Source organism: Rhinoderma darwinii, chromosome 11, assembly GCF_050947455.1.
Source record: "Rhinoderma darwinii isolate aRhiDar2 chromosome 11, aRhiDar2.hap1, whole genome shotgun sequence".
In the NCBI taxonomy this organism is placed as follows: Eukaryota; Metazoa; Chordata; class Amphibia; order Anura; family Rhinodermatidae; genus Rhinoderma; species Rhinoderma darwinii.
The window spans coordinates 96,293,838-96,438,016 of record NC_134697.1 but is presented as its reverse complement, the minus strand read 5'-3'; the positions used below and the strand labels follow the sequence as shown (position 1 = coordinate 96,438,016).

The 144,179-nt window shown below is 44.4% G+C and overlaps 5 protein-coding genes across 11 annotated transcripts; 3 read left to right on the top strand and 2 right to left on the bottom strand.

Annotated features, from left to right (window-relative positions):
- Positions 1-6,454: 6,454 nt before the first annotated feature.
- Positions 6,455-12,093, top strand: LOC142663448 (uncharacterized). 2 transcript variants are annotated; one of them, XM_075842108.1, is made up of 5 exons: positions 6,455-6,603; positions 8,404-8,464; positions 8,553-8,592; positions 8,674-8,714; positions 9,085-12,093. In XM_075842108.1, the coding sequence occupies exons 2-5, from the start codon at positions 8,434-8,436 to the stop codon at positions 9,999-10,001; spliced, it is 1,029 nt and encodes a 342-aa protein (XP_075698223.1). In that variant the 5' UTR covers positions 6,455-6,603; positions 8,404-8,433; the 3' UTR covers positions 10,002-12,093. The 2 variants fall into 2 exon arrangements, with proteins under 2 accessions (XP_075698223.1, XP_075698224.1); XM_075842109.1 differs by lacking the exon at positions 6,455-6,603 and adding an exon at positions 6,633-6,721 and having other exon boundaries at positions 8,400-8,464.
- A 27,159-nt stretch (positions 12,094-39,252) lies between these two features.
- Positions 39,253-81,883, top strand: LOC142663086 (uncharacterized). Its single transcript, XM_075841388.1, has 5 exons — positions 39,253-39,390; positions 64,632-64,872; positions 72,672-74,804; positions 77,970-78,041; positions 78,083-81,883. The coding sequence occupies exons 3-5, from the start codon at positions 72,783-72,785 to the stop codon at positions 80,066-80,068; spliced, it is 4,080 nt and encodes a 1,359-aa protein (XP_075697503.1). The 5' UTR covers positions 39,253-39,390; positions 64,632-64,872; positions 72,672-72,782; the 3' UTR covers positions 80,069-81,883.
- Positions 81,884-89,610: 7,727 nt separating this feature from the next.
- LOC142663438 (uncharacterized) lies at positions 89,611-95,199 on the bottom strand. 2 transcript variants are annotated; one of them, XM_075842087.1, is made up of 4 exons: positions 95,041-95,199; positions 92,037-92,300; positions 91,729-91,957; positions 89,611-90,759 (listed from the first exon to the last, which is right to left on the bottom strand). In XM_075842087.1, the coding sequence occupies exons 2-4, from the start codon at positions 92,178-92,180 to the stop codon at positions 89,702-89,704; spliced, it is 1,431 nt and encodes a 476-aa protein (XP_075698202.1). In that variant the 5' UTR covers positions 92,181-92,300; positions 95,041-95,199; the 3' UTR covers positions 89,611-89,701. The 2 variants fall into 2 exon arrangements, with proteins under 2 accessions (XP_075698202.1, XP_075698204.1); XM_075842089.1 differs by having other exon boundaries at positions 92,037-92,206.
- Positions 95,200-95,313: 114 nt separating this feature from the next.
- On the top strand, positions 95,314-142,873 carry LOC142663404 (uncharacterized). 4 transcript variants are annotated; one of them, XM_075842018.1, is made up of 4 exons: positions 135,930-136,017; positions 139,641-139,791; positions 139,877-139,942; positions 140,112-142,873. In XM_075842018.1, exons 3-4 carry the CDS (start codon positions 139,912-139,914, stop codon positions 142,343-142,345), a joined length of 2,265 nt encoding a protein of 754 aa, XP_075698133.1. In that variant the 5' UTR covers positions 135,930-136,017; positions 139,641-139,791; positions 139,877-139,911; the 3' UTR covers positions 142,346-142,873. The 4 variants fall into 4 exon arrangements, with proteins under 4 accessions (XP_075698130.1, XP_075698132.1, XP_075698131.1 ...); XM_075842015.1 differs by lacking the exons at positions 139,641-139,791; positions 139,877-139,942 and adding an exon at positions 95,314-95,390 and having other exon boundaries at positions 135,788-136,017; XM_075842017.1 differs by lacking the exons at positions 139,641-139,791; positions 139,877-139,942 and adding an exon at positions 95,325-95,390 and having other exon boundaries at positions 135,793-136,017.
- Positions 123,740-135,899, bottom strand: LOC142663441 (gastrula zinc finger protein XlCGF48.2-like). Of its 2 annotated transcripts, none has more exons than XM_075842094.1 (5): positions 135,766-135,899; positions 132,071-132,200; positions 129,783-129,965; positions 129,562-129,688; positions 123,740-125,663 (listed from the first exon to the last, which is right to left on the bottom strand). In XM_075842094.1, the coding sequence occupies exons 2-5, from the start codon at positions 132,140-132,142 to the stop codon at positions 124,657-124,659; spliced, it is 1,389 nt and encodes a 462-aa protein (XP_075698209.1). In that variant the 5' UTR covers positions 132,143-132,200; positions 135,766-135,899; the 3' UTR covers positions 123,740-124,656. The 2 variants fall into 2 exon arrangements, with proteins under 2 accessions (XP_075698209.1, XP_075698210.1); XM_075842095.1 differs by lacking the exon at positions 135,766-135,899 and adding an exon at positions 132,451-132,516.
- Positions 142,874-144,179: the final 1,306 nt, after the last annotated feature.

The window sequence follows — 144,179 nt, the reverse complement described above, 5'->3', positions numbered from 1 at the left end:
ATAATGCCGGTAAAATGAGGGAACAGGGAAATAATGCCGGTCATATGAAGGAACAGGGACATAATGCCTGTAATATGACGGAACAGGGACATAATGCCGGTAATATGAAGGAATAGGGATATAATGCCGGTAAGATGAGGGAGCAGGGACATAATGCCTGTAATATGAAGGAACAGGGACATAATGCCTGTAATATGAAGGAACAGGGACATAATGGCGGTAATATGAAGGAACAGGGAAATAATGCCGGTCATATGAAGGAACAGGGACGTAATGCCGATAATATGAAGGAACAGGGACATAATGCCGGTAATATGAAGGAACAGGGAAATAATGCCGGTAATATGAAGAAACAGGGACGTAATGCCGATAATATGAAGGAACAGGGACATAATGCCGGTAATATGAAGGAACAGGGAAATAATGCCGGTAAAATGAGGGAACAGGGAAATAATGCCGGTAATATGAAGGAACAGGGACATAATGCCGGTAATATGAAGGAATAGGGACATAATGCCGGTAAGATGAGGGAGCAGGGACATAATGCCTGTAATATGAAGGAACAGGGACATAATGCCTGTAATATGAAGGAACAGGGACATAATGGCGGTAATATGAAGGAACAGGGAAATAATGCCGGTCATATGAAGGAACAGGGACGTAATGCCGATAATATGAAGGAACAGGGACATAATGCCGGTAATATGAAGGAACAGGGAAATAATGCCGGTAAAATGAGGGAACAGGGAAATAATGCCGGTAATATGAAGGAACAGGGACATAATGCCGGTAATATGAAGGAATAGGGACATAATGCCGGTAAGATGAGGGAGCAGGGACATAATGCCTGTAATATGAAGGAACAGGGACATAATGCCTGTAATATGAAGGAACAGGGACATAATGCCTGTAATATGAAGGAACAGGGACATAATGCCGGTAATATGAAGGAACAGGGACATAATGCCGGTAATATGAAGGAACAGGGACATAATGCCTGTAATATGAAGGAACAGGGACATAATGGTGGTAAGATGAGGGAACAGGGACATATTACCGGCATTATGTCCCTGTTCCTTCCTACATAGGACATAATGCCTGTAATATGAGGGAACAAGGAAGACCTCTGGGGAAGACCCTGACAAGTCAGGGATTTCCACAGAGTCCCGGAGCAGAGTCTATACTAGCGCTCTGCCCGGGACTCCGCTCTGGGGAAGACCCTGACAACACTGTCCATATATGGGCAGCGTTGTCAGGGAATTCCACCGAGTCCCGGAGCAGAGCCTGTATTAGCGGCGCTGTGTCCCGCGGGCCGAGTGCTTGAGACCCCTGCTCTAGTTCTAGTCTATTCCGGCTCATTGTAGTAAAAGAGGAGCATTCTGGTGTCTTGTCTGTGCTCCACATGTATTCAAATTACCCAGCAGACTATGGTGTCTTGTCTGCTCCTTTCGTAATAGAATGACCAGGCACAGTCTCTGGTGTCTTTCCTGTGCTGGGTTCTTGTAATACAGGTGGAGCAGATTCTAGCGTACTGTATGTGCTAGGACTTGGGTACTTGTAATACAGGTGGAGCAGATTCTAGCGTACTGTATGTGCTGGGACTTGGTATCTTGTAATACAGGTGGAGCAGATTCTAGCGTACTGTATGTGCTAGGACTTGGGTACTTGTAATACAGGTGGAGCAGATTCTAGCGTACTGTATGTGCTGGGACTTGGTTTCTTGTAATACAGGTGGAGCAGATTCTAACGTACTGTATGTGCTGGGACTTGGTTTCTTGTAATACAGGTGGAGCAGATTCTAGCGTACTGTATGTGCTGGGACTTGGTTTCTTGTAATACAGGTGGAGCAGATTCTAGCGTACTGTATGTGCTGGGACTTGGGTTCTTGTAATACAGGTGGAGCAGATTCTAGCGTACTGTATGTGCTGGGACTTGGTTTCTTGTAATACAGGTGGAGCAGATTCTAGCGTACTGTATGTGCTGGGACTTGGTTTCTTGTAATACAGGTGGAGCAGATTCTAGCGTACTGTATGTGCTGGGACTTGGGTTATTGTAATACAGGTGGAGCAGATTCTAGCGTACTGTATGTGCTGGGACTTGGTTTCTTGTAATACAGGTGGAGCAGATTCTAGCGTACTGTATGTGCTGGGACTTGGTTTCTTGTAATACAGGTGGAGCAGATTCTAGCGTACAGTATGTGCTGGGACTTGGTTTCCTGTAATGCAGGTGGAGCAGATTCTAGCGTACTGTATGTGCTGGGACTTGGTTTCTTGTAATACAGGTGGAGCAGATTCTAGCGTACTGTATGTGCTGGGACTTGGGTTCCTGTAATACAGGTGGAGCAGATTCTAGCGTACTGTATGAGCTGGGACTTGGGTTCTTGTAATACAGGTGGAGCAGATTCTAGCGTACTGTATGTGCTGGGACTTGGTTTCTTGTAATACAGGTGGAGCAGATTCTAGCGTACTGTATGTGCTGGGACTTGGTTTCTTGTAATACAGGTGGAGCAGATTCTAGCGTACTGTATGTGCTGGGACTTGGTTTCTTGTAATACAGGTGGAGCAGATTCTAGCGTACTGTATGTGCTGGGACTTGGATTCTTGTAATACAGGTGGAGCAGATTCTAGCGTACTGTATGTGCTGGGACTTGGTTTCTTGTAATACAGGTGGAGCAGATTCTAGCGTACTGTATGTGCTGGGACTTGGGTTCTTGTAATACAGGTGGAGCAGATTCTAGCGTACTGTATGTGCTGGGACTTGGGTTCCTGTAATACAGGTGGAGCAGATTCTAGCGTACTGTATGTGGTGGGACTTGGGTTCTTGTAATACAGGTGGAGCAGATTCTAGTGTACTGTATGTACTGGGACTTGGTTTCTTGTAATACAGGTGGAGCAGATTCTAGCGTACTGTATGAGCTGGGACTTGGGTTCTTGTAACACAGGTGGAGCAGATTCTAGCGTACTGTATGTGCTGGGACTTGGTTTCTTGTAATACAGGTGGAGCAGATTCTAGCGTACTGTATGTGCTGGGACTTGGTTTCTTGTAATACAGGTGGAGCAGATTCTAGCGTACTGTATGTGCTGGGACTTGGTTTCTTGTAATACAGGTGGAGCAGATTCTAGCGTACTGTATGTGCTGGGACTTGGGTTCTTGTAATACAGGTGGAGCAGATTCTAGCGTACTGTATGTGCTGGGACTTGGTTTCTTGTAATGCAGGTGGAGCAGATTCTAGCGTACTGTATGTGCTGGGGACTTGGGTTCTTGTAATACAGGTGGAGCAGATTCTAGCGTACTGTATGTGCTGGGACTTGGTTTCTTGTAATACAGGTGGAGCAGATTCTAGCGTACTGTATGTGCTGGGACTTGGGTTCTTGTAATACAGGTGGAGCAGATTCTAGCGTACTGTATGAGCTGGGACTTGGGTTCTTGTAATACAGGTGGAGCAGATTCTAGCGTACTGTATGTACTGGGACTTGGTTTCTTGTAATACAGGTGGAGCAGATTCTAGCGTACTGTATGTGCTGGGACTTGGGTTATTGTAATACAGGTGGAGCAGATTCTAGCGTACTGTATGTGCTGGGACTTGGTTTCTTGTAATACAGGTGGAGCAGATTCTAGCGTACTGTATGTACTGGGACTTGGTTTCTTGTAATACAGGTGGAGCAGATTCTAGCGTACTGTATGAGCTGGGACTTGGGTTCTTGTAATACAGGTGGAGCAGATTCTAACGTACTGTATGTGCTGGGACTTGGGTTCTTGTAATACAGGTGGAGCAGATTCTAGAGTACTGTATGTGCTGGGACTTGGTTTCTTGTAATACAGGTGGAGCAGATTCTAGCGTACTGTATGTGCTGGGACTTGGTTTCTTGTAATACAGGTGGAGCAGATTCTAGCGTACTGTATGTGCTGGGACTTGGTTTCTTGTAATGCAGGTGGAGCAGATTCTAGCGTACTGTATGTACTGGGACTTGGGTTCTTGTAATACAGGTGGAGCAGATTCTAGCGTACTGTATGTGCTGGGACTTGGGTTCTTGTAATACAGGTGGAGCAGATTCTAGCGTACTGTATGTGCTGGGACTTGGTTTCTTGTAATACAGGTGGAGCAGATTCTAGCGTACTGTATGTGCTGGGACTTGGGTTCTTGTAATACAGGTGGAGCAGATTCTAGCGTACTGTATGTGCTGGGACTTGGGTTCTTGTAATACAGGTGGAGCAGATTCTAGCGTACTGTATGTGCTGGGACTTGGTTTCTTATAATACAGGTGGAGCAGATTCTAGCGTACTGTATGTGCTGGGACTTGGGTTCTTGTAATACAGGTGGAGCAGATTCTAGCGTACTGTATGTGCTGGGACTTGGGTTCTTGTAATACAGGTGGAGCAGTTTCTAGCGTACTGTATGTGCTGGGACTTGGTTTCTTGTAATACAGGTGGAGCAGATTCTAGCGTACTGTATGAGCTGGGACTTGGGTTCTTCTAATGCAGGTGGAGCAGATTCTAGCGTACTGTATGTGCTGGGACTTGGTTTCTTGTAATACAGGTGGAGCCGATTCTAGCGTACTGTATGAGCTGGGACTTGGGTTCTTGTAATGCAGGTGGAGCAGATTCTAGCGTACTGTATGTGCTGGGACTTGGGTTCTTGTAATACAGGTGGAGCAGATTCTAGCGTACTGTATGTGCTGGGACTTGGGTTCTTGTAATACAGGTGGAGCAGATTCTAGCGTACTGTATGTGCTGGGACTTGGTTTCTTGTAACACAGGTGGAGCGTACTCTAATGTCTTGTCTGTTACAGTACACTACAATCTGTTCCATCTGTATTACATCAATACGTATGTGCTGGGTTTTATGAATACAGGTGAAGTAGACTCTGGTGTCTATTCTGTGCGGGGTTATTGTATTACAGGTGAAGTAGACTATAGTTGCTTGTCTGTTCCGGGTTATTGTAATACAGGTGGAGCAGACTATGGGCGGGTTCACACATAGCGGAATTTCACTTAAATTCCGCTGCGGACACTCCGCAGCGTTAATCCGCAGCGGAGCCGTTTCTCCATTGACTTTCACTTTAATTTAGCAGTGTTCGTTTACACGATGCGTACAATTCCGCTGCGGAGCATAGGCTGCGGAGCGGAATTTGGTGTCCGCAGCATGCTCTGTCTGTTGCGGAGCAGTGGCGGACTGGTTGCGGACTCATGGCGGAATTTCTCCATTGACTTCAATGGAGAGTCAAAATTCCGCAATGAAGTCCGCAGATCTTATGTGTGCTGCGGAGCGTATTGTTTTTACTACCATGACATTTCTTCATTCTGGCTGGACCTATGTATTTCTAGGTCTACAGCCAGACTGAGGAAGTCAATGGGGCTCCCGTAATGACGGGAGCGTTGCTAGGAGACGTCTGTAAATAGTCACTGTCCAGGGTGCTGAAAGAGTTACGCGATCGGCAGTAACTGTTTCTGCACCCGGGACAGTGACTACCGATCTCAATATACATGTATCTGTAAAAAAATATATAAGTTCATACTTACCGAGAACTCCCTGCGTCTGTCTACAGTCCGGCCTCCCAGGATGACGTTTCAGTGTAAGTGACGGCTGCAGCCAATCACAGGCCAAGCACAGGCTGCAGCGGTCACATGGACTGGAGCGTCATCCAGGGAGGTCGGGCCGGATGCCGAAAGAGGGACGCGTCACCAAGACAACGGGCGGTAAGTATGAATTTCTTTGACTTTCACTAGGGAAAGTGCTGTCCCTTCTCTCTATCCTGCACTGAATAGGGAGAAGAGAAGCACTTTTCCTGCAGTCCGCAGCGGCCAGTCCGCATCAATTTTCTGCACATTTTGTGCAGATCCGCTGCAGAATCTGCAACGCAGATTCTGTGCGGCATTGATGCGGACAGTTGCGGAGGAATTCCGCCATGTGTGGTCATGCCCTATAGGTTCTTGTCTGTGCCGGTTTATTGTAGTACAGGTGGAGCAGACTATAGCTTCTTGTCTGTGCCGGGTTATTGTAATACAGGTGGAGCGACGGTCAAGAGACAGGGACAGCCGAGTGCAGAGAGACGGTCAGGAGACAGGGACAGCCGAGTGCAGAGAGACGGTCAGGAGACAGGGACAGCCGAGTGCAGAGAGACGGTCAGGAGACAGGGACAGCCGAGTGCAGAGAGACGGTCAGGAGACAGGGACAGCCGAGTGCATAGAGACAGTCAGGAGACAGGGACAGCCGAGTATAGAGAGACAGTCAGGAGACAGGGACAGCCGAATGCAGAGAGACGGTCAGGAGACAGGGACAGCCGAGTGCAGAGAGACGGTCAGGAGACAGGGACAGCCGAGTGCAGAGAGACGGTCAGGAGACAGGGACAGCCGAGTGCAGAGAGACGGTCAGGAGCCAGGGACAGCCGAGTATAGGGAGACGGTCAGGAATCAGGGACATGCGGTGAGTCGGGAATCTTTATCTCCATCCTCCGGGGAAGGAGTTTTCATGGAAACAGCACCGGTGATTAACTTGGAACGCACAGACCGGAAGTAAGGGGAAGACCGGAAGTGGCTGCGCTGTACCGGAAGTTGTAGCTCCGGAGTCTCAGACAGGAGTGTGAGGTGCGCGCTGCTAGGTAGGTGCCTGATATCACGTCAGGCTATAATGATATAACATCGCCATGCTGGACTGTACGGAGGAGGGAGCCGCAACCAGTCATCTTCTGCGGGGGAGGCTGCCGTGACTAACACTAAGAAGGTGTCCTAATGACTGGCTGACAGGCAGAGAGTAGGGGTCTAAGTGACTGACAGGTACAGAGTAGGGGTCTCGGTGATTGACAGGCAGAGAGTAGGGGGTCTCGGTGACAGGCAGAGAGTAGGGGTCTAAGTGACTGACAGGTACAGAGTAGGGGTCTCAGTGACTGACAGGTAGAGAGTCGGGGTCTCGGTGACTGACAGGCAGAGAGTAGGGGTCTCGGTGATTGACAGGCAGAGAGTAGGGGTCTCGGTGATTGACAGGCAGAGAGTAGGGGGTCTCGGTGACAGGCAGAGAGTAGGGGTCTCGGTGACTGACCGGTAGAGAGTAGGGGTCTCGGTGACTGACCGGTAGAGAGTAGGGGTCTCGGTGACTGACAGGTAGAGAGTAGGGGTCTCGGTGACTGACAGGTAGAGAGTAGGGGTCTCGGTGACTGACGGGCAGAGAGTAGGGGTCTGGATGACTGACGGGCAGAGAGTAGGGGGTCTGGGTGACTGGCGGGCAGAGAGTAGGGGGTCTGGGTGACTGACGGGCAGAGAGTAGGGGTCTGGGTGACTGACGGGCAGAGAGTAGTGGTCTCGGTGACTGACCGGTAGAGAGTAGTGGTCTCGGTGACTGGCGGGCAGAGAGTAGGGGTCTCGGTGACTGACAGGCAGAGAGTAGGGGGTCTGGGTGACTGACAGGCAGAGAGTAGTGGTCTCGGTGACTGACGGGCAGAGAGTAGGGGTCTCGGTGACTGACGGGCAGAAAGTAGGGGTCTCGGTGACTGACGGGCAGAGAGTAGTGGTCTCGGTGACTGACGGGCAGAGAGTAGTGGTCTCTGTGACTGACGGGCAGAGAGTAGTGGTCTCGGTGACTGACGGGCAGAGAGTAGGGGTCTCGGTGACTGACGGGTAGAGAGTAGTGGCCTCGGTGACTGACGGGCAGAGAGTAGGGTCTGGGTGACTGACGGGCAGAGAGTAGGGGTCTGGGTGACTGACGGGCAGAAAGTAGTGGTCTCGGTGACTGACGGGCAGAGAGTAGGGGTCTTGGTGACTGACGGGTAGAGAGTAGTGGTCTGGGTGACTGACGGGCAGAGAGTAGTGGTCTCGGTGACTGGCGGGCAGAGAGTAGTGGTCTCGGTGACTGACCGGTAGAGAGTAGTGGTCTCGGTGACTGGCGGGCAGAGAGTAGGGGTCTCGGTGACTGACAGGCAGAGAGTAGGGGGTCTGGGTGACTGACGGGCAGAGAGTAGTGGTCTCGGTGACTGACGGGCAGAGAGTAGGGGTCTCGGTGACTGACGGGCAGAAAGTAGGGGTCTCGGTGACTGACGGGTAGAGAGTAGTGGCCTCGGTGACTGACGGGCAGAGAGTAGGGGGTCTGGGTGACTGACGGGCAGAGAGTAGGGGGTCTGGGTGACTGACGGGCAGAAAGTAGTGGTCTCGGTGACTGGCGGGCAGAGAGTAGGGGTCTGGGTGACTGACGGGTAGAGAGTAGTGGTCTGGGTGACTGACGGGCAGAGAGTAGTGGTCTCGGTGATGACGGGCAGAGAGTAGTGGTCTCGGTGACTGACTGGCAGAGAGTAGGGGTCTCGGTGACTGACGGGCAGAGAGTAGTGGTCTCGGTGACTGACCGGTAGGCTGGGGTTAGCTAATGGTCACGTTTCTTAAACATTGAGGATATCATTTTCCATCTCTTGAAGGTAGAAGACGGAGTGGGCGCTGTGCACACAGATTATGGAGACCCCCCAGCCCCCCCACTCACCGGGTATGATCACCTATCCTCACCGTATTATTTACACCTCCTGCCATGATGACTTCTATTTATTAACTCTGTGTCTATTATTTACCTGTAGACTCCGTCATGAGGGGGGAAGGTCTGGAGCTGGAGGGCAGGTAATGTCAGAAGGGCAGTCCTGGTGCCGTCAGCGGTGACGTCATTGTATCGCTCACTCATGTCTCTCTTTGTCTTGGCAGGCAGGAGTCGGGCACAAGTCAGGACCACCGACCAGCATTAGGTGAGACATTGTTGGGGTATCTCACACGATCATCGATTCCATATGTTCATAGCAGCCTAACCCTCCTTCCATATTGATCTCAGGCCACGATGCCCTGTAGGACTGGAATCATCTTACCAAGAAAGGTCCTCTTAGGACGAAGCCTCATCAAGAATGGTCCACATAGTTCTATTAAGGACAAGCCATGTAGGGTGTAACTTTTTGATGTATAATCCATCAGATGTAGTCAAGATAGGCCCGTTTCCAGAAATGGTCCACGTAGGACGTGTATTAATGGTCTATATGGGGTGTAACTGTAGGATGTATTATCTCAAACACTAGCGTAGACCAGGCTGAGACCCCGTGAATTTAATTTTTTTTGTCTCCCCAGGCTTCTCGACTCAAGTCAAAGTAGAAGCAGTCCCGTGTGGTGAAGGAAATCCGGTGGATAATGGCGCGTCCACGGTCAACCACATAAGGGAGGAGCCAGGCTTATCGGAAGATGGAAATCTTGCAGTCAGTTCCGGTTACGCAGAGACTTGCCACGGTGGGATCCCGAATACCCCAAACGAAGAAGGAACCTTCCTAATCCCAAGACCTCCGAGAGAACACCTCCAGATGCAGTATTCCTCGATGGCGAGGGCGGCCAAGAGCAGCGGGTCTACTCTAGAACATACCAGACACCTCTTAGGCTCCAGAAGCAGATGGTTGGGAGAGGCCAACACCGATATCGCATCTACATCTGTCCCGAGCCCCACGTACTGTTCCAAGTGCACAAAAATGTTCGCAACCTTGGAAGCGTACGGCCGCCATGAGCCAATGCACTCGTTAAACATCAAACGGTTTCCCTGCACCGAATGTGGCAAGTATTACCGGCAGAGCACTGCTCTGGTTATACACCGGCGGACACACACCGGGGAGAAGCCATACTGCTGCAGCGAGTGCGGGCGACGGTTTAACGCCAGGTCGAGCCTGGTCACTCATGGGAAGATACACTCGGGAAAAAAGCTCTATTCCTGCTCAGAGTGCGGGAGAGGTTTCGACAAAACTGACGACCTCTTCAACCACCAGCTGACGCACTACCGGGAACGGAAATACACCTGCAGTGACTGTGGCAAGGGCTTCAAAGTGGAGTCAGAGCTCGTAGCCCATCGGAAAATTCATCCGGTGGAAGAACTGTTTCTTTGTTCCGTTTGCGGTAAAGACTTTACCCAATACTCGAAGCTTCTACGGCACCAGAAAACTCACCCGAATCCACCGCCCGTCTTTATCACCAGTGAGAGAATGTTAAAGGACCAGGACGCCTAATATTCATCTTGGCTTATATAGATGGAGGCACCTCCGTACATTCATAGAACTGGACAGGCCGATGTTCCCTCGGAATTAGAGAGGACGAGCGGTCAAATAGCTGATGACGCCGACGCCATATTGACAATGGCACCTTACCCATCACCTCCACCAGCGGTTCACCTAAGCTGGCAACCGCAACCACCAGAAAAAAATCCCAGATATTTGGCCTCGGAAGTTACAGTTCTGCTTCTGATGGAGCGTGCGCACAGTCGCGACCTCCGAATTAAAAATTTGAGATGGTTGTGATTTGGGAAATCAGCTTTTTTTTTTTTTTGTTTTTTTTTGCCATGTCCACTATATTTAGGATTTATTTGCACGTTACGGTCCCAAATTATTGTGCCATTTGGCTTTTTGGAGCGATCAAAGTATGCGGTGATTGTCAGGCCGCTGTACACACCGGTCAGTCATGAGAGCGGCGAGGGAGCGCTCCGCTCACGAGTACAGCAGACGGAGTCCCCTGTTTTGTCCTATATACAGCAAGCTGCGATGCTCTGCGTGTTCGGACTACGGATGCATTGAAGTTTCGATACTCTGCATCCCCAAACGGTTCGATACCGTTGTTTCATGTATTTCGATACTAGGTTGCGCGGCTCAGTATAGCAACACATGAATGTATGAGAGCGTGGCTGCGGCTGTGTAATACAGTCATTGCCCCGCTCCTGACATGTGCGCGCCGTCAGGGTGATGTGATGTGGCCGGCGCTGCACTAATGAGCGGCGGCACTGGAGACAGAACATGGCGGGCGCACTACAAAACACCCCCATGTTCTGTCCTCCGTGCCTGAACCGCCGCATCTCCTCATGCTGACCGCGCGCGCACTTCCTGTCAGGAGCGGGGCAATGACTATTACACAGCCGCAGCCCCGCTCTATAACGGCGGAGATGAAAGAAACCTCTCATCTTCGCCGCTATTCCCGTGAATGTTGTGATCACAGCGGACTGCAGCATTCAGGAGAAAATTAGAAGGGGGGATGCCCCTGGATTAACCCCATCATGTACCTCACACATTAACCCATTATGACTGAGACACATGACGGGGTTAATTACTATTAATGTGAGGTACGTGGAGGTTAAATTCATCATCACGCCTCATCAGAAAACGGAAGAACTTTTTTTTTTTATTACTGTTGGCAAAGTATCTTATTGGTATCGAAATCGCAATATACACGAAGTATCGGTATCCAAGTCCAAATTCCGGTATGGTGACGTCCCTAGTTCTGACCTCTGCCTATCACAGCCTGCAGTAACTTTTGGTAGTTCTTCTGTGGGATCGGACTAGATGGGCTCGCCTCCCCTCCCCCGCATATCAAGGAGCCTCAGGGCAGCCACGTCCCTGTCGCCAGTTTACTGCTTGTCCAGTTTTGGACCACATAACGGGAACCCTCCCCTAGATCTGCCGTTCAGATCTGCTCTGACCCGCTCATTACCATTTGTCCCTGATCAAAGTCGCCGCGGCCTGGGTGGCTGTCAGTTTCCGCACTATGATGTACATTTTTGCCTTGATCTTGTGGGTACTGCCAGTGTGATCAAGGGCAAAGAGCGGAGCTCCTGCCACAACTGCCGGGATCGGAGAAAATTTGGATCCCTGAAGTTAGGCATGATCGCCGCACTGTACGAGATCGTCGGTCCCTGCATCACCATGGAGACCACTAAGGTCAGCGAGGAACGGTAAAAAAGAGAAAAACAACCAATCGTGGGCTTTATTGCTCCCCAAAAATGAAACGCTGGAGTAAACTTACCCTGAGACGGTAAAAACAGAAAGTACAACGTGTCCCGCCACAAACAAGGCACTGATGCAAATATGTAGACGGTCTGAACAAAAATGGCACTTAAAGGGTTAACGCACACTAGGCTGATCCGTTACCGCGTGAGCGCCTGCTGTTCCCGTGTCTTTCACGTCAAGACCATAGTTTTTAAAACGCCTTTCTGAGGTCGAATTTACAAAATTGTTACATTTATTACGAGAATTTTATTTTGTTTCGTTTCATGTGTTTAACTGTACAAAAAAAAAGCTCAAATCGAATAAAATAATGGCGTGTTTAGGTTTTCAAGTCATTGCTTTATGTGAAGTGGATCGGAAACATTTATTGAGCTGTTATAACCGGTGATATCCCCCCCCCCCCCTTACTGGTGACATCACACCTGAGGGACCGGAAACAGCGATCAGCAGCTAAAGGGGCATCACGGACCCGTGTGCGGTGAGGGATTTGCGCATCAATTCCTTAGCGAGTGTGTGAAAAACACAGATGTGGCCTCCGTCACAGGCGTCCGCTTACCGTATACATCATGGGCGTAGACAGTAAACCGCATTATAGCCTTTAGGTGACGGATACGTTAAACTGATACCTAACAGTGGCCTCCGTCACTGTGGACTGGACGCGTCATGAACACTCAAGACCCCGGATTGTCACGTATCCTCCTAACGTAGATCATCAAAGTCTATGGTGACGATGCCGATATTACGTCGATCCGTCACAGCCCATGTTTAACATATACGTTGAACTTTTCCACGCAATAAACGTGATGTGCAGGATCCTAATGTACACAGTGGTGTCACAGCACAGGAATAATGCACACAGTGCTGTCACAGCACAGGAATAATGCACACAGTGGTGTCACAGCACAGGAATAATGCTCACAGTGGTGTCACAGCACAGGAATAATGCACACAGTGCTGTCACAGCACAGGAATAATGCACACAGTGGTGTCACAGCACAGGAATAATGCTCACAGTGGTGTCACAGCACAGGAATAATGCTCACAGTGGTGTCACAGCACAGGAATAATGCACACAGTGGTGTCACAGCACAGGAATAATGCACACAGTGCTGTCACAGCACAGGAATAATGCACACAGTGCTGTCACAGCACAGGAATAATGCACACAGTGGTGTCACAGCACAGGAATAATGCACACAGTGCTGTCACAGCACAGGAATAATGCACACAGTGGTGTCACAGCACAGGAATAATGCACACAGTGGTGTCACAGCACAGGAATAATGCACACAGTGGTGTCACAGCACAGGAATAATGCACAGTGGTGTCACAGCACAGGAATAATGCACACAGTGATGTCACAGCACAGGAATAATGCACACAGTGGTGTCACAGCACAGGAATAATGCTCACAGTGGTGTCACAGCACAGGAATAATGCACACAGTGGTGTCACAGCACAGGAATAATGCACACAGTGGTGTCACAGCACAGGAATCATGCACAGTGGTGTCACAGCACAGGAGTAATGCGCACAGTGATGTCACAGCACAGGAATAATGCTCACAGTGGTGTCACAGCACAGGAATAATGCACACAGTGATGTCACAGCACAGGAATAATGCACACAGTGATGTCACAGCACAGGAATAATGCTCACAGTGGTGTCACAGCACAGGAATAATGCACACAGTGATGTCACAGCACAGGAATAATGCTCACAGTGGTGTCACAGCACAGGAATAATGCACACAGTGTTGTCACAGCACAGGAATAATGCACACAGTGGTGTCACAGCACAGGAATAATGCACACAGTGGTGTCACAGCACAGGAATAATGCACACAGTGGTGTCACAGCACAGGAATAATGCACACAGTGGTGTCACAGCACAGGAATAATGCACACAGTGGTGTCACAGCACAGGAATAATGCACACAGTGCTGTCACAGCACAGGAATAATGCACACAGTGGTGTCACAGCACAGGAATAATGCACACAGTGGTGTCACAGCACAGGAATAATGCACACAGTGGTGTCACAGCACAGGAATAATGCACAGTGGTGTCACAGCACAGGAATAATGCACACAGTGATGTCACAGCACAGGAATAATGCACACAGTGGTGTCACAGCACAGGAATAATGCTCACAGTGGTGTCACAGCACAGGAATAATGCACACAGTGGTGTCACAGCACAGGAATAATGCACACAGTGCTGTCACAGCACAGGAATAATGCACAGTGGTGTCACAGCACAGGAGTAATGCGCACAGTGATGTCACAGCACAGGAATAATGCTCACAGTGGTGTCACAGCACAGGAATAATGCACACAGTGATGTCACAGCACAGGAATAATGCACACAGTGATGTCACAGCACAGGAATAATGCTCACAGTGGTGTCACAGCACAGGAATAATGCACACAGTGATGTCACAGCACAGGAATAATGCTCACAGTGGTGTCACAGCACAGGAATAATGCACACAGTGTTGTCACAGCACAGGAATAATGCACACAGTGGTGTCACAGCACAGGAATAATGCACAGTGGTGTCACAGCACAGGAGTAATGCACACAGTGATGTCACAGCACAGGAAAAATGCTCACAGTGGTGTCACAGCACAGGAATAATGCACACAGTGATGTCACAGGAATAATGCTCACAGTGGTGTCACAGCACAGGAATAATGCACACAGTGTTGTCACAGCACAGGAATAATGCACACAGTGGTGTCACAGCACAGGAATAATGCACAGTGGTGTCACAGCACAGGAGTAATGCACTGTAATGGCAGGAAGGAGGTGAAGGGAAAGTGAGCCCTAATCTACCCACTGCCCTGTCCCTGCCTACTTGCTACGACCCGCCCTAGGCGACGAGGTACAACTGGGCGGCGGTCCCTACGCTGTCTAAGTGCACAGGAAAACAAACAGGGAACATGCAAGGGAAGGGGCAGTAGCCACGGAACGCCACGAGGAAACGGAGCGGCGAACGGACAGTCAGGACCAGGACGAAGTGAGTACACCCAAGCGGGCAAGGAGACAGAAGCAAGCCAGGGGCAAAGCAAAGCAGGTCAAGCAGAACTGCAGCAAGGCAGAAGCACGGCAGAAGCAGGCTGGAGCAAGCAGCAGTGGGGCCAGGAATCCAAAAGAATTACAAGCACTGAGGGAGAGAACAGGGCAGGTAATAAAGGACAGGGGGCGGAGCTAACTCCGACAGACCAGGCCGCGATAGGCTCTCCCACTCCTGAGCCTGCCACCCTGGTTGGTGGGAGATGGTGTCAGTCGAACAGGTCTGGCCTCAGGTGTGGATTGATTAATCCCAGGAGTATACCTAAATGAAGTACCTGGCAGATCCCTAACAGTACTCCCCCTTTTATGAGGGGCCACCGGACCCTTACTAAGGGGACCCGGTTTAGTGGGGAAGAGAAGGTGGAACCTCCTGATCAATACCCCAGCGTGAACATCACGGGCAGGTACCCAAGTCCTCTCCTCCGGCCCGTATCCTCTCCAATGGACCAGGTACTGGAGGGAGCCCTGGACCATCCTACTGTCCATAATCTTGGCCACCTCGAATTCCACCCCCTCAGGGGTGAGAACGGGAACAGGAGGTATCCTCGAGGGGGACCAGGACGGGGAGCAGCGTTTAAGGAGGGAGGCATGGAAGACGTCATGTATGCGAAATGATGGGGGGAGCTCCAGACGGAAGGATACAGGGTTGAGGACTTCAATGATCTTATAAGGTCCAATAAATCGGGGAGCAAACTTCATGGACGGGACCTTAAGGCGCAAGTTCCTGGACGACAACCAGACCAAATCCCCGACGACAAACCGGGGGTTAGCAGAACGTCTACTATCCGCCTGAATCTTTTGTGCGCACTGGGACGCCACTAGGTTCTTCTGAACCTGGGCCCAGACAGTGCACAGTTCCCGATGAACATCCTCTACCTCAGGATTATTGGAACAACCAGGGGAGACGGAGGAGAATCTTGGGTTAAACCCGAAATTACAGAAAAACGGGGAGACCCCTGACGAGTTACTGACCCGGTTATTCAAGGAAAATTCAGCAAGGGGAAGGAATGAGACCCAATCGAATTGACAGTCAGAGATGAAACACCTTAAATATTGTTCCAGGGATTGATTAGTCCTTTCCGTTTGGCCATTAGTTTCGGGATGGAAGGCGGAGGAGAAGGACAGATCAATCTCCAACTTTTTACAAAAAGCTCTCCAAAATAAGGAAACAAATTGTACCCCTCTGTCAGAAACGATATTGACTGGGGCCCCATGGAGACGCAGGATGTGTTTCACAAACAAAGAAGCTAACGTCTTGGCGTTAGGTAGCTTCTTAAGGGGCACAAAGTGGCACATCTTGCTGAAGCGGTCGACTACCACCCACACCACCGACTTGCCCTGAGATGGAGGCAAATCGGTGATAAAATCCATGGAGATATGGGTCCAAGGTCTCTGGGGAATGGGCAAGGAACGTAGTAGGCCCGCAGGTCGGGACCTAGGGGTTTTGGACCTAGCGCAAACCTCACAAGCGGCGACGTAAGCCCTAACGTCTTTAGGCAACCCAGGCCACCAATAGTTTCTGGTAATGAGGTGTTTGGTGCCCAAGATGCCAGGATGACCAGATAGAGCGGAGTCATGGTTTTCCCTGAGTACCCTCAGCCGGTATTGCAGGGGAACAAACAGTTTGTCCCCAGGGACGTTCCCGGGAGCTGCACCCTGATCAGCCGCGATATCAGAAGCTAAATCAGAATCCGTGGCAGAGACGATTATACCAGGGGGTAAAATACAAGCAGGATCCTTCTCAGAAGGAGGATTGGCCATGAAACTACGTGACAGAGCGTCAGCCTTAATATTCTTGGACCCAGCCCTATAGGTAACCAAGAAATTAAATCTGGTAAAGAATAGTGCCCACCGAGCTTGTCTAGGATTAACATAAAGCCATGACAAAGGTTAAAACTGGAACAGGGAATGAGTCACTCAATAAAAAGACATCAGCAACAATCATGCACTAGATGTAGATGTGACATGAATCTATACAAGCTTATTTATATGTTGATACAGCAAGGGAGAACAGTGTACGTGCCTATGCGGACCTGAGGCTAATGAGGCCTAATGAATGATGGTAAGAAAAAGGTCAACACGGAATAAGATGCATGTATGTAATGCCTGGATTGCCTCTGTGAAGTATATATATGGCAATAATTATGTGCAGATACCTGATTGTAGTGATTATCTGTATATGTATGATAGTCAAATATACGCCAAAGTGTATATTACAGGATCAGTGCTACAGGTAACATACAACAATGTGCATGGACGCACAGAAAGGTACCAGGCCAATACCAGGCAAAAAAGTCAGTGAAAGCTGTATAGCATACCAGTGGACATGATGAGGATGTCTGGACCCGACGCGCGTTTCGGCAACTGCCTTCGTCCGGGGTTAGGGTCAAGCTACTAAAAACTACCTATATATGGAGCATAGTTCAGGTGTTTATAATGTAGGAAGAGGAGGAGGCAGAATCAAATGACGAAAAACGGCGTCTGGTGCGGGGTACCAAGATGGCGCTGCCCCACTTCCGGTCCGCGTCATCAGAGAGGATGTGGGGCAGCGCGGACTAACCACGCCCCCCACATATCCTACTCTGAATCTAGACAGCGGTCTGAAGAGGCCAGGGCCACTCCCCCCTCGGACATAGACATCTGATCAGGATGTCATGAACACCAGCGCGCGATCCATCAGCGATGTGTGCCAGAAGGAAACAGGAAAAAGAAGAACTTACAATACAAATGGTTTGCAGGGTGTTGTGTATAGTTGGAAATAAAGAATAACATAAAACGGCTACCTATGGTGTGAATTCTGTGATGTGTGACATGGAGAAGGAGGGGGGGGGGGAGAGGGGAAGGGGGGAGGAAGGAGGATTGGTAGTGATGTGAAACAATGAATAAATACACCACTGGCAATAGTGAGATGAATGTGAGTGTAGATTGTTGAAAATGAAAATTAGTGAATGTGAAGGATGATGAATTAGAGTGTTCATAAAGTCGTGAATTGGATGACAGATGTGAAATGTGATGCTGGTGAGTTGTGCTGGGAATGTGATCAAACATAGAAAAAGCAAAAAAATCCGGTTGAATGTGTGTGTAAAAGTACAAGTGTAATGGACACCCAATTATATTATAAAAATCAATACTGAATAACACCTGAAAGCTAAGTCTAGAAGGACCATAATATTGAAGCCGCATGTATTAGTACAAAAATACACTGCACACCAATGTCCATACATACAGTAAGCAATATATACATCACTTTAAGTTCTCTATATTTGTAAGAACTGAACATATATAATTGTGTCTAATAAATGCTACTGGTGGCACTAAATAAAATAGTACGGAACACATACACAAAAACATAATATAACAAAATACAGGAATAAAATGTTGGAAATGAATCGTACAAAATAGAGGATCAAAATGATCCATACAGGATAAGAATAAATAGTAAATAAGAAATATGTGATACAAATAATACCATATCTATATAATGACCAATACAGAAGATATATATAGGACGCAGTATAGTGTATCTTGTTTCCTCCTAGAAGTAGCGAAGAATGGACCGCAAGACACCTCCTCAGATGAACTCAATGAAAGAATGTCTTAATTCTGTATATCAGGAAAACACAACAAAAGAGGGTAGTTAGTTTTTAAAAAAATGACAACAGGGATGAGGAAAAGATAAAAGCCAAGACCCACAAGGAGTCAATGGTTACAAAAACGAAACAAAGCTCAAAGATTCGTTTAATCCATATGGAGACATTGTCCCAAGGGTCCAGATCCAACGAGACTCACATTGTGCGAGTTTTTGTTTAGTGGCCCCGCCTCTCATACTGCATATAATATGATCAATCCCTCTCACCTTCAGCTTAGAGGGATCGCATGCATGGTGTGTTCTAAAATGTCGGGCCACAGGTTTCAACATCTCCAAAATTTCTGCCCCTGCTGCTCGCTTTATATCGGCCATATGTTCACGTACCCGCACCTTCAGCTCTCTGGAAGTAAGACCAATGTAAATCTTCGGGCACGGACATACAGCATAATATATAACGGCTTTGGTAGTACATGTGATGGAATGAGTGATATTAAAGGTTTTACTGCCAGATGCATCGGTGAAAGTAGTGACATCTTCTACATTAGGGCACGCTACGCATCTTCCGCAAGGCTTACATCCCCATCTTGGACCCTTGGTCCCGAATGGATATTTAGTTTTTATTGGATCATAGAAACTTCTTACAAGATGATCTTTTAGATTTTTAGATCGTCTTGCAGTCACGGAGGGATATTTTGTGATGAATCTGTTTAGGGAGGGATCGGTCAGGAGAATCGGCCAGTATCTTTTAAGGATTTCCTTCATTTGAGGCCAACGAGAATGGTATCCTGTAATAAACCTGACCTGGTTCTGTTTCTCTGCCTTCTTTTTAGGAAAAAGCAGATCATCCCTAGGGGTCCCTTTTGCCCTACGATAGGCTTTTTTGATTGATCTAGCACTGTATCCTCTCTCTAGGAAACGACGTTTCAAATCTGCTGCCTGTTTCTCAAATAACGAGTCAGAGGAACATATCCTCTTAATCCGTAAAAATTGTCCAATGGGGACCGCTGCAATGGTCTGTGGGGGATGAGATGAGGAAGAATGGAGCAGTGCATTCACAGAGGTTTCCTTGCGGAATACGTCACTATGTATGAAGCCCTTCTCATCAGTAAAAATCTTGACATCCAAAAAATCCACACAACTAGGATGTGCTTTATGGGTGAATTTGAGGTTTATATCATTCATGTTGAGCCCAACCATGAAGGAATCCAAGTCTGCATGTGTGCCCTTCCAGATGACCAGAATGTCATCAATGTAGCGGGCCCAAAAGAGGACCCGCGCCATTGATTCCTCCCGGTCATCTGAGAATAGAGTCCTCTCCCACAGCCCCAGGAAAAGATTAGCGTAAGATGGTGCACACGCTGCCCCCATGGCTGTTCCCTGGAGCTGTAGGTAGAAGTGATCATTGAACACAAAGAAATTGTGTGTTAGAATGTGTTCAAGCATCTGTGCAATAAATGCACATAGTGATTTGTCAAGTTCTGATATTGACAAAAAGTACTGGACTGCTCTCAGACCATCTTCATGCTTAATGCATGTATAAAGAGACTCTACATCGATGGTGACTAGAAGCATGTCACCATCAATACTGATACCGCTGATCTTCTGCAAAAGATCAGCAGTATCACGAATATACGATGGTAAATTGACCACCAGATTTTTTAAATGGTGGTCAATAAATCTGCATATCCCTTCAGTGAGACTACCCCTGCCTGAGATGATAGGTCTCCCTGGTGGAATCCTATCATTTTTATGGATCTTAGGCAGCAGATAAAGGGTGGGAACTGTGGGTTCATCAATTGAAAGTGCCAAGTTGAGTTCTTTGGAGATGACATTATCTTCCACTGCCTGGAGAAGTTTGATCTGCAACTCCCGTTTGAAGGCCGATAGAGGGTTGAAGGTCAGCCTCTTGTAGCAATGTTTGTCTCTCAGCTGTCTATTTGCCTCCGCCTCATACATGACACATGGCCACACTACCACATTACCCCCTTTATCTGCTGCCTTGAATACCACATCTTTGATTTTTTTCAATTGTTTTAAGCTGTTTCTCTCTAGCAAAGTTAGATTATCACATTTAATGTATCTAGGGATGTTATGAAATTCTTGAGTTACTGATTTAATGAAAAGGTCCACCGCGGGGCATAGACTAAGGGCAGGGAAGTTTTTTGATTTAATCCTAATGCATGCAGGAATATTACCTGCAGTTTCATCCATGTTATGTTCTCCCAGCAAATCTTCAAGCGCCTTAAGTGCCTGCTGTTCCTCAGATGTAGGGAACAGATCCCTATCCACTGGTTTGTTAAACCATTTGTTGAAAATGAGTGAGCGGCCAAAGACGTGTAAATCTTTTACTGCAGAAAACATATCAAAAGCAGCACTGGGTGAAAAAGTCAGGCCCTTGGCTATCAATTCCAAATCAATTTTAGAAAATACATGTGATGACAAATTAATTACCTTTAGTTGACTACTCGGTTCGCGTACATCTGGTCGTTTTTTATTAGCTGCTTGTTTTTGTGCCAGTTTTCTTTTAGGCCGAGTGTTGAAGGTAGATCTATAGGGCATGGTATCAGTTTCACTCTGAGACGAAATGGAGGAGATGGAAGGGGTGCGGTTGAGACCACCTGGGGCCTGGTTTCTTCTTTTTTTGGATGTCAAGATTTTTACTGATGAGAAGGGCTTCATACATAGTGACGTATTCCGCAAGGAAACCTCTGTGAATGCACTGCTCCATTCTTCCTCATCTCATCCCCCACAGACCATTGCAGCGGTCCCCATTGGACAATTTTTACGGATTAAGAGGATATGTTCCTCTGACTCGTTATTTGAGAAACAGGCAGCAGATTTGAAACGTCGTTTCCTAGAGAGAGGATACAGTGCTAGATCAATCAAAAAAGCCTATCGTAGGGCAAAAGGGACCCCTAGGGATGATCTGCTTTTTCCTAAAAAGAAGGCAGAGAAACAGAACCAGGTCAGGTTTATTACAGGATACCATTCTCGTTGGCCTCAAATGAAGGAAATCCTTAAAAGATACTGGCCGATTCTCCTGACCGATCCCTCCCTAAACAGATTCATCACAAAATATCCCTCCGTGACTGCAAGACGATCTAAAAATCTAAAAGATCATCTTGTAAGAAGTTTCTATGATCCAATAAAAACTAAATATCCATTCGGGACCAAGGGTCCAAGATGGGGATGTAAGCCTTGCGGAAGATGCGTAGCGTGCCCTAATGTAGAAGATGTCACTACTTTCACCGATGCATCTGGCAGTAAAACCTTTAATATCACTCATTCCATCACATGTACTACCAAAGCCGTTATATATTATGCTGTATGTCCGTGCCCGAAGATTTACATTGGTCTTACTTCCAGAGAGCTGAAGGTGCGGGTACGTGAACATATGGCCGATATAAAGCGAGCAGCAGGGGCAGAAATTTTGGAGATGTTGAAACCTGTGGCCCGACATTTTAGAACACACCATGCATGCGATCCCTCTAAGCTGAAGGTGAGAGGGATTGATCATATTATATGCAGTATGAGAGGCGGGGCCACTAAACAAAAACTCGCACAATGTGAGTCTCGTTGGATCTGGACCCTTGGGACAATGTCTCCATATGGATTAAACGAATCTTTGAGCTTTGTTTCGTTTTTGTAACCATTGACTCCTTGTGGGTCTTGGCTTTTATCTTTTCCTCATCCCTGTTGTCATTTTTTTAAAAACTAACTACCCTCTTTTGTTGTGTTTTCCTGATATACAGAATTAAGACATTCTTTCATTGAGTTCATCTGAGGAGGTGTCTTGCGGTCCATTCTTCGCTACTTCTAGGAGGAAACAAGATACACTATACTGCGTCCTATATATATCTTCTGTATTGGTCATTATATAGATATGGTATTATTTGTATCACATATTTCTTATTTACTATTTATTCTTATCCTGTATGGATCATTTTGATCCTCTATTTTGTACGATTCATTTCCAACATTTTATTCCTGTATTTTGTTATATTATGTTTTTGTGTATGTGTTCCGTACTATTTTATTTAGTGCCACCAGTAGCATTTATTAGACACAATTATATATGTTCAGTTCTTACAAATATAGAGAACTTAAAGTGATGTATATATTGCTTACTGTATGTATGGACATTGGTGTGCAGTGTATTTTTGTACTAATACATGCGGCTTCAATATTATGGTCCTTCTAGACTTAGCTTTCAGGTGTTATTCAGTATTGATTTTTATAATATAATTGGGTGTCCATTACACTTGTACTTTTACACACACATTCAACCGGATTTTTTTGCTTTTTCTATGTTTGATCACATTCCCAGCACAACTCACCAGCATCACATTTCACATCTGTCATCCAATTCACGACTTTATGAACACTCTAATTCATCATCCTTCACATTCACTAATTTTCATTTTCAACAATCTACACTCACATTCATCTCACTATTGCCAGTGGTGTATTTATTCATTGTTTCACATCACTACCAATCCTCCTTCCTCCCCCCTTCCCCTCTCCCCCCCCCCCTCCTTCTCCATGTCACACATCACAGAATTCACACCATAGGTAGCCGTTTTATGTTATTCTTTATTTCCAACTATACACAACACCCTGCAAACCATTTGTATTGTAAGTTCTTCTTTTTCCTGTTTCCTTCTGGCACACATCGCTGATGGATCGCGCGCTGGTGTTCATGACATCCTGATCAGATGTCTATGTCCGAGGGGGGAGTGGCCCTGGCCTCTTCAGACCGCTGTCTAGATTCAGAGTAGGATATGTGGGGGGCGTGGTTAGTCCGCGCTGCCCCACATCCTCTCTGATGACGCGGACCGGAAGTGGGGCAGCGCCATCTTGGTACCCCGCACCAGACGCCGTTTTTCGTCATTTGATTCTGCCTCCTCCTCTTCCTACATTATAAACACCTGAACTATGCTCCATATATAGGTAGTTTTTAGTAGCTTGACCCTAACCCCGGACGAAGGCAGTTGCCGAAACGCGCGTCGGGTCCAGACATCCTCATCATGTCCACTGGTATGCTATACAGCTTTCACTGACTTTTTTGCCTGGTATTGGCCTGGTACCTTTCTGTGCGTCCATGCACATTGTTGTATGTTACCTGTAGCACTGATCCTGTAATATACACTTTGGCGTATATTTGACTATCATACATATACAGATAATCACTACAATCAGGTATCTGCACATAATTATTGCCATATATATACTTCACAGAGGCAATCCAGGCATTACATACATGCATCTTATTCCGTGTTGACCTTTTTCTTACCATCATTCATTAGGCCTCATTAGCCTCAGGTCCGCATAGGCACGTACACTGTTCTCCCTTGCTGTATCAACATATAAATAAGCTTGTATAGATTCATGTCACATCTACATCTAGTGCATGATTGTTGCTGATGTCTTTTTATTGAGTGACTCATTCCCTGTTCCAGTTTTAACCTTTGTCATGGCTTTATGTTAATAAAATTTTGTATTTTTTGCTAAATCTGTTGTGCTTTAGTCGATCATTTTTCTTTGTTGGTTTCATCCATTGTTGATCGATGCACCAAGGTCATCTTGGTCATTATCTGGGACGCAAACATAGTAGATTTCATATTGTTCAGCAACGTTGCTTTATATTGAACATTACTCTGTGTCTGTGCCCCCTTCTTTCGGTGGTATTGTATTTGTATATGTCTAGGATTAAGCCTCCGGGCCGATTCTAGGAAAACCAGATTCTTGTGATCCGTAAGGACCGTTACCTGGTGTCTGGCCCCCTCCAGGAAGTGCCGCCACTCCTCAAAAGCCCATTTAATGGCTAGAAGTTCGCGGTTGCCAATATCATAGTTACTCTCCGTGGGCGAAAACTTCCTAGAGAAGTAAGCACAGGGGCGGAGATGGGTGAGGGAGCTGGTACCCTGGGACAAGACGGCCCCCACTCCCACCTCGGAAGCGTCAACCTCCACAATAAATGGCTCCTCTTGGTTGGGCTGAATCAGCACGGGGGCCGAGATAAAGCACTTCTTGAGGGTCTCAAAGGCCTGGACGGCCTCAGGGGGCCAATGGAGGACATCAGCACCCTTGCGGGTAAGGTCCGTAAGAGGCTTAGCGACGACCGAGAAGTTGGCAATAAATCTCCTGTAATAGTTGGCGAACCCTAAAAAACACTGTAACGCCTTAAGGGAGGCAGGTTGGACCCATTCCGCCACAGCCTGAACCTTGGCAGGGTCCATGCGGAATTCATGAGGAGTGAGGATTTGCCCTAAAAATGGTATCTCCTGCACCCCAAACACACATTTTTCAGTCTTAGCAAACAGATTATTCTCCCGAAGGACCTGGAGCACCTTCCTGACATGCTCCACGTGGGAGGACCAGTCCTTGGAAAACACCAGTATGTCATCAAGGTACACAACAAGAAAATTACCCAGGTACTCTCTCAGGATTTCATTAATAAAATTCTGGAAGACAGCAGGGGCATTACACAACCCAAAGGGCATGACGAGGTATTCGAAATGACCCTCGGGTGTGTTGAACGCAGTTTTCCACTCATCCCCCTCTTTGATGCGGATAAGGTTATATGCCCCCCGTAGATCGAACTTAGAAAACCATTGGGCTCCCTGAACCTGATTAAAAAGATCCGGAATCAAAGGAAGTGGGTACTGGTTCCTTACGGTGACCTTATTCAGGTTACGATAATCAATGCACGGCCTAAGACCACCATCCTTCTTCCCCACGAAGAAGAAGCCAGCACCTACAGGAGAAGTCGAGGGGCGAATGAAACCCTTGGCCAGGCATTCTTGGATATACACCCTCATAGCTTCACGTTCAGGACATGAAAGATTAAATATCCTACCCTTAGGAAGCTTGGCACCAGGCACCAAATCGATAGCGCAATCGTAATCTCTATGGGGGGGCAACACCTCGGAGGCCTCCTTAGAAAACACATCGGCGAAGTCCTGAACAAACTCAGGAAGCGTGTTTACCTCCTCCCGGGGAGAAATAGAGTTAACAGAAAGACATGACATCAGGCATTCACTACCCCATTTGGTGAGATCCCCAGTATTCCAATCAAACGTGGGATTATGCAACTGCAACCAGGGAAGGCCTAAAACCAGATCAGACGATAATTCCTGCATCACCAGTACAGAGCACTGCTCCAAATGCATGGAGCCAACCAGGAGTTCAAAAACAGGAGTATGCTGAGTAAAATAACCATTAGCAAGAGGAGTGGAGTCGATACCCACTACCGGGATAGGATAAGGCAAATCAATAAAAGGCATCTTTAGAGACATAGCAAATTCCACAGACATGATATTAGCAGATGACCCTGAATCCACGAAAGCACTGCCCGTGGCAGCCCGGCCAGCAAACGAGACCTGAAAGGGAAGCAAAATTTTATTGCGTTTCACATTAACGGGAAATACCTGTGCGCCCAAGTGACCTCCCCGATGATCACTTAGGCGCGGAAGTTTTCCGGCTTCTTATTCTTGCGCCTGGGACAGGTGTTCAGTAGATGCTTGTCGTCCCCATAGTAGAAGCAGAGACCATTCATTCTGCGAAACTCCCTACGTTGTCGAGGGGACATGGAGGCCCCGAGTTGCATAGGTACCTCCGAGTCCTCCGTGGAGGAGCGAGGAGACGGGACCTCGGGGGTGATCGCAGAAAAGTCAGAGGGGAGCACACTGAAGCGTTCTAGCTGACGTTCCCTGAGACGTCGGTCAAGTCGTACTGCTAGGGCCATAACCTGGTCAAGGGAGTCAGACGAGGGGTAGCTAACCAGCAGATCCTTCAGGGCGTCAGATAATCCTAACCTAAACTGGCACCTTAGGGCCGGATCGTTCCACTGAGAAGCTACGCACCACTTCCTAAAATCAGAACAGTATTCCTCAACCGGTCTCCTACCCTGACGTAAGGTCACCAGCTGACTCTCGGCTAAAGCAGTCCTGTCAGTCTCGTCGTAAATGAGTCCAAGGGCAGAGAAAAAACGATCAACAGAGGAAAGTTCAGGGGCGTCAGGAGCCAAGGAGAAGGCCCACTCTTGGGGCCCTTCCTGGAGTCGGGATATGATGATACCCACCCGCTGGTTCTCGGAACCTGAGGAGTGGGGCTTTAGGCGGAAATACAGTCTGCAACTCTCCCGGAAGGAGAGAAACGTCTTACGGTCCCCTGAGAACCGGTCAGGTAACTTGAGGTCGGGTTCTAGAGGTGAGGTGAGGGGTACTACTAAAGCAGCGTCACCCTGATTGACCCTTTGGGCCAGGGCCTGGACCTGTAGGGAGAGGCCCTGCATCTGCTGGGTCAGGGTCTCAAGGGGGTCCATGATAGCGTCAGCGTAGGAGAAATGGTAGACTAGGTAAGGGCTTGTAATTATGTAATGGCAGGAAGGAGGTGAAGGGAAAGTGAGCCCTAATCTACCCACCGCCCTGTCCCTGCCTACTTGCAACGACCCGCCCTAGGCGACGAGGTACAACTGGGCGGCGGTCCCTACGCTGTCTAAGTGCACAGGAAAACAAACAGGGAACATGCAAGGGAAGGGGCAGTAGCCACGGAACGCCACGAGGAAACGGAGCGGCGAACGGACAGTCAGGACCAGGACGAAGTGAGTACACCCAAGCGGGCAAGGAGACAGAAGCAAGCCAGGGGCAAAGCAAAGCAGGTCAAGCAGAACTGCAGCAAGGCAGAAGCACGGCAGAAGCAGGCTGGAGCAAGCAGCAGTGGGGCCAGGAATCCAAAAGAATTACAAGCACTGAGGGAGAGCACAGGGCAGGTAATAAAGGACAGGGGGCGGAGCTAACTCCGACAGACCAGGCCGCGATAGGCTCTACCACTCCTGAGCCTGCCACCCTGGTTGGTGGGAGATGGTGTCAGTCGAACAGGTCTGGCCTCAGGTGTGGATTGATTAATCCCAGGAGTATACCTAGATGAAGTACCTGGCAGATCCCTAACATGCACACAGTGATGTCACAGCACAGGAATAATGCTCACAGTGGTGTCACAGCACAGGAATAATGCACACAGTGATGTCACAGCACAGGAATAATGCTCACAGTGGTGTCACAGCACAGGAATAATGCACACAGTGTTGTCACAGCACAGGAATAATGCACACAGTGGTGTCACAGCACAGGAATAATGCACAGTGGTGTCACAGCACAGGAGTAATGCACACAGTGATGTCACAGCACAGGAATAATGCTCACAGTGGTGTCACAGCACAGGAATAATGCACACAGTGGTGTCACAGCACAGGAATAATGCACACAGTGATGTCACAGCACAGGAATAATGCTCACAGTGGTGTCACAGCACAGGAATAATGCACACAGTGTTGTCACAGCACAGGAATAATGCACACAGTGGTGTCACAGCACAGGAATAATGCACAGTGGTGTCACAGCACAGGAGTAATGCACACAGTGATGTCACAGCACAGGAATAATGCTCACAGTGGTGTCACAGCACAGGAATAATGCACACAGTGTTGTCACAGCACAGGAATAATGCTCACAGTGGTGTCACAGCACAGGAATAATGCACACAGTGGTGTCACAGCACAGGAATAATGCACACAGTGGTGTCACAGCACAGGAATAATGCACAGTGGTGTCACAGCACAGGAATAATGCACAGTGGTGTCACAGCACAGGAGTAATGCACACAGTGATGCCACAGCACAGGAATAATGCTCACAGTGGTGTCACAGCACAGGAATAATGCACACAGTGTTGTCACAGTACAGGAATAATGCTCACAGTGGTGTCACAGCACAGTAATAATGCTCACAGTGGTGTCACAGCACAGGAATAATGCTCACAGTGGTGTCACAGCACAGGAGTAACTCACACAGTGGTGTCACAGCACAGGAATAATGCACACAGTGGTGTCACAGCACAGGAATAATGCTCACAGTTGTGTCACAGCACAGGAATAATGCACACAGTGATGTCACAGCACAGGAGTAACGCTCACAGTGGTGTCACAGAGCAGGAATAATGCACACAGTGACGTCACAGCACAGGAATAATGCACACAGTGACGTCACAGCGCAGGAATAATGCACACAGTGGTGTCACAGCACAGGAATAATGTACACAGTGGTGTCACAGCACAGGAGTAACGCTTACAGTGATTTAACAATACAGGCATAATATACACAGTGATGTCACAGCACAGGAATAATGCAAAAAGTGATAGCACAGTGAGATAATGCACAAAGCGGGGATGCAACAAATAACCATGGGGCCCCAATCAGTTTTCCACACCCCCTCCCATTAGTCATACTCATCACACTGCACCCTACCTCTGCATGGACATATTGGGCTCTTGTAGCAGCTGCTATACCTGTCACCCTGGTATGTATGCCCATGACTCCATGGGGTGGAAAGGAATATCTTTAAGGGCAAGTTCACACTTGGCGGATTAACTGCGGATTTTCTGCAACATATTAATTTGTGAACACAAGCAGAAAAAATGGGACATAGATAACATCAAAACCAAAAAAAGGCCACACTTACTATGTAGGTGGGTGAAACCCCGTTCCCAGCAGGACGCAGACAGGTCAAAGAATGCTGCAGAAGGAGGTGCATTATATAGTGATAGCCCCTCCCACTAGTCTTGAGGGGAGTGGCTAACTAAGTGCTCACAGGTGTGCGATAAGTGAGTGTCAGTGTTAGTGCTGGGGTGTGACTGTATGTGAGTGTCAGTGTTAGTGCTGGGGTGTGACTGTGTGGTAAAAAAGAAATGTGTGTGTATGAAAGTGTCAGAACTGTGTGATCATGTAATAGTAATAAATGTGTGATGAATGGGGGTCAGTGCTGTGACTAGTACATGGGGGGTCAGTGTTGTGACTAGTACATGGGGGGGTCAGTGCTGTGACTAGTACATGGGGGGTCAGTGCTGTGACTAGTACATGGGGGGTCAGTGCTGTGAATAGTACATGGGGGGTCAGTGCTGTGAATAGTACATGGGGGGTCAGTGCTGTGACTAGTACATGGGGGGTCAGTGCTGTGACTAGTACATGGGGGGTCAGTGCTGTGAATAGTACATGGGGGGTCAGTGCTGTGAATAGTACATGGGGGTGTCAGTGCTGTGAATAGTACATGGGGGGTCAGTGCTGTGACTAGTACATGGGGGGTCAGTGCTGTGACTAGTACATGGGGTGTCAGTGCTGTGAATAGTACATGGAGGGTCAGTGCTGTGAATAGTACATGGGGGGTCAGTGCTGTGACTAGTACAAGGGGGGTCAGTGCTGTGACTAGTACATGGGGGGTCAGTGCTGTGACTAGTACATGGGGGGTCAGTGCTGTGACTAGTACAAGGGGGGTCAGTGCTGTGACTAGTACATGGGGTGTCAGTGCTGTGAATAGTACATGGAGGGTCAGTGCTGTGAATAGTACATGGGGGGTCAGTGCTGTGACTAGTACATGGGGGGTCAGTGCTGTGACTAGTACATGGGGGGGTCAGTGCTGTGACTAGTACATGGGGGGTCAGTGCTGTGACTAGTACATGGGGGGTCAGTGCTGTGAATAGTACATGGGGGGTCAGTGCTGTGAATAGTACATGGGGGGTCAGTGCTGTGACTAGTACATGGGGGGTCAGTGCTGTGACTAGTACATGGGGGGTCAGTGCTGTGAATAGTACATGGGGGGTCAGTGCTGTGAATAGTACATGGGGGTGTCAGTGCTGTGAATAGTACATGGGGGGTCAGTGCTGTGACTAGTACATGGGGGGTCAGTGCTGTGACTAGTACATGGGGTGTCAGTGCTGTGAATAGTACATGGAGGGTCAGTGCTGTGAATAGTACATGGGGGGTCAGTGCTGTGACTAGTACAAGGGGGGTCAGTGCTGTGACTAGTACATGGGGTGTCAGTGCTGTGAATAGTACATGGAGGGTCAGTGCTGTGAATAGTACATGGGGGGTCAGTGCTGTGACTAGTACATGGGGGGTCAGTGCTGTGAATAGTACATGGGGGGTCAGTGCTGTGACTAGTACATGGAGGTCAGTGCTGTGAATAGTACATGGGGGGTCAGTGCTGTGACTAGTACATGGGGGGTCAGTGCTGTGACTAGTACATGGGGGGTCAGTGCTGTGACTAGTACATGGGGGGTCAGTGCTGTGAATAGTACATGGGGGTCAGTGCTGTGAATAGTACATGGGGGGTCAGTGCTGTGAATAGTACATGGGGGGTCAGTGCTGTGACTAGTACATGGGGGGTCAGTGCTGTGACTAGTACATGGGGGGTCAGTGCTGTGACTAGTACATGGGGGGGTCAGTGCTGTGACTAGTACATGGGGGGTCAGTGCTGTGACTAGTACATGGGGGGTCAGTGCTGTGACTAGTACATGGGGGGTCAGTGCTGTGACTAGTACATGGGGTGTCAGTGCTGTGAATAGTACATGGAGGGTCAGTGCTGTGAATAGTACATGGGGGGTCAGTGCTGTGACTAGTACAAGGGGGGTCAGTGCTGTGACTAGTACATGGGGTGTCAGTGCTGTGAATAGTACATGGAGGGTCAGTGCTGTGAATAGTACATGGGGGGTCAGTGCTGTGACTAGTACATGGGGGGTCAGTGCTGTGACTAGTACATGGGGGGTCAGTGCTGTGAATAGTACATGGGGGGTTAGTGCTGTGAATAGTACATGGGGGGTCAGTGCTATGAATAGTACATGGGGGGGTCAGTTCACAGCACTGACACCCCATGTACTATTCACAGCACTGACCCCCCCATGTACTATTCACAGCACTGACCCCCCATGTACTATTCACAGCACTGACCTCCCATGTACTATTCACAGCACTGACCCCCCATGTACTAGTCACAGCACTGACCCCCATGTACTATTCACAGCACTGACCCCCATGTACTATTCACAGCACTGACCCCCCATGTACTAGTCACAGCACTGACCCCCCATGTACTATTCACAGCACTGACCTCCATGTACTAGTCACAGCACTGACCCCCCCATGTACTAGTCACAGCACTGAACCCCCATATACTATTCACAGCACTGACCCTCCATGTACTAGTCACAGCACTGACCCCCCCATGTACTAGTCACAGCACTGACCCCCCATGTACTAGTCACAGCACTGACCCCCCATGTACTAGTCACAGCACTGACCCCCCATGTACTATTCACAGCACTGACCCCCATGTACTATTCACAGCACTGACCCCCCATGTACTATACACAGCACTGACACCCCATGTACTAGTCACAGCACTGACCCCCATGTACTAGTCACAGCACTGACCCCCCATGTACTATTCACAGCACTGACCCCCCATGTACTATTCACAGCACTGACCCCCCATGTACTATTCACAGCACTGACCCCCCATGTACTATTCACAGCACTGACCCCCCATGTACTATTCACAGCACTGACACCCCATGTACTAGTCACAGCACTGACCCCCCATGTACTATTCACAGCACTGACCCCCCATGTACTAGTCACAGCACTGACCCCCCCATGTACTAGTCACAGCACTGACCCCCCCATGTACTAGTCACAGCACTGACCCCCCATGTACTAGTCACAGCACTGACCCCCCATGTACTAGTCACAGCACTGACCCCCCATGTACTAGTCACAGCACTGACCCCCCATGTACTAGTCACAGCACTGACCCCCCATGTACTAGTCACAGCACTGACCCCCCATGTACTATTCACAGCACTGACCCCCCATGTACTAGTCACAGCACTGACCCCCCATGTACTAGTCACAGCACTGACCCCCCATGTACTAGTCACAGCACTGACCACCCATGTACTATTCACAGCACTGACCCCCCCATGTACTAGTCACAGCACTGACCCCCCATGTACTATTCACAGCACTGATCCCCCATGTATTATTCACAGCACTGACCTCCATGTACTAGTCACAGCACTGACCCCCCCATGTACTAGTCACAGCACTGACCCCCCCATGTACTATTCACATCACTGACCCCCCATGTACTAGTCACAGCACTGACCCCCCATGTACTAGTCACAGCACTGACCCCCCATGTACTAGTCACAGCACTGACCCCCCATGTACTATTCACAGCACTGACCCCCCATGTACTATTCACAGCACTGACCCCCCATGTACTAGTCACAGCACTGACCCCCCCCCCATGTACTATTCACAGCACTGACCCCCCCCCATGTACTAGTCACAGCACTGACCCCCCATGTACTAGTCACATCACTGACCCCCCATGTACTAGTCACAGCACTGACCCCCCATGTACTAGTCACAGCACTGACCCCCCATGTACTAGTCACAGCACTGACCCCCCATGTACTATTCACAGCACTGACCCCCCCATGTACTAGTCACAGCACTGACCCCCCCATGTACTAGTCACAGCACTGACCCCCCATGTACTAGTCACAGCACTGACCCCCCCATGTACTAGTCACAGCACTGACCCCCCCATGTACTAGTCACAGCACTGACCCCCCCATGTACTAGTCACAGCACTGACCCCCCCATGTACTAGTCACAGCACTGACCTCCCATGTACTAGTCACAGCACTGACCCCCCATGTACTAGTCACAGCACTGACCCCCCATGTACTAGTCACAGCACTGACCCCCCATGTACTAGTCACAGCACTGACCCCCCATGTACTAGTCACAGCACTGACCCCCCATGTACTAGTCACAGCACTGACCCCCCATGTACTAGTCACAGCACTGACCCCCCATGTACTATTCACAGCACTGACCCCCCATGTACTAGTCACAGCACTGACCCCCCATGTACTAGTCACAGCACTGACCCCCCATGTACTAGTCACAGCACTGACCCCCCATGTACTAGTCACAGCACTGACACCCCATGTACTAGTCACATCACTGACCCCCCATGTACTAGTCACAGCACTGACCCCCCATGTACTAGTCACAGCACTGACCCCCCATGTACTAGTCACAGCACTGACCCCCCATGTACTATTCACAGCACTGACCCCCCATGTACTAGTCACAGCACTGACCCCCCATGTACTAGTCACAGCACTGACCCCCCATGTACTATTCACAGCACTGACCCCCCATGTACTAGTCACAGCACTGACCCCCCCATGTACTATTCACAGCACTGACCCCCCCATGTACTATTCACAGCACTGACCCTCCCATGTACTAGTCACAGCACTGACCCCCCCATGTACTATTCACAGCACTGACCCCCCATGTACTATTCACAGCACTGACCCCCCATGTACTAGTCACAGCACTGACCCCCCATGTACTAGTCACAGCACTGACCCCCCATGTACTATTCACAGCACTGACCCCCCATGTACTATTCACAGCACTGACCCCCCATGTACTAGTCACAGCACTGACCCTCCCATGTACTAGTCACAGCACTGACCCCCCCATGTACTATTCACAGCACTGACCCCCATGTACTATTCACAGCACTGACCCCCCATGTACTATTCACAGCACTGACCCCCCCATGTACTAGTCACAGCACTGACCCCCCATGTACTATTCACAGCACTGACCCCCCATGTACTATTCACAGCACTGACCCCCCATGTACTAGTCACAGCACTGACCCCCCATGTACTAGTCACAGCACTGACCCCCCATGTACTAGTCACAGCACTGACCCCCCATGTACTATTCACAGCACTGACCCCCCATGTACTATTCACAGCACTGACCCCCCCCCCATGTACTAGTCACAGCACTGACCCCCCATGTACTAGTCACATCACTGACCCCCCATGTACTAGTCACAGCACTGACCCCCCATGTACTATTCACAGCACTGACCCCCCCCCCCATGTACTAGTCACAGCACTGACCCCCCATGTACTAGTCACATCACTGACCCCCCATGTACTAGTCACAGCACTGACCCCCCATGTACTAGTCACAGCACTGACCCCCCATGTACTAGTCACAGCACTGACCCCCCATGTACTATTCACAGCACTGACCCCCCATGTACTAGTCACAGCACTGACCCCCCATGTACTATTCACAGCACTGACCCCCCCATGTACTATTCACAGCACTGACCCCCCCATGTACTAGTCACAGCACTGACCCCCCCATGTACTAGTCACAGCACTGACCCCCCATGTACTAGTCACAGCACTGACCCCCCCATGTACTAGTCACAGCACTGACCCCCCCATGTACTAGTCACAGCACTGACCCCCCCATGTACTAGTCACAGCACTGACCCCCCATGTACTAGTCACAGCACTGACCTCCCATGTACTAGTCACAGCACTGACCCCCCATGTACTAGTCACAGCACTGACCCCCCATGTACTAGTCACAGCACTGACCCCCCATGTACTAGTCACAGCACTGACCCCCCATGTACTAGTCACAGCACTGACCCCCCATGTACTAGTCACAGCACTGACCCCCCATGTACTAGTCACAGCACTGACCCCCCATGTACTAGTCACAGCACTGACCCCCCATGTACTAGTCACAGCACTGACCCCCCCATGTACTAGTCACAGCACTGACCCCCCATGTACTAGTCACAGCACTGACACCCCATGTACTAGTCACATCACTGACCCCCCATGTACTAGTCACAGCACTGACCCCCCATGTACTATTCACAGCACTGACCCCCCATGTACTAGTCACAGCACTGACCCCCCATGTACTAGTCACAGCACTGACACCCCATGTACTAGTCACAGCACTGACACCCCATGTACTAGTCACAGCACTGACCCCCCATGTACTAGTCACAGCACTGACCCCCCATGTACTAGTCACAGCACTGACCCCCCCATGTACTATTCACAGCACTGACCCCCCATGTACTAGTCACAGCACTGACCCCCCATGTACTAGTCACAGCACTGACCCCCCATGTACTAGTCACAGCACTGACCCTCCCATGTACTAGTCACAGCACTGACCCCCCCATGTACTATTCACAGCACTGACCCTCCCATGTACTAGTCACAGCACTGACCCCCCCATGTACTATTCACAGCACTGACCCCCCATGTACTATTCACAGCACTGACCCCCCATGTACTAGTCACAGCACTGACCCCCCATGTACTAGTCACAGCACTGACCCCCCATGTACTATTCACAGCACTGACCCCCCATGTACTAGTCACAGCACTGACCCCCCATGTACTAGTCACAGCACTGACCCCCCATGTACTATTCACAGCACTGACCCCCCATGTACTAGTCACAGCACTGACCCCCCATGTACTAGTCACAGCACTGACCCTCCCATGTACTAGTCACAGCACTGACCCCCCATGTACTAGTCACAGCACTGACCCCCCATGTACTAGTCACAGCACTGACCCTCCCATGTACTAGTCACAGCACTGACCCCCCCATGTACTAGTCACAGCACTGACCCCCCATGTACTATTCACAGCACTGACCCCCCATGTACTATTCACAGCACTGACCCTCCCATGTACTAGTCACAGCACTGACCCCCCCATGTACTATTCACAGCACTGACACCCCCATGTACTATTCACAGCACTGACCCCCCATGTACTATTCACAGCACTGACCCCCCATGTACTAGTCACAGCACTGACCCCCCATGTACTAGTCACAGCACTGACCCCCCATGTACTATTCACAGCACTGACCCCCCATGTACTATTCACAGCACTGACCCCCCATGTACTAGTCACAGCACTGACCCCCATTCATCACACATTTATTACTATTACATGATCACACAGTTCTGACACTTTCATACACACACATTTCTTTTTTACCACACAGTCACACCCCAGCACTAACACTGACACTCACATACAGTCACACCCCAGCACTAACACTGACACTCACTTATCGCACACCTGTGAGCACTTAGTTAGCCACTCCCCTCAAGACCAGTGGGAGGGGCTATCACTATATAATGCACCTCCTTCTGCAGCATTCTTTGACCTGTCTGCGTCCTGCTGGGAACGGGGTTTCACCCACCTACATAGTAAGTGTGGCCTTTTTTTGGTTTACATATTAATTTGTGGAAAATCCGCAGCGTATTACGCAGCAGCAGCGTGGATGATGTGATCAAACGTCACCCAGACGCTGCGGAAAAAATCTGTGGAGAAATCGTTCATAAATTGACCTGCGGTGCCGTATTATAATCAGCGGCGAACTGCGGAATCGCTGCTTTTCTGCTTTTTCTCCATGCAGCCCGGCCTCCTGGGAAGACGTTTCATCCCATGTGACTGCTGCAGCCAATCACAGACTGTCCCAGTCACATGAACTATAGCGTCATCCCAGGATACCGGGCTGCACAGAAAACAGGGGAACGTCGCTATGACAACGCCAAAGAGGGTTAAGTATTCGGGTGGATTCACACGGTGCAGATTTGCTGCGTTTTTCCAGTGCAGTTTTTGGTCACGTGGCAAAAAAACAAAACAAAACACTGCAAAACTGCACCGTGTGAATACACCCTTAAAAAAAAAATCTCCCAGCCCTGATATTCCGCCCTCAAATTTACACTAAAATTTGTTTTTTCGCCCGACACTCCCGGCAGGTTTTAGGACGGATATGCTGCGTACTTTTACGCAGAGTATCTGCCCAGTGTGAACATAGCCTAAGAGTTGGCCTTTCTCACAGCCAATGTGAAACAGGGTGTGATCACAAGGCTCGGATTTACAGCAGAAAACTACGGAGAAAATCCGATCCAGCTGCAGCAGGGAATTCTAGCCGAAGGTCAGCACCAAATAGGTTGATTTCGCAAAAGGTTTTTGAACAAATTTGTCACTACGGAGAAAAAGGAATAAAATAAATATTAGAAACAGAGGAAGTAATCCAGCGCTGAGTTCAGTTGTAAGTTTAAAAAGGAAGCGTTGTTCCCATCTTTATTGGAGTAATACAATTAAAAATCGTAGGGAGACGCAGTCCCAGAAAAATTGTGAGTAGGCGGTGTGCCCTAGCCTACGCGTTTCGAGCAGCTCCTGTGCTCTTAGTCATGGCAAAGAAGTGTGAGGACAACCGCCGTCTTGTCTGCTTAATAAGCGTAACTAATGAGTACGTGAAAAAAACAGGTGAATGATTAACCCTAACTGCTGATTAACTTCTCAGGTGAAATACACCCTGTGTATGGACTACGTATATAGATATGATGCAAGAGGTGTATATTATGTATAGAGAAGAAAACCCTTTCCACGAACCTGTACGGTCAGTACACAGGATAGTGGAGAGATACAGAAATGATAACTGTATTGGGGCAAGTTTAGGTATACTCGTAGCTGTAGCATGTAGTATACTGGGTTAGATAATAAATATAGCAGTCAAGACGACTTAGTCCCCACAATCCTCACAACGTATATCACAGATGTTATAAATTCGATATACCAAATTTAAAAACAACATATATTATTGGTTTGGCTTAATTAGAAGTGTTACATCCTCAAACAAATATATATAAGACGTTAGAATATATAATATAAGCATCCAAAAATACATCGAAAATACAATTAAAAAAGAAAACGGGAATATGGTTCCCGATATAGTAAAAATATGAATTGATTTTCACAAATATGACCTAGGTAAAGTTATGTAAATTATATAATTATAATAATTGCATGTTGTAAGTACACTTCAGTTCATCTCATGATCCCGAAAAGTTATATCTATTTTCATGAGTCTTATATTAGAAACGGTTGAACAGAAAAGATAAAGTCTGAATGGATGTATAGAATGCTCATGCGTTTTGCCCTGAATGTATACAGAATAATCCTCACTGTTTCCTATATTGGTTTATTTCAAAAAAGAGACATTTTTTCTTAAACTACATTAATTATAAAAGATTATTCCCAAAAATTCTTCTGGAAAATCTGTATACCATAAATCAATGTCGGAGAACCCTCATTGAGTGCCATATTTGCTTGACATTATGTAATTATGTGTAATACACTTTATCTCTAGGTGTGTGACAACATTCGCAACAAAACATTGCTGGAGATATGAACTGCCCCTCAAAGAGAGAAAAAAGCATATTGTTCCTCTGTTATTCCTCCTGGAACTGTATGAATAAATTGACCACTGGGTGTTACCAGTTGGGGGGGTATCCCTACACAGTCTGACAATGTCCAATCAGTGCTCTCAGACTCTGTAGGACACGCCCCGTCAACAAGGGGGAGTGGTAAAACATAGTAGTCAATTTATTTATACATTTCCAGGAGGAATATCAGAGGAATGTAACAAATCTAAGAAAGATACTCCGGAATTGTTATTTTATGAGGAATACATTTATTTAGTAAAACAGACCAGTCAGGATTGTGACATATAAAAGTAGCTAGACCGCGGTAGGGGGCACTCCCCCAAAATATAAAACAATTGCGTTATTTACAACAACAAAAAACAAGGACAGAATTGCTGCTGTGCTGTTCTGTTCACCCCTCCCCCTCCCCAAAAATGGTTCTGGCTCATAGCAACCAATCACAGTTCAACTTTCATTTCTAATACTGCCCTGGGAAAATGAAAGCAAGGCTCTGATTGGTTGCTATTGGCTACAAGGACAGTTTTTCTTTTCGACAGTTTTGATAGACGATGATTAACCCTCAAACATCAGAATTTTTTCGTGATTTAGATTGTGGCTCCGTCAGATTAGGATTCCCTCCTGTGATTTTTGCTTACCATCTCCTTCTCTACTTTACGGTAATTGCAGCTTGGAGATTGCCCCCTCGTCACTACGGCAGTATACGCAATATTTATATTAGCATGTCTCTAGAAGCCCCGCCCCCCTCGCCGCGATGCAGGACGGGTAAGGCGATCATTTCCTAAAGTCAAGGGAAAAACTCCCACGTGACTACAGCTGGAACGCAGACCCGGAAGAGTCGTGAAACGCAGGACCGGAAGTATATGTATAGACAGAAAGTAGTATTTCCGGTCCAGGCCTATTATACAAAGAAGCGAAAGAAGAACAGAGATCCCGGAGTATGAGCGTTATATAAGGGTGAGGGCGGAGTCAGCTGTCACTACTGCACATGATGTCATCATTATACTGCACCCCCATAATATAGCCCTGTACATTTATACACTTATTATACTGCACCCCCATAATATAGCCCTGTACATTGTACACTTATTATACCGCACCCCATAATATAGCCCTGTACATTATACACTTATTATACCGCACCCCATAATATAGCCCTGTACATTATACACTTATTATACTGCACCCCATAATATAGCCCTGTACATTATACACTTATTATACTGCACCCCATAATATAGCCCTGTACATTATACACTTATTATACTGCACCCCATAATATAGCCCTGTACGTTATACACTTATTATACTGCACCCCATAATATAGCCCTGTACGTTATACACTTATTATACTGCACCCCATAATATAGCCCTGTACGTTATACACTTATTATACTGCACCCCATAATATAGCCCTGTACATTATACACTTATTATACTGCACCCCATAATATAGCCCTGTACGTTATACACTTATTATACTGCACCCCATAATATAGCCCTGTACGTTATACACTTATTATACTGCACCCCATAATATAGCCCTGTACATTATACACTTATTATACTGCACCCCATAATATAGCCCTGTACGTTATACACTTATTATACCGCACCCCATAATATAGCCCTGTACATTATACACTTATTATACTGCACCCCATAATATAGCCCTGTACATTATACACTTATTATACTGCACCCCATAATATAGCCCTGTACATTATACACTTATTATACTGCACCCCATAATATAGCCCTGTACATTATACACTTATTATACTGCACCCCATAATATAGCCCTGTACATTATACACTTATTATACTGCACCCCCATAATATAGCCCTGTACATTATACACTTATTATACGGCACCCCCATAATATAGCCCTGTACATTATACACTTATTATACTGCACCCCATAATATAGCGCTGTACGTTATACACTTATTATACTGCACCCCATAATATAGCCCTGTACATTATACACTTATTATACTGCACCCCATAATATAGCCCTGTACATTATACACTTCTTATACCGCACCCACATAATATAGCCCTGTACATTATACACTTATTATACTGCACCCCATAATATAGCCCTGTACATTATACACTTATTATACTGCACCCCATAATATAGCCCTGTACATTATACACTTATTATACTGCACCCCCATAATATAGCCCTGTACGTTATACACTTATTATACCGCACCCCATAATATAGCCCTGTACGTTATACACTTATTATACTGCACCCCATAATATAGCCCTGTACATTATACACTTATTATACTGCACCCCATAATATAGCCCTGTACATTATACACTTATTATACTGCACCCCCATAATATAGCCCTGTACATTATACACTTATTATACTGCACCCCCATAATATAGCCCTGTACATTATACACTTATTATACCGCACCCCATAATATAGCCCTGTACGTTATACACTTATTATACTGCACCCCCATAATATAGCCCTGTACATTATACACTTATTATACTGCACCCCCATAATATAGCCCTGTACATTATACACTTATTATACTGCACCCCATAATATAGCCCTGTACATTATACACTTATTATACTGCACCCCCATAATATAGCCCTGTACATTATACACTTATTATACTGCACCCCCATAATATAGCCCTGTACATTATACACTTATTATACTGCACCCCCATAATATAGCCCTGTACATTATACACTTATTATACTGCACCCCATAATATAGCGCTGTACGTTATACACTTATTATACTGCACCCCATAATATAGCCCTGTACGTTATACACTTATTATACTGCACCCCATAATATAGCCCTGTACGTTATACACTTATTATACCGCACCCCATAATATAGCCCTGTACGTTATACACTTATTATACTGCACCCCCATAATATAGCCCTGTACGTTATACACTTATTATACCGCACCCCATAATATAGCCCTGTACGTTATACACTTATTATACTGCACCCCATAATATAGCCCTGTACGTTATACACTTATTATACTGCACCCCATAATATAGCCCTGTACGTTATACACTTATTATACTGCACCCCATAATATAGCCCTGTACGTTATACACTTATTATACTGCACCCCATAATATAGCCCTGTACGTTATACACTTATTATACTGCACCCCCATAATATAGCCCTGTACGTTATACACTTATTATACCGCACCCCCATAATATAGCCCTGTACATTATACACTTATTATACTGCACCCCATAATATAGCCCTGTACATTATACACTTATTATACTGCACCCCATAATATAGCGCTGTACATTATACACTTATTATACTGCACCCCATAATATAGCCCTGTACGTTATACACTTATTATACTGCACCCCATAATATAACCCTGTACGTTATACACTTATTATACTGCACCCCCATAATATAGCCCTGTACATTATACACTTATTATACTGCACCCCATAATATAGCCCTGTACATTATACACTTATTATACTGCACCCCATAATATAGCCCTGTACATTATACACTTATTATACTTCACCCCCATAATATAGCCCTGTACATTATACACTTATTATACCGCACCCCATAATATAGCCCTGTACGTTATACACTTATTATACTGCACCCCATAATATAGCCCTGTACGTTATACACTTATTATACTGCACCCCATAATATAGCGCTGTACATTATACACTTATTATACTGCACCCCATAATATAGCCCTGTACATTATACACTTATTATACTGCACCCCATAATATAGCCCTGTACGTTATACACTTATTATACTGCACCCCATAATATAGCCCTGTACGTTATACACTTATTATACTTCACCCCCATAATATAGCCCTGTACATTATACACTTATTATACTGCACCCCCATAATATAGCCCTGTACGTTATACACTTATTATACTGCACCCCCATAATATAGCCCTGTACGTTATACACTTATTATACCGCACCCCATAATATAGCCCTGTACATTATACACTTATTATACCGCACCACATAATATAGCCCTGTACGTTATACACTTATTATACTGCACCCCATAATATAGCCCTGTACATTATACACTTATTATACTGCACCCCATAATATAGCCCTGTACATTATACACTTATTATACTGCACCCCATAATATAGCCCTGTACATTATACACTTATTATACTGCACCCCATAATATAGCCCTGTACATTATACACTTATTATACTTCACCCCCATAATATAGCCCTGTACATTATACACTTATTATACTGCACCCCCATAATATAGCGCTGTACATTATACACTTATTATACTGCACCCCATAATATAGCCCTGTACATTATACACTTATTATACTGCACCCCATAATATAGCCCTGTACATTATACACTTATTATACCGCACCCACATAATATAGCCCTGTACATTATACACTTATTATACTGCACCCCATAATATAGCCCTGTACATTATACACTTATTATACTGCACCCCATAATATAGCCCTGTACATTATACACTTATTATACTGCACCCCCATAATATAGCCCTGTACGTTATACACTTATTATACCGCACCCCATAATATAGCCCTGTACATTATACACTTATTATACTGCACCCCATAATATAGCCCTGTACATTATACACTTATTATACTGCACCCCCATAATATAGCCCTGTACATTATACACTTATTATACTGCACCCCCATAATATAGCCCTGTACATTATACACTTATTATACTGCACCCCCATAATATAGCCCTGTACATTATACACTTATTATACTGCACCCCATAATATAGCCCTGTACATGATACACTTATTATACTGCACCCCATAATATAGCCCTGTACGTTATACACTTATTATACTGCACCCCATAATATAGCCCTGTACGTTATACACTTATTATACTGCACCCCCATAATATAGCCCTGTACGTTATACACTTATTATACTGCACCCCATAATATAGCGCTGTACGTTATACACTTATTATACTGCACCCCATAATATAGCCCTGTACATTATACACTTATTATACCGCACCCCATAATATAGCCCTGTACATTATACACTTATTATACTGCACCCCATAATATAGCCCTGTACATTATACACTTATTATACTGCACCCCATAATATAGCCCTGTACGTTATACACTTATTATACTGCACCACATAATATAGCCCTGTACGTTATACACTTATTATACTGCACCCCATAATATAGCCCTGTACGTTATACACTTATTATACTGGACCCCCATAATATAGCCCTGTACATTATACACTTATTATACTGCACCCCCATAATATAGCCCTGTACATTATACACTTATTATACTGCACCCCATAATATAGCCCTGTACATTATACACTTATTATACTGCACCCCATAATATAGCCCTGTACATTATACACTTATTATACTGCACCCCATAATATAGCCCTGTACATTATACACTTATTATACTGCACCCCATAATATAGCCCTGTACATTATACACTTATTATACCGCACCCCCATAATATAGCCCTGTACATTATACACTTATTATACCGCACCCCCATAATATAGCCCTGTACATTATACACTTATTATACTGCACCCCCATAATATAGCCCTGTACGTTATACACTTATTATACCGCACCCCATAATATAGCCCTGTACGTTATACACTTATTATACCGCACCCCATAATATAGCCCTGTACGTTATACACTTATTATACTGCACCCCATAATATAGCCCTGTACGTTATACACTTATTATACTGCACCCCATAATATAGCCCTGTACGTTATACACTTATTATACCGCACCCCATAATATAGCCCTGTACATTATACACTTATTATACTGCACCCCATAATATAGCCCTGTACATTATACACTTATTATACTGCACCCCATAATATAGCCCTGTACATTATACACTTATTATACTGCACCCCCATAATATAGCCCTGTACGTTATACACTTATTATACTGCACCCCATAATATAGCCCTGTACATTATACACTTATTATACTGCACCCCCATAATATAGCCCTGTACATTACACACTTATTATACTGCACCCCATAATATAGCCCTGTACGTTATACACTTATTATACTGCACCCCATAATATAGCCCTGTACATTATACACTTATTATACTGCACCCCATAATATAGCCCTGTACATTATACACTTATTATACTGCACCCCCATAATATAGCCCTGTACATTATACACTTATTATACCGCACCCACATAATATAGCCCTGTACATTATACACTTATTATACTGCACCCCATAATATAGCCCTGTACATTATACACTTATTATACTGCACCCCATAATATAGCCCTGTACATTATACACTTATTATACTGCACCCCATAATATAGCCCTGTACATTATACACTTATTATACTGCACCCCATAATATAGCCCTGTACATTATACACTTATTATACTGCACCCCCATAATATAGCCCTGTACATTATACACTTATTATACTGCACCCCATAATATAGCCCTGTACATTATACACTTATTATACTGCACCCCATAATATAGCGCTGTACATTATACACTTATTATACTGCACCCCATAATATAGCCCTGTACGTTATACACTTATTATACTGCACCCCATAATATAGCCCTGTACGTTATACACTTATTATACTGCACCCCATAATATAGCGCTGTACGTTATACACTTATTATACTGCACCCCCATAATATAGCGCTGTACATTATACACTTATTATACCGCACCCCCATAATATAGCCCTGTACATTGTACACTTATTATACCGCACCCCATAATATAGCCCTGTACATTATACACTTATTATACTGCACCCCATAATATAGCCCTGTACATTATACACTTATTATACCGCACCCCATAATATAGCCCTGTACATTATACACTTATTATACTGCACCCCATAATATAGCCCTGTACGTTATACACTTATTATACTGCACCCCATAATATAGCCCTGTACGTTATACACTTATTATACTGCACCCCATAATATAGCCCTGTACGTTATACACTTATTATACTGGACCCCATAATATAGCCCTGTACGTTATACACTTATTATACTGCACCCCATAATATAGCCCTGTACGTTATACACTTATTATACTGCACCCCATAATATAGCCCTGTACGTTATACACTTATTATACTGCACCCCATAATATAGCCCTGTACGTTATACACTTATTATACTGCACCCCATAATATAGCGCTGTACATTATACACTTATTATACTGCACCCCATAATATAGCCCTGTACGTTATACACTTATTATACTGCACCCCATAATATAGCCCTGTACGTTATACACTTATTATACTGGACCCCATAATATAGCCCTGTACGTTATACACTTATTATACTGCACCCCCATAATATAGCCCTGTACGTTATACACTTATTATACTGCACCCCATAATATAGCCCTGTACGTTATACACTTATTATACTGCACCCCATAATATAGCCCTGTACATTATACACTTATTATACTGCACCCCATAATATAGCCCTGTACGTTATACACTTATTATACTGCACCCCCATAATATAGCCCTGTACATTATACACTTATTATACTGCACCCCCATAATATAGCCCTGTACATTATACACTTATTATACTGCACCCCATAATATAGCCCTGTACATTATACACTTATTATACCGCACCCCATAATATAGCCCTGTACATTATACACTTATTATACTGCACCCCCATAATATAGCCCTGTACGTTATACACTTATTATACTGCACCCCCATAATATAGCCCTGTACGTTATACACTTATTATACTGCACCCCCATAATATAGCGCTGTACATTATACACTTATTATACTGCACCCCATAATATAGCCCTGTACATTATACACTTATTATACTGCACCCACATAATATAGCCCTGTACATTATACACTTATTATACTGCACCCCATAATATAGCCCTGTACATTATACACTTATTATACTGCACCCCATAATATAGCCCTGTACATTATACACTTATTATACTGCACCCCATAATATAGCCCTGTACATTATACACTTATTATACTGCACCCCATAATATAGCCCTGTACATTATACACTTATTATACTGCACCCCATAATATAGCCCTGTACGTTATACACTTATTATACTGCACCCCATAATATAGCCCTGTACATTATACACTTATTATACTGCACCCCATAATATAGCCCTGTACGTTATACACTTATTATACTGCACCCCATAATATAGCCCTGTACATTATACACTTATTATACTTCACCCCCATAATATAGCCCTGTACATTATACACTTATTATACTTCACCCCCATAATATAGCGCTGTACATTATACACTTATTATACTGCACCCCATAATATAGCGCTGTACGTTATACACTTATTATACTGCACCCCATAATATAGCCCTGTACGTTATACACTTATTATACTGCACCCCATAATATAGCCCTGTACGTTATACACTTATTATACTGCACCCCATAATATAGCGCTGTACGTTATACACTTATTATACCGCACCCCATAATATAGCACTGTACGTTATACACTTATTATACTGCACCCCATAATATAGCCCTGTACGTTATACACTTATTATACTGCACCCCATAATATAGCGCTGTACATTATACACTTATTATACTGCACCCCATAATATAGCCCTGTACATTATACACTTATTATACTGCACCCCATAATATAGCCCTGTACGTTATACACTTATTATACTTCACCCCCATAATATAGCCCTGTACGTTATACACTTATTATACTTCACCCCCATAATATAGCCCTGTACGTTATACACTTATTATACTTCACCCCCATAATATAGCCCTGTACGTTATACACTTATTATACTGCACCCCCATAATATAGCCCTGTACGTTATACACTTATTATACTGCACCCCATAATATAGCCCTGTACATTATACACTTATTATACTGCACCCCATAATATAGCCCTGTACATTATACACTTATTATACTGCACCCCATAATATAGCCCTGTACGTTATACACTTATTATACTGCACCCCATAATATAGCCCTGTACGTTATACACTTATTATACTGCACCCACATAATATAGCCCTGTACGTTATACACTTATTATACTGCACCCCATAATATAGCCCTGTACGTTATACACTTATTATACTGCACCCCATAATATAGCCCTGTACGTTATACACTTATTATACCGCACCCCCATAATATAGCCCTGTACATTATACACTTATTATACCGCACCCCCATAATATAGCCCTGTACATTATACACTTATTATACCGCACCCCCATAATATAGCGCTGTACATTATACACTTATTATACCGCACCCCATAATATAGCCCTGTACATTATACACTTATTATACTGCACCCCATAATATAGCCCTGTACATTATACACTTATTATACCGCACCCCCATAATATAGCCCTGTACATTATACACTTATTATACCGCACCCCCATAATATAGCGCTGTACATTATACACTTATTATACCGCACCCCATAATATAGCCCTGTACATTATACACTTATTATACTGCACCCCATAATATAGCGCTGTACATTATACACTTATTATACTGCACCCCATAATATAACCCTGTACATTATACACTTATTATACTGCACCCCATAATATAGCCCTGTACATTATACACTTATTATACTGCACCCCATAATATAGCCCTGTACATTATACACTTATTATACTGCACCCCCATAATATAGCCCTGTACATTATACACTTATTATACTGCACCCCCATAATATAGCCCTGTACATTATACACTTATTATACTGCACCCCATAATATAGCCCTGTACGTTATACACTTATTATACTGCACCCCCATAATATAGCCCTGTACATTATACACTTATTATACTGCACCCCATAATATAGCCCTGTACATTATACACTTATTATACCGCACCCCATAATATAGCCCTGTACATTATACACTTATTATACGGCACCCCCATAATATAGCCCTGTACATTATACACTTATTATACTGCACCCCATAATATAGCCCTGTACATTATACACTTATTATACCGCACCCCATAATATAGCCCTGTACATTATACACTTATTATACTGCACCCCATAATATAGCCCTGTACATTATACACTTATTATACTGCACCCCATAATATAGCCCTGTACATTATACTGCACCCCATAATATAGCCCTGTACATTATACACTTATTATACCGCACCCCATAATATAGCCCTGTACATTATACACTTATTATACTGCACCCCATAATATAGCCCTGTACATTATACACTTATTATACTGCACCCCATAATATAGCCCTGTACATTATACACTTATTATACTGCACCCCATAATATAGCCCTGTACATTATACACTTATTATACTGCACCCCATAATATAGCCCTGTACATTATACACTTATTATACTGCACCCCATAATATAGCCCTGTACATTATACACTTATTATACTGCACCCCATAATATAGCCCTGTACATTATACACTTATTATACTGCACCCCATAATATAGCCCTGTACATTATACACTTATTATACTGCACCCCATAATATAGCCCTGTACGTTATACACTTATTATACTTCACCCCCATAATATAGCCCTGTACGTTATACACTTATTATACTGCACCCCATAATATAGCCCTGTACATTATACACTTATTATACTGCACCCCATAATATAGCCCTGTACATTATACACTTATTATACTGCACCCCCATAATATAGCCCTGTACATTATACACTTATTATACTGCACCCCCATAATATAGCCCTGTACGTTATACACTTATTATACTGCACCCCATAATATAGCCCTGTACATTATACACTTATTATACCGCACCCCATAATATAGCCCTGTACATTATACACTTATTATACTGCACCCCCATAATATAGCGCTGTACATTATACACTTATTATACCGCACCCCCATAATATAGCGCTGTACATTATACACTTATTATACCGCACCCCATAATATAGCCCTGTACATTATACACTTATTATACTGCACCCCATAATATAGCCCTGTACATTATACACTTATTATACCGCACCCCCATAATATAGCCCTGTACATTATACACTTATTATACTGCACCCCATAATATAGCCCTGTACGTTATACACTTATTATACTGCACCCCATAATATAGCCCTGTACGTTATACACTTATTATACTGCACCCCATAATATAGCCCTGTACGTTATACACTTATTATACTGCACCCCATAATATAGCCCTGTACGTTATACACTTATTATACTGCACCCCATAATATAGCCCTGTACGTTATACACTTATTATACTGCACCCCATAATATAGCCCTGTACGTTATACACTTATTATACTGCACCCCATAATATAGCCCTGTACATTATACACTTATTATACTGCACCACATAATATAGCCCTGTACATTATACACTTATTATACTGCACCCCCATAATATAGCCCTGTACATTATACACTTATTATACTGCACCCCATAATATAGCCCTGTACGTTATACACTTATTATACTGCACCCCATAATATAGCCCTGTACGTTATACACTTATTATACTGCACCCCATAATATAGCCCTGTACGTTATACACTTATTATACTGCACCCCATAATATAGCCCTGTACGTTATACACTTATTATACTGCACCCCATAATATAGCCCTGTACGTTATACACTTATTATACTGGACCCCCATAATATAGCCCTGTACGTTATACACTTATTATACTGGACCCCCATAATATAGCCCTGTACATTATACACTTATTATACTGCACCCACATAATATAGCCCTGTACATTATACACTTATTATACTGCACCCCATAATATAGCCCTGTACATTATACACTTATTATACTGCACCCCATAATATAGCCCTGTACATTATACACTTATTATACTGCACCCCCATAATATAGCCCTGTACATTATACACTTATTATACTGCACCCCATAATATAGCCCTGTACGTTATACACTTATTATACTGCACCCCATAATATAGCCCTGTACATTATACACTTATTATACTGCACCCCATAATATAGCCCTGTACGTTATACACTTATTATACCGCACCCCATAATATAGCCCTGTACATTATACACTTATTATACTGCACCCCATAATATAGCGCTGTACGTTATACACTTATTATACTGCACCCCCATAATATAGCCCTGTACGTTATACACTTATTATACTGCACCCCCATAATATAGCCCTGTACGTTATACACTTATTATACTGCACCCCCATAATATAGCGCTGTACGTTATACACTTATTATACTGCACCCCATAATATAGCCCTGTACGTTATACACTTATTATACTGCACCCCCATAATATAGCCCTGTACGTTATACACTTATTATACTGCACCCCCATAATATAGCCCTGTACGTTATACACTTATTATACTGCACCCCCATAATATAGCCCTGTACGTTATACACTTATTATACTGCACCCCCATAATATAGCCCTGTACGTTATACACTTATTATACTGCACCCCATAATATAGCGCTGTACATTATACACTTATTATACTGCACCCCATAATATAGCCCTGTACATTATACACTTATTATACTGCACCCCATAATATAGCCCTGTACATTATACACTTATTATACTGCACCCCATAATATAGCCCTGTACATTATACACTTATTATACTGCACCCCATAATATAGCCCTGTACATTATACACTTATTATACTGCACCCCATAATATAGCCCTGTACGTTATACACTTATTATACTGCACCCCCATAATATAGCCCTGTACGTTATACACTTATTATACTGCACCCCCATAATATAGCCCTGTACATTATACACTTATTATACTGCACCCCATAATATAGCCCTGTACATTATACACTTATTATACTGCACCCCATAATATAGCTCTGTACATTATACACTTATTATACTGCACCCCCATAATATAGCCTGTACATTATACTGCACCCCATATTATAGCCCTGTACATTATACACTTATTATACTGCACCCCATAATATAGCCCTGTACATTATACACTTATTATACTGCACCCCATAATATAGCCCTGTACATTATACACTTATTATACTGCACCCCATAATATAGCCCTGTACATTATACACTTATTATACTGCACCACATAATATAGCCCTGTACGTTATACACTTATTATACTGCACCCCATAATATAGCCCTGTACGTTATACACTTATTATACTGCACCCCATAATATAGCCCTGTACATTATACACTTATTATACTGCACCCCATAATATAGCCCTGTACATTATACTGCACCCCATAATATAGCCCTGTACATTATACACTTATTATACTGCACCCCATAATATAGCCCTGTACATTATACACTTATTATACTGCACCCCCATAATATAGCCCTGTACGTTATACACTTATTATACTGCACCCCATAATATAGCCCTGTACGTTATACACTTATTATACTGCACCCCCATAATATAGCCCTGTACGTTATACACTTATTATACTGCACCCCCATAATATAGCCCTGTACGTTATACACTTATTATACTGCACCCCCATAATATAGCCCTGTACGTTATACACTTATTATACTGCACCCCATAATATAGCCCTGTACGTTATACACTTATTATACTGCACCCCCATAATATAGCCCTGTACGTTATACACTTATTATACTGCACCCCCATAATATAGCCCTGTACGTTATACACTTATTATACTGCACCCCCATAATATAGCGCTGTACGTTATACACTTATTATACTGCACCCCATAATATAGCCCTGTACGTTATACACTTATTATACTGCACCCCCATAATATAGCCCTGTACGTTATACACTTATTATACTGCACCCCCATAATATAGCCCTGTACGTTATACACTTATTATACTGCACCCCCATAATATAGCCCTGTACGTTATACACTTATTATACTGCACCCCCATAATATAGCCCTGTACGTTATACACTTATTATACTGCACCCCATAATATAGCGCTGTACATTATACACTTATTATACTGCACCCCATAATATAGCCCTGTACATTATACACTTATTATACTGCACCCCATAATATAGCCCTGTACATTATACACTTATTATACTGCACCCCCATAATATAGCCCTGTACATTATACACTTATTATACGGCACCCCCATAATATAGCCCTGTACATTATACACTTATTATACTGCACCCCATAATATAGCCCTGTACATTATACACTTATTATACTGCACCCCATAATATAGCGCTGTACATTATACACTTATTATACCGCACCCCATAATATAGCCCTGTACATTATACACTTATTATACTGCACCCCATAATATAGCCCTGTACATTATACACTTATTATACTGCACCCCATAATATAGCCCTGTACATTATACACTTATTATACTGCACCCCATAATATAGCCCTGTACATTATACACTTATTATACTGCACCCCATAATATAGCCCTGTACGTTATACACTTATTATACTGCACCCCCATAATATAGCCCTGTACGTTATACACTTATTATACTGCACCCCCATAATATAGCCCTGTACATTATACACTTATTATACTGCACCCCATAATATAGCCCTGTACATTATACACTTATTATACTGCACCCCATAATATAGCTCTGTACATTATACACTTATTATACTGCACCCCCATAATATAGCCTGTACATTATACTGCACCCCATATTATAGCCCTGTACATTATACACTTATTATACTGCACCCCATAATATAGCCCTGTACATTATACACTTATTATACTGCACCCCATAATATAGCCCTGTACATTATACACTTATTATACTGCACCCCATAATATAGCCCTGTACATTATACACTTATTATACTGCACCACATAATATAGCCCTGTACGTTATACACTTATTATACTGCACCACATAATATAGCCCTGTACGTTATACACTTATTATACTGCACCCCATAATATAGCCCTGTACGTTATACACTTATTATACTGCACCCCATAATATAGCCCTGTACATTATACACTTATTATACTGCACCCCATAATATAGCCCTGTACATTATACACTTATTATACTGCACCCCATAATATAGCCCTGTACATTATACACTTATTATACTGCACCCCATAATATAGCCCTGTACATTATACACTTATTATACTGCACCCCATAATATAGCCCTGTACATTATACACTTATTATACTGCACCCCATAATATAGCCCTGTACGTTATACACTTATTATACTGCACCCCCATAATATAGCCCTGTACGTTATACACTTATTATACTGCACCCCATAATATAGCCCTGTACGTTATACACTTATTATACTGCACCCACATAATATAGCCCTGTACGTTATACACTTATTATACTGCACCCCATAATATAGCCCTGTACATTATACACTTATTATACCGCACCCCATAATATAGCCCTGTACATTATACTGCACCCCATAATATAGCCCTGTACATTATACACTTATTATACCGCACCCCATAATATAGCCCTGTACATTATACTGCACCCCATAATATAGCCCTGTACATTATACTGCACCCCCATAATATAGCGCTGTACATTATACACTTATTATACTGCACCCCATAATATAGCGCTGTACATTATACACTTATTATACCGCACCCCATAATATAGCCCTGTACATGATACACTTATTATACTGCACCCCATAATATAGCCCTGTACGTTATACACTTATTATACTGCACCACATAATATAGCCCTGTACATTATACACTTATTATACTGCACCCCCATAATATAGCCCTGTACATTATACACTTATTATACTGCACCCCATAATATAGCGCTGTACGTTATACACTTATTATACTGCACCCCCATAATATAGCCCTGTACATTATACACTTATTATACTGCACCCCATAATATAGCCCTGTACATGATACACTTATTATACTGCACCCCATAATATAGCCCTGTACATTATACACTTATTATACTGCACCCCATAATATAGCCCTGTACATGATACACTTATTATACTGCACCCCATAATATAGCCCTGTACATTATACACTTATTATACTGCACCCCATAATATAGCCCTGTACATTATACACTTATTATACTGCACCCCATAATATAGCCCTGTACATTATACACTTATTATACTGCACCCCATAATATAGCCCTGTACATTATACACTTATTATACTGCACCCCCATAATATAGCGCTGTACATTATACACTTATTATACTGCACCCCATAATATAGCCCTGTACATTATACACTTATTATACTGCACCCCATAATATAGCCCTGTACATTATACACTTATTATACTGCACCCCATAATATAGCCCTGTACATTATACACTTATTATACTGCACCCCCATAATATAGCCCTGTACATTATACACTTATTATACTGCACCCCATAATATAGCCCTGTACATTATACACTTATTATACTGCACCCCCATAATATAGCCCTGTACATTATACACTTATTATACTGCACCCCATAATATAGCCCTGTACATTATACACTTATTATACTGCACCCCATAATATAGCCCTGTACGTTATACACTTATTATACTGCACCCCATAATATAGCCCTGTACGTTATACACTTATTATACTGCACCCCATAATATAGCCCTGTACATTATACACTTATTATACTGCACCCCATAATATAGCCCTGTACATTATACACTTATTATACTGCACCCCATAATATAGCCCTGTACATTATACACTTATTATACTGCACCCCATAATATAGCCCTGTACATTATACACTTATTATACTGCACCCCATAATATAGCCCTGTACGTTATACACTTATTATACCGCACCCCATAATATAGCCCTGTACATTATACACTTATTATACCGCACCCCATAATATAGCCCTGTACATTATACACTTATTATACCGCACCCCCATAATATAGCCCTGTACATTATACACTTATTATACCGCACCCCCATAATATAGCCCTGTACATTATACACTTATTATACCGCACCCCCATAATATAGCCCTGTACATTATACACTTATTATACTGCACCCCCATAATATAGCCCTGTACATTATACACTTATTATACTGCACCCCATAATATAGCGCTGTACATTATACACTTATTATACCGCACCCCATAATATAGCCCTGTACATTATACACTTATTATACTGCACCCCATAATATAGCCCTGTACATTATACACTTATTATACTGCACCCCATAATATAGCCCTGTACATTATACACTTATTATACTGCACCCCCATAATATAGCCCTGTACATTATACACTTATTATACTGCACCCCATAATATAGCCCTGTACATTATACACTTATTATACTGCACCCCCATAATATAGCCCTGTACATTATACACTTATTATACCGCACCCCATAATATAGCCCTGTACATTATACACTTATTATACTGCACCCCATAATATAGCCCTGTACATTATACACTTATTATACTGCACCCCATAATATAGCGCTGTACGTTATACACTTATTATACTGCACCCCCATAATATAGCGCTGTACATTATACACTTATTATACCGCACCCCATAATATAGCCCTGTACATTATACTGCACCCCATAATATAGCCCTGTACATTATACACTTATTATACTGCACCCCCATAATATAGCCCTGTACATTATACACTTATTATACTGCACCCCATAATATAGCCCTGTACATTATACACTTATTATATCGCACCCCATAATATAGCCCTGTACATTATACACTTATTATACTGCACCCCATAATATAGCCCTGTACATTATACACTTATTATACTGCACCCCATAATATAGCCCTGTACATTATACACTTATTATACTGCACCCCCATAATATAGCCCTGTACATTATACACTTATTATACTGCACCCCATAATATAGCCCTGTACATTATACACTTATTATACTGCACCCCATAATATAGCCCTGTACATTATACACTTATTATACTGCACCCCATAATATAGCCCTGTACATTATACACTTATTATACTGCACCCACATAATATAGCCCTGTACATTATACACTTATTATACTGCACCCCATAATATAGCCCTGTACATTATACACTTATTATACTGCACCCCATAATATAGCCCTGTACATTATACACTTATTATACTGCACCACATAATATAGCCCTGTACATTATACACTTATTATACCGCACCCCATAATATAGCCCTGTACATTATACACTTATTATACTGCACCCCATAATATAGCCCTGTACATTATACACTTATTATACTGCACCCCCATAATATAGCCCTGTACATTATACACTTATTATACTGCACCCCCATAATATAGCCCTGTACATTATACACTTATTATACTGCACCCCATAATATAGCCCTGTACATTATACACTTATTATACCGCACCCCATAATATAGCCCTGTACGTTATACACTTATTATACCGCACCCCATAATATAGCCCTGTACATTATACACTTATTATACTGCACCCCATAATATAGCCCTGTACATTATACACTTATTATACTGCACCCCATAATATAGCCCTGTACATTATACACTTATTATACCGCACCCCATAATATAGCCCTGTACATTATACACTTATTATACTGCACCCCATAATATAGCCCTGTACATTATACACTTATTATACCGCACCCCCATAATATAGCCCTGTACATTGTACACTTATTATACCGCACCCCATAATATAGCCCTGTACATTATACACTTATTATACTGCACCCCATAATATAGCCCTGTACATTATACACTTATTATACCGCACCCCATAATATAGCCCTGTACATTATACACTTATTATACCGCACCCACATAATATAGCCCTGTACATTATACACTTATTATACTGCACCCCATAATATAGCCCTGTACATTATACACTTATTATACTGCACCCCATAATATAGCCCTGTACATTATACACTTATTATACCGCACCCCATAATATAGCCCTGTACATTATACACTTATTATACTGCACCCCATAATATAGCCCTGTACATTATACACTTATTATACCGCACCCCATAATATAGCCCTGTACATTATACACTTATTATACTGCACCCACATAATATAGCCCTGTACATTATACACTTATTATACTGCACCCCATAATATAGCCCTGTACGTTATACACTTATTATACTGCACCCCCATAATATAGCCCTGTACGTTATACACTTATTATACTGCACCCCATAATATAGCCCTGTACATTATACACTTATTATACTGCACCCCCATAATATAGCCCTGTACATTATACACTTATTATACCGCACCCCATAATATAGCCCTGTACATTATACACTTATTATACCGCACCCCATAATATAGCCCTGTACATTATACACTTATTATACTGCACCCCATAATATAGCCCTGTACATTATACACTTATTATACTGCACCCCATAATATAGCCCTGTACGTTATACACTTATTATACTGCACCCCATAATATAGCCCTGTACGTTATACACTTATTATACTGCACCCCATAATATAGCCCTGTATGTTATACACTTATTATACTGCACCCCATAATATAGCCCTGTACGTTATACACTTATTATACTGCACCCCATAATATAGCCCTGTACATTATACACTTATTATACTGCACCCCATAATATAGCCCTGTACATTATACACTTATTATACTGCACCCCCATAATATAGCCCTGTACATTATACACTTATTATACCGCACCCCATAATATAGCCCTGTACATTATACACTTATTATACTGCACCCCATAATATAGCGCTGTACATTATACACTTATTATACTGCACCCCATAATATAGCCCTGTACATTATACACTTATTATACTGCACCCCATAATATAGCCCTGTACATTATACACTTATTATACCGCACCCCATAATATAGCCCTGTACATTATACACTTATTATACTGCACCCCATAATATAGCCCTGTACATTATACACTTATTATACTGCACCCACATAATATAGCCCTGTACATTATACACTTATTATACTGCACCCGATAATATAGCCCTGTACATTATACACTTATTATACTGCACCCACATAATATAGCCCTGTACATTATACACTTATTATACTGCACCCCATAATATAGCCCTGTACATTATACACTTATTATACTGCACCCACATAATATAGCCCTGTACGTTATACACTTATTATACCGCACCCCATAATATAGCCCTGTACGTTATACACTTATTATACCGCACCCCATAATATAGCCCTGTACGTTATACACTTATTATACCGCACCCCATAATATAGCCCTGTACGTTATACACTTATTATACCGCACCCCATAATATAGCCCTGTACATTATACACTTATTATACTGCACCCCATAATATAGCCCTGTACATTATACACTTATTATACCGCACCCCATAATATAGCCCTGTACATTATACACTTATTATACCGCACCCCATAATATAGCCCTGTACATTATACACTTATTATACCGCACCCCATAATATAGCCCTGTACATTATACACTTATTATACCGCACCCCATAATATAGCCCTGTACATTATACACTTATTATACCGCACCCCATAATATAGCCCTGTACATTATACACTTATTATACCGCACCCCATAATATAGCCCTGTACATTATACACTTATTATACTGCACCCCATAATATAGCCCTGTACATTATACACTTATTATACTGCACCCCCATAATATAGCCCTGTACATTATACACTTATTATACTGCACCCCATAATATAGCCCTGTACATTATACACTTATTATACTGCACCCCATAATATAGCCCTGTACATTATACACTTATTATACCGCACCCCATAATATAGCCCTGTACATTATACACTTATTATACCGCACCCCATAATATAGCCCTGTACATTATACACTTATTATACCGCACCCCATAATATAGCCCTGTACATTATACACTTATTATACTGCACCCCATAATATAGCCCTGTACATTATACACTTATTATACCGCACCCCATAATATAGCCCTGTACATTATACTGCACCCCATAATATAGCCCTGTACGTTATACACTTATTATACTGCACCCCATAATATAGCGCTGTACGTTATACACTTATTATACTGCACCCCCATAATATAGCCCTGTACGTTATACACTTATTATACTGCACCCCCATAATATAGCCCTGTACGTTATACACTTATTATACTGCACCCCATAATATAGCCCTGTACATTATACACTTATTATACTGCACCCCATAATATAGCCCTGTACGTTATACACTTATTATACTGCACCCCATAATATAGCCCTGTACGTTATACACTTATTATACTGCACCCCCATAATATAGCCCTGTACGTTATACACTTATTATACTGCACCCCATAATATAGCCCTGTACGTTATACACTTATTATACTGCACCCCATAATATAGCGCTGTACGTTATACACTTATTATACTGCACCCCATAATATAGCCCTGTACATTATACACTTATTATACTGCACCCCCATAATATAGCCCTGTACATTATACACTTATTATACTGCACCCCCATAATATAGCCCTGTACATTATACACTTATTATACTGCACCCCATAATATAGCCCTGTACGTTATACACTTATTATACTGCACCCCATAATATAGCGCTGTACATTATACACTTATTATACTGCACCCCATAATATAACCCTGTACATTATACACTTATTATACTGCACCCACATAATATAGCCCTGTACATTATACACTTATTATACTGCACCCCATAATATAGCCCTGTACGTTATACACTTATTATACTGCACCCCATAATATAGCCCTGTACGTTATACACTTATTATACTGCACCCCATAATATAGCCCTGTACGTTATACACTTATTATACTGCACCCCATAATATAGCCCTGTACATTATACACTTATTATACTGCACCCCATAATATAGCCCTGTACATTATACACTTATTATACTGCACCCCATAATATAGCCCTGTACATTATACACTTATTATACTGCACCCCATAATATAGCGCTGTACATTATACACTTATTATACTGCACCCCATAATATAACCCTGTACATTATACACTTATTATACTGCACCCACATAATATAGCCCTGTACGTTATACACTTATTATACTGCACCCCATAATATAGCCCTGTACGTTATACACTTATTATACTGCACCCCATAATATAGCCCTGTACGTTATACACTTATTATACTGCACCCCATAATATAGTGCTGTACGTTATACACTTATTATACTGCACCCCATAATATAGCCCTGTACATTATACACTTATTATACTGCACCCCATAATATAGCCCTGTACATTATACACTTATTATACTGCACCCCATAATATAGCCCTGTACATTATACACTTATTATACTGCACCCCCATAATATAGCCCTGTACATTATACACTTATTATACTGCACCCCATAATATAGCCCTGTACATTATACACTTATTATACTGCACCCCATAATATAGCCCTGTACATTATACACTTATTATACTGCACCCCATAATATAGCCCTGTACATTATACACTTCTTATACTGCACCCCATAATATAGCCCTGTACATTATACACTTCTTATACTGCACCCCATAATATAGCCCTGTACATTATACACTTATTATACTGCACCCCATAATATAGCCCTGTACATTATACACTTATTATACTGCACCCCATAATATAGCCCTGTACATTATACACTTATTATACTGCACCCCATAATATAGCCCTGTACGTTATACACTTATTATACTGCACCCCATAATATAGCCCTGTACGTTATACACTTATTATACTGCACCCCCATAATATAGCCCTGTACGTTATACACTTATTATACTGCACCCCATAATATAGCCCTGTACGTTATACACTTATTATACCGCACCCCATAATATAGCCCTGTACATTATACACTTATTATACCGCACCCCATAATATAGCCCTGTACATTATACACTTATTATACCGCACCCCATAATATAGCCCTGTACATTATACACTTATTATACTGCACCCCATAATATAGCCCTGTACATTATACACTTATTATACTGCACCCCATAATATAGCCCTGTACATTATACACTTATTATACTGCACCCCATAATATAGCCCTGTACATTATACACTTATTATACTGCACCCCATAATATAGCCCTGTACATTATACACTTATTATACTGCACCCCCATAATATAGCGCTGTACATTATACACTTATTATACTGCACCCCATAATATAGCCCTGTACATTATACACTTATTATACTGCACCCCATAATATAGCCCTGTACGTTATACACTTATTATACCGCACCCCATAATATAGCCCTGTACGTTATACACTTATTATACTGCACCCCATAATATAGCCCTGTACGTTATACACTTATTATACCGCACCCCATAATATAGCCCTGTACATTATACACTTATTATACTGCACCCCATAATATAGCCCTGTACATTATACACTTATTATACTGCACCCCATAATATAGCGCTGTACATTATACACTTATTATACTGCACCCCATAATATAGCCCTGTACATTATACACTTATTATACTGCACCCCATAATATAGCCCTGTACATGATACACTTATTATACTGCACCCCATAATATAGCCCTGTACATTATACACTTATTATACTGCACCCCATAATATAGCCCTGTACATTATACACTTATTATACCGCACCCCATAATATAGCCCTGTACATTATACACTTATTATACTGCACCCCCATAATATAGCCCTGTACGTTATACACTTATTATACTGCACCCCATAATATAACCCTGTACATTATACACTTATTATACCGCACCCCATAATATAGCCCTGTACATTATACACTTATTATACTGCACCCCATAATATAGCCCTGTACATTATACACTTATTATACCGCACCCCATAATATAGCCCTGTACATTATACACTTATTATACCGCACCCCATAATATAGCCCTGTACATTATACACTTATTATACTGCACCCCCATAATATAGCGCTGTACATTATACACTTATTATACCGCACCCCCATAATATAGCGCTGTACATTATACACTTATTATACCGCACCCCATAATATAGCCCTGTACATTATACACTTATTATACCGCACCCCCATAATATAGCCCTGTACATTATACACTTATTATACCGCACCCACATAATATAGCCCTGTACATTATACACTTATTATACCGCACCCCATAATATAGCCCTGTACGTTATACACTTATTATACTGCACCCCATAATATAGCCCTGTACGTTATACACTTATTATACCGCACCCCATAATATAGCCCTGTACATTATACACTTATTATACTGCACCCCCATAATATAGCCCTGTACATTATACACTTATTATACTGCACCCCCATAATATAGCCCTGTACATTATACACTTATTATACTGCACCCCCATAATATAGCCCTGTACATTATACACTTATTATACTGCACCCCCATAATATAGCCCTGTACATTATACACTTATTATACTGCACCCCATAATATAGCCCTGTACATTATACACTTATTATACTGCACCCCATAATATAGCCCTGTACATTATACACTTATTATACTGCACCCCCATAATATAGCGCTGTACGTTATACACTTATTATACTGCACCCCCATAAGTAGCTGGTGGTGTTCGGGGGGTAGCTGGTGGTGCTCGGGGGTAGCTGGTGGTGCTCGGGGGTAGCTGGTGGTGCTCGGGGGTAGCTGGTGGTGCTCGGGGGTAGCTGGTGGTGCTCGGGGGTAGCTGGTGGTGCTCGGGGGTAGCTGGTGGTGCTCGGGGGTAGCTGGTGGTGCTCGGGGGTAGCTGGTGGTGCTCGGGGGTAGCTGGTGGTGCTCGGGGGTAGCTGGTGGTGCTCGGGGGTAGCTGGTGGTGCTCGGGGGTAGCTGGTGGTGCTCGGGGGTAGCTGGTGGTGCTCGGGGGTAGCTGGTGGTGCTCGGGGGTAGCTGGTGGTGCTCGGGGGTAGCTGGTGGTGCTCGGGGGTAGCTGGTGGTGCTCGGGGGTAGCTGGTGGTGCTCGGGGGTAGCTGGTGGTGCTCGGGGGTAGCTGGTGGTGCTCGGGGGTAGCTGGTGGTGCTCGGGGGTAGCTGGTGGTGCTCGGGGGTAGCTGGTGGTGCTCGGGGGGTAGCTGGTGGTGCTCGGGGGGTAGCTGGTGGTGCTGGGGGGTAGCTGGTGGTGCTGGGGGGTAGCTGGTGGTGCTGGGGGGTAGCTGGTGGTGCTGGGGGGTAGCTGGTGGTGCTGGGGGGTAGCTGGTGGTGCTGGGGGGTAGCTGGTGGTGCTGGGGGGTAGCTGGTGGTGCTGGGGGGTAGCTGGTGGTGCTGGGGGGTAGCTGGTGGTGCTGGGGGGTAGCTGGTGGTGCTGGGGGGTAGCTGGTGGTGCTGGGGGGTAGCTGGTGGTGCTGGGGGGTAGCTGGTGGTGCTGGGGGGTAGCTGGTGGTGCTGGGGGGTAGCTGGTGGTGCTGGGGGGTAGCTGGTGGTGCTGGGGGGTAGCTGGTGGTGCTGGGGGGTAGCTGGTGGTGCTGTGGGGTAGCTGGTGGTGCTGTGGGGTAGCTGGTGGTGCTGTGGGGTAGCTGGTGGTGCTGTGGGGTAGCTGGTGGTGCTGTGGGGTAGCTGGTGGTGCTGTGGGGTAGCTGGTGGTGCTCGGGGGTAGGTTAGTATACAGAATACAATGTGATAGCTTATAAAATTCAGATGACTAAGAACTGGTGGTGGGACCTTAAATCTGGATATCACTCAGTCCCTTCTTCCAGTTCTTTCAGAGCTTACAGTTTCTCGTCTCTCAAATGCTTTTATGTTCTAGGAACGAGATGATGAGGCGTGTCTGGGAATGGTTCTCAGGACGTCTTTCTCCGTGCCCAGAACTGCAAAGAACCAGAAATCTAGCTGATTGTACCACAAACACCTGATGTCTTCTCCTGCCCAGAGTGGTGACCACGGCCTGAGCTCCTGCATCTGTTGCTCTTGACACCAGAACTAGAAAGTTTAATAGGATCTGTATGAAGACGTGATGATGGAGACCCAGCAGTTCCTCACGTCCCTGGGTAAGCCGCCAGGTATTTCAAAACATTGATCACGTATGTTCAGAAAGGTCCACGGGGAGACAGTGAGTACTGGAGATCGTGCAGTATGTAGGGGTAGTGGAGACGTGTTATGTAGGGGTAGTGGAGACGTGTGAGGTATGTAGGAGTAGCGGAGACGTGTGAGGTATGTAGGAGTAGCGGAGACGTGTGAGGTGTGTAGGAGTAGCGGAGACGTGTGAGGTGTGTAGGAGTAGCGGAGACGTGTGAGGTGTGTAGGAGTAGCGGAGACGTGTGAGGTGTGTAGGAGTAGCGGAGACGTGTGAGGTGTGTAGGAGTAGCGGAGACGTGTGAGGTATGTAGGAGTAGCGGAGACGTGTGAGGTGTGTAGGAGTAGCGGAGACGTGTGAGGTGTGTAGGAGTAGCGGAGACGTGTGAGGTGTGTAGGAGTAGCGGAGACGTGTGAGGTGTGTAGGAGTAGCGGAGACGTGTGAGGTGTGTAGGAGTAGCGGAGACGTGTGAGGTGTGTAGGAGTAGCGGAGACGTGTGAGGTGTGTAGGAGTAGCGGAGACGTGTGAGGTGTGTAGGAGTAGCGGAGACGTGTGAGGTGTGTAGGAGTAGCGGAGACGTGTGAGGTGTGTAGGAGTAGCGGAGACGTGTGAGGTGTGTAGGAGTAGCGGAGACGTGTGAGGTGTGTAGGAGTAGCGGAGACGTGTGAGGTGTGTAGGAGTAGCGGAGACGTGTGAGGTGTGTAGGAGTAGCGGAGACGTGTGAGGTGTGTAGGAGTAGCGGAGACGTGTGAGGTGTGTAGGAGTAGCGGAGACGTGTGAGGTGTGTAGGAGTAGCGGAGACGTGTGAGGTGTGTAGGAGTAGCGGAGACGTGTGAGGTGTGTAGGAGTAGCGGAGACGTGTGAGGTGTGTAGGAGTAGCGGAGACGTGTGAGGTGTGTAGGAGTAGCGGAGACGTGTGAGGTGTGTAGGAGTAGCGGAGACGTGTGAGGTGTGTAGGGGTAGCGGAGACGTGTGAGGTGTGTAGGGGTAGCGGAGACGTGTGAGGTGTGTAGGGGTAGCGGAGACGTGTGAGGTGTGTAGGGGTAGCGGAGACGTGTGAGGTGTGTAGGGGTAGCGGAGACGTGTGAGGTGTGTAGGGGTAGCGGAGACGTGTGAGGTGTGTAGGGGTAGCGGAGACGTGTGAGGTGTGTAGGGGTAGCGGAGACGTGTGAGGTGTGTAGGGGTAGCGGAGACGTGTGAGGTGTGTAGGGGTAGCGGAGACGTGTGAGGTGTGTAGGGGTAGCGGAGACGTGTGAGGTGTGTAGGGGTAGCGGAGACGTGTGAGGTGTGTAGGGGTAGCGGAGACGTGTGAGGTGTGTAGGGGTAGCGGAGACGTGTGAGGTGTGTAGGGGTAGCGGAGACGTGTGAGGTGTGTAGGGGTAGCGGAGACGTGTGAGGTGTGTAGGAGTAGCGGAGACGTGTGTAGGAGTAGTGGAGACGTGTAGGAGTAGTGGAGACGTGTGAGGTATGTAGGGGTAGTGGAGACGTGTGTAGGGGTAGCGGAGACGTGTGAGGTGTGTAGGGGTAGCGGAGACGTGTGAGGTGTGTAGGAGTAGCGGAGACGTGTGAGGTGTGTAGGAGTAGCGGAGACGTGTGAGGTGTGTAGGAGTAGCGGAGACGTGTGAGGTGTGTAGGAGTAGCGGAGACGTGTGAGGTGTGTAGGAGTAGCGGAGACGTGTGCGGTGTGTAGGAGTAGCGGAGACGTGTGAGGTGTGTAGGAGTAGCGGAGACGTGTGAGGTGTGTAGGAGTAGCGGAGACGTGTGAGGTGTGTAGGAGTAGCGGAGACGTGTGAGGTGTGTAGGAGTAGCGGAGACGTGTGAGGTGTGTAGGAGTAGCGGAGACGTGTGAGGTGTGTAGGAGTAGCGGAGACGTGTGAGGTGTGTAGGAGTAGCGGAGACGTGTTATGTAGGAGTAGCGGAGACGTGTGAGGTGTGTAGGAGTAGCGGAGACGTGTGAGGTGTGTAGGAGTAGCGGAGACGTGTGAGGTGTGTAGGAGTAGCGGAGACGTGTGAGGTGTGTAGGAGTAGCGGAGACGTGTGAGGTGTGTAGGAGTAGCGGAGACGTGTGAGGTGTGTAGGAGTAGCGGAGACGTGTGAGGTGTGTAGGAGTAGCGGAGACGTGTGAGGTGTGTAGGAGTAGCGGAGACGTGTGTAGGAGTAGCGGAGACGTGTGAGGTGTGTAGGAGTAGCGGAGACGTGTGAGGTGTGTAGGAGTAGCGGAGACGTGTGAGGTGTGTAGGAGTAGCGGAGACGTGTGAGGTGTGTAGGAGTAGCGGAGACGTGTGAGGTGTGTAGGAGTAGCGGAGACGTGTGAGGTGTGTAGGAGTAGCGGAGACGTGTGAGGTGTGTAGGAGTAGCGGAGACGTGTGAGGTGTGTAGGAGTAGCGGAGACGTGTAGGAGTAGTGGAGACGTGTGAGGTATGTAGGGGTAGTGGAGACGTGTGTAGGGGTAGCGGAGACGTGTGAGGTGTGTAGGGGTAGCGGAGACGTGTGAGGTGTGTAGGAGTAGCGGAGACGTGTGAGGTATGTAGGAGTAGCGGAGACGTGTGAGGTATGTAGGAGTAGCGGAGACGTGTGTAGGAGTAGCGGAGACGTGTGAGGTGTGTAGGAGTAGCGGAGACGTGTGCGGTGTGTAGGAGTAGCGGAGACGTGTGCGGTGTGTAGGAGTAGCGGAGACGTGTGAGGTGTGTAGGAGTAGCGGAGACGTGTGAGGTGTGTAGGAGTAGCGGAGACGTGTGAGGTGTGTAGGAGTAGCGGAGACGTGTGAGGTGTGTAGGAGTAGCGGAGACGTGTGAGGTGTGTAGGAGTAGCGGAGACGTGTGAGGTGTGTAGGAGTAGCGGAGACGTGTGAGGTGTGTAGGAGTAGCGGAGACGTGTGAGGTGTGTAGGAGTAGCGGAGACGTGTGAGGTGTGTAGGAGTAGCGGAGACGTGTGAGGTGTGTAGGAGTAGCGGAGACGTGTGAGGTGTGTAGGAGTAGCGGAGACGTGTGAGGTGTGTAGGAGTAGCGGAGACGTGTGAGGTGTGTAGGAGTAGCGGAGACGTGTGAGGTGTGTAGGAGTAGCGGAGACGTGTGAGGTGTGTAGGAGTAGCGGAGACGTGTGAGGTGTGTAGGAGTAGCGGAGACGTGTGAGGTGTGTAGGAGTAGCGGAGACGTGTGAGGTGTGTAGGAGTAGCGGAGACGTGTGAGGTGTGTAGGAGTAGCGGAGACGTGTGAGGTGTGTGGTGTGTAGGAGTAGCGGAGACGTGTGAGGTGTGTGGTGTGTAGGAGCAGCGGAGACGTGTAGGAGCAGCGGAGACGTGTAGGAGCAGCGGAGACGTGTAGGAGCAGCGGAGACGTGTAGGAGCAGCGGAGACGTGTAGGAGCAGCGGAGACGTGTAGGAGCAGCGGAGACGTGTAGGAGCAGCGGAGACGTGTAGGAGCAGCGGAGACGTGTAGGAGCAGCGGAGACGTGTAGGAGCAGCGGAGACGTGTAGGAGCAGCGGAGACGTGTTATGAAGGAGTAGCGGAGACGTGTGAGGTGTGTAGGAGTAGCGGAGACGTGTAGGAGTAGCGGAGACGTGTAGGAGCAGCGGAGACGTGTAGGAGCAGCGGAGACGTGTAGGAGCAGCGGAGACGTGTAGGAGCAGCGGAGACGTGTAGGAGCAGCGGAGACGTGTAGGAGCAGCGGAGACGTGTTATGAAGGAGTAGCGGAGACGTGTGAGGTGTGTAGGAGTAGCGGAGACGTGTAGGAGTAGCGGAGACGTGTGAGGTGTGTAGGAGTAGCGGAGACGTGTTATGTAGGAGTTCTCTCCACTTTGCACTTCTTTTGTAAGGAACGATGTTCTGCATTAGGGATTTGCTTGGGTCAATTTGAATAAAATGTTGACTTTAAATGACAACTTGTGTCCGGTGGAGGGTTTATTATTCAATTCTGTTTTCATGGATCATATTTTCATTGCGTTCTACATTTTTGTGTAATAATAGAAGTTGGGGCGTCCGATTTAAACTTCTATCAAGGTTAGGCGGACTCTTGTAGACGTGGACTTGTGCGGTATGTAAGAATTTCGAACACCGTTATCTATAATTTTCACGGTATTTTTGGGTGTGTAGCCTCATTTTTCGAGTACGAGATTTAGGGAAATTTCTTGAATTTTGTCGCATTTTTCCTGCAGTTCGTGCTTGTCGTACAGTAACATGAAGGTAATCACGACGGTAAACTACGATGGAGGAGTTCCACACTCGGCAGGTTGTCCGCTATTAGGAAATATATTAGGTGTAAACGAATATTTTATGCGTATAATTCTTATTTTTTATCGTTACTAAGTCATGTGATGTTTTTGGGATTGCAGACTCGTATCGTGAATTTTTAATTTTAGGAGGAGGTGTTCTCATCCAGAGGTTCTTTTACACTTTTGCTGCCGGTAAACGATCGCCCATCGACGGGGCAGCCGGTAGTTCGGCGCTTGTTTATCTCCATCTAAATGGAGCAATGATTGTATCGTACGGAGATTATTGAGATCGTTTGTTCCCACACGGTTTGTCGGCGGAGCGCTGGGCCCTTATGCATGGGCCGACAATCCGGAACGAGCGTTACATTCCCCTGATCGTCGGCCCCTGTAAAAGGGCCTTAAGGCTCTTCTGGGGTAAGACTTTTAACCCCTTCCCCCCCGCAGCCATTTTTCAATTAAATTTTTTCCTCCCCACTTTCCAAAACCCATACATTTTTCATTTTTCCCTCGATATAGTCCTACGAGGGCTTGATTTTTGCAGGACAAGTTGTAGTTTTCGTAGCTCCATTTATTGTATCAGATAATGTACTAGGAAACTGGAAAAAAAATATTTGTTGGGTAGAAAACGAAAAAGAACAGCGATTCCTCAATAGTTTTTTGCTCTTGGAGTTTAGTTTAGTTTAGCGATTCTGGAGTTTTAGGTTTTTTTTTACGGCGTTGACCATGCGGGTTAAATAATGATATATTGTAATAGTTCAGAGTTTTACAGATGCGGCGATTCCTATTATGTTTATTTATTTCTTTTTACAATGCTTTAGGGGGAAGTGGTGAAAAGTTATTTATCTGATTTTTACTTTTTTTTATTAGTCCCCCTAGGGGACTTGAACCAGCGATCGTTGGATCACTTGCACGATGTACTGCAATACTAGTGTATTACAATATATCGTCTTTCTGACAGGCCACATGCAGGGCTTAGTAGGAGCACAAAGATGGCGGACCTGGGGGTCTTCATTAGGCCCCCATGCAGCCATAGCAACTATCGCCACCCTGTGGTTGCATTGTGGGCAGGGGCAATGAGCTGTTTGAGGGGGCTGCCCTCCTCTTTCTAACGATTTAAATGCTGCCGTCGCTATTGACCGGGGCATTTAATGGGATAAACTAGCGAGAGCCCACTCGTTACTGTGAAGTGTCGGCTGTAACATACAGCCGACACCCGCATTGTATGGAGGCCCACAGATCCAGGAAGCCGGCTCTTTCCGAAATACATTGATGGAAAGAAATCAAAATTTACAAAACCGTAAACCCGTTTCAATAGTCAATCGACGGTAAATTGAGTCGAACTAAAGAAACCAGCATGTTCCGGACTCCCCTAAATTACACCGGTCACCCCCAGAACATGGCATTTCACAGTTCGCTTGGCTATTACATCACCGGGACCTAATGGTTTTACGCCCTTGTACTCTAAAAATAATTCTCAGATGTTTCGACTCTCAATTTAGCTAAACTTTGTAATTCACGAACACGCGGTAAACTCCTCCACCCTCTGGGCCGAAATTGCAATGATCCCAAAACCTGACAAAGATCACCCTTTTGGGTTACAAATGACAGACCTACATTGCTTTGAAATGTAGACATCAAAAAGTTTAGCCTCTTGAAAAAAAAACACTTCTTAGGAAATATAATCCATGGAGATCAGACAGGCGGACAGACAGACGGTAATATACGTAGAGTTTTGCATTTGGCACAAATCCAGGATATTAGAATATAAGACCCCGGGTCTCCCAGTTGACCTTGGCGCACCTGATATACATAAATATTACCAACCAGACACTGTTGATCAACTTGCTTCATTACATAATGCAACATACACCCCTATGTGGCTCTTTTTAGAGCTACCCACATCTACCCCTATACCGGCTCCCCTGTACTTTTGGATACCGCTCCACCTAAGGCCCCGGTCAGTTAGGCCAGTAATGAAGCACTAACTATCCATGTGGGAATCTGTGAAACTCTTCAGCGGTCTGGCCTCCCCCACTTACCTTTAATTCATCTATGTCACGACCCATTATTTCCTCCTGGGATCTTGCATTTGTCTGCCCATCAATGGTGGAGAGAACTGGGCTTCCACCAAGTCCATAACCTACGCTCGCTCTCGGACGAGACTCTAGAAGATACACAATATCCTACCCTCATAGACATTTATTCAGACACCTTCAGCTTATACACTGGATTGTGTCCTTGATACGAGACTCTACCTTTGCTAAATGAATGTAATTCGAGCACTTCTACATAACTTCTCCGCATTCTTCCGGTCTGATCTCGACCCTATACAAAAAACTAATCCACTGTCCTGCCCCGACTAGACATAAAACATTACCAACTGGGAGAGAGACCTCAATATGAGTCGTGAGGCTGTAGTTTGGAACTCCTCTTGGGATGTTGTCTCTCACACTGTTCTATTAATGTCACGACCTCCACGGTCAGCAGATAGTTCTCACCCGTAGGTAACTAGTCCCCAGTCGTATTGTAAATGTTGTCCCGGGATACCCTGCTCACTGTTTCAGGGGCTGCTTGGGAATTTGTGCCCAGCTACCCTATGTGGCTTGCTCCCGGGATGGGGCCTTTTTCTTTTTCCTCTTATCGCTCTTTCCCCTCCCCGGTAGGCAACCCTTGACTTATTGTCTTGACCTCTTTGATCGCACATGTTGCGTTCTCGGTAATAACGCTTCACATTTTTGTAATTTGTGTTTGTACTTATGTTTTGCTTCACGGCCTCGGTTCTAGAGGCTTCCAAAAAATACATGTTTAATTTTCTCTGATTATTATGCTTGGTCTCCATCTTTTCATGATAGCCGTGTTATTTTACTTATAACTACCGTGATGTTGGAACGGATTCCTCTGGTTTACTTGAAACGAAAAGAATTAAACAAAAGGAACTGGCATGTTCTTCAACAATGGATCCGTAGAAAAAAATAAAAAAAATTTTCTCTCTCCTAACTGGAAGGCAGATTTTTTGGGAGAAATCATTATTGGTTTCAGTCAACCCTTCACGATCTATAGATGGTAAAAAGGAAGGACGTAAGGAAGAATTAATCTCCTTATCGGATCTCTATGCCAATTGATCGAGTAAATGTAAGTGTCCGGATTGTGTGTAACATCCACCATCGTCAATATTGGATAAATCCAAGAAGAAGAAGCAGCACCCGTCTCATTATACTTCAAGGTAGCAGATAGAGGAAAAGGTTTTACTACCAAATCTACCATAGTGGGACATAAAAGAATAACCACAGACTGGCACAACAGACAAAGGATCTTAAAAAGGAGCATTTTCAAATCCTCCAATGCAACGCATGTCGTAACGAGGAGATACAATTTTCGCTCTGTATAGTCTGTACTGTGGTCATTCACAGACCGTCCAATACAAAATGCATCAATAAATGAGGACGAGAGAGTAGCTGTATAATAATATCGCTTCCATAGTATAAACCGATCATATTTAAGATTTAGATGAATGCAGAAGATTTAACATTCTAAGTACTCACCTTATATTTCTTTCTAACAGGTCTCTGAAAGGTCATCACGGATCTGGAAGACTCAAAAACGTTCCGTATTCAACCGTTAAACCGAAGGTTGGTTAATGCACCAAAAAAATTAAATATTAAAAATAATAAAAATGAGCGGCTGCCAACATGTGATGGAAGAGTCAGCATCCAATAAAGAAGAAAAAGAGCTAAATATTAAATTATCCACTCAACAGATAGAAAACAAACTAAAGGAAGATATTACAGTGGAGTTATATGAAGAAAAACGCTTATCAGATTACGACCGTCAAAAAAACACAGATCGTGAACCGAATGTCTCATGTAAGGAGGTTAAAAAAGTACCAAGAGATGGAGAAAACCTCACAGACGCTCACGTGAATTCAGCCACTCGTCATACCCAACATTATCCATCTGATGTTAAGGAAGAACTAGTCTCATATGATGGAGGAAGCCTTGCAGAAATGTATATATCTCCAGATTGTGTACAATATCAATCTATTCATATTAAAGAGGAATCGGTCTTACGGAATGAGGAAAACCTTATCAACCCCAACATTTCTAAGCCCTCAAATCCTACAGAACATCGTCCATCTCATGATATTAAAGAAGAACCAGTCTCGTATGATGGAGGAAACTTTACAGACCCCAATATTCAGACTATAGATAATACACAATATTCATCTCCTTGTATTGATGAGGAATCGATCTTATGTGATAGAGAAAAGCCCACAGACCCGGATTTTAATGTTCCCATAGATAAAACACAACATCCATATATTAAGGAGGAACCGGCCTTGTGTAGAGGAAATATAATAGACCCCAAAATGTATACACCTACAGACCATAAGCAGTATTCATCTACTCGAATAAAGGAGGAATCGGTGCCATATAATGAAGAAAACCTCAAACACACAATCATTAATACCGCCACATATCATACAGAGCAGGGTCCACCTAGTCAAGTCAAGGAGGATCCAGTCTCTTTCGAAGATGAAAACTTTGTGGATGCGGTTGATCATAGTAAAGAACAATTAAACCTCTGCGATGAAGGGAAACTTGCCGGCAATAGTATTCATTCTTTTACGATTACTGGGGAGTATATTGAAGGAATTGATCAAGTCAAAGAGAAAAAGAAGGTCCAGGAGGTAACATCTTCTTCATCTCTCCAGGCATTGAAGACCATATATATCTGCCCTGTGTGTAAGAGAGGTTTTAATAACCACGGTAATCTTGTGAGACATCGGGAGACACACAAAGGAAAGAAAATGACTTGTACAGAGTGTGGGGCCGACTTTTGTAATAAAACAGATCTGATGTCACATATACGAACCCACAAAACAGCCAGAAGTTTATACTGCTCTGAATGTGATAAGATATTTGCTAGCAACTCCCATCTAATAATCCATGAGAGAATTCACACCGGGGAGAAGCCATACGCTTGTTCAGAATGTGGGAAACTCTTTTCGAATAAGTCCAATCTGGCAGAACACATGAGGGTCCACACGGGATCCAAACAATTCTGTTGCACAGTTTGCGGAAAATCGTATGCCCGGAAAGACAACCTTATCAGCCACCAGCGAATTCATGAAGAAGTGACATTCACGTGTTCTAAATGTGGCCGCAGCTTTGTGGATGAGCACAAGTTTATCCGACATCAAAAATTTCACACATTAGACAGACCTTTCCCTTGCAGTCTATGCGGAAAAAGTTTCACCCATAAGGCTTTGCTCCTTAGACATGAGCGAACGCATATCGATATGAAACCATTTGTGTGTTCGGACTGCGGGAAGTGTTTCCTGAAACAAGGTGAACTGGTGAAGCATCAGAGATCTCACACTGGAGAGAAGCCATTTGCTTGTGTTGAATGTGGAAAGTGTTTCAGCACCGGGTCTGGTCTCATAAACCACAAAAAAATACATACCAGCGAAAAACCCTTTGCGTGTTCCGAATGCGGTAATAGATTCAAGCAGAAGAACAACCTTGTAAGACACCAGAGGGTCCACACTGTGCAGAAACCTTATACCTGTGCCGAATGCGGGAAAGGCTTTACTACCAAATCAAACTTTAACATACATCAGAGGATTCACACGGTGAGAAGACAACTCTCCTGCCCCGAATGTGGCAAACATTTCCCATATAAAAGCAAACTAAAGGTACACCTGGAAGGCCATGAGAAAAGCGATGAGCCACAGATAAACTAAAACAAGACTTCCAGGCTTTCAACATGACACGCTCCTCTAGTCCTATAAAGCTGGTCATAGACATCCGTTAAAGACGACCAGTCAGCTCTCCTAGTACAATTCCGGAACATCTTTTCTTAGAACTCTGCGTTGTACCGTTCCTCTGTTATTCCTCCAAGAAATGTATGACAACTGGATGTTACCAGTTAGGGGTGTGTCCCTAAACAATGTGACACTGACCAATCAGTCTCAGACTGTGTAGGGACACGCACCTTTGTTAACATACAATAGTCAATTTATTTATACATTTCCCGGGAGGAATAACAGAGGAACGGCAATAAACAAATTTCGAAAAAAGATGTTCCAGAATTGTGATATTATGGGGAGTACAAGTATTCTCTAAAACAGACATGTCAGGAGAGGCGACAGGTCTTCTTAAAAAAACCTACCCTGCCTTTGGCCCTGGATGTACCAGCATTTCTGCCCAATACTTCAACAACCTAAACCGCCACCATGCTGGAATACCTGATGTGCATAGGTTTATAAAGTTAACCCTGTATATACTGGCTGATGCGGCATTACCTAGAAAACCTACTTATAAAACAGCGCCTGCTGCATGCGAAGTACCCGTGAAGAGTCATCTGGGCGTAGCCGCGATGTTGAAAGTCAGGCAGTCCGGTCCCTAAATACGCCGTTCCTGGCTTGAGGGACGTTCCTCAGGCCGTCCTACGTCATTACAAGCCAGCCTGTCATTCAAGTCAGTATATACAGGGACATCTTTATAAACTTATCACGTCAGATATTACGGCATGGTGGCGGTTTCGGGGGCTGAAAAGTAATGAGAGGTTCTCTTTAAAATGTTATTAGATTATTGGCTGGACAATGGCTCACAATGTCCGCTGTATAACGGTATCAATGTCAAAAACTATGAATGATTTCCACACAGTGATGCATTGGTATGACTCATATTCCTGTCTTCTGCGATGACAAATCTTTTTGGTTTTTTAATATATAAATAAAATTCTTGTCCCCTGCCTTATTATTACCAGCATGGGGATCTAAATCTATGAGAAGATGTAGTATACGAACGCAAAACATGGATGAGACCGGCGTAATCTGACCCATCCTGCCAGCCCAGACAATTTGTTTTACCATCTTCAGGATTTATTTACAGACATTGATGGGATTGCCGAAGAAATGATGTCAAAGAAAATAAAATGACTTTTCACACAGGTTTCAGGGACGAGTTATCACAACGATTCTTGTCTGTAGCCAACCTAATATCATGCAGCAGTCCTTTTATTTCAGTGGAGCCAGGTGTGTGTGTGTGGGACTGAATGGCTGGTAAACACCCCTGAACCCGCTTATCTCCATATTTTTAAAGGTCCTTTTAGATGTTCCGAAACTGACTGTAAAAACAAGCGCCGATCGATAAATCGCATCGATCGACGCTCGTTTGCTCTATTCACAAGGAGCAATCACCGGTTATGGGGATGAATGATCGTTACTACGATTGTTCGTCCCCATGCGTTTGTATAATGTCAGCGGCACATCTGGAAACGTCAACCGGGAGATGTGCTTTCCCAATTAACCCGTGTAAAAGGGTTCTGAGTAAAGTCTGATCTGTCGGGTGTATGATCTCCCATGTCTCAGGATCTGTAAATCTCCGCACAAAAAAAACAAATCTAGCGTTCATGGGCAGATAAAGCTTGTGGTCCGCGCCTCATCGCAGGACATCTTTGACAATATGGTTGAGTAGTATCGGTATAAATCATGGTGCTACAGAAGTATGTCATATCCATGCTTGATGTAGGAAACATCATTTCCATGTATTTTTATGATTGTTCTAGATTTTGAAGAGAACTCAGTAAAGGTCTTCACTATGGCAAACCGTACAATACCAGCTTTACCATTTAGATGAGGGACATGTCCCTTCAGATAAAGGTCTAGTCTCCCATGGAGGGGAAGCGTTCTATCTCCTGGTACTGCTATACTCACATGCTCACCTGGCCGCAATCCTGCGCCGCTCTCTTCTGTTGTCAGTTGCGGTCGGACGGTTTGTTGTGGCCGCACTGACGAGGTTGCCCACAGCCGTTTCGCTCTGTCTTCCAGGCTGGCCAATCTGCTAGATTACTGAAAAGCCGGACCAATGAGCGGTCAGTTCAGGGGTCCAGTCACATTAGGCTATTTAAAGTGCCTCCTGTGCCAGTAATTGTAGTTTCAACCTGGATCAACTCTGACTTTTCTTATGGTTTTCCTGAGTGCAGACTGGGCTGTGTGTGGAGTTCTCTGAATTGTTCTGTGTTCAGACCCAGCGATTACATTGAATAATTGTTACGTGCATTTTGGTTTACCTTTTACTTTTCAGTAACTTTTCGTACTGCCGGTCACTGACTGCCTCAGGTGCTCCTGAGTTTCCGTAACTACTAACAGGATCGCTGAGGGTATACTAATAGGTTCTTGATGGGTCGCTTTTATCAGAGCAGCCGTTCGGCTGTAGGGACGGTTCCTCTAAAGTCCCTTTTACACTGGCCAATTATGTAGGGAGAACTCCTCTAGAGTGAAGGCCCTTCATATGAACACTCGTTCCCAATCATTGCCGATCAGGCAACGAACGAGCAAACACTAGTTCATCGGCTGATCGTATCGTTTATGGAGCAGAAAATATTATCGTTCTCAACATCACATCTCCCCATGTAAACAACAATGTGCTGTCGACATGATGGAAATATACGTGGACGAGCGGTCGTAGTAACGAGCGCTCGTCCCCATACATAGCTCATTGTGAAAGGAGCAATCAAGCGCCGATGAATGAGCGGTCCCGTTGATCGACACTCGTTTATATGGCCCGTGTAAGAAGACCCTTAGGGATTACCCTGCAGACCTCAGAGGTTACTCAACTTTTCGAGCTTAACGGTACCGTGACAATTTGCTCCTTTCATGCAAAGATTGACCTGTTGTATAATTATTGTAAAACATTAGCAACTGTGCTACAAAACTGTATGAACATCCGGTATGGACTGTGCGACAGGGTTTTAGAGAACTACTGTATATATTTAACAAAGAAATATTTCTTGAACCAGTGTCACTCCTTTCTTTCAAAGTAATTTGTATTCATCTCTGTGTTTTATTTAACAGATCAGACCAACAATGTACATAAGAAAACCGATCCCTTCATGTCCTCATCAATTTGTTCAGGTGAAGATTCCAGTCTAAATAAATAATCCACCGGAGTCAAGTGGTAAACAAAATACAAGCCAAAACATGAACCATTTTTGACAAATATTTCGAAGAACATGGCTCAACGCACAATCACTCCTGAAGAGCGGAAACTCGGCAACGAGACCTGTCCATCTGACCTAGTTAAGGAGGAATCTCATCATATTAAGGAGGAAGAAGCCGCATGTGATTTCAAGCCACCAACTACTAATCTTAATACATCCACGTGCCGTACACAACCACATTCTTCTACTATTAAGGAGGAACCAGATTTACGGGAGAGTGGAGATCTTATAGACACTAATATTTCTATACAGTATTCTACTCATCTTAATAAAGATGAAACAGTCTCATGTTGTGGAGGAAACCTCGTAGACCTTAACAGGTCTACAACCAAGGATAATACACAAAATCAATCTACTCATATTAAGGAGGAACCAGTCTCATGTAATGGAGGAACCTTCACAGGCCCCAATATTTATACACCCAAGGTTTACACGGAGCAATATCCATTTACTCATATTAAGGAGGAACCAACCTCATGTGAAGAAGGAAATCTTCCAGACACCAATGTTTATACACCCACTGGTCATACACAACAACATTTATCTCAGATTAAGGCTGAACTGGTCTTAAGTGGAAGAGAAAACCTTACAGACCCCGTCACTTGTACAGCAAAAGACCTTACGCAACAATATCCACCTACTCAAATCAAAGAGGAATCCGTTTTATGTGAAGGACGCAGTTTGGTGGAAAATGAGATTTACGCTTTCACTTATACTGGAGAGTACATAGAACGTTGTGAGGCTACTGTAGGTATTAAGAAGCCCCCACAACTAGTGCAAGGCAGCAAATACATAAAATTCAAATCTCCATCTACCCAAATAGCGAAAACAATGTATACGTGCCCCGTGTGTCAGAGAAGTTTTAATAACCATGGGAATCTTGTGAAGCATCGAGAAGCCCACAAAGGGAAGAAGCCAACCTGTTCTATCTGTTGGGAACAGTTTCTTTCTCAGTCAGATCTGTTGGTGCACCAGGTCAAATCCCATAATGTTGACAAATCAACACGGGACCTTCCAAAAGCAAAAATATCAACATGTTCAAAGTGTGGAGCTAGGTTTTCCTTTAAGTCGGACCTGTTGGCCCATAGGAAGGTCCATCGAATTGACAAACGGCTTTACTGCTCCCAATGCAATAAGCAGTTCTCGTGTAATTCGCAACTTGTCATACACCAACGAATTCACACAGGGGAGAAACCATTCACGTGTTCTGAGTGCGGAAAAACCTTCTCCAACAAGTCAAACCTTGCAGAGCATACAAGAATCCACACAGGTACTAAACCATTTTCATGCTCGGATTGTAGTAAGTGCTTCTCCAGAAAAGATAACCTCATCAGTCACCAGCAGAAACATGAGGGAGATAACAGCTTGACTTGTTTGGACTGTGGGAGGTGTTTTGTGAGCGAGCACAAATTTTTGAAACATCAGAGATTTCATGACCTAAAAAAGCCATTTTCCTGTTCGATCTGTGGGAAAAACTTTACCCACAATGCAGTTCTTCTCAGACACCTGCGTAGTCACGCTGATGAAAAGCCGTATATCTGCAGTGACTGCGGTAAGTGTTTTAACCGGCATGGGGAACTTGTAAAGCATCAGAGAATTCACACAGGAGAGAAACCATTTCCATGCTCGGATTGTGGGAAGGGCTTTAGTACAGGGTCTGGGCTCATAAACCACAAAAAGATCCACACCACTGAAAAGCCATTTGGGTGCTCCGAATGCGACAGCAGCTTCAAACAGAAAAACCATCTCATCATTCACCAAAGAGTCCACACTGGAGAGAAGCCATACACGTGTCTTGATTGTGGTAAAGGATTTACCACGAAGTCAAACTATAATATACATCGGAAAATCCATACAGTAAGGCGGCAGCTCTCCTGCATACAGTGTGGTAAACATTTTCCTTATAAAATTCAATTGAAGGAGCATTTAAAGAGTCATGGACTACAGGGGTGACCAGCAATATCCAAAAACCATAGTATTAATGTACACACTTTGGCCAAAAGTACGTCGACTCCTGACCATCAAACCTATACGAGCTTGTTGGGCATTCCATTCAAACCCCACTGGCGTTAGTATGGAGTTGGGCCCACTTTTGCGGCTCGAACAGCCTCTGCTCTTCTGGGAAAGCTTTTTGCAAGATTTCGAAATTTATTTTTGTGTGAATTTGTGGCCATTCAGCCAAAAAAGCTTTTATGAAGTCAGTCACGGATGTTGGGCTGGAAGGTTTTGCTCGCAATTGGCATTCCGATTCATCCCAAAGGTGTTTGATGGGGGTAGAGGTAGGGGCTCTGGGATCTTTATGGATTTCTTTTGTTTACAGGCACACATTTATTTTGGAACAGAAAAGGGCCTTCACTAAACTTGCCACAAAGTTGGAAACCTACAATTGTCTAAAATGCCTTTGTATGCTGTAGCATTAATATTACCCATCTATTGAAATAAGGGGCCTAGGCCAACCCCTAAAAATTAACCACAGACCATTATCCCTTCTCCACCAAATGTTACAGTAGGCACAAGACATTCCTGTGGGCAACGTTCTCCTGACTTGAGCCAAACCCATGTTCATCCATCAGATTGCCAGAGGGAGTAGCGTGATCCATCTCTCCAGAGAACACGTTTCCAGAGTCCAGTGGCGGCGTGCTTTACACCACTCCATCCCACATTTGGCATTGTGCATGGTGATCTTAGGCAGCTGCTCAACTATGAAAAGCCATTTCATGAAGCCCCTGATGCACAGTTCTCGTGCGGATATCACCTCCAGAGACAGTTTGGAACTTTGTAGTGAGTGATGCAACAGAGGATAATGCGCTTCAGCGCTTGGCGGCAAAGGTGACAACTTATGACAGTGCCACTATTAAAGTCACTGAGCTCTTCAGTACGACTAAGGCCCCATGCACACGGCCGTGCCCGTAACCACGGCCCCGTGATTGCGGGCACGGCCGGCCGCCTAAAGAACGGACATGTTCCATAATTTTCTGAACATTTCTACGGCACGGACACCCATCTGTAGCGATACGGAAAGGTGTCCGCGGCCAATAGAACTGAATGGGTCCGTAATTGCGGGGCCATAGGGTCCTTTTTCACCGGCCAATTGTGTCCGTAACAACGAGTGCCGATCAACGAGACCGCTTGTTGATCGGCACTCGTTTGTTCCTTTCACAAGGAGCTATGTATGGGGACAAGTGATCGATACTACAATCGCTCGTCCCCACGCATTACCATCATCTCGGCAGCGCGTCTCCCTGATTACACAGGGAGATGTGCTCCCGACAACGATAACATATTATGCTGCATAAACCATACGATCAGCCGATGAAGGAGCGTTTGCTGGTTCATTGGCTGATTATTGGGCAATGATCGGGAACGAGCACTCACATGAGCGCTCGTTTGCCCGTGTAAAAAAACTTTTGTACTACTACCAATGTTTCCCTATGGAGATGGCATGGCTGTATACGTAATTGTATGCACCGGTTTCCAATGGGTGTGGCACAAATATTTGAACTCAATATTTAGGAGAGGTTTCCACATACTTTTGGCCATATAGTGACATGAGGCGTATGCAATGTATAGAGTACAGCTGGACAAACATCCTTACAAGATGAATGTGCTTTTTAGTTATATATTATTAAATGTTTTTATGACATATGGCCAATGTAAAAATATCTGATTATAAAGTGTCTCTATATATCAATTATTACTGTATGCTGAGCCTTATATCAATAAACTTCTTTCCAGGTGATTGTGGAACATTGAGCCTGGAAATAGGCTCAGTGTGTGTTGCTTTAGCTGGCCTGGTCCTTACTTGCACAGACATCAATATTTCACCCCGTGAGGCGTAAAAAGGTAAAGAACGGTGTCTGAAAACACAAAAGGTTGGGCAGAGGATAGTGGAAATAGGTAGGGCCATCATCAGCCTGACAAATTTACCATAATTTACACCAGAAAGTGGCATAATATAGAAAATCTACGCACCCTGTGCCCCGTACCTTGACCCCCACCCCCCCCCCCCCAAACAGACTTCTCGCCCCTTCATGATTGGAAAGTTAAAAATAAAAATTTACTTTCCTCTCCACTCCTCCCCTTTGGATCCTCTCAAGCTCTCCCAGCCGGCCGCGGCACATACAGGGTACTGCTGCAGCCGTGAGAAGTGGAGCGGTGAGTACATTTTTTATTTTATGTCCACAACCTGGCACTCTCTGCAACTGCGATTGTTACGCCATAATTGTGGCGCACGGGCAGTCGACAGATGCAACACACTTATTAGGACGCGTTTTCCTATTCATAAATAAGCGGTACTTAACGCCAGCGAATTGATTATGTCAATCTTAATAAATCTCCCCCTATGACTTCCCCAGTATATGATCAGTGGGGGTCTGACATCCGGACCGATCAGATGTTCCGGCTGCATCCGGCTCCAGGAGTTAGTGTTCAGAGCTGGCTGCAGATGGCTCTGACCACTGTAAAATGGCCGTGCTACAATACTGCAGCTCTGCTCCTATTCATGTAAATAGGAGCAGAGCTGCAGTAACCCAGCATGGCCACTTTACAGTGGTCAGAGCCATCTGCAGCCAGCTCTGAACACTAACTCCTGGAGCCGGATGCAGCCGGAACATCTGATCGGCCCGGGTGTCGTACTGTCACGAAGGGGGTGTGGACCCACTGGGCCATAGCGGTATAGCTTCTGGCCAAACAGGGTACAAAGTCAATGTCTATAGTTTGGATAAGGTACCTGTGGCAATACAGACAGTAGCGATGGTTTAGGCTCGGATAGAACTCTGGCAGCAGGCAGACAACAGGTGCGATGAAACACAGGGGGTGTAGCAGGCGACACAACACGACTCCAACACTACAGCACAGGAACACAGTAGCACGGGATATAGGTAGCAGGAACGGGAACACTGGGACTGGAAAACTCAAGGGACCATTTGCAAAGACAGACGGGTAGATACAAACAATGCTCAGGCAATGCAGGAAGTGGCAGGGCCCTTCTTATAGTCCAGGGTGATCTGGGAGCAATCAGCTCAATCTCACACATGGTGCGCTCTGGCTCTTTAAGGCTGGACTGAGCTCGCGAGCGCACCCTAGTGGTCAATGCGGAACAGGGCGGCCGCGTGTGCAGACATCTCTGGAGAGAAGGGCGTCGACAGGATGGGAGGAATTCGTGGTCAGCGACCACGGACGTTACACATACCCTTACCGATCATATACTGGTGATCTATCTCGTGGATAGGTCATCAGTATAAAAACCGTCCCATGACCAGAAAACCATTTTAAGGGAAGTAACCAACAAGGAACTTGTATGATGGAATACAGAAGAGATCGGTATGAGCTACAGGAGGAAGTAGGGGTGAGAATGTAATAAAAGAGGGGACAGGGAGCAATATTTAGCATAGAGGGAATGCAGAGGGAGCATAAAGAGGGAATGGAGGGGTAGAAAAGAAACCGGGAAATAGCCAAAGGCGGATAAGCAGGGAACAGGAAGGAGCACAATGAGGATTCAGAAGTTATAGTAGAGAGATGGGTAGAACGAAGAGAAGAAACGGGGAAGAAAGAGTTTGGAGCGAGTGTAGACGAGCATTAGGCCGTTTTCCCTCGTAGCGTAAATGTTGCGGAATTTCCGCAACATTCTGTGCGCAAATTCCACAGCATTTACAGTAGGCGCAAAGTAAATGAACTTTAGAAAATCTTATGCCCACGCTGCGGAAAAAAAACGCATGCATTTTCATTGCTTTTTTGTTGCAGGTTTTTCCTACTGAATTCAATGGGGATGTAAAACCCGAAACAAATAGCCACGTTTTGTGGTGGAATCGCAGAAAATTCGCAACTCAGAACAAAAATAACCACCTGGGCGTTGTCATAGCGACGCTATCTTCTGTTCTTCCTCCAGGCCGGCCTCCTGGGATAACGTTTCATCCCACGTGACTACTGCAGCCAATCACAGGCTGCATCATCATCCTGGGAGACTGGACTGCATGACAACGGAGGGACGCGTCGCCATGACTACGACCGGGGTAAGTATGAACGTTTTTTTCTAGTGCTGCTCCCGGCAGCGGAAATTCTGCCCGAAAAACTGCATTACAATGTGGTGCGATTTTCCGGACGGAATGTGCTGCGGGTTCCAGCTCGGATACGCTGTAAACTTTTACGTAGCGTATACGACCCATGGGAATCCGGCCTTAGATGGTGAGCTGGTATAGGAAAATCGGGTGAAAAGGTAAGACAGATCGGCAGCAGGACAGAGGAGGCACCATGTGAATAGAGGGAACAGAGAAAATAACATGGAGGGTTAGAGGAAGAGCAGGCCGAAAATTAGAGAAAGAGAAAGTACAGGGGGAACATGAAGGATATGGCGTATAGTAGAGGGACATTGAGGGGAACATGGATGGGGAATAGAGAACGGTAAACAAAGGAGACGGAAAAAGACGTATGAGGGAGTGGAGCATGGACAGGAAAACGCATAAGAGACAAGGATGGAGGAGAGTTGGACTGGAAGAATGTCGAAAATCGAGGAGAAAAGGGAATAGAGGACAGATTGTCGAGCTTCTCCAATGGCGAATCAGGGAACGTCCTACATTCCCCAGATGGTGTGAACATCCCGGCTTCACAGTAAACCTCTAACTTTCAACAGTATCGACCAGCCATCTAATGGGTCATACTACACAATCTCAATCTCCCCGCTGCGGTGTATGTCCTCGCAGCCACTTCGTCCAACCCCCTCATTGTTGTAACGTCTCCTCAGTTCTCGCTTACATCTGGCTGAGATTCTTCTGTTACTGCAGCCTGCTGTGTGACATCAGGGAGGATACCGCTGCAGTATCAATCGCTAGAGAGAATAGTCTGGGGAGTCTAAGGAAGATTCTACTCAACCTGACTACAAAAGGAGACTGTAGTCAGGATCCACTGGTTAACCACAGAATTCTGTACACCAGCAGAAAATCGCAGAGAAGAGCGGAGTTAATGTGGATGTGTTAACACACTATGATATGCTGTTTCAAGGCAGCATAGTACGGGGACAGGCCCGCTGTATTAGCCCAAACGGCACACAATATCTTCAATAAATTTGGCGTATTTTCCGACAGCCTGGGCTCAGCTCACTCTGTCCCAATGTCTATTTCAACCCTATATACACTACTGAGAACATTCATGACTTTGCCCCCTCCTCGTAACTTCTGCAGTTACATCAAATTATTAGGGGCTCCATGATCGTCCAGGTACCTTCTTTGTACGACTGTTTGTATATTCGTATGTGTATGTTTATGTATTGGTGGCGCACGTCTGTATATGGTTTGGATGAATGTGCGCGTACGTGTAGGTCTATGTTATTCGGAATGATTTTATGGGGCAATTGAAGTCAACATGGCAGCCTACAATCATCATGGGGTATATAAACACCGTAGAGCGGAATTAAATGAGAACTGAATGGCGGCAATAATGGCGACAGTATGATTCAGCAGTAAGTAGCGCCTGGAGGTACCGTATTTTTCGGACTATAAGACGCACTCAGGTTTTAGAAAATAGGAAAATATTTCATATTTTGCAAAGAAAAATCTATTGGTTAAAAAAACCAATTTGTTCAGTTTCACATTCCGAGAGCCAGAACTTTTATATTTTTCCGTCGTTTGAGCGGTGCGAGGGCTTATTTTTTGCGGGACGAGCTGTAGTTTTCATTAGCACCATTTTTTTTTTGGTGCATACGATTTTTTTTATCACTTTTTATTTCATTCTTTTTAGCGCTATGGTGACCAAAAGACAACGATTCTGGGGTTTCAAATTTATTTTTTTTACGCCGTTCACTGTGTGAGTCAAATAATGCTGTATTGTAATAGTTTAGACTTTTATGGACACAGCGATACCAATATTTTTACATTGTGCTTGGGGAAAAATGGGAAAAGTTTTTTTTTTGTAACATTTTAAAAAAAAATTACACTCCTGAAAATTGATCTAACTTTAATAAAATGTGTAAAAATAAATAAGTTCCCCCGAGGGGACTGGAACCAGCGATAATTAGATGGCTGGTACAATACACTGCAATACATGGGTGAGTTACGGAAACAGCGTAACTCGCTGTGCTATGCTGTTTCCGTAACTCCCATAGTAGTGAATGTAGCATGCGAGCTACGCTGTTTCCGTAACTACTATTCACTGCTATGGGAGTTATGGAAACAGCGTAGCTCAGCGAGCACTCACCTGTTTCCGTAACTCGACCATATAACCAGGAAGTGGCCAGAAGACAGCGGAGCCGGGTAAATCAAAACAGGGTTTAGGGGCCCCCGTTCTAGAGATAGGTGCGGGTCCCAGAGGTGGATATGTCATAAATGTCCTTCAAAACACAGCTGACATCTGCAGTGCTCCGCTCCAAACATCCTCCCCGCTCCATGATGTGCCGGCACATCACGGGTCATAAAGGGTTTAAGCAAGGAGCGGCCTGGGGGCCGGCGCTGCCGGGTCCTTTGACTGCCGGCTAAAAGACGCAGGGACTTTTTAGAAAGATTTATTCTTGCTAAAAACTGCGTCTTATAGTCCGAAAAATACGGTACCTCCCAACCATCCCAGATTCAGCAGTAAATGTGCACTGTATGGCGGGATCAAACACTAGATTGGATTACGAAGTGGAAACTGTTTAGTGTATTAACTGTATTAAACTAATAAAACAGGAAAACAGTGAATAAGCGCTAAAAAGCTACAAAAAAAAAATACGTTAAAAAACCAAAACATAAAAGGCAGCAAAGCTGGAGACAGAGAGACATTATCGAAGAGAGTAAAACCATAACATTTTCTTCAACTACATGAACAGTAAAAAGTAACAAGGGAGAAATTGTGGAGGTCGATGAGGAAAAAGCAAATTTATTAAATATTTTTGTCTCCACTTCACGGAGAAGGAAATATTGGGTGAAATGCAGAGTGTTAAAGTAAAATCTCCATTAAATGTAACCAGTCTAACCCAGGAAAAGCTCGAAGCCCGTAAAAAAGATGTAAAAATAAAATAAAAGACAAATCCTCGGTCTGGGTCGTATACGCCCTAGAGTTCTAAGGGAACTAAGTAGAGTTATACAATCCTGAAATATTCGTCTGTCTATCATGGCATGGTCTGTTCCACAGGACCGGCGCATAGCAAATGTGGTGCCAATATGTGGCGCCAATATTCAAAAAGGGTCTAAAAGTGAGCCCGGAAACTATAGACCTGAAGTCTTACTTCGGTCGTGGTGGAAATGTTTGAATGAGATAAAAAGTACAACTCCACATCAGCACGGGTTTATGAGGGATCGGTCCTGTCAAACCAATCCAATCAGCTTCTACGAGGAGGTACATTCTAGACAGGACGGGGGGGGGGGAGTCAATGGATGTCGTATATTTTGCCTATTCCAAAGCTTTGGATACTGTGCGCATAATAGGTTGGTATATAAAATGTGAATGCTGGGACTGGGGGAAAATGTGTGTAAGTAACTGGCACAGGGATAGACATGTATTAACGCTATACACTCAGATTGGGTCACCGTCACTAGTGGGGACCACATGGGTCAGTATTGGGCCCTGTACGGTTTAATATATGTATTAATGACTTTGCGGAGGGATTGCACGGTAAAATTGTAATTTTTGCAGAGGATACTAAACGGTGTAGAGTAATAAGACAGAGGAGGACCATATTCTGTTACACATGGATCTCGGGAAGTTGGAGACTTGGGCGGAGAAGTGGCCAATGAGGTGGAACACTGATAAATGTTTGGTTATGTACTAGGGAAGGGACAATACATGTCCCCGTTACATACTAAATGGGAAAACACTGGGTAATACGGACATGGAAAAGGACTTACGTTTACAGTCAACTAATGTTCCTAACTGTAGCAACCAGTGTCAGGCGGCTGCTGCCAAGGCGAATAAGATTATGGACTGCTTCAAAAGGGGCATAGATACACATGACGAGAACATGGTTCTACCACTTTATAAATCTCCAGTCAGACCGCATGTGGACTATTACGTACAGCTTTGAGCAATGGTGCACAAGTAAGAGATAGTAGAGCTTGAGTGGGTTCAAAGACGGCAACTAAAGTAATAATGGAATAAGTGATCGGTTGAGGGGTGACCTAATCACTATGTATAAATATATCAAAGGTCAACACCGATCTCTCTCAATCTATTTATATCCAGGACTGTTACTATAACAAGGGGGTGTAGTCTACAGGAAAGAAGGTTTTTACACAAACATAGAAAAGGATTCTTTACTGTAAGAGCAGTGGAGACTATGGAACTCTCTGTCAGAGGAAGTTGTGATGGTGAATTCAGAGTTCAAAAGGGACCTGGATGCCTTTCTAGAGTGTAATCATATTACAGATAGTAATGACTGTAGATGGGGCCGTTGAGCCAGGGATTTATTCTGATCAAGCGGGTAACTGGCACTACCCACAGCTTCGCGGGACAGGGATCGGTGGATTATCTCCTTCCAGATCGTTTGAACTCATCTTTTTGTGCCATCGTCACCACTGTGAGCAAATAGTTTATTGAGCCCCAGGTCACTTATAGGGAAAATAAATAAAACGTAAGAATATAAAATCGCATCTATACATACCACGTGGAAAAAAAAACAAAATTTGACAAACTTCCTTAAAATGGATTTAAAGGCACAAGACACCAAAATGCTGACTCCCCCCCCCCCCTCCCTCTCAGTATGGGACATAGTATCTGGGAATAAAAATTCCACTTAATATCCAGATGGAAAAATACGGAGTTCTATTGATCAGTGAGCGGAACCTACGAGCTGTTTGTAAGTGCTTCATACAATAAAAAACACACAACTTGTCAGGAAATCAAGTCCAGGGTTCTCTTGGTTACCTATAGTCTAATAAATACATTTAGCGTAATTTTTTTTAACCCCTGGCGGTCCATAATTTATATAAAATACAAATAAAAATGAATTTGTAAAATATAAAATAGCTTAAAAGGGGTTCTCTGCTTTGGATAATCCCTAATTGTTAAAAAAGGTCCCTTGACAAAAAGTTGATCACAAAAAGTCACTCTGCAGGGAGCGATCAGCTGTGATTTGTGGGGTAACCTGGCAGGAAGTGTTCAGTCTCCCTGCAGCACCACCACAGGAGAAATGAAGTATTACACATTGTCCATTCATATCAATGTGTTGTCTGTGTAATACAGGACAGGTCCTACAGAACGAGAGACGCTTTTCGTTCCCGCTCTCCAATTTGGCCAAGGAATGAGGATCGTATATCTCTATTAACTCCGAATTACATATAAATGGGTTTTCGAAACTGGACAACCCTTTTAAGATTACGAACGGATATAGCAAAGCTCCAAGGTTCCAACTCTCTACCACTAGAGAGGACACTCAAATATACAGTAGATTCTCTGGAACAAGCCTCAAGTCCAGAACATCAAGAAAGAGATGATGATAGGGTTGTGATCCAACTTTGAGCACCACTTGGATATTCAATAAATTTTCATTGTTTTCTAGTTCTAGAATCGGCTATAAAACGGAGGACGTCTGATAGTAAACGACATCGGATTTATTATTCTGCACAAAACAATACTACGACTCAACGTCCGGACTCCACCAACTATCAGTACACGCTGAAGTCCTTAGTGGTAGGTAATGTTTTTGGCCCGGCTGTGAATTCTCAAGTGATTGTTCAAATTGCTCTTCTGTGTAAAAGATTTTCCACATTCGGGACACGCAAATGGCTTTTCTCCAGTGTGGATTCTCTGATGCTCCATTAGATGAGATTTATTGCTAAAGTATTTCCCGCAGTCCGTACAGGGATAGGGCTTCTCGCCGGTGTGGGTCCGACGGTGCGTTACAAGGTGTGAGGTACTGGTGAACCTCTTCCCGCACTCAGAACAGGAATACGGCCGCTCTCCGGTGTGGATTCTCTGGTGTTTGATTAGATTTGACTTGTTGGTGAAACATTTGCCGCACAATGAACAGGGGAATGGCTTCTCTCCGGTGTGAATGATCTTATGTTTGACAAGGTCAGAGCTGCTGGTAAAACATTTGCCACACTCGGAGCAGGAGAATGGTTTCTCTCCTGTATGGATTCGTTGGTGAGCCACAAGATTTGAGTTAGTTGTGAAGAACTTTCCGCAAGTTGAGCAAGCGAATGGCTTCTCCCGGATCTGGATCCTTTGGTGCTTGTTACATGTGAAGCATTTCTCACACTCCGTGAAGCTGTGCATTAATTCGGTGTCCTCGAGGAATTGGCGGTGAGACGTGGAGGCCACATTGACAGCTTCTTTTTCGGCTCCTGTATACATGACTGTCATGTTCTTTTCACCGACTCTTTTGCAGAGGGAGGCGTACTCTCTTGGAGTGTAGACATCAGTGTCCGTCAGATTTCCTTCATCACAAGATTCATCCTCCTCTTTAATATAGGTGATTATATAATCTATGTGCGAACTGTCCGCTGGTGTGGAGGGGTCTGTGAGAAGTCCTTCTTTGTCCGATACCGTCTCTTCCTTGATGCCAGTGGTTATGTACTGCGTCTGCTCAGCTGGCATTGAAGTGTCCGTAAGGTCTCCTTCTTCATCAGACACCGACTGCCCCTTATTTATGGCCACAGTCTGTATTTCTTTATCGGAAAACGTCATCCTGTAGCTGCCCTTATCCTCCGCTTTCCTCGCACAGCGGCTGGACCTCTTACCTGTTTAAAATACACAACGGGTTAGTGGAAAATGAAGATTTCCTGGTAAGACGATGTAAAGGGAAGGGTTGGAGATATATATATATACCCCATCAGATATGTCTGTGCCTCCTTTACACCACGTCCTGTGCTACCTGTTCCTCTTTTTTCATGGGTCGTCACAGGTGACGTCATACCACCGCGCCGACCCACATGAACAAGGCATGACGGCATTATTGACCCTGCGCCTGGCTCAGCAACGAGCGCCGGTACGTCTGAATCACGCTCCCCACCACCAACGTTGAGCTACTCACCGCCCCGCACAAGCCGACACACCAACACCAACGGACCCTTTCTTCAGCCTCTGATCGCCTCATGATCAGCCCTCCCGCTCCTCTCTACTCCACCACAGAACAGCTGACTGAGCTCCCTTATCAACGGCCGCATCATTCACAAGGAATCTCCCCTTGACAAGAGGAGCAGTCTAAGCACCCACCCCCTCCTCTCAACGCAACAGAAGCATCATGAACCCCCCCCCAGCTGTATTAACCTTTCCCGTCTATCCCTACCCTTCCGCCCAAAAACCCTCCTCATCCCTATAGCTGCTATCCCACCGCCCTTCTGTTCCTATAACCGTCACCCTCAACCCATACCCTTATACTTTTGCAATTCTCATATGCTCTACAGCCTCTTATCGTGAACCCGTGTAACCCTCCAGGAGGGGGAGGGTGTACGTATCTGAAAAGGCCCTTACAGACAACGAGCTACGTCCCCATATGCAGAAAGATCTTCCACTGCCCGGATGTTGGACTGGGAGGTATCACTGAGGTATAAAGTAAAATACGGACCGTTTTGTCAGTCAGGGCATGGGAACGGCTGAGCCCGATAATCCCTTTCCTAGCAAATCCCTCAGCACTGGTCATACTAGTGACGTCATCTCTAGAAGTACCCCCCCCCCCCCACCCTACACAGGGGATAATACAATCTCACCAAGTAATGTGAGGCACTGGGAACGTGAGTGAGGTCGGCGTCCTTGGATGGAGGTGAAGTCTCCAGACCCGTCTCTGGGCAGAAGCTGAACGATCTTATTGGTTAGTTGCAGAATCTTCTTCTCGTGGAGCCGGGAGGGAAGTGAAGGGGCCGCAAAGGGGTTCTGCAGCATCCTGCTGAGGTCTGCCGACAAGTTGTCATTACCTGTCCTCCTCACAATAACATAGTCCTAAAGAAAAGAGAACGTTACATGACGGAGCAGCGTCACAATGTGTCAACGTGTCCAAATGTTTGAGGAGGATTCTCACCTCCCCGGTGACCGTGTAGATGATCTCCAGCGTCAGTCTAAGAATATTCCCAGATATCCACTCCAGGTCGTCTTCCAGCACTACTGAGCCCACTGGATGCTCTGCTGGGGATTCACTTTCTTCTGTTTCCACATCAGAGGACATGACGTTGATGCGTCTAAAATATTACCCTGCGGACAAATAAAAGATCTCGGCAGGAAGACTCCACCTCCCGTCTCCGCATGTGTATCAGCTATTCTTCTCCCCTTGTGACAGCCAGGGGGGCTAAAAGGAAGACAAGTTTTGTGTAATATCCGTACTCAGAAAGAGAGCGCCATCTACTGGAGGGTTCTATGTTATAATAGTATAGTGAAGGACAGTGCCACCTACTGGAGGGTTCTATGTAATAGCAGTATAGTGGAGGACAGCGCCACCTACTGGAGGGTTCTATGTAATAATAGTATAGTGAAGGACAGTGCCACCTACTGGAGGGTTCTATGTAATAATAGTATAGTGAAGGACAGTGCCACCTACTGGAGGGTTCTATGTAACAGCAGTATAGTGAAGGACAGTGCCACCTACTGGAGGGTTCTATGTAATAATAGTATAGTGAAGGACAGTGCCACCTACTGGAGGGTTCTATGTAATAGCAGTATAGTGGAGGACAGCGCCACCTACTGGAGGGTTCTATGTAATAAGAGTATAGTGGAGGACAGTGCCACCTACTGGAGGGTTCTATGTAACAGCAGTATAGTGAAGGCCAGTGCCACCTACTGGAGGGTTCTATGTAATAATAGTATAGTGAAGGACAGTGCCACCTACTGGAGGGTTCTATGTAATAGCAGTATAGTGGAGGACAGCGCCACCTACTGGAGGGTTCTATGTAATAAGAGTATAGTGGAGGACAGTGCCACCTACTGGAGGGTTCTATGTAACAGCAGTATAGTGAAGGACAGTGCCACCTACTGGAGGGTTCTATGTAATAATAGCATAGTGAAGGACAGTGCCACCTACTGGAGGGTTCTATGTAATAGCAGTATAGTGGAGGACAGCGCCACCTACTGGAGGGTTCTATGTAATAATAGTATAGTGAAGGACAGCGCCACCTACTGGAGGGTTCTATGTAATAGCAGTATAGTAGAGGACAGCGCCACCTGCTGGAGGGCTCTATGTAATAGCAGTATAGTGAAGGACAGCACCACCTACTGGAGGGTTCTTTGTAATATTAGTATAGTGGAGGACAGTGCAACCTACTGGAGGGTTCTATGTAAGAGCAGTATAGTGGAGGACAGCGCCATCTACTGGTGGGTTTGATGTGACAGCAGTATAGTGGAGGACAGCGCCACCTACTGGAGGGTTTTATTTAATAATAGTATAGTGAAAGACAGCGCCACCTACTGGGGGGGGGGGGGGTTCTATGTAATAACAGTATAGTGAAAGACAGCGCCACCTACTGGAGGGTTCTATGTAATAGCAGTATAGTAGAGGACAGCGCCACCTGCTGGAGGGCTCTATGTAATAGCAGTATAGTGAAGGACAGCGCCACCTACTGGAGGGTTTTATTTAATAATAGTATAGTGAAAGACAGCGCCACCTACTGGGGGGGGGGTTCTATGTAATAACAGTATAGTGAAAGACAGCGCCACCTACTGGAGGGTTCTATGTAATAGCAGTATAGTGGAGGACAGCGCCACCTACTGGAGGGTTCTATGTAATAAGAGTATAGTGGAGGACAGCGCCACCTACTGGAGGGTTCTATGTAATAGCAGTATAGTGGAAGACAGCGCCACCTACTGGTGGGTTTTATGTGACAGCCGTATAGTGGAGAACAGCGCCACCTACTGGAGGGTTCTATGTAATAATAGTATAGTGGAGAACAGCGCCACCTACTGGAGGGTTCTATGTAATAATAGTATAGTGGAGAACAGCGCCACCTACTGGAGGGTTCTATGTAATAATAGTATAGTGGAGGACAGCGCCACCTACTGGAGGGTTCTATGTAATAGCAGTATAGTGGAGGACAGCGCCACCTACTGGAGGGTTTATGTAATAATAGTATAGTGGAGGACAGCGCCACCTACTGGAGGGTTCTATGTAATAGCAGTATAGTGGAGGACAGTGCCACCTACTGGTTGGTTTTATGTAATAGCAGTATAGTGAAAGCCAGCGCCACCTACTGGTGGGTTTTATGTGACAGCAGTATAGTGGAGGACAGCGCCACCTACTGGAGGGTTCTATGTAATAATAGTATAGTGGAGGATAGCACCACCTACTGGGGGGTTCTATGTAATAGCAGTATAGTGAAAGACAGCGCCACCTACTGGAAGGTTCTATGTAATAAGAGTATAGTGAAAGACAGCGCCACCTACTGGAAGGTTCTATGTAATAAGAGTATAGTGGAGGACAGCACCACCTACTGGAGGGTTCTATGTAATAGCAGTATAGTGGAGGACAGCGCCACCTACTGGAGGGTTCTATGTAATAGCAGTATAGTGGAGGACGCCACCTACTGGAGGGTTCTATGTAATAGCAGTATAGTGGAGGACAGCGCCACCTACTGGAGGGTTCTATGTAATAGCAGTATAGTGGAGGACGCCACCTACTGGAGGGTTCTATGTAATAGCAGTATAGTGGAGGACAGCGCCACCTACTGGAGGGTTCTATGTAATAAGAGTATAGTGGAGGACAGCGCCACCTACTGGAGAGTTCTATGTAATAATAGTATAGTGGAGGACTGCGCCACTTACTGGTGGGTTTTATGTGACAGCCGTATAGTGGAGAACAGCGCCACCTACTGGAGGGTTCTATGTAATAATAGTATAGTGAAAGACAGCGCCACCTACTGGTGGGTTTTATGTTATACCAGTATAGTAGAGGACAGATTCACCTACTGGAGGGTTTTATGGGACAGCAGTTCTCTCAAGGGGAGTGACAATAGTTCTCAGGGGGTATGAGAGATTATGAGGGCAGTCCCTGGGGTGCACATCTATCCCCCTACCCAAGCGGAAATATAACCCGCAGTTACCGTCATGGACTCAGCTATCACCGGCTGCTCCGCCTCTTCCCTCAGCGGCAGACAACGGCCGGAAGTAACCATCCGGAAGTGAAATCAAGCCAAATCATTTGCGTTCCACTCGGCAACATCTTGCGCACTACACTTCCGGGTTTACTTTACTTGGCCCCGCCCCCTGCACAGGAGATGAACCGGGGAATCCACCAGTTACTGATAGCCGAACTGGGACTCCGCCCCCTCACAGTAATCACGTGATGTTGACGTCGCGCGGTTACTTGGTGGTCACGTGTTGCTATGTTGTTGGGGCGAGGGTCACGTGATGACCTTAGAAGAGTTTGTCAGGCGCCATGACAGACAGCAAGGTCAGGGTCACCCCAAAAACAATAATACATTCAACTGTAGCCCCCCCAGGAAGGTGCAAGGTGTCAACCAAGTAGTATACTACAACTCCCAGCATGCTCTGCTGCAGGCGGGAAGACAATAGGACTACAACAGTGGATTAGGGTATGTGCACACACACTAATTACGTCCGTAATTGACGGACGTATTTCGGCCGCAAGTCCCGGACCGAACACACTGCAGGGAGCCGGGCTCCTAGCATCATAGTTATGTACGACGCTAGGAGTCCCTGCCTCTCTGCAGGACAACTGTCCCGTACTGTGATCATGTTTTCAGTACGGGAGAGTAGTTCCACGGAGAGGCAGGGACTCCTAGCATCGTACATAAGTATGATGCTAGGAGCCCGGCTCCCTGCACTGTGTTCGGTCCGGGACTTGCGGCCGAAATACGTCCGTCAATTACGGACGTAATTAGTGTGTGTGCACATACCCTTAGGGTATGTTCACACGGCCTATTTACGGACGTAAATCGGGCGTTTTTGCCCCGAATTACGCCCGAAAATAGCGCCTCAATAGCGCTGACAAACATCTGCCCATTGAAAGCAATGGGCAGACGTTTGTCTGTTCACACGAGGCGTATATTTACGCGCCGCTGTCAAATGACGGCGCGTAAATAGACGCCCGCGTAGAAGAAGTGACCTGTCACTTCTTTGGCCGTAATTGGAGCCGCTATTCATTGACTCCAATGAATAGCAGCGCTAATTACGGCCGTAATTGACGCGGCGTTCAAGCGCCTGCACATGCCGGTACGGCTGAAATTACGGGGATGTTTTCAGGCTGAAACATCCCCGTAATTTCAGCCGTTACGGACCCCCGCCGTGTGAACATACCCTTATAGTTCAGTAGGTTTCATCTAGATTTTTTTTCAATGATTTTCGTATGAATCTGGATTTAATTATTTTTTTCTGTTTATTTAACATTAATACCGAGAGATGATCTAATACCGGATTCTCTTTATATAAATAACATTCCTATAATAATTGTACAGGACTGGTACCTGCAAATACTTTATCAGAAATATAACTGGAGAAACGTCCATGTCATTGATTATAACGTCAGTGTTCCCCGGCAGGGAACAGGTTAACACAATCTATAATCAATGATGTGCTGTGTGCACTGACACCCCCCCCTGCCCGTCACCCCCTCTGCAGCATCCCCACCCCCGTGTATATCGCACCCCCCTTGTAGTTCGCACCTGTATGTCACCCGTATACAAAGCCCAACCATGTATGTGACACGTATACAAAACCCGACCATGTATGTCACCCGTATACAAAACCCGACCATGTATGTGACACGTATACAAAACCCGACCATGTATGTCACCCGTATACAAAACCCGACCATGTATGTGACACGTATACAAAACCCAACCATCTATGTCACCCGTATACAAAACCCGACCATGTATGTCACCCGTATACAAAACCCGACCATGTATGTGACACGTATACAAAACCCGACCATCTATGTCACCCGTATACAAAACCCGACCATCTATGTCACCCGTATACAAAGCCCGACCATGTATGTGACCTGTATACAAAACCCGACCATGTATGTCACCCGTATACAAAGCCCGACCATGTATGTGACCTGTATACAAAACCCGACCATGTATGTGACCTGTATACAAAACCCGACCATGTATGTGACACGTATACAAAACCCGACCATGTATGTGACACGTATACAAAACCCGACCATGTATGTCACCCGTATACAAAGCCCGACCATGTATGTGACATGTATACAAAACCCGACCATGTATGTGACACGTATACAAAACCCGACCATGTATGTCACCCGTATACAAAGCCCGACCATGTATGTGACCTGTATACAAAACCCGACCATGTATGTCACCCATATACAAAGCCCGACCATGTATGTGACACGTATACAAAACCCGACCATGTATGTGACACATATACAAAACCCGACCATGTATGTGACACGTATACAAAACCCGACCATGTATGTCACCCGTATACAAAGCCCGACCATGTATGTGACCTGTATACAAAACCCGACCATGTATGTCACCCGTATACAAAGCCCGACCATGTATGTGACATGTATACAAAACCCGACCATGTATGTGACACGTATACAAAACCCGACCATGTATGTGACATGTATACAAAACCCGACCATGTATGTGACACGTATACAAAACCCGACCATGTATGTCACCCGTATACAAAGCCCGACCATGTATGTGACCTGTATACAAAGCCCGACCATGTATGTGACCTGTATACAAAGCCCGACCATGTATGTGACCTGTATACAAAACCCGACCATGTATGTCACCCGTATACAAAGCCCGACCATGTATGTGACATGTATACAAAACCCGACCATGTATGTGACACGTATACAAAACCCGACCATGTATGTGACATGTATACAAAACCCGACCATGTATGTGACACGTATACAAAACCCGACCATGTATGTGACACGTATACAAAATCCAACCATGTATGTGGCACGTATCCAAACCCCGACCATGTATGTGACATGTATACAAAACCCGACCATGTATGTCACCCGTATACAAAGCCCGACCATGTATGTGACACGTATACAAAACCCGACCATGTATGTGACACATATACAAAACCCGACCATGTATGTGACACGTATACAAAACCCGACCATGTATGTCACCCGTATACAAAATCCAACCATGTATGTGACACGTATAGAAAACCCAACCATGTATGTGACCTGTATACAAAACCCGACCATGTATGTGACACGTATACAAAACCCGACCATGTATGTGACACGTATACAAAATCCGACCATGTATGTGACACGTATACAAAATCCAACCATGTATGTGACACGTATAGAAAAACCGACCATGTATGTGACACGTATACAAAACCCAACCATGTATGTGACACGTATACAAAACCCAACCATGTATGTTACATGTATACAAAATCCAACCATGTATGTGACCTGTATACAAAACCCGACCATGTATGTTGCACGTATACAAAACCCGACCATGTATGTGACACGTATACAAAACCCGACCATGTATGTGACCTGTATACAAAACCCGACCATGTATGTCACCCGTATACAAAGCCCGACCATGTATGTGACCTGTATAAAAAATCCGACCATGTATGTGACCTGTATACAAAACCCGACCATTTATGTGACACGTATACAAAATCCAACAATGTATGTGACACGTATAGAAAACCCGACAATGTATGTGACACGTATACAAAGCCCGACCATGTATGTGACACGTATACAAAACCCGACCATGTATGTGACACGTATACAAAATCCGACCATGTATGTGACCTGTATACAAAATATAACCATGTATGTGACCTGTATACAAAACCCGACCATGTATGTGACACGTATACAAAACCCGACCATGTATGTGGCACGTATACAAAACCCGACCATGTATGTGACATGTATACAAAACCCGACCGTGTATGTGACACGTATGCAAAACCCGACCATGTATGTGACACGTATACAAAACCCGACCACGTATGTAACACGTATACAAAACCCAACCATGTATGTGACCTGTATACAAAACCCGACCATGTATGTGACCTGTATACAAAACCCGACCATGTATGTCACCCGTATATAAAGCCCGACCATGTATGTGACACGTATACAAAATCCAACCATGTATGTGACACGTATAGAAAACCCGACCATGTATGTGACACGTATACAAAACCCGACCATGTATGTGACACGTATACAAAACCCGACCATGTATGTGACACGTATACAAAATCCAACCATGTATGTGACCTGTATACAAAACCCGACCATGTATGTCACCCGTATACAAAGCCCGACCATGTATGTGACCTGTATACAAAATCCGACCATGTATGTGACCTGTATACAAAACCCGACCATGTATGTGACACGTATACAAAATCCAACCATGTATGTGGCACGTATACAAAACCCGACCATGTATGTGACATGTATACAAAACCCGACCGTGTATGTGACACGTATACAAAACCCGACCATGTATGTGACACGTATACAAAACCCGACCACGTATGTAACACGTATACAAAACCCAACCACGTATGTGACACGTATACAAAACCCGACCATGTATGTGACCTGTATACAAAACCCGACCATGTATGTCACCCGTATACAAAGCCCGACCATGTATGTGACATGTATACAAAACCCGACCATGTATGTGACACGTATACAAAACCCGACCATGTATGTGACACGTATACAAAACCCGACCATGTATGTGACACGTATACAAAATCCAACCATGTATGTGACACGTATAGAAAACCCAACCATGTATGTGACCTGTATACAAAACCCGACCATGTATGTGACACGTATACAAATCCCGACCATGTATGTGACACGTATACAAAATCCGACCATGTATGTGACACGTATAGAAAACCCGACCATGTATGTGACACGTATACAAAACCCAACCATGTATGTGACACGTATACAAAACCCAACCATGTATGTTACATGTATACAAAATCCAACCATGTATGTGACCTGTATACAAAACCCGACCATGTATGTTGCACGTATACAAAACCCGACCATGTATATCACCCGTATACAAAATCCAACCATGTATGTGACACGTATAGAAAACCCAACCATGTATGTGACCTGTATACAAAACCCGACCATGTATGTGACAGTATACAAAACCCGACCATGTATGTGACATGTATACAAAATCCGACCATGTATGTGACACGTATACAAAATCCAACCATGTATGTGACACGTATAGAAAACCCGACCATGTATGTGACATGTATACAAAATCCAACCATGTATGTGACCTGTATACAAAACCCGACCATGTATGTTGCACGTATACAAAACCCGACCATGTATGTGACCTGTATACAAAACCCGACCATGTATGTCACCCGTATACAAAGCCCGACCATGTATGTGACCTGTATACAAAACCCGACCATGTATGTGACCTGTATACAAAACCGACCATGTATGTCACCCGTATATAAAGCCCGACCATGTATGTGACACGTATACAAAATCCAACCATGTATGTGACACGTATAGAAAACCCGACCATGTATGTGACACATATACAAAACCCGACCATGTATGTGACACGTATACAAAACCCGACCATGTATGTGACACGTATACAAAACCCGACCATGTATGTGACACGTATACAAAATCCAACCATGTATGTGACCTGTATACAAAACCCGACCATGTATGTCACCTGTATACAAAGCCCGACCATGTATGTGACCCGTATACAAAATCCGACCATGTATGTGACCTGTATACAAAATCCGACCATGTATGTGACCTGTATACAAAACCCGACCATGTATGTGACACGTATACAAAATCCAACCATGTATGTGGCACGTATACAAAACCCGACCGTGTATGTGACATGTATACAAAACCCAACCGTGTATGTGACACGTATACAAAACCCGACCACGTATGTGACACGTATACAAAACCCGACCACGTATGTAACACGTATACAAAACCCAACCATGTATGTGACACGTATACAAAACCCGACCATGTATGTGACCTGTATACAAAACCCGACCATGTATGTCACCCGTATACAAAGCCCGACCATGTATGTGACATGTATACAAAACCCGACCATGTATGTGACACGTATACAAAACCCGACCATGTATGTGACACGTATACAAAACCCGACCATGTATGTGACACATATACAAAACCCGACCATGTATGTCACCCGTATACAAAATCCAACCATGTATGTGACACGTATAGAAAACCCAACCATGTATGTGACCTGTATACAAAACCCGACCATGTATGTGACACGTATACAAATCCTGACCATGTATGTGACACGTATACAAAATCCGACCATGTATGTGACACGTATACAAAATCCAACCATGTATGTGACACGTATAGAAAACCCGACCATGCATGTGACACGTATACAAAACCCAACCATGTATGTGACACGTATACAAAACCCAACCATGTATGTGACACGTATACAAAATCCAACCATGTATGTGACCTGTATACAAAACCCGACCATGTATGTTGCACGTATACAAAACCCGACCATGTATGTGACACGTATACAAAACCCGACCATGTATGTGACCTGTATACAAAACCAGACCATATATGTCACCCGTATACAAAGCCCGACCATGTATGTGACCTGTATACAAAATCCGACCATGTATGTGACCTGTATACAAAACCCGACCATGTATGTGACACGTATACAAAATCCAACCATGTATGTGACACGTATAGAAAACCCGACAATGTATGTGACACGTATACAAAACCCGACCATGTATGTCACCCGTATACAAAATCCAACCATGTATGTGACACGTATAGAAAACCCAACCATGTATGTGACCTGTATACAAAACCCGACCATGTATGTGACACGTATACAAATCCTGACCATGTATGTGACACGTATACAAAATCCGACCATGTATGTGACACGTATACAAAATCCAACCATGTATGTGACACGTATAGAAAACCCGACCATGCATGTGACACGTATACAAAACCCAACCATGTATGTGACACGTATACAAAACCCAACCATGTATGTGACACGTATACAAAATCCAACCATGTATGTGACCTGTATACAAAACCCGACCATGTATGTTGCACGTATACAAAACCCGACCATGTATGTGACACGTATACAAAACCCGACCATGTATGTGACCTGTATACAAAACCAGACCATATATGTCACCCGTATACAAAGCCCGACCATGTATGTGACCTGTATACAAAATCCGACCATGTATGTGACCTGTATACAAAACCCGACCATGTATGTGACACGTATACAAAATCCAACCATGTATGTGACACGTATAGAAAACCCGACAATGTATGTGACACGTATACAAAGCCCGACCATGTATGTGACACGTATACAAAACCCGACCATGTATGTGACACGTATACAAAATCCAACCATTTATGTGACCTGTATACAAAATCCAACCATGTATGTGACCTGTATACAAAACCCGACCATGTATGTGACACGTATACAAAACCCGACCATGTATGTGGCACGTATACAAAACCCGACCATGTATGTGACATGTATACAAAACCCGACCGTGTATGTGACACGTATACAAAACCCGACCATGTATGTGACACGTATAGAAAACCCGACCATGTATGTGACACGTATACAAAACCCGACCATGTATGTGACACGTATACAAAACCCGACCATGTATGTGACACGTATACAAAATCCAACCATGTATGTGACACGTATAGAAAACCCGACCATGTATGTGACACGTATACAAAATCCGACCATGTATGTGACACGTATAGAAAACCCGACCATGTATGTGACACGTATACAAAACCCAACCATGTATGTGACACGTATACAAAACCCAACCATGTATGTTACATGTATACAAAATCCAACCATGTATGTGACCTGTATACAAAACCCGACCATGTATGTTGCACGTATACAAAACCCGACCATGTATATCACCCGTATACAAAATCCAACCATGTATGTGACACGTATAGAAAACCCAACCATGTATGTGACCTGTATACAAAACCCGACCATGTATGTGACACGTATACAAAACCCGACCATGTATGTGACATGTATACAAAATCCGACCATGTATGTGACACGTATACAAAATCCAACCATGTATGTGACACGTATAGAAAACCCGACCATGTATGTGACATGTATACAAAATCCAACCATGTATGTGACCTGTATACAAAACCCGACCATGTATGTTGCACGTATACAAAACCCGACCATGTATGTGACACGTATACAAAACCCGACCATGTATGTGACCTGTATACAAAACCCGACCATGTATGTCACCCGTATACAAAGCCCGACCATGTATGTGACCTGTATACAAAACCCGACCATGTATGTGACCTGTATACAAAACCGACCATGTATGTCACCCGTATATAAAGCCCGACCATGTATGTGACACGTATACAAAATCCAACCATGTATGTGACACGTATAGAAAACCCGACCATGTATGTGACACATACAAAACCCGACCATGTATGTGACACGTATACAAAACCCGACCATGTATGTGACACGTATACAAAACCCGACCATGTATGTGACACGTATACAAAATCCAACCATGTATGTGACCTGTATACAAAACCCGACCATGTATGTCACCCGTATACAAAGCCCGACCATGTATGTGACCCGTATACAAAATCCGACCATGTATGTGACCTGTATACAAAATCCGACCATGTATGTGACCTGTATACAAAACCCGACCATGTATGTGACACGTATACAAAATCCAACCATGTATGTGGCACGTATACAAAACCCGACCGTGTATGTGACATGTATACAAAACCCGACCGTGTATGTGACACGTATACAAAACCCGACCACGTATGTGACACGTATACAAAACCCGACCACGTATGTAACACGTATACAAAACCCAACCATGTATGTGACACGTATACAAAACCCGACCATGTATGTGACCTGTATACAAAACCCGACCATGTATGTCACCCGTATACAAAGCCCGACCATGTATGTGACATGTATACAAAACCCGACCATGTATGTGACACGTATACAAAACCCGACCATGTATGTCACCCGTATACAAAATCCAACCATGTATGTGACACGTATAGAAAACCCAACCATGTATGTGACCTGTATACCGACCCGACCATGTATGTGACACGTATACAAATCCTGACCATGTATGTGACACGTATACAAAATCCAACCATGTATGTGACCTGTATACAAAACCCGACCATGTATGTTGCACGTATACAAAACCCGACCATGTATGTGACACGTATACAAAACCCGACCATGTATGTGACCTGTATACAAAACCAGACCATATATGTCACCCGTATACAAAGCCCGACCATGTATGTGACCTGTATACAAAACCCGACCATGTATGTGACACGTATACAAAATCCAACCATGTATGTGACACGTATAGAAAACCCGACAATGTATGTGACACGTATACAAAGCCCGACCATGTATGTGACACGTATACAAAACCTGACCATGTATGTGACACGTATACAAAATCCAACCATGTATGTGACCTGTATACAAAATCCAACCATGTATGTGACCTGTATACAAAACCCGACCATGTATGTGACACGTATACAAAACCCGACCATGTATGTGGCACGTATACAAAACCCGACCATGTATGTGACATGTATACAAAACCCGACCATGTATGTGACACGTATAGAAAACCCGACCATGTATGTGACACGTATAGAAAACCCGACCATGTATGTGACACGTATAGAAAACCCGACCATGTATGTGACACGTGTACAAAACCCGACCATGTATGTGACACGTATACAAAACCCGAACATGTATGTGACACGTATACAAAATCCGACCATGTATGTGACCTGTATACAAAACCCGACCATGTATGTCACCCGTATACAAAGCCCGACCATGTATGTGACCCGTATACAAAATCCGACCATGTATGTGACCTGTATACAAAATCCGACCATGTATGTGACCTGTATACAAAACCCGACCATGTATGTGACACGTATACAAAATCCAACCGTGTATGTGGCACGTATACAAAACCCGACCGTGTATGTGACACGTATACAAAACCCGACCGTGTATGTGACACGTATACAAAACCCGACCACGTATGTGACACGTATACAAAACCCGACCACGTATGTAACACGTATACAAAACCCGACCATGTATGTGACACGTATACAAAACCCGACCATGTATGTGACCTGTATACAAAACCCGACCATGTATGTCACCCGTATACAAAGCCCGACCATGTATGTGACATGTATACAAAACCCGACCATGTATGTGACACGTATACAAAACCCGACCATGTATGTGACACGTATACAAAACCCGACCATGTATGTGACACGTATACAAAACCCGACCATGTATGTCACCTGTATACAAAATCCAACCATGTATGTGACACGTATAGAAAACCCAACCATGTATGTGACCTGTATACAAAACCCGACCATGTATGTGACATGTATACAAATCCCGACCATGTATGTGACACGTATACAAAATCCGACCATGTATGTGACACGTATACAAAATCCAACCATGTATGTGACACGTATAGAAAACCCGACCATGCATGTGACACGTATACAAAACCCAACCATGTATGTGACACGTATACAAAACCCAACCATGTATGTGACACGTATACAAAATCCAACCATGTATGTGACCTGTATACAAAACCCGACCATGTATGTTGCACGTATACAAAACCCGACCATGTATGTGACACGTATACAAAACCCGACCATGTATGTGACCTGTATACAAAACCCGACCATGTATGTCACCCGTATACAAAGCCCGACCATGTATGTGACACGTATACAAAACCCGACCATGTATGTGACACGTATACAAAACCCGACCATGTATGTGACACGTATACAAAACCCGACCATGTATGTGACACGTATACAAAACCCGACCATGTATGTCACCCGTATACAAAATCCAACCATGTATGTGACACGTATAGAAAACCCAACCATGTATGTGACCTGTATACAAAACCCGACCATGTATGTGACACGTATACAAATCCTGACCATGTATGTGACACGTATACAAAATCCAACCATGTATGTGACCTGTATACAAAACCCGACCATGTATGTTGCACGTATACAAAACCCGACCATGTATGTGACACGTATACAAAACCCGACCATGTATGTGACCTGTATACAAAACCAGACCATATATGTCACCCGTATACAAAGCCCGACCATGTATGTGACCTGTATACAAAACCCGACCATGTATGTGACACGTATACAAAATCCAACCATGTATGTGACACGTATAGAAAACCCGACAATGTATGTCACCCGTATACAAAGCCCGACCATGTATGTGACCTGTATACAAAATCTGACCATGTATGTGACCTGTATACAAAACCCGACTATGTATGTGACACGTATACAAAATCCAACCATGTATGTGACACGTATAGAAAACCCGACAATGTATGTGACACGTATACAAAGCCCGACCATGTATGTGACACGTATACAAAACCCGACCATGTATGTGACACGTATACAAAATCCAACCATGTATGTGACCTGTATACAAAATCCAACCATGTATGTGACCTGTATACAAAACCCGACCATGTATGTGACACGTATACAAAACCCGACCATGTATGTGGCACGTATACAAAACCCGACCATGTATGTGACATGTATACAAAACCCGACCGTGTATGTGACACGTATACAAAACCCGACCATGTATGTGACACGTATAGAAAACCCGACCATGTATGTGACACGTATACAAAACCCGACCATGTATGTGACACGTATACAAAACCCGACCATGTATGTGACACGTATACAAAATCCAACCATGTATGTGACACGTATAGAAAACCCGACCATGTATGTGACACGTATACAAAACCCGACCATGTATGTGACACGTATACAAAACCCGACCATGTATGTGACACGTATACAAAATCCAACCATGTATGTGACCTGTATACAAAACCCGACCATGTATGTCACCCGTATACAAAGCCCGACCATGTATGTGACCCGTATACAAAATCCGACCATGTATGTGACCTGTATACAAAATCCGACCATGTATGTGACCTGTATACAAAACCCGACCATGTATGTGACACGTATACAAAATCCAACCATGTATGTGGCACGTATACAAAACCCGACCGTGTATGTGACATGTATACAAAACCCGACCGTGTATGTGACACGTATACAAAACCCGACCACGTATGTGACACGTATACAAAACCCAACCACGTATGTATCACGTATACAAAACCCAACCATGTATGTGACACGTATACAAAACCCGACCATGTATGTGACCTGTATACAAAACCCGACCATGTATGTCACCCGTATACAAAGCCCGACCATGTATGTGACATGTATACAAAACCCGACCATGTATGTGACACGTATACAAAACCCGACCATGTATGTGACACGTATACAAAACCCGACCATGTATGTGACACGTATACAAAACCCGACCATGTATGTCACCCGTATACAAAATCCAACCATGTATGTGACACGTATAGAAAACCCAACCATGTATGTGACCTGTATACAAAACCCGACCATGTATGTGACACGTATACAAATCCCGACCATGTATGTGACACGTATACAAAATCCGACCATGTATGTGACACGTATACAAAATCCAACCATGTATGTGACACGTATAGAAAACCCGACCATGCATGTGACACGTATACAAAACCCAACCATGTATGTGACACGTATACAAAACCCAACCATGTATGTGACACGTATACAAAATCCAACCATGTATGTTACCTGTATACAAAACCCGACCATGTATGTTGCACGTATACAAAACCCGACCATGTATGTGACACGTATACAAAACCCGACCATGTATGTGACCTGTATACAAAACCCGACCGTGTATGTGACACGTATACAAAACCCGACCATGTATGTGACACGTATACAAAACCCGACCACGTATGTGACACGTATACAAAACCCGACCACGTATGTAACACGTATACAAAACCCAACCATGTATGTCACCCGTATACAAAGCCCGACCATGTATGTGACCTGTATACAAAATCCGACCATGTATGTGACCTGTATACAAAACCCGACCATGTATGTGACACGTATACAAAATACAACCATGTATGTGACACGTATAGAAAACCCGACCATGTATGTGACACGTATAACAAAACCCGACCATGTATGTGACACGTATACAAAACCCGACCATGTATGTGACACGTATACAAAATCCAACCATGTATGTGACCTGTATACAAAACCCGACCATGTATGTCACCCGTATACAAAGCCCGACCATGTATGTGACACGTATACAAAACCCGACCATGTATGTGACACGTATACAAAACCCGACCATGTATGTGCCACGTATACAAAACCCGACCATGTATGTGACACGTATACAAAACCCAACCATGTATGTGACCTGTATACAAAACCCGACCATGTATGTGACATGTATACAAAACCCGACCATGTATGTGACCTGTATACAAAACCCGACCATGTATGTCACCTGTATACAAAGCCCGACCATGTATGTGACACGTATACAAAACCCGACCATGTATGTGACACGTATACAAAACCCGACCATGTATGTGACACGTATACAAAACCCGACCATGTATGTGACACGTATACAAAACCCAACCATGTATGTGACACGTATACAAAATCCAACCATGTATGTGACCTGTATACAAAACCCGACCATGTATGTTGCACGTATACAAAACCCGACCAAGTATGTGAAACGTATACAAAACCCGACCATGTATGTGACACGTATACAAAACCCGACCATGCATGTGACACGTATACAAAACCCAACCATGTATGTGACACGTATACAAAACCCAACCATGTATGTGACACGTATACAAAATCCAACCATGTATGAGACACGTACCAAAACCCAACAATGTATGTGACACGTGTACAAAACCCGACCATGTATGTGACACATATACAAACCCCGACCATGTATGTGACACGTATACAAAACCCAACCATGTATGTGACACGTATACAAAATCCAACCATGTATGTGACACGTATCCAACTCCCGACCATGTATGTGACACGTATGCAAACCCCGACCATGTACGTAACACGTATACAAAACCCGACCATGTATGTGACACGTATACAAAACCCGACCATATATGTGACACCTATCCAAAACTCTACCATGTATGTGACACGTATACAAAACCCGACCATGTATGTGACACGTATAAAAAACCCGACCATATATGTGACACCTATCCAAAACTCTACCATGTATGTGACACGTATACAACACCCGACCATGTATGTGACCTGTATACAAAACCCGACCATGTATGTGACCTGTATACAAAACCCGACCATGTATGTGACCCGGATGCAAAACCCGACCATGTATGTGACACGTATACAAAGCCCGACCATGTATGTGACCTGTATACAAAACCCGACCATGTATATGACACGTATACAAACTCCGACCATGTATGTGGCACGTATACAAAACCCGACCATGTATGTAATACGTATACAACACCCGACATGTATGTGACACGTATACAAAACCCGACCATGTATGTGACACGTATACAAAACCCGACCATGTATGTGACACGTATACAAAACCCGACCATGTATGTGACACGTATACAAAACCCAACCATGTATGTGACACGTATACAAAATCCAACCATGTATGTGACCTGTATACAAAACCCGACCATGTATGTTGCACGTATACAAAACCCGACCAAGTATGTGAAACGTATACAAAACCCGACCATGTATGTGACACGTATACAAAACCCGACCATGTATGTGACACGTATACAAAACCCAACCATGTATGTGACACGTATACAAAACCCAACCATGTATGTGACACGTATACAAAATCCAACCATGTATGTGACACGTACCAAAACCCAACAATGTATGTGACACGTATACAAAACCCGACCATGTATGTGACACATATACAAACCCCGACCATGTATGTGACACGTATACAAAACCCAACCATGTATGTGACACGTATACAAAATCCAACCATGTATGTGACACGTATCCAACTCCCGACCATGTATGTGACACGTATACAAACCCCGACCATGTATGTAACACGTATACAAAACCCGACCATGTATGTGACACGTATACAAACCCCGACCATGTATGTAACACGTATACAAAACCCGACCATGTATGTGACACGTATACAAAACCCGACCATATATGTGACACCTATCCAAAACTCTACCATGTATGTGACACGTATACAAAACCCGACCATGTATGTGACACGTATACAAAACCCGACCATGTATGACACGTATACAAAACCCAACCATGTATGTGACACGTATACAAAACTCTACCATGTATGTGACACGTATACAACACCCGACCATGTATGTGACCTGTATACAAAACCCGACCATGTATGTGACCTGTATACAAAACCCGACCATGTATGTGACCCGGATACAAAACCCGACCATGTATGTGACACGTATACAAAGCCCGACCATGTATGTGACCTGTATACAAAACCCGACCATGTATATGACACGTATACAAACTCCGACCATGTATGTGGCACGTATACAAAACCCGACCATGTATGTAATACGTATACAACACCCGACATGTATGTGACACGTATACAAAACCCGACCATGTATGTGACACGTATACAAAACCCGACCATGTATGTGACACGTATACAAAACCGACCATGTATGTGACACGTATACAAAACCCAACCATGTATGTGACACGTATACAAAATCCAACCATGTATGTGACCTGTATACAAAACCCGACCATGTATGTTGCACGTATACAAAACCCGACCAAGTATGTGAAACGTATACAAAACCCGACCATGTATGTGACATGTATACAAAACCCGACCATGTATGTGACACGTATACAAAACCCAACCACGTATGTGACACGTATACAAAACCCAACCATGTATGTCACCCGTATACAAAGCCCGACCATGTATGTGACCTGTATACAAAACCCGACCATGTATGTGACCTGTATACAAAACCGACCATGTATGTCACCCGTATATAAAGCCCGACCATGTATGTGACACGTATACAAAATCCAACCATGTATGTGACACGTATAGAAAACCCGACCATGTATGTGACACATACAAAACCCGACCATGTATGTGACACGTATACAAAACCCGACCATGTATGTGACACGTATACAAAACCCGACCATGTATGTGACACGTATACAAAATCCAACCATGTATGTGACCTGTATACAAAACCCGACCATGTATGTCACCCGTATACAAAGCCCGACCATGTATGTGACCCGTATACAAAATCCGACCATGTATGTGACCTGTATACAAAATCCGACCATGTATGTGACCTGTATACAAAACCCGACCATGTATGTGACACGTATACAAAATCCAACCATGTATGTGGCACGTATACAAAACCCGACCGTGTATGTGACATGTATACAAAACCCGACCGTGTATGTGACACGTATACAAAACCCGACCACGTATGTGACACGTATACAAAACCCGACCACGTATGTAACACGTATACAAAACCCAACCATGTATGTGACACGTATACAAAACCCGACCATGTATGTGACCTGTATACAAAACCCGACCATGTATGTCACCCGTATACAAAGCCCGACCATGTATGTGACATGTATACAAAACCCGACCATGTATGTGACACGTATACAAAACCCGACCATGTATGTGACACGTATACAAAACCCGACCATGTATGTGACACGTATACAAAACCCGACCATGTATGTCACCCGTATACAAAATCCAACCATGTATGTGACACGTATAGAAAACCCAACCATGTATGTGACCTGTATACAAAACCCGACCATGTATGTGACACGTATACAAATCCTGACCATGTATGTGACACGTATACAAAATCCAACCATGTATGTGACCTGTATACAAAACCCGACCATGTATGTTGCACGTATACAAAACCCGACCATGTATGTGACACGTATACAAAACCCGACCATGTATGTGACCTGTATACAAAACCAGACCATATATGTCACCCGTATACAAAGCCCGACCATGTATGTGACCTGTATACAAAACCCGACCATGTATGTGACACGTATACAAAATCCAACCATGTATGTGACACGTATAGAAAACCCGACAATGTATGTGACACGTATACAAAGCCCGACCATGTATGTGACACGTATACAAAACCCGACCATGTATGTGACACGTATACAAAATCCAACCATGTATGTGACCTGTATACAAAATCCAACCATGTATGTGACCTGTATACAAAACCCGACCATGTATGTGACACGTATACAAAACCCGACCATGTATGTGGCACGTATACAAAACCCGACCATGTATGTGACATGTATACAAAACCCGACCATGTATGTGACACGTATAGAAAACCCGACCATGTATGTGACACGTATAGAAAACCCGACCATGTATGTGACACGTATAGAAAACCCGACCATGTATGTGACACGTGTACAAAACCCGACCATGTATGTGACACGTATACAAAACCCGACCATGTATGTGACACGTATACAAAATCCAACCATGTATGTGACACGTATAGAAAACCCGACCATGTATGTGACACGTATACAAAACCCGACCATGTATGTGACACGTATACAAAACCTGACCATGTATGTGACACGTATACAAAATCCGACCATGTATGTGACCTGTATACAAAACCCGACCATGTATGTCACCCGTATACAAAGCCCGACCATGTATGTGACCCGTATACAAAATCCGACCATGTATGTGACCTGTATACAAAATCCGACCATGTATGTGACCTGTATACAAAACCCGACCATGTATGTGACACGTATACAAAATCCAACCGTGTATGTGGCACGTATACAAAACCCGACCGTGTATGTGACACGTATACAAAACCCGACCGTGTATGTGACACGTATACAAAACCCGACCACGTATGTGACACGTATACAAAACCCGACCACGTATGTAACACGTATACAAAACCCGACCATGTATGTGACACGTATACAAAACCCGACCATGTATGTGACCTGTATACAAAACCCGACCATGTATGTCACCCGTATACAAAGCCCGACCATGTATGTGACATGTATACAAAACCCGACCATGTATGTGACACGTATACAAAACCCGACCATGTATGTGACACGTATACAAAACCCGACCATGTATGTGACACGTATACAAAACCCGACCATGTATGTCACCTGTATACAAAATCCAACCATGTATGTGACACGTATAGAAAACCCAACCATGTATGTGACCTGTATACAAAACCCGACCATGTATGTGACATGTATACAAATCCCGACCATGTATGTGACACGTATACAAAATCCGACCATGTATGTGACACGTATACAAAATCCAACCATGTATGTGACACGTATAGAAAACCCGACCATGCATGTGACACGTATACAAAACCCAACCATGTATGTGACACGTATACAAAACCCAACCATGTATGTGACACGTATACAAAATCCAACCATGTATGTGACCTGTATACAAAACCCGACCATGTATGTTGCACGTATACAAAACCCGACCATGTATGTGACACGTATGCAAAACCCGACCATGTATGTGACCTGTATACAAAACCCGACCATGTATGTCACCCGTATACAAAGCCCGACCATGTATGTGACACGTATACAAAACCCGACCATGTATGTGACACGTATACAAAACCCGACCATGTATGTGACACGTATACAAAACCCGACCATGTATGTGACACGTATACAAAACCCGACCATGTATGTCACCCGTATACAAAATCCAACCATGTATGTGACACGTATAGAAAACCCAACCATGTATGTGACCTGTATACAAAACCCGACCATGTATGTGACACGTATACAAATCCTGACCATGTATGTGACACGTATACAAAATCCAACCATGTATGTGACCTGTATACAAAACCCGACCATGTATGTTGCACGTATACAAAACCCGACCATGTATGTGACACGTATACAAAACCCGACCATGTATGTGACCTGTATACAAAACCAGACCATATATGTCACCCGTATACAAAGCCCGACCATGTATGTGACCTGTATACAAAACCCGACCATGTATGTGACACGTATACAAAATCCAACCATGTATGTGACACGTATAGAAAACCCGACAATGTATGTGACACGTATACAAAGCCCGACCATGTATGTGACACGTATACAAAACCCGACCATGTATGTGACACGTATGCAAAACCCGACCATGTATGTGACCTGTATACAAAACCCGACCATGTATGTCACCCGTATACAAAGCCCGACCATGTATGTGACACGTATACAAAACCCGACCATGTATGTGACACGTATACAAAACCCGACCATGTATGTGACACGTATACAAAACCCGACCATGTATGTGACACATATACAAAACCCGACCATGTATGTCACCCGTATACAAAATCCAACCATGTATGTGACACGTATAGAAAACCCAACCATGTATGTGACCTGTATACAAAACCAGACCATATATGTCACCCGTATACAAAGCCCGACCATGTATGTGACCTGTATACAAAACCCGACCATGTATGTGACACGTATACAAAATCCAACCATGTATGTGACACGTATAGAAAACCCGACAATGTATGTGACACGTATACAAAGCCCGACCATGTATGTGACACGTATACAAAACCCGACCATGTATGTGACACGTATACAAAATCCAACCATGTATGTGACCTGTATACAAAATCCAACCATGTATGTGACCTGTATACAAAACCCGACCATGTATGTGACACGTATACAAAACCCGACCATGTATGTGGCACGTATACAAAACCCGACCATGTATGTGACATGTATACAAAACCCGACCATGTATGTGACACGTATACAAAACCCGACCATGTATGTGACACGTATAGAAAACCCGACCATGTATGTGACACGTATAGAAAACCCGACCATGTATGTGACACGTGTACAAAACCCGACCATGTATGTGACACGTATACAAAACCCGACCATGTATGTGACACGTATACAAAATCCAACCATGTATGTGACACGTATAGAAAACCCGACCATGTATGTGACACATATACAAAACCCGACCATGTATGTGACACGTATACAAAACCCGACCATGTATGTGACACGTATACAAAATCCGACCATGTATGTGACCTGTATACAAAACCCGACCATGTATGTCACCCGTATACAAAGCCCGACCATGTATGTGACCCGTATACAAAATCCGACCATGTATGTGACCTGTATACAAAATCCGACCATGTATGTGACCTGTATACAAAACCCGACCATGTATGTGACACGTATACAAAATCCAACCGTGTATGTGGCACGTATACAAAACCCGACCGTGTATGTGACATGTATACAAAACCCGACCGTGTATGTGACACGTATACAAAACCCGACCACGTATGTGACACGTATACAAAACCCGACCACGTATGTAACACGTATACAAAACCCGACCATGTATGTGACACGTATACAAAACCCGACCATGTATGTGACCTGTATACAAAACCCGACCATGTATGTCACCCGTATACAAAGCCCGACCATGTATGTGACATGTATACAAAACCCGACCATGTATGTGACACGTATACAAAACCCGACCATGTATGTGACACGTATACAAAACCCGACCATGTATGTGACACGTATACAAAACCCGACCATGTATGTCACCTGTATACAAAATCCAACCATGTATGTGACACGTATAGAAAACCCAACCATGTATGTGACCTGTATACAAAACCCGACCATGTATGTGACATGTATACAAATCCCGACCATGTATGTGACACGTATACAAAATCCGACCATGTATGTGACACGTATACAAAATCCAACCATGTATGTGACACGTATAGAAAACCCGACCATGCATGTGACACGTATACAAAACCCAACCATGTATGTGACACGTATACAAAACCCAACCATGTATGTGACACGTATACAAAATCCAACCATGTATGTGACCTGTATACAAAACCCGACCATGTATGTTGCACGTATACAAAACCCGACCATGTATGTGACACGTATACAAAACCCGACCATGTATGTGACCTGTATACAAAACCCGACCATGTATGTCACCCGTATACAAAGCCCGACCATGTATGTGACCTGTATACAAAATCTGACCATGTATGTGACCTGTATACAAAACCCGACTATGTATGTGACACGTATACAAAATCCAACCATGTATGTGACACGTATAGAAAACCCGACAATGTATGTGACACGTATACAAAGCCCGACCATGTATGTGACACGTATACAAAACCCGACCATGTATGTGACACGTATACAAAATCCAACCATGTATGTGACCTGTATACAAAACCCGACCATGTATGTCACCCGTATACAAAGCCCGACCATGTATGTGACCCGTATACAAAATCCGACCATGTATGTGACCTGTATACAAAATCCGACCATGTATGTGACCTGTATACAAAACCCGACCATGTATGTGACACGTATACAAAATCCAACCATGTATGTGGCACGTATACAAAACCCGACCGTGTATGTGACATGTATACAAAACCCGACCGTGTATGTGACACGTATACAAAACCCGACCACGTATGTGACACGTATACAAAACCCAACCACGTATGTATCACGTATACAAAACCCAACCATGTATGTGACACGTATACAAAACCTGACCATGTATGTGACCTGTATACAAAACCCGACCATGTATGTCACCCGTATACAAAGCCCGACCATGTATGTGACATGTATACAAAACCCGACCATGTATGTGACACGTATACAAAACCCGACCATGTATGTGACACGTATACAAAACCCGACCATGTATGTGACACGTATACAAAACCCGACCATGTATGTCACCCGTATACAAAATCCAACCATGTATGTGACACGTATAGAAAACCCAACCATGTATGTGACCTGTATACAAAACCCGACCATGTATGTGACACGTATACAAATCCCGACCATGTATGTGACACGTATACAAAATCCGACCATGTATGTGACACGTATACAAAATCCAACCATGTATGTGACACGTATAGAAAACCCGACCATGCATGTGACACGTATACAAAACCCAACCATGTATGTGACACGTATACAAAACCCAACCATGTATGTGACACGTATACAAAATCCAACCATGTATGTTACCTGTATACAAAACCCGACCATGTATGTTGCACGTATACAAAACCCGACCATGTATGTGACACGTATACAAAACCCGACCATGTATGTGACCTGTATACAAAACCCGACCGTGTATGTGACACGTATACAAAACCCGACCATGTATGTGACACGTATACAAAACCCGACCACGTATGTAACACGTATACAAAACCCAACCATGTATGTCACCCGTATACAAAGCCCGACCATGTATGTGACCTGTATACAAAATCCGACCATGTATGTGACCTGTATACAAAACCCGACCATGTATGTGACACGTATACAAAATACAACCATGTATGTGACACGTATAGAAAACCCGACCATGTATGTGACACGTATAACAAAACCCGACCATGTATGTGACACGTATACAAAACCCGACCATGTATGTGACACGTATACAAAATCCAACCATGTATGTGACCTGTATACAAAACCCGACCATGTATGTCACCCGTATACAAAGCCCGACCATGTATGTGACACGTATACAAAACCCGACCATGTATGTGACACGTATACAAAACCCGACCATGTATGTGCCACGTATACAAAACCCGACCATGTATGTGACACGTATACAAAACCCAACCATGTATGTGACCTGTATACAAAACCCGACCATGTATGTGACATGTATACAAAACCCGACCATGTATGTGACCTGTATACAAAACCCGACCATGTATGTCACCTGTATACAAAGCCCGACCATGTATGTGACACGTATACAAAACCCGACCATGTATGTGACACGTATACAAAACCCGACCATGTATGTGACACGTATACAAAACCCGACCATGTATGTGACACGTATACAAAACCCAACCATGTATGTGACACGTATACAAAATCCAACCATGTATGTGACCTGTATACAAAACCCGACCATGTATGTTGCACGTATACAAAACCCGACCAAGTATGTGAAACGTATACAAAACCCGACCATGTATGTGACACGTATACAAAACCCGACCATGCATGTGACACGTATACAAAACCCAACCATGTATGTGACACGTATACAAAACCCAACCATGTATGTGACACGTATACAAAATCCAACCATGTATGAGACACGTACCAAAACCCAACAATGTATGTGACACGTATACAAAACCCGACCATGTATGTGACACATATACAAACCCCGACCATGTATGTGACACGTATACAAAACCCAACCATGTATGTGACACGTATACAAAATCCAACCATGTATGTGACACGTATCCAACTCCCGACCATGTATGTGACACGTATGCAAACCCCGACCATGTACGTAACACGTATACAAAACCCGACCATGTATGTGACACGTATACAAAACCCGACCATATATGTGACACCTATCCAAAACTCTACCATGTATGTGACACGTATACAAAACCCGACCATGTATGTGACACGTATACAAAACCCGACCATATATGTGACACCTATCCAAAACTCTACCATGTATGTGACACGTATACAACACCCGACCATGTATGTGACCTGTATACAAAACCCGACCATGTATGTGACCTGTATACAAAACCCGACCATGTATGTGACCCGGATGCAAAACCCGACCATGTATGTGACACGTATACAAAGCCCGACCATGTATGTGACCTGTATACAAAACCCGACCATGTATATGACACGTATACAATCTCCGACCATGTATGTGGCACGTATACAAAACCCGACCATGTATGTAATACGTATACAACACCCGACATGTATGTGACACGTATACAAAACCCGACCATGTATGTGACACGTATACAAAACCCGACCATGTATGTGACACGTATACAAAACCCGACCATGTATGTGACACGTATACAAAACCCAACCATGTATGTGACACGTATACAAAATCCAACCATGTATGTGACCTGTATACAAAACCCGACCATGTATGTTGCACGTATACAAAACCCGACCAAGTATGTGAAACGTATACAAAACCCGACCATGTATGTGACACGTATACAAAACCCGACCATGTATGTGACACGTATACAAAACCCAACCATGTATGTGACACGTATACAAAACCCAACCATGTATGTGACACGTATACAAAATCCAACCATGTATGTGACACGTACCAAAACCCAACAATGTATGTGACACGTATACAAAACCCGACCATGTATGTGACACATATACAAACCCCGACCATGTATGTGACACGTATACAAAACCCAACCATGTATGTGACACGTATACAAAATCCAACCATGTATGTGACACGTATCCAACTCCCGACCATGTATGTGACACGTATACAAACCCCGACCATGTATGTAACACGTATACAAAACCCGACCATGTATGTGACACGTATACAAACCCCGACCATGTATGTAACACGTATACAAAACCCGACCATGTATGTGACACGTATACAAAACCCGACCATATATGTGACACCTATCCAAAACTCTACCATGTATGTGACACGTATACAAAACCCGACCATGTATGTGACACGTATACAAAACCCGACCATGTATGACACGTATACAAAACCCAACCATGTATGTGACACGTATACAAAACTCTACCATGTATGTGACACGTATACAAAACTCTACCATGTATGTGACACGTATACAACACCCGACCATGTATGTGACCTGTATACAAAACCCGACCATGTATGTGACCCGTATACAAAACCCGACCATGTATGTGACCCGGATACAAAACCCGACCATGTATGTGACACGTATACAAAGCCCGACCATGTATGTGACCTGTATACAAAACCCGACCATGTATATGACACGTATACAAACTCCGACCATGTATGTGGCACGTATACAAAACCCGACCATGTATGTAATACGTATACAACACCCGACATGTATGTGACACGTATACAAAACCCGACCATGTATGTGACACGTATACAAAACCCAACCATGTATGTGACACGTATACAAAATCCAACCATGTATGTGACCTGTATACAAAACCCGACCATGTATGTTGCACGTATACAAAACCCGACCAAGTATGTGAAACGTATACAAAACCCGACCATGTATGTGACATGTATACAAAACCCGACCATGTATGTGACACGTATACAAAACCCAACCACGTATGTGACACGTATACAAAACCCAACCATGTATGTGACACGTATACAAAATCCAACCATGTATGTCACCCGTATACAAAGCCCGACCATGTATGTGACACGTATACAAAACCCGACCATGTATGTGACACGTATACAAAACCCGACCATGTATGTGCCACGTATACAAAACCCGACCATGTATGTGACACGTATACAAAACCCAACCATGTATGTGACCTGTATGCAAAACCCGACCATGTATGTGACACGTATACAAAACCCGACCATGTATGTGACCTGTATACAAAACCCGACCATGTATGTCACCTGTATACAAAGCCCGACCATGTATGTGACACGTATACAAAACCCGACCATGTATGTGACACGTATACAAAACCCGACCATGTATGTGGCACGTATACAAAACCCGACCATGTATGTGACACGTATACAAAACCCAACCATGTATGTGACACGTATACAAAATCCAACCATGTATGTGACCAGTATACAAAACCCGACCATGTATGTTGCACGTATACAAAACCCGACCAAGTATGTGAAACGTATACAAAACCCGACCATGTATGTGACACGTATACAAAACCCGACCATGTATGTGACACGTATACAAAACCCAACCATGTATGTGACACGTATACAAAACCCAACCATGTATGTGACACGTATACAAAATCCAACCATGTATGTGACACGTACCAAAACCCAACAATGTATGTGACACGTATACAAAACCCGACCATGTATGTGACACATATACAAACCCCGACCATGTATGTGACACGTATACAAAACCCAACCATGTATGTGACACGTATACAAAATCCAACCATGTATGTGACACGTATCCAACTCCCGACCATGTATGTGACACGTATACAAACCCCGACCATGTATGTGACACGTATACAAAACCCGACCATATATGTGACACCTATCCAAAACTCTACCATGTATGTGACACGTATACAAAACCTGACCATGTATGTGACACGTATACAAAACCCGACCATGTATGACACGTATACAAAACCCAACCATGTATGTGACACGTATACAAAACTCTACCATGTATGTGACACGTATACAAAACTCTACCATGTATGTGAGACGTATACAACACCCGACCATGTATGTGACCTGTATACAAAACCCGACCATGTATGTGACCTGTATACAAAACCCGACCATGTATGTGACCCGGATCCAAAACCCGACCATGTATGTGACACGTATACAAAGCCCGACCATGTATGTGACCTGTATACAAAACCCGACCATGTATATGACACGTATACAAACTCCGACCATGTATGTGGCACGTATACAAAACCCGACCATGTATGTAATACGTATACAACACCCGACATGTATGTGACACGTATACAAAACCCGACCATGTATGTGACACGTATACAAAACCCGACCATGTATGTGACACGTATACAAAACCGACCATGTATGTGACACGTATACAAAACCCAACCATGTATGTGACACGTATACAAAATCCAACCATGTATGTGACCTGTATACAAAACCCGACCATGTATGTTGCACGTATACAAAACCCGACCAAGTATGTGAAACGTATACAAAACCCGACCATGTATGTGACATGTATACAAAACCCGACCATGTATGTGACACGTATACAAAACCCAACCACGTATGTGACACGTATACAAAACCCAACCATGTATGTGACACGTATACAAAATCCAACCATGTATGTGACACGTACCAAAACCCAACCATGTATGTGACACGTATACAAAACCCGACCATGTATGTGACACGTATACAAAACCCGACCATCTATGTGCCACGTATACAAAACCCGATCATGTATGTGACCTGTATACAAAACCCGACCATGTATGTCACCTGTATACAAAGCCCGACCATGTATGTGACACGTATACAAAATCCAACCATGTATGTGACACGTATACAAAACCCGACCATGTATGTGACACATATCCAAACCCGACCATGTATGTGACCTGTATACAAAACCCGACCATGTATGTGGCACGTATAGAAAACCTGACCATGTGACACGTATGTAGTCACCGGTTCTGGGTAGTGGCCACAACCTTTCCTACCTGTAATAAGACGAGATGTTTGGCTTATATGGAATTTTTTAGGCCATAACCGTGGCGGCTCCTGGTAACTAGACCCAGCTGTGTGATCTGATATAATGTCATACATCGGGAAAACACGGCACCACTCAGTTCCCCTCATCCATGACAGGCAGCTAGACCTACAGAGTTAGGAGCCGTCTCCCGCGGTACCCACTACACACATCCCACATTTTTGGTGCAGATTGCACACTGAAAAACCGCTACAAATACAGTACATTGCATGTAGATGGGATGTTCAAAACCCTATCCATACGTAGCGGGAAAAATCAACGCGGAATTCAGGGCATGCTGTGGATTTTAGACTCTGAATCATGTAAATTCTAGTGTGGATTTCATCCTTTGCAATTAGTTAGATCCAAGGACAAATCCAGACAGGACCTCTTAGCTTACAATGGGGACCGTCAATTTCCGCCGTGCATGCACGAAATCTGCGGAAGATGTGAATACAGCCTTAGAAGGGTAAGTTTGGTTGTCCGTATAGTGTCGAGCTGGTACAAGTGCTCGGCCGTGTCGGAGAATTTGTAACTGGAATGATAACCTTACTGTGCAACAGAGTTTCTCTCTGCTCATAGTAAGACGAAAATCTGAGGACAACTCTGGGTAGTTATTCTCATTTACCAGACTGGGTCTTCTCTTTTATTAAAGGGGTTGTCCTTGGGATTGGTCATCAATATCGGATCGGTCATCAATATCGGATCGGTGGAGCTCGACTCCCGGCACCCACCTCGATCCATTTACTGTTTACCAGGTGTGGCGCCGCACACATCCATAGTGGCTGTGCCTGGGATAGTAGCTCAGTCCCATTCACTTAAATGGGACCGGAACTACACCCCTATAGATGTGATATTTTAATCTTCCCCCATCGAGCTTTGTAATGTTTCAACCTATCACCTCAATAACAGCAGAACAGGACACCTAACCCCTTGTCAAATATTAGAAAGACGCAGAAGAACTTTATTAAACTGCATTAATGAACATCCACACTATATTAACAGATATACTTATGTTCTAAGCATATACAATAATTAAATTAAGCTTTACGGGGGGAAGGGAAAGTGTTGTGCGGCTTTCCTTCGTATGCTGGTTTCCCAGCATGCATTGCCAGTCTGTGGGAGAAGTGCTTTTTTCTGACGAGCAGAAAGGAGTCTTTTTGGCAACAGTGGTCTTCCAATGTCTAGGAGATCTAGTGACAGGACAGGCAGGAAAAACCAGGACATGGTTTTTGGGGGTGTCATGTAACAGACGGGCAGTTTTGTTTTGGCAAAACGGGGGTCCTTCTGAGTGTGCAAAATATTTATAGGCCTACTCTGTCCATCATGACATCTCTTACTACTCTTGGTCTAGTTGAAGATGTTGTTCACCAGTTTAACACCCTATGTAACCTCTTTATGGCAAAATACTGTAGTGAAGGCCTTCAGGCTGGGACAGTAATGGGGAAAACCATATGGAATGCGCACCGGGTAACGATTTTCAACAGTGAGAACAGGTGTGCTCAGCTCTTTTGTGACAAGTAGACGTGGTAATCTTCAAGTGAACTAGAATAAGGGTCCTCTCACACGGGCCGGGTAAATGAGCGCCGATCAACGAGACAGCTCGTTGATCGGCGATCGTTTGCTTCTTTGCACGGTACTACGATCGCTCGTCCCCATACATTTCTCCGTTTATTCCCTGTGCTGCCGACAACTATAAGATTTCATGCTGCATAAACGATACGATCAGTCGATGATCGAGCGTTTGCCCGATAATTGTCCCGTGTAAAAGGGCCTCAAGGGAAGACACGATAGTCTCTCAAGGTTGTCTGACAACATTATTCCCATCTTGTGATCAGGATGATAAAACTTTATTCAGCTTTGGCAGCAACCCGCTTTAACCCATAGTGAGTTCTTTGATGTTTTGCAACGTTGGACTGGTTGGAGAAGCACTTCCCACACTCGGGGCAGGGGTATGGCTTCTCACCAGTATGGACAACCTGATGTTTAATGAGATTAGACTTGATGGCGAAGCCCTTGCCACATTCAGAGCACAGAAAAGGCCTTTCTCCCGTGTGGATTCGCTGGTGTTTAACGAGGTTAGATTTGCTGGTAAAACCTTTTCCACAGTCGGGACAACAAAACGGTTTTTCGCCAGTGTGGATTATCTGATGCTTGACGAGATCTGAACTGCTTGTAAAACACTTTCCGCACTCAGTGCAAGAATATGGCCTTTCCCCTGTGTGTATTCTCTGGTGCGCTACCAAGTTTGTGTTGGTGGAGAAACATTTCCCGCAGGAAGGGCAAGGGAATGGCTTCTCCCCCGTGTGTGTCCTCTGGTGGGCCACCAGCTCAGAGTTACAGGTGAAGTCCTTTCCGCAGTCTGGGCAGGAGACTACTCGTCCTGAGTGCATCCTCTGGTGCTTAACAATGCCGGACTTGCTGGTAAATGTTTTCCCGCACAGAGAGCAGTCATAGAGTTTCCGAGAAGTTTCCTGAGGCGTAGAAGTTTGGTTGGCAATGAAAACGGAATCATAGTCAATGCGCACAAAGTCCGACTGTGGAACTTTAGCCCCGTCCTTGGGCTCATCTTTAACAGGAGTTGGAGTGAAATCTGTCTGAGTGTGCTCCGAGCGCATGTAAATTTTGGCATCAAGATCCTTTTCCATATTCACGTGTTCATCTTGTGCATGTTCAGTGCTTGCATCAGAGTTTATAAGGTTGTCATCTTCACAGGAGGCAGAGTTATCGGCCACGTATCTCACCGGCTGTCCCTTCCTCTTCCGGGGCTTGCACATGTTTGGATAGTGTCTGATTGGACTGATGTTGACCATGTTTTTAGTTTCGGAAACCACCTTGTCAAGTGAATCGCCCAGATCTATTGGAGAGACACGATTGATCATATTAGTGAGTAGCTAACCAGTACCTAACTAATTACAAACACAAAAAAACAACTATTCACGAGTCAAATGCGTAGGCTTTCGACACAAAAATGAGCTTGACCGACTGTGACCTTTAAAGGGGTTGTCCCAAGATTAAATGTTACCCCCTAACGACAGGATAGGTGATAACATGTTGATCGGTGGGGATCCAACAACTGGGTCCCCACCGATTACGAGAATGGAGGTCCCGTTACTCCGAATGACTGGAGCGGCAGGTCGGGCATGCGCCCAACTGCTCCATTCATTCTCTATGGCACTGCCAGCTATTTTTTTTAATGTTTTGATACTTTTGCACAATGTAAGCTCATTTCATGGAAAAAAAATCCAAGACCAAGACCTCTAACTTTTTTATTTTTCCATCGATGTAGCCACGCGTGGGCTTGTTTTTTGCGGGATGTTTTTGAATAAAACCATTTTGGGTTGCATTTAAATGATTCATTAACTTTTATTATTTCTCGTTAATCATTGGAGGACACAGCACCATGGATTTATGCTCTTACAACTAGGAGGTGACACTAGGTAGGAAAGAGCTATGCTCAAGCAGGTTATACCCTTCCCACAGACACTGGCTGATTCAGCTTTGTACGAAAGCAGTAAGAAAAAAATCCACAATCATGTCCATGGTCCCGGGAGAAAATCAAAGAGTCAGAACGACAGGTACCGGGCCCAAAATCTTGTTTTTTTATTGATCATTGTGGGACACAGCATCATGGGACGTCCTAAAGCAGTTCCAGAGGGTCGGAAAAAAAACTAAGTAAAAATCCAGTCTTGCGACCCGCCTAACATGCAGCGGCCGCCAACATTCTTCAACCCTGACTGGCATCAGCAGAGGCCAAAAAATGAATATAGTAAAACTTGGTGAACGTGTGAAGCCCAGGAACCAGTCTTGCAAAACTGAGCAACTGAAGCTTGATGCCTGACCGACCAGGAGGCACCAACAGCCCTTGTGGAATAGGCAGTAACCCAAAGGGGAGGAACTTAACCCCTGGACTGATAGGTTACAAAAATCACAGAGTCAATCCAACACACAATAGTGGCCTTCGATGCCACCAAACTCTTGTGTGGACCTTCAGGAATAACAAGAAAAAAGAATCGGAGCGCCGAAACGCTCTGTCGCGGCCAGATAGATTCGGACTGCTCTTATCAAATCAAGGCAATAGAAAGTCTGCTCTCTCGGATGAAATGGGGAGAAGTATGTTCTCTACCTTCGCCACCAGAAAAGCTGCCTTCCAAGAAAGGAGATGCAGTCAAATGTTTCGGCAAGGTTTAAAAGGAATAACCTGAAGAGGACCGAGAATGAAACGAAGATCCCAAGGCTCAATGGGATGTCTGAACGGAGCAACCCCCTGCAAAAATGTCTTCACCTGAGAATGAAAAGCTAAAGTCCTTTGAAAAAGAATTGTCAGAGCGGAAATCTGACCCCTCAGGGAAGATAAACCAATTCCCTGTTTAAGGCCAGATTGAAGGAAGGACAGGACTACGTCATAAAATAGACGTTTTTGCATTCACACCAGCAGAAAGAAGCCTTCCAGGTGCGGTGGTATATCTTGGCTGATTGAGGTTTTCTGGCCTTTAACATCGTCTACATCACTAACTCAGACGGACCCTGGGCCCTCAGAATCTCGGCTTCAACAGCCACGTCGTTAAATGCAAAGTAAAGTGGGGTGGAATAGCGGACCTTGGGGAAAGAAGATCAGGTAGAAGCGGAAGACGCCATGACACATCCGCGAGAAGGTAGACTAGATCTGCATACAAAACCCGGTGGGGCCAGTCTGGAGCCACCAGAATCGTGAGAACGCCCTCCCTCTTGAGAACTCCGGGAGTGGAGCAATAGGCGGATCCACAGAAGGAGCTACAGACCACAATGAAACCAAATTCTCCTGAAAAATAAAACCAAAGTATCTGCGCGTTTAGAAACACCAAACCGCCTGTCCGGATGTCTCCACTCCTTAGTTAATCATTTCTCCAATTTGCTATGGCTCGGGAAACATAGCTTGTGGTGCAATGGTGCTTCCTCCTCAGAGGGGGAGATGGGGTTTTTAGACTAATGGTGTCTCTTACCGCACGTATTAACGCCTGCATAGCAGATGGCAACTGCGATTCCTATTATGACTCTGAATACAAATGTGAGGAAAGAGACTGATCCACCATGGAGGCAACCTGATCATTATAGACTGCAATGGGACCCCCCTGGAAAGAGCTTGACGAAGAACGAGACTTGCCTAAGGCACCTCTGCTCCTTTTATGGGGGTCTACTGCGAAAAGTAGACTGAGTATTAACCAAACGAAAGGAAGTAGGGCGAAATTTGGGAAGGCAAACGCTCCAATTACTAAACCATGGACTGGGATAGTCTGGAAATGTCCACTAGGACCTGAGCAAAAGACATTATCCACTCAGAGGGAGCTACAGCCTCAAGGGAGGGATCATCTGGGGGTCCTGGATAGCATGCATTGAGGGCACCATGGGGTAGGCTGGCCACAATTTAAACTTTCTATCACAACTGCCACAGGCATAAAAAGTAGCCAGGCTGCCTGCTAACAGAGAAGATATGACAGAAAACAAACAGCAATGTCTAGAGAAGAAAATAAATCCCTGAGGAAGTACAAGAACAAACAATACAGCCAAAAGGCTGGACTACCAGACCCTTGGAGCCGTGTGCCCTGGCAGATGAAGACCGGGGCGGGCTGACCACAGAAAATGAACTGAAACAAAGCGGACGTTCTCAAGCCCATTTGGAAAGTGGTGCCGGTGAGGGGAGGACGCCAGCGTCCTACAGACGTAAGCGCAGCCTCCTGAGAATGTCTTCATCCAATCAAGAGAAGACTCGTGGAAGAAGGCCATTGGCTGAAAAAAGACACCTAAAAGGCCAGGGGTTGACCAAAAATGGAGGAAACAACTGTGGCCTAGGTTAGACACAAGCCGGGGCTAAATTAAAAAGCCAGGCCTCACTGACCGCGGAACAAGCGATGCGAACGCTGAAAATTTCAAAAACGGAGCTTGTCCATCAAAGGACCAGAGGTGCGAAAGTAGGGGGTAAACTCCTAGAAAAGGAATCACGACCCAATAATACCAGCCCCTAGAGAAGGGGACTCACAGCACTTCCCCAGACAAAAAAAAAAAAGAAGGGGGATGGGAACATACTTACCCTTTGTCTTCTATGGGTGCATGCAGGGGGTCACATCCTCAGTAACCTTGAACCAGCCAGTATCGCCTCCTAGTGGTAGGAGCATAAACCCATGGTGCTGTGTTCAATGATTAACGAGAAATAATAAAAGTCAATGAATTATTTAGCCCAAAACGGTTCTATTAAAAAATATTAATCATCCCGCAAAAAACAAGTCCACATATGGCCACATCGGTGGAAAAAGAAGGTTAAGGCTGATGGAACTCAGCTACATAAAAAAAACATATTTTTTTTCCATGAAATTAGCTTTTATTGTGCAAAAGTAGTAAAACATAAAAAAAAACAAGACATATTTGATATTGACCCACAGACTAAAAGTAGTTTGTTATTTATCCTGCACAGTGAACGGGGCAAAATTTACAACGTAAAAAAAAGTTGGGGGAATTGATGTTTTTTCTATTCCCTCCCAGAAAGGGTTAAAAAAATATATAATCAAAAAGTTAAATGTGCCATTGAAAAATACAACTCATGGGGCAAAAAACAAGCCCTCGTGCAGCTACGTCCTGGTAAAAACAAAAAATGTGGTGACCCAAAAACAAAATTCTGGGGTCTTGAAGAGGTTAAAGCTCCAACGAGGCTGCGTCCATAAGGGGTTAAGCATAAATACATTAAAGACATAGACTCTACATGTAAGAACATATAATCTTACTCAGTGAACTTAGTGTTTGGTGGTTCTCCATAATCATCATGTCCATGTTACTAACTGGGTCGCGCCCTAAACGTTCCCACTCCTCCATGGTGAAATTTAAAGTGACGTCTTCATCTCCTCTCGGAACCTGACACCACGAAAATAATAATAAGGTCGTCATTAACCAATTATCCAGACATCTTTCTTGGTCTTAATGTATAATGTTGGAGAAGCCCTCTCACCTCTCCGGTCAGCAGATGAATGATCTTGTTGGTGAGGTCTAGGATCTTCTGATCGTTGTTCCTCTCATGGATCAGTGAGTGAGTAGGAGGTACTGCGATAGAGCTTTGGGTTCTCACACTGAATTCATCGGAAACACTACTATCTCCAGTTTGGTCAGAGGACTTCTTAACAACAATATAATCCTAAAATTAAAAAAAAAAAAATCAACAAAAACACTAAAAAGAAGAAAAACCTATATCTACCCACCCATAGGATGAAGATCCTTACATGAAACCAATCCCCTCTTGACTATTTTTCCTTATATCTGGTCTGAGTTGACTTCCGAGGTTACTTTCCTCTCCACGTTCACCGTCCACACATCCAATCATCTCCATACCCCACTACGTTTTCATAAAACCCAAGACTTTCCATGTTCAGACCCTTCATCAGCCAGGTATCTCACCTGTGGTGTTCACTCATCCCTAGTGGCTACCGTGAGATCTGTAAACAAGGCGCAGTACCAATGTCAACATCCGGGGCTGCTGTCATGTCGACCTTCCCCGGATTACCCGCTCCGGTCCTACATGATTCCAGTATTCGTCAACGACAGCACTCCGTGTGGTATCAAAAAATGTGTCGATCCAAGATCTCAAAACAAAATGACCTTCCGATCTATACACATAGCTTGAAAAAGGCCCGACTATATGGGCGGAATCGTCCTTTTACAATGTTGGACCAATAAGTGTTTCGATACCCTACCAGGCGCGATTGCTGTCGGTGACGAATATTGGTAAACTTTCTAAGTAGATACCCAATTCCAAAATTTTTGTTCTTTCTACGTGCATATAATAATACACTTCTCTTCATTCCAGCCCAGCTTGATCCACAGCACAGCGTGATCTCGCGAGATCACACTGTGACGTCACTTCCTCCCGCAGGTCCTTCACCGGAGCGTCGGAAGAGTCAATAGACATCACTTCCAGCCGTCCAAGAAGGTTAACTCGAATCTGCAGCAGCTTCAGTGTGCAGGTAAGTATAGAAAACTCCCTATAGACAAGCACATTCATTTTTTAAAAGGTGCCCAAACGCTCCGGTGAAGGACCTGCGGGAGGAAGTGACGTTACAGCATGATCTCGCGAGATCACGCTGTGCTGTGGATCAAGCTGGGCTGGAATGAAGAGAAGTGTATGATGCTGATTGGTCGGCCTAGAGGACCAGAACAAGTTTTTGATTTTTTTTTCCTCTTGGCATGCCAGCCATCATAACTTTTTTATTTTTTATTCGACGTAGCAGTAGGAGACTTTTTTGCGGGACAAGTTGTACTTTATGAAGGTGACATTTTTTGGTACATTTACATTATCGTTCAATTTATATCTTGGGAAAAATACAGAAAAAAAGCAGTTCCGCTGGAGTTTTCAGTTATTTATTTTTTACAACATGCACCGATCCTCATAAATGATGCTATAAATTTATCGTGCAAGTTGCTACGGTCGTGACGATACCAAAAATGTGTTTATTATTTTATGTTTTTGGACTTATATTTAAAGTTTATTTATTGTTAAAAAATGTGCATTGTGTGTATTTTATCTACTGATCTTTTCTTCATATCTCCTTTTTTTTTTATTCAGTTAATTTTTTTTTTTTTCTAATCCCATAAGGGAATTTTACATTTTGAAATTAATTTTTTAACTATAATATACTGGAATATATTTATATATTGATAGTACACAGGCAGTTGTTAGGACAGAACTCAGTACAGGAAATATGGTCAAACAGCCCTGGGGTCCTTCAATGGACTGTCTGCCCATATATGGTATGTCACTCCATCGCATCATAGGGATTCCCTGTGATGCGATCAAAGTGGGATCCCCCCCTCACTCTGTCCCTTTGAATGCTACAATCAGCTCTGATTTAGACGAAGATCAACGTATTCTCTGATCTCCGCCAATAGAGCGGGGCAGTGGCTGTGTATTACAGCCGTGGCCCTGCTCCTGATCGCACAGGCACATTCTCTGAGCCCGTGCGGAAAGCAGGACGGGTATGCTCGTCCTGATGCGGCGACGTCCTACGGCTCATGATGAGGATTCTTGTCCAGCAGTAAAATAAATAATGACCTTCTTCATTCTGGTGTTAGTCCTCACATCCTCCAGTGGTGGCACAAAACCTTCTTACAGTAATATCCACCATTCGGGCCTGTGAAATTCAGATTTTCTCTACCTCATGGACCTTCAAATCCCAAATCTCGGTAGTCCCTCTCATTGAGAAAACTAATAGTCAGGCCACTAGTCATAATCTCCACAATATTCACCTCTCCAGTCAACAGGTAGATAATCTCCAGGGTGAGGTTTAGGATCCGGTCAGGGATCTGACCTCTGTCCATCTTCTACGACTTGATGGGATCCCCCTTGTTTCAATTGTGATGTCCAGATAGTTCCCACCTGTAGTAACAAAAGGAGTGTGAATTAGTCAGTATGTGTCACACCACACGCTTGCATATCCTGTCTCTTACTCCGTTGCTTCCCGATGGGTGTCTACAGAGGGTTGTCCCCAGACTATTTAAACCCACAACACTACTGGACCCCACCCTTGCTTATTTGGGACACCCATCTATGCTAAAAGTACTTGCAACGCCAGGAGGTACCACACTGCCATCAAGCCATCACACCAATTTGCCCTGGATAAACGTACCGTGTATTCCCCTTAGCCGACCATATGGCCGTCAGAATTTTTTTTGCCTGATTTCTCCTTCGATCCGACCACACAGGCTCTGAAGACAAAGGCAATATGGAGAATATGAATCTCATAATGCTCAAACTAGCACTGCCCAGCCTCAGAGAAAGCAGACGAGACCATAGACCAGCAGCGGGTCACCAACCAGCGAGCACGCTACAGAAGGGCTTCTCAACTTTTTTCTCCCCAACTAGGACATGGTGATGTCTGGGCCTCACCGTTGTTCAAAGTTCCATGCTTAAATCAAAAATGTGTCTCAATTTATCTTTAATTTTGTGTCCTGAGCCTAGTATAACATTACATTGAGAATAAAAGGAGTCACTTCTATTGCTAAATCAAAGATTGGTGAAGCCAGAGAAAGGTCTGTGCAGCATATGATAAACAGGTAACACCTATATATAGATAACTCAGGATCCACCATTCATAATAGACTGATCCTTCCTGTTCTGTAGAGATCACTTCTCAGCAGTCATCTCATTATCACCACAGGCAGGATTACACTGACAGGTTACCCCTATATATAGATAACACAGGATCCACCGTTCATAATAGACTGATCCTTCCTGTTCTGTAGTGATCACCTCTCAGCATCCTCTTATTATCATCACAGGCAGGATTACACTGACAGGAAACACCTATATATAGATAACACAGGATCCACCATTCATAATAGACTGATCCTTCCTGTTCTGTAGTGATCACCTCTCAGCATCCTCTTATTATCATCACAGGCAGGATTACACTGACAGGTTACCCCTATATATAGATAACACAGGATCCACCTTTCATAGCAGACTGACCCTTCCTGTTCTGTAGAGATCACTTCTCAGGATCATTTCATTATCGTCACAGGCAGGATTACGCTGACCAGTAACACCTATATACACATAACACTAGATAATACAGGATTCACCATTCATAATAGACTGACCTTTCCTGTTCTGTAAAGATCACTTCTCAGCATACATCTCATTATCATCACAGGCAGGGTTACACTGACAGGTAACACCTATAAACAGATAACACAGGATCCACCATTCATAATAGAATGACCTTTCCTGTTCTGTAGAGATCACTTCTCAGTATCATCTCATTATCATCACTGGTAGGATTACACTGACAGGTAGCACCTATATACAGATAACACAGGATCCACCATTCATAATAGAATGATCTTTCCTGTTCTGTAGAGATCACTACTCAGTATCATCTCATTATCATCACTGGTAGGATTACACTGACAGGTAGCACCTATATACAGATAACACAGGATCCACCATTCATAATAGAATGATCCTTCCTGTTCTGTAGAGATCACTACTCAGTATCATCTCATTATCATCACTGGTAGGATTACACTGACAGGTAGCACCTATATACAGATAACACAGGATCCACCATTTATAATAGAATGATCCTTCCTGTTCTGTAGAGATCACTACTCAGTATCATCTCATTATCATCACTGGTAGGATTACACTGACAGGTAGCACCTATATACAGATAACACAGGATCCACCATTGACAATAGGCGATGGACACAGCTCTCTACCTCCCCCTCCCTGTGCAGTGACAGAGCATGCCCACAACACTCTCCCATAAAAGTCAATATGGTTTTCTTATATCCATATGACTGCTGTAAAGCAAATCTCAGAACTGCTGTTCACATCTGGAACAAGGCAAGCAAGATGGATGCTCAAAATTCATGCACAGAAAATTAAAATAAAGTTATATACAATAGGTTATAAAAACAGATTAGGAAAATAAACATTTCCGTACATTTACAAAGATGGCGGGAGGTCATTCCTGCAAAGTGCCATGGGGGAGGGCAATGGGTTACAATGACATCTGGAGTCCTAACAAAGGCAAAGCGTAATAGACAGCCTGCCCGACCAGAGCATCAGCAGCATTCTGGCCGAGGACTCCGGGACTAGAGAAGCCCTTGGTGTTACTGTCAATATATGGACAGTGACATCAGGGGCTCCTCCAGTCCCGGAGCGCTTCTGATGCTCTGGTCGGAGACTCCGTAGTTGTAAGCCCCTGACATCACTATCCATATATGGACATTGACAGTAGGGGATCCCTCTAGGAGCGAAATCCCTGGCCAGAGCATTGCCGACGCTTTAGCTGAGGATTCCCGTGTTACAAGGCCCATAACGTCACTGTCCATATATGGACAGTGATGTCAGGGACTTCCCCGGGCTCATTGATTAAAGTAGCGCTGTACCTGGGGAGTTGGGGAGACGTATCCCACTGTATGACTATACAGTGGGATACATTGGTGCCTTCTGTCGGAGGTATACCAGGCACAGCTCCGTACACTTGGCAGTGGCTGTGTCGGGTACTGCAGCTCTTTGCGGCTCATTCCAGGGAACTGCAGTACCAGACACAGCCACTACCAAATGAATGGCGCTGTGCCAGGTAAACAATAAGGTTGTAGCGCTCACCAGAGTGCCGTGGCCCTATTGATCAGTGGAGGGTGTCAGTAGTTGGACTCCACCCATCTGATATTGATGACATATACTGAGTCCATGAAAATCCCTTCAAGCTCCAAAATATCTGTGTCCTTTAGGGGTTAAAGAGGACCTATCACCTCTCGTGACATTTCTGCTTTACTAATCACTTGTATCCTGTAATTCTAGAGCCCCTCTGTTATTCCTCCTGGCAATGTTTAAATTAATTAAAAACTGCCTATTTCCCATTCCCCTGTCAATGGGGCGTGTCTCTACACACTGTCCAATCGCTGCTGACAGTACCAGACACACCCTATCAACAAGGAGAATGGTAACGCCCACCTGTCAATTCATTCATTCATTCATACATTTTTCCAGGAGGAATAACAGAGGGACGACACAACGCAGAGTTCTAAGAGGAGATGTTCCAGAATCGTTATATCGTTGGGAATAAGGACACCTCAGGAGAAGCGACAGAACGAGACATAATACAAAGCAAAAATCCATACATACCCTCTGTATATACGTACACAATATATCATGCTTGTACTAGGGGGGGGATATAGTGACAGTGATGAGGAGTGCATACATAGATTAGCTATACATCTAGTGGCTGTATATAAGGACAGGGATGATATATATATATATATATACATATATACTGTATATATATATATATATATGGGCAGGGTAGGGGAGTATACACACATATAGGAGGTATATAAAGAGCAGGATGAGCAGTATACACATATATCCGGGGTATATGAGGACTGTATGTATGTAGTAGATATATACTGTATATATAGATCACATGACTAACCTGCTCTCCCTGTTACCCGCAGACTAGGAGCGGAAGGTTGAACCGGAAGCAGTCAGTCGTAGCCCCGCCCAATGACCCTGCTCACACAAGGCTACAACAAGATGGCCGCGGTATCCTCTGGTCGTGGTTTCTACTTCCGGTATTTGGAACGCATACTCCGGCAGTGTTTTGTTGACAACGACAGGGACGAGCAGCGGAGCGAAGGAGATAGGGAGGTGAAGACAGACATTGTCGGGAGCCTTTATCTAGCGGGTAATCCTCATATATCCTCCATGTACTTGTGTGTGACTAACGTCTCACCTTATTATCACCCTGCAGGGAGGTGTCGTCGGCGATATTTTTTAGATATAAGCCCCACCCCTTAATATCTACAGGCCACACCCCCAACTAATGAACTCATCACATTGGCTATACAATTCTAAACATATGGCGTAGTCACTGTTTAACCCTTTCCCTGCCGCCTGTTTAACCCTTTCGCTGCCACGACAAATTTCACACATTTGACATACACAAAAAAAGAATAATTAAATCTTACGGTTAAGGGTGATAACCAATCCCGTCAGAGGAGTAGGACAAGGGAATGCCGGACGCAACGGACGCTGCCTGCGGAACCCATTGACTTTAATGGGTTCTGTCAGGGTATCCGTGGTTGTACCGGAAACAATAATGCAGAATGCTGCGCTATTTTTTCCTCTAATTTCTGGCGGATCTGAGACGGAGGTCCCTAACGGAGTCTCCAATTCAGATGTGAACAGGCCCTTAGAATGTACTATTGTAACTGAAACAGATGGGAGAAAGCATGCACACAGAAAGATACACTCTATACTGTATTGAAAACGGGCACAAACTGACTGTCCCGGAGGACCTTAAGGTTCAGCTCACACTTTACATCGAACATCACTGCCAAGGGATGACTTTATCACTGCGGCTTCAGCCAATCGGTGCATAGCACTAAATAGATATCAAAAGAGAGGCGTGGCTGTGTCACCTGCCGATGCAGCAATTACAGCACAGAAAAGTAAAAAATTGCCTTCTAAAGGGGAATCGGTATGACTTTTCAGGCTGCAATCTTTATTCCTTTTAAGACCCCCTTGTATGAGGTTTGCAATCTTCGGCATTCATTAGCTCTTATGTATCAGCACAGCTTTATTCCAGTACTGCTTTCTAATTCTACAGCCCATGAGGGATCTCTTGTGCTGACAGATACTGATGCCGAGGGGTTTGCGAATTCGCACAATTTCCCTTGCAGAGTGTCCGTGGATTCTCTCCTTTCTCTCTATACTGATAGCCTGGTCGTGTGATTTCTCCTACCTCCCCCTGTACTCGACTCCCTATTTAGGCCTTATTCACACGAACGTAGGGAAAATCGGACATGAAATACAGACATTTTTCACGTCCGAGTTTCACGCTTGTGGGACCCGTTTTCACAGATCCCCATAGACTTGTCTATGGCGGGATCCGTGAAAACGGAAGAAAATATTTTTCAACGGACCCTTCACACAACGGACCCTTGAAACAACGGCCCCATTGAAATACATGCGTCCACGTGACGGCTGTTGTTTTAACATACGTATTCGACATTCGTGTGAATAAGTCCTTACGCTGTGATCCTGAACACTTGGATGCTTTCCTCCCTCTCCACACTCTGATTTTCCATGTACAACCTCCGCCCCTTCCCTGATACTATCTCTCACACTTAGGGCTTATTCAGACGAACGTATAAATAGTCCGTGTGACGGCCGTATGTATTTCTATGGGGCTGTTCACACGGCCGTTGTTTTAATGGCGCGTGTGAAGGGCCCGTGAAAAAATAGGACACGTCCTAGTTTTGTCCGTTTTCACGGATCCCTCAATAAACTCAAGTCTATAAGGGATCCGGGAAAAGGGTCCCACATGGGTGCAAATTGGACTTGAAGAACGTTAAGAGAAAGAATAGAGAGCAGATAATGTCATCCCCCGACAGGAGCAGTGTTTTGTCGGATTTATGTCAGAAATTGCAGGACAACCAGCTAGGTGAAGGAGTTGCACAGACTTTACAGCAGCAAAATGGTAAGAAACTTTTAATGAAGACTTTTTAGAAAGTCGCTTAATTTTTCATTTAGGAAGCAAATAAACAAAAACATTCCCCCTCTCGTGTCTTTTTCTATATTGTTTTTCAAAAAATAAATAGAAAATAACAGTTAAAAGCCAATACAGGGCACATATACCCAGAAAGGAAATAACAGAAGTTATTTACATGTCAGCCAGAGATTGTGAGCCCAGCTCAGGAAGTTTGACAGGAGAGAGCTGACATATTTGGGGACCTAAGGGAGGAAAGCATTAGACAGAAAGAAACAAAATCTCCAGTAAGTTGTAATGAGCCCCATAACAAATCAGCCGAGACTATTCACGTCAGGCTAATAGACATGCCCTACAAATGGAGGTCAACTCCAAATCCTTACAGTACTTGCGGCTAAATGACTAACGAATATGATATCTGAAGAGGTACTGTCCACCTGGTTAGACCAGGACAGGTAGATACCACCTCAGGAGGCCTAGGCTTTAGGAAGATCCCTCATATGTGGAGCTTAGTGGACGAGGACTCAGATGTCGATCTTACTGGACGAGGACTCGGATGTCGAGCTTACTGGACGAGGACTCGGATGTCGAGCTTACTGGACGAGGACTCGGATGTCGAGCTTACTGGACGAGGACTCGGATGTCGAGCTTACTGGACGAGAACTCGGATGTCGAGCTTACTGGACGAGGACTCGGATGTCGAGCTTACTGGACGAGGACTCGGATGTCGAGCTTATTGGACAAGGACTCGGATGTCGATCTTAGTGGACGAGGACTCAGATGTCGATCTTAGTGGACGAGGACTCAGATGTCGATCTTAGTGGACGAGGACTCAGATGTCGAGCTTACTGGACAAGGACTCAGATGTCGAGCTTACTGGACGAAGACTCAGATGTCGAGCTTAGTGGACGAGGACTCAGATGTCGAGCCTACTGGACGAGGACTCAGATGTCAAGCTTACTGGACGCGGACTCGGATTTCGAGCTTACTGGACTCGGATATCGAGCTTACTGGACGAGGACTCAGATGTCGAGCTTACTGGACGAGGACTCAGATGTCGAGCTTAGTGGACGAGGACTCAGATGTCGAGCCTACTGGACGAGGACTCAGATGTCGAGCTTCGTAGACGAGGACTCAGATGTCGAGCCTACTGGACGCGGACTCAGATGTCGAACCTACTGGACGAGGACTCAGATGTCGAGCCTACTGGACGAGGACTCAGATGTCGAGCCTACTGGACGCGGACTTAGATGTCGAGCCTACTGGACAAGGACTCAGATGTCGAGCCTACTGGACGAGGACTCAGATGTCGAGCCTACTGGACGAGGACTCAGATGTCGAGCCTACTGGACGAGGACTCAGATGTCGAGCTTCGTGGACGAGGACTCAGATGTCGAGCCTACTGGACGAGGACTCAGATGTCGAGCCTACTGGACGCGGACTCAGATGTCGAGCCTACTGGACGAGGACTCAGATGTCGAGCCTACTGGACGAGGACTCAGATGTCGAGCCTACTGGAGGAGGACTCAGATGTCGAGCTTCGTGGACGAGGACTCAGATGTCGAGCCTACTGGACGAGGACTCAGATGTCGAGCTTCGTGGACGAGGACTCAGATGTCGAGCTTACTAGACGCGGACTCAGATGTCGAGCCTACTGGACGAGGACTGCTGTGCTTGGAGAAACTTTTGTGATTTTAGCTGAATTTATTGTTCTTTTTCTTGTCCACCTTCCTTGCATACATTGATGTGGTCCACATGGTTGACAGTTTTACATCTGCTGCCGAAATTCATGCTTTTAAACATCTCTGTCTCTGTAGGAGTCATCACCCATCTTCCGTCATGTACGAAGAGGACTGAGCTGAAATTAGACACCATCACGGATGCTCCACCGTGGTCACTGATATATGAGAGGAGCCATGATGAGAAGATCCTAGACCTCACCAACAAGAACATCGAGCTGCTCGAGAGGTGGGAATGCTGGGATAGGAATGGATAACGTATCTGGGTGATCACTATGTGTGACAGGATCTTATAATGTTTTTACTTCACGCAGGAGATTATTGGAAAGGACTCAAGAAGGAAGTCCTGATGGAAAACCACCAGCAACTCAAAGCTCTATGTAAGATATTCTGCTAGACTATGGCCATACGTACGTCACCCATCAACACCTTTCTATATATGTCCAACTGTACGGGCCTGCCTGTGCTTAGACACTTACATGATAGGATAAAATATTATCTTGACAATGTCACCTCAGGGCTAATGGTTGTTTTTTCCCCTCCCAACAGGTGGACTGAAAGATTCTGTTATTGAATATCAAGTCACTTACATTAAAGAAGAACATGTGTCCTGTGGTGAAGGTCATCTTGGTGACGCTGACATTTTTGTTCCCCCGTATCACACACAACAGTGTCCATCAACTGCTATTAAGGAGGAACCCTTCTGCTATGAAGATGAAACTCTCATTTACTCACATAAGTATACACCCACAGGTCCTATACAACAGTATACGTCTAATGCTATAAAGGAAGAGCCCGCCTTTTATGAGGAACCCCACATAGACCAAGTCAGTTACACACCCAAAGGTCAAATGCAATACACATCTAATCATATAAAGGAGGAACCAGTTTCGTGTGCTAGAGGAAGCCTCACAGACCCCAACGTTGATATACTCTCAAGTCTTACACTACAGTATCAATCTACTCATGTTAAAGAAGAATCGGACTCCTGTGATGGAGGAAACACGACAAGCCCTACCAGTTATAAACCCACAGATCATCTACAGCAGTATCCACGTACTCGTATTAAGGAGGAACCGGTACTATCTGATGGCGGAGACCTCACAAACCCGAACTTGCTTACAAATTATACAGTATATCCATCTATTCGTATTAAGGTGGAACCGCGATCTCAAGAAACGGGACATTTACCAGTTACTAATACATATTCTCCCACAGATCTTACATCACAGTGTCCACCTATTCATATTAAAGAGGAAGCGGTATCTGGGGGTGGATTTAACCCTGCCCTGTATACACCCACAGATCATGCACACCATCCATCTGCTAATATTAAAGCGGAAGCAGACCCACGTGATGGAGGAGACCTCACTGATCCCATCACTGATCACACACTACACTATCAGTCTACTCATGTTAAGGAGGTACCAGTCCCATGTGACATAAACAGCACACATTCTGAAATTTGTACCCCCTCACATTATACACAGTACTATCCATCTGCTCACATCAAGGAAGAACCAGTTTCGAATGTTGGAGAACATCTCAAGAACATGGAGATTCATACACAGATATGTTCTCCAAGTTGTGACGATGAGGAAACTGATTCATGTGATGAAGCGGATTTCTCAAATGTTTATACATCCCAAGAACAAGGTCCAGTCAATGGTGGTGTCCAACATTTGAATAGAGGCATTGGCTTACAAAAGAGTAACATGGACTATAATCAAAATAGTAATCATTCTCTTTCAATCTACCACCAGACCGCTCAGTCCACAGACTTCACTTTTAAGTGTCTTGAGTGTGAGGTATATTTTACTAGTAAGTCAGAGTTGGAGGAACATCTCACACTTCACAGGGGTAAGAAGACACATGTATGTTCTCATTGTGGTAAGTGTTTTTCATACCAGTCCCAGCTTCTGATACATGAAAGGACCCACACAGGCGAGAAGCCTTTTACATGTTCCGAATGTGGCAAATGCTTCAACCAGTATGTCCACCTCGCGATCCATTTGATGAGCCACACAGGAGAGAAGCCATATGTGTGTTCAGAATGTGGAAAAAGTTTTAATAGGAAAACAACTCTTACAATCCACCAGAGAATCCACACGGGTGAGAAGCCATTCCACTGTTCTCAATGTGGAAAATATTTCAGTACAAGCTCAAATCTTATTAAACATCAGCGTGTGCACACAGGAGAGAAACCATACTCGTGTTCTGAGTGTGGAGAGTTTTTTGTTCACTATACCCAACTTATCAGACACCAAGCCAACCATACTTCGGAAAAGCGATTTTCTTGTCCCGAATGTGGAAAATCATTTTCACAAAAGGCCCAATTTTTTCGACACGAAAGGTTTCACAAAGCAGATAACACCTATTCGTGTTCTGAGTGCAACCAATGTTTCAAGCAGTACAAAGAGCTCCTAGTTCACCAGTCGACTCATACAGGACAGAACCCCTTCGAATGTCGGGAGTGTGGGAAACAATTTGATAAAAAGTTGACACTGATCTCACATCAGAGATTTCACTCTGGGGAAAAAACATTTTCCTGTTCCGAATGTGGTAAATCTTTCAGCTTAAGCTCCAATCTTGCTAAACATAAAAAAGTTCATGACAAGAAGACAAATTATTGTCCGGAAGGTGGAGAGCTTTTCGATCATGAGACACAGCTTGAGAGACATCAGGCCAACTGTCCTGGAGAGGAGACGTTGTCATGTTCTGTTTGTGAGGGACGATTTAGAGAGAACACTTCTCTTGTTGAGCACATGATGATTCACAGATAATACAAAACATCTTTTATTAGAACGGCCGTACGAAATATGATATCCCAAAAAACGAAGGGGTATTCCCATTTAAGACATTTATGGCATATCCACGGTGTAGGAGATACATGTCTGATCTATTTGGGTTCCAGCTCTGGGCCATGCACCTATCTTCACAAAGGGGGTCATGCAACCCTGTTTGACTGTCTCCGTAACTCTATACATAGAAGTGAATGGAAAGAGACGCACACATCCGCGGCCACCTCTCCATTCATTCTCTGGCCGTACGTAATCACCTAAATCAGGATGGGGATCGGATGACCCTGGTTCTGGAGATAGAAGTGAGAACTACATCTATCAGATATTTATGGTATGTCCTGGTGATATGCCATAAATGTCTAAGATGGATATAACCCTTTATAGGTAGATCCACTCTGAAGAATGTAGGTGCTGTACTTTATAAAATAATACCTTTTGATACGACTCACTTTATAGTAAACTACAGTAGAAAATACTTTGGAGAAACAATAAAAATGGTTTTTCTGCGTCCGTTTGATGTTTTTTATGCATCTTTGAGGAGGATTTTTTTACATTTTGTTGTAACTGTACATAAAAATTTAAATTTGAAAAATTCAGTTTTAATTTTGACCACTAGTAGTCATTAGAGGGACCTACGATTAGCAAATTTTTGGGTATCTTCCTAACAAAAAAGGATTGCTTAAAAGGAATCTATCACCATGGACCCCCCCCCCCCCCGATCTACTGTAATAAGTGAAAAGCTTACCGTTTTCTGCTGCAGGAACGATACGATCAGCCGATGAAGAAGCATTTGCTTGTTCATCGGCATTTCGTTACGTTGCCCTGTTTACACAATCGGGAACGAACGTTCTGTCCACGCTCGTTTGCCCGATAATTGGCTTGTGTAAAAAGGCCCTTACTGGGGTGGAAGCAGTGGGCCCCTAGAACTGCAATATATCTTCTTTTAGGTCATTTTATATGTCGACAGTAATTGAGACAGTTAAGTGAGTGAGGCATATCACAATGTATGGCAACTGAAGAGGTTTTCCACTAAACATTTTTAGAGCAATGTTTGGCTGGTGTGGGTTCGCCACAGTTCACTTTACTGAGAAGTTAGGAGATTGTCTTCTATTGTCGGTGGAGAGGTGGCACAGGAACGGTCGCTCTCCAGTCCATTGACGTATGGAGTTGGCAGTTATTAAGACCGCCACGTGATGTCACTTAATGCTTACGATAAATTTGTATACTTTTTAGAGGCACTTGCACAGGCTTCAATGTGTCCTTCTGAAGCTGAGGTTTTACACGAAGGTCTTGACCTGTTGATTCCATCCATTCCATGCTTGTTGCAATGTCTCTCGTAGATTCAGGTAGTACTGTGTAAAACGGTAAAGGTAACGGGTAGGCTTGAGCTCCACATCCATACTGCTTTTATCTGCTGTTCTGCAACAACCCATGAAAATGTTACTGAATGGTGAGTCCCGTGGATCCTTTCTACCTTTACTATTGTACCTATACTTATCTCATCATACAACTGAGCACCGCCTGTTGTGGATCGAATTGAATCCGTTCAGATTCGTGTGGTCGTTTGATTGCTGAGACTTCGAGTGCTCCGAGAGCCAAAACAGTGGCGATCTTTTTCTTACTTGGACATTTGCGTAAAACATTGAGATGGTGTCTGTCAGAGACTGAAGTTAACACTGTATCTTATAACTGGACATAAATTTCTTCTGGGAAATTTTAGCCGTGACACATTTAATGAACACAGCCTTAGACGTCCGTGTTTCAGTTGTATCACATGAAAAAGTATGGACCCTTTATGTAAAATTTTCTATTTTGT

Excerpts from the sequence above, each read along its gene's own strand:
- LOC142663404 (XM_075842015.1), top strand. The coding sequence starts at position 135,837 with ATGACCCTGCTCACACAAGGCTACAACAAGATGGCCGCGGTATCCTCT. Across the intron at positions 136,018-140,111 it reads CGGGAGCCTTTATCTAGCGG|GTGGACTGAAAGATTCTGTT; the intron begins GTAATCCTCATA and ends CCCTCCCAACAG.
- LOC142663086 (XM_075841388.1), top strand. The coding sequence starts at position 72,783 with ATGAGCGGCTGCCAACATGTGATGGAAGAGTCAGCATCCAATAAAGAA. Across the intron at positions 74,805-77,969 it reads CATATAAAAGCAAACTAAAG|ATCAGACCAACAATGTACAT; the intron begins GTACACCTGGAA and ends TTTATTTAACAG. Across the intron at positions 78,042-78,082 it reads TTGTTCAGGTGAAGATTCCA|TACAAGCCAAAACATGAACC; the intron begins GTCTAAATAAAT and ends TGGTAAACAAAA.
- LOC142663448 (XM_075842108.1), top strand. The coding sequence starts at position 8,434 with ATGGAGACCCCCCAGCCCCCCCACTCACCGG. Across the intron at positions 8,465-8,552 it reads CCAGCCCCCCCACTCACCGG|ACTCCGTCATGAGGGGGGAA; the intron begins GTATGATCACCT and ends ATTTACCTGTAG. Across the intron at positions 8,593-8,673 it reads GGTCTGGAGCTGGAGGGCAG|GCAGGAGTCGGGCACAAGTC; the intron begins GTAATGTCAGAA and ends TTGTCTTGGCAG.
- LOC142663441 (XM_075842094.1), bottom strand. The coding sequence starts at position 132,142 with ATGGACAGAGGTCAGATCCCTGACCGGATCCTAAACCTCACCCTGGAG. Across the intron at positions 129,966-132,070 it reads TCTACCTGTTGACTGGAGAG|GATTATATTGTTGTTAAGAA; the intron begins GTGAATATTGTG and ends TTTTAATTTTAG. Across the intron at positions 125,664-129,561 it reads CCAAACACTAAGTTCACTGA|ATCTGGGCGATTCACTTGAC; the intron begins GTAAGATTATAT and ends TCTCTCCAATAG.
- LOC142663438 (XM_075842087.1), bottom strand. The coding sequence starts at position 92,180 with ATGTCCTCTGATGTGGAAACAGAAGAAAGTGAATCCCCAGCAGAGCAT. Across the intron at positions 91,958-92,036 it reads TCTACACGGTCACCGGGGAG|GACTATGTTATTGTGAGGAG; the intron begins GTGAGAATCCTC and ends TCTTTTCTTTAG. Across the intron at positions 90,760-91,728 it reads CCAGTGCCTCACATTACTTG|GTAAGAGGTCCAGCCGCTGT; the intron begins GTGAGATTGTAT and ends TATTTTAAACAG.